The sequence below is a fragment of the Gymnodraco acuticeps genome, unplaced genomic scaffold, assembly GCF_902827175.1.
Source record: "Gymnodraco acuticeps unplaced genomic scaffold, fGymAcu1.1, whole genome shotgun sequence".
Lineage (NCBI taxonomy): Eukaryota > Metazoa > Chordata > Actinopteri > Perciformes > Bathydraconidae > Gymnodraco > Gymnodraco acuticeps.
The window spans coordinates 1,933,687-2,073,413 of record NW_022990939.1 but is presented as its reverse complement, the minus strand read 5'-3'; the positions used below and the strand labels follow the sequence as shown (position 1 = coordinate 2,073,413).

General features: G+C 41.0%; 6 protein-coding genes across 9 annotated transcripts; all 6 read right to left on the bottom strand.

Moving 5' to 3' along the window:
- Positions 1-26,169: 26,169 nt before the first annotated feature.
- etnk1 (ethanolamine kinase 1) lies at positions 26,170-39,903 on the bottom strand. Its single transcript, XM_034234395.1, has 8 exons — positions 39,593-39,903; positions 37,772-38,031; positions 37,207-37,347; positions 34,931-35,073; positions 30,642-30,725; positions 30,400-30,560; positions 29,087-29,160; positions 26,170-28,860 (listed from the first exon to the last, which is right to left on the bottom strand). Exons 1-8 carry the CDS (start codon positions 39,737-39,739, stop codon positions 28,788-28,790), a joined length of 1,083 nt encoding a protein of 360 aa, XP_034090286.1. The 5' UTR covers positions 39,740-39,903; the 3' UTR covers positions 26,170-28,787.
- Positions 39,904-41,675: 1,772 nt separating this feature from the next.
- pyroxd1 (pyridine nucleotide-disulphide oxidoreductase domain 1) lies at positions 41,676-50,999 on the bottom strand. Of its 4 annotated transcripts, none has more exons than XM_034234391.1 (13): positions 50,784-50,999; positions 49,439-49,519; positions 49,094-49,213; positions 48,591-48,719; positions 47,961-48,034; positions 47,681-47,877; positions 47,488-47,585; positions 47,230-47,332; positions 46,566-46,681; positions 45,629-45,751; positions 45,060-45,197; positions 42,947-43,036; positions 41,676-42,198 (listed from the first exon to the last, which is right to left on the bottom strand). In XM_034234391.1, the coding sequence occupies exons 1-13, from the start codon at positions 50,907-50,909 to the stop codon at positions 42,040-42,042; spliced, it is 1,554 nt and encodes a 517-aa protein (XP_034090282.1). In that variant the 5' UTR covers positions 50,910-50,999; the 3' UTR covers positions 41,676-42,039. The 4 variants fall into 4 exon arrangements, with proteins under 4 accessions (XP_034090282.1, XP_034090283.1, XP_034090284.1 ...); XM_034234392.1 differs by having other exon boundaries at positions 46,566-46,678; XM_034234393.1 differs by lacking the exon at positions 50,784-50,999 and adding an exon at positions 49,632-49,944.
- Positions 51,000-53,199: 2,200 nt separating this feature from the next.
- Positions 53,200-55,709, bottom strand: LOC117558301 (islet amyloid polypeptide). Its single transcript, XM_034234375.1, has 4 exons — positions 55,606-55,709; positions 54,588-54,683; positions 53,837-53,977; positions 53,200-53,741 (listed from the first exon to the last, which is right to left on the bottom strand). Exons 2-4 carry the CDS (start codon positions 54,665-54,667, stop codon positions 53,567-53,569), a joined length of 396 nt encoding a protein of 131 aa, XP_034090266.1. The 5' UTR covers positions 54,668-54,683; positions 55,606-55,709; the 3' UTR covers positions 53,200-53,566.
- Positions 55,710-59,254: 3,545 nt separating this feature from the next.
- Positions 59,255-68,514, bottom strand: LOC117558292 (solute carrier organic anion transporter family member 1C1-like). The gene is made up of 15 exons (XM_034234367.1): positions 68,413-68,514; positions 67,715-67,851; positions 66,476-66,617; positions 66,210-66,342; positions 66,020-66,123; positions 64,581-64,727; positions 64,357-64,455; positions 63,517-63,750; positions 63,233-63,397; positions 62,170-62,365; positions 61,869-62,034; positions 61,068-61,252; positions 60,677-60,741; positions 60,211-60,328; positions 59,255-60,086 (listed from the first exon to the last, which is right to left on the bottom strand). Exons 2-15 carry the CDS (start codon positions 67,814-67,816, stop codon positions 59,582-59,584), a joined length of 2,361 nt encoding a protein of 786 aa, XP_034090258.1. The 5' UTR covers positions 67,817-67,851; positions 68,413-68,514; the 3' UTR covers positions 59,255-59,581.
- A 3,222-nt stretch (positions 68,515-71,736) lies between these two features.
- Positions 71,737-84,112, bottom strand: LOC117558300 (solute carrier organic anion transporter family member 1C1-like). Its single transcript, XM_034234374.1, has 15 exons — positions 83,619-84,112; positions 83,133-83,227; positions 81,907-82,048; positions 81,371-81,503; positions 80,464-80,588; positions 80,203-80,349; positions 79,789-79,887; positions 79,168-79,419; positions 77,960-78,124; positions 76,972-77,167; positions 74,888-75,053; positions 73,051-73,235; positions 72,780-72,844; positions 72,543-72,660; positions 71,737-71,950 (listed from the first exon to the last, which is right to left on the bottom strand). The coding sequence occupies exons 2-15, from the start codon at positions 83,181-83,183 to the stop codon at positions 71,737-71,739; spliced, it is 2,058 nt and encodes a 685-aa protein (XP_034090265.1). The 5' UTR covers positions 83,184-83,227; positions 83,619-84,112.
- Positions 84,113-104,904: 20,792 nt separating this feature from the next.
- Positions 104,905-124,497, bottom strand: LOC117558293 (mucin-2-like). Its single transcript, XM_034234368.1, has 45 exons — positions 124,364-124,497; positions 123,657-123,701; positions 122,703-122,928; positions 122,194-122,323; positions 122,011-122,074; positions 121,627-121,709; positions 121,077-121,272; positions 120,868-120,993; positions 120,662-120,782; positions 120,024-120,159; positions 119,864-119,941; positions 119,691-119,760; positions 119,417-119,554; positions 119,157-119,303; positions 118,871-118,965; positions 118,651-118,783; positions 117,879-118,122; positions 117,693-117,733; positions 117,477-117,565; positions 117,098-117,252; positions 116,846-116,984; positions 116,570-116,674; positions 115,977-116,171; positions 115,755-115,827; positions 115,504-115,673; positions 115,187-115,343; positions 114,905-115,015; positions 114,574-114,715; positions 114,399-114,427; positions 112,083-113,837; positions 110,654-112,027; positions 110,314-110,514; positions 109,597-109,838; positions 109,262-109,448; positions 108,922-109,141; positions 108,569-108,735; positions 108,329-108,398; positions 107,482-107,591; positions 107,361-107,392; positions 107,112-107,265; positions 106,999-107,036; positions 106,782-106,889; positions 106,138-106,177; positions 105,868-105,976; positions 104,905-105,368 (listed from the first exon to the last, which is right to left on the bottom strand). Exons 1-45 carry the CDS (start codon positions 124,410-124,412, stop codon positions 105,200-105,202), a joined length of 8,463 nt encoding a protein of 2,820 aa, XP_034090259.1. The 5' UTR covers positions 124,413-124,497; the 3' UTR covers positions 104,905-105,199.
- Positions 124,498-139,727: the final 15,230 nt, after the last annotated feature.

Sequence of the window (139,727 nt, the reverse complement as noted above, 5' to 3'; positions counted from 1 at the left end):
ATGGCAACTAGAGGTGACACATTTATTTACCTTTTCTCGTGTTAAAAGTTTTAGTGTACATATTATCTTGTATATTCTTTGTGTCTGTGAATAAGAAGACGCTCATAATGTATTAAGGATGGCAAAAACAGTATGAGTGGATAAGGATTGCAAAGATGTTTGGAAATATTAAAGCTGATGCCAGTACAAATATCCAATCCAATATACCTCACACCCCAGCCCCACTTCCTTATTAGATATGTATATTATACTGTGCCTCTCCTTCCACTTAGGTGCAGTTATGTTCACTGTGTGTCATGAAAATATCCAAAATAAGAAAATAAATAAGGTTTCAATCTCAGTGATGGTGTGAAATTGTAAGGACAAGATCCATGCTAAAAACTCCAATTATGATTAAGAAAAGAAATCAGGTATAAGGCAAAATGACAGGGTGGTGTATCATTGTGTTTGAAAGTAGGAGGTGCAAGGAAGCCCCAGCAAGCGGAGCGGAGACAAGCAGCACACAATTAACAGAAACATAAATATCTGGCTGTGCTTAAGTAAGCCATTAATCAGATATAAATAGAGCGAAGGAGCCCTTTGTGATTAACGAGGTGAGACTCACTGCTAATTACTGTTTCCCTCTCCTCTGGCAATTAGGTTAGCATGTTGAATTGGGATGAATGAGACCCTGACCCTAACCCTCAATTGTTCCGTTTTACTCTGCCCCTCATTTTGATTGTATGCGAGTGTGTGTTCGTGTCTCTGTAGGCTTTTTTTTTAACGGGAAACCCAAGGTGAGACACAGATCTTTTTCTACTGATCTGCATGTGAGGGGAAATCCAGTTTTAATAAAACATAACACACGTTGCCCTGTGACTTTAGTGAATCAACAACGCGCTTTACAGCCGTGTCAGCACTTCTCTCAGGGCTCAGCCTCCGACTACCAACAGGCTTACTTCCCGGCTCCCCATTACACACACTGAGCTCTGGTGATGAACAACTTTGTAATCCATTACTACACTTACACCAATTGTCTTCAGCTAGAAGTGGCTGACCTTTTTCTTTTTTTTTTTGGCAAATGAAAATAAGTGGAGGCGCAGAACATCCGATATTGGATTCTGTTCTTAATTAATGTGTGTATTATCCGGGTGGATGAAGCCGGGGGGGGGGAAGTTAATTGAATTACAGTCAGCGAGTTGGATAATGCACTGTTGTAATTGTTGGACTGTATAAAACAGTGCTCATATTAGGGAGACGAAAGGCAGGCCTGATTTGCTTCGAGAGAATGCTAAGAAATTACTTGTTAGGTTTTGGGGGGCGAGGCATGAATGAGTTCCTAATTTAACCCTTGAAAACACGTGCAATATTAAAGCCCATATATGCACTCTTTTAACTTACAGCACTTATGCAGCACAAAGACAAACTAATGCAAAACACGTCACTGTCTAAAAGGCCTAAGACATTTTTTGTCTGACACAAGGCTTACTTTTTGAATTCATTCCATATTATTTTTTATTCAGATACATTTTTTACACCCAGTCTGTATAACCAAATGTTGTCCTCCACAGAAGAAAAACTGGCCCATGGCTCAATGTCACAAAGCAATCTACGCCCAATTCAATGTGATGTTTCCTTCATTGAATTTTGTATTTGTTTTTAAATGGAGAGGTTCAAGACAAGGCATATTAATGAGCTGCCTTTATTTTAAATATAGAAATCTGTTAATAAGCCTTATCACAAGCATATCAAAATAAGAAACAACGAAAAGGATTATGTGTGTACCCCGTGTAGAGCTTTATGCAGGGTTTAGGGAACGGTACATGATTATTTCTAGTGGGTGTGCTGCCATCTTGTGTTCGTCTTTGATACAAATTCAGAAAATACTGTACAACCGGAAAGGTAAACACCGGTAGTCACTCACGGTAACGCCCACCCAGCCAGTGATTCGATGTTGTTTGGCGCCTCCATTCAATTCTCCCTATATAGTTAGACGCATAGATATATATATATATATATATTTAAACATATTGTGTTTATACATGAACTTTATATACATACACATGTGTTTATATATATCTATGGTTAGACGGAGCAGGAAGGGGAAGTGTGTGTGCAGCAAGAGAGATCGTCGGAGCAACACGCTCATCCGTTTAGAAACCAGCAGTTAGGTTGTTTAAAGTCCGTGTTTCCGTTTGTCTGATCCGCCGTCCACCGTCATCATACCCTTCTGTCGCTTTGTCGTTTGCAAAACTGAAAGGAGCCGGTCATCTGCCAACCACCTTGAAAACCAGGACTGGATTTCCAAAACCGATTAACTAAAATGACTGATATTCTCCCGTGGTAAATTGACTGTTGTAGTGCCGTGAAAAGAGAGTCGGAGGCGGTGTATTAAGAATGGAGTTCCAATCTTTATTATCCATTAATATCAGAGAGGTTAACACATGAACTGCTCTGCCTGATGAGCTAGCAGGAATGGCAGCTAAAGCTACAGGTCCACTAAAGGGTCCGTGTGGCAACACAATAAGCAAGGTGAATTATGGTCCCACATGGTGTCACCACACAAGCCCCCCCAGAATTCACACAAACAAAATCAGCATGGCGGGGAGGAACGACACGCCGACCCCCACGACTCCTGAGCGCGGGAGTCGGAAAAGTGACTTCCTCCTGTGCGGCCCCCGGAAGGGGAGGGACCGGAACAACAGGTCTTAAATACGTGAGAGGGGTCAAGGCCGGGGGGCAGCCCCGTCGCGGAGGTCGAGCCAGCACCACCGGCTGGTCCAAGTCCAGGTGAGCAGCCTTCACCCGGTCCACCGAGACGTGCTCGGCCTCGTCACCCAGGTCGACGACCAGGTGCTTGTCCCCGTGCTCTAAGACCCGGAAAGGCCCATCGTAAGGGGGCTGCAGGGGGCCTCTGTGCGCATCATGCCGGATGAACACGTGCCGCGCCGAGCGGAGCTCTGGGAACCTGGGACACCTGAGTACCGTGCTGAGTAGTAGGGATCGGCGCAAAGGCCTCAGCGGCGTCCTGCAGGAAAGCCCGCTGGGCTGACGCCGACCAGGGAGCCGATGCGTTAGGGAGGAAATCCCCTGGAACTCTCAACGGCTGCCCGTAGACCATCTCAGCTGTAGAGCACTGCAGGTCTTCTTTAGGCGCAGTCCTCAGGCCCAGCATCACCAGGGCAGCTTGTCGACCCAATTCCCGTCCGTAAGGCCGGCTTTGAGGGCCGCCTTCATGGAGCAATGGAAGCGCTTGCAGAGGCCGTTAGCCTGAGGGTGGTTAAGCGGTTAGTCCTGTGCATGCTTAACCCCCAAACCGCCTGCAACGGGCGTTCCAGACCCAGTTCGGACGTTGAACTGAGAGCCCCTGTCTGAGGAAATGTCCGACGTCGGGTGCCCAAAACGACACACCCACGTTTGCAATGAAGGCCCCGGGCAATGTTCCGCAGCCGACGTGAACACTCCGAACGAGCAGGACCGCCTCCGGGGTCGTCCTGTCCACCATGGTGAGGAGGGTAGGAACAAGAACCTGATGAGAGGAGGCAATGGACCAACCAGGTCGATGTTGACGTGGTCAAACCCTCCTCTCAGCGCACCAGGAAACGATCCAAAGGGGCCTTCGTGTGGCGGTGCACCTTAGCGCGCTGACAAGCCACGCACTCACCAGCCCAAGTCCTCACGTCCTTTTTCAGCCCATGCCAGACGAACTTCTCGGCCACCAAGCGCACGAAGGCTTAACGCTGGGGTGTGACAGTTCCGTGACACTGCCTCGAACACAGAGCGCCTCCAGCTGGCGGGAACGACTGGCCGCGACCTGTGGAGACCGAACACCAACGTCCTCCAGCGCAGCCCCCGCGCCCTCACCTTCAGAGCTTAATGTCTGTGGTGAACTCCGAGATGTAAGACAGCTGCCGCTGCTGACGTGCAGACCAAGGCTCTGCCACTTGTGACTGGTGAATGTGAGCGGCTTGTGGTCGACAAACGCCGTAAATTCACGGCCTTCCAGCAAAAAACTGAAGTGCCGCACGGCCAGACAGAGTTCCAAGGAGGTCCTCGGTCAAAAGCGCTGTACCTGCGTTCCCTGGGCATCAGCTGACGGCTGAAAAAGGCGAGTGGCTGCCAAGCACCCTCCAACCACGCCGTAGTCCGATGTTTCTGTGGTAATGGAGATGGGAGCCGTGGATGATGGGTGCGCCAAAGGGGCCGCTCAGCCAACGCGGTCTGACCTCCGTAAAGCAGACTCAGCTTCCGCCGTCCAGTTGATCGCCTGGATGGGGGTCATACCCTTCAAAGCCTCAGACGCGGCCACATAATGTGGGCGGCTCCGGGCGATAAAACGGTGGTAGAAAGTCACCATCCCCAGGAACTCACGGTGCGACCGGCCGCTGTGAGCGGGCGAGGGAAACGTACCTGCCAGATGTGCTGAAAAGTCTTGAATGTGCGGCACCGGGTAGCGGTCAGATGTTGTGGCGTCGTTGAGGCGGCAGTAATCCCCGCACAGGCGCCAAACCGCCGTTCGGCTTGGGAACGACGTGCAGAGGCGAGGCCCAAGGACTGTCAGACCGGCGGACGATACCCAGGCATTCCATGGTTGAAAACTCTGCCCTCGCTACTAAAAGCTTAGAAGGGTTCAACCGCCGGGCCCTGGCGTAGACTGGGGGACCTTCGGTGGTGACGTGGTGCTCCACCCCATGCTTGGTGGTGAGCGCGTAGAAGGTGTGTAGCGTCAGGTCTGGAAATTCAGCCAACAGCCTGAGAAAAATGTCCGAGCCCGACAGCCTGCCTTGCCAAGTGTACACATGAGGGAGGAAAACGTCAAGGCATCAACCAAGCGTTTATTTTTAACGTCCACCAGGAGTCCGCGAGCACATACAAAGTCTGCCCCGAGGAGGGGGAAAGAAATGTCTGCCGTCACAAAATCCCAGTTGAACCGCTGTCCTCCAATACACAAACACATAGGCCTCACGCCGTACGTGCGTGGGCAAAAAAGTATTTAGTCAGCCACCAATTGTGCAAGTTCTCCCACTTAAAAAGATGAGAGAGGCTCAATGAGAGACAAAATGAGGAAAAAAAATCCAGAAAATCACAATTTATTTGCAAATTATGGTGGAAAATAAGTATTTGGTCAATAACAAAAGTTCATCTCAATACTTTGTTATATACCCTTTGTTGGCAATGACAGAGGTCAAACGTTTTTCTGTAAGTCTTCACAAGGTTTTCACACACTGTTGCTGGTATTTTGGCCCATTCCTCCATGCAGATCTCCTCTAGAGCAGTGATGTTTTGGGGCTGTCGCTGGGCAACACGGATTTTCAACTCCCTCCAAAGATTTTCTATGGGGTTGAGATCTGGAGACTGGCTAGGCCACTCCAGGACCTTGAAATGCTTCTTACGAAGCCACTCCTTCGTTGCCCGGGCGTTGTGTTTGGGATCATGTCATGTTGAAAGACCCCAGCCACGTTTCATCTTCAATGCCCTTGCTGATGGAAGGAGGTTTTCACTCAAAATCTCACGATACATGGCCCCATTCATTTCATCCTTTACACGGATCAGTCGTCCTGGTCCCTTTGCAGAAAAACAGCCCCAAAGCATGATGTTTCCACCCCCATGTTTCACAGTAGGTATGGTGTTCTTTGGATGAAACTCAGCATTCTTTCTCCTCCAAACACGTCTAGTTGAGTTTTTACCAAAAAGTTCTATTTTGGTTTCATCTGACCATATGACATTCTCCCAATCCTCTTCTGGATCATCTAAATGCTCTCTAGCAAACTTCAGACGGGCCTGGACATGTACTGGCTTAAGCAGGGGGACACGTCTGGCACTGCAGGACTTGAGTCGGCATAGTGTGTTACTGATGGTAGCCTTTGTTTACTTTGGTCCCAGCTCTCTGCAGGTCATTGACTAGGTCCCCCCGTGTGGTTCTGGGTTTTTTGCTCACCGTTCTTGTGATCATTTTGACCCCACGGGGTGAGATCTTGCATGGAGCTCCAGATCGAGGGAGATTATCAGTGGTCTTGTATGTCTTCCATTTTCTAATAATTGCTCCCACAGTTCATTTCTTCACACCAAGCTGCAGATTCAGTCTTCCCAGCCTGGTGCAGGTCTACAATTTTGTTTCTGGTGTCCTTTGACAGCTCTTTGGTCTTGGCCATAGTGGAGTTTGGAGTGTGACTGTTTGAGGTTGTGGACAGGTGTCTTTTATACTGATAACGAGTTCAAACAAGTGCCATTAATACAGTTAACGAGTGGAGAACAGAGGAGGCTCTTAAAGAAGAAGTTACAGGTCTGTGAGAGCCAGAAATCTTGTTTGTTTGTCGGTGACCAAATACTTATTTTACCGAGGAATTTACCAATTAATTCATAAAAAATCCTACAATGTGATTTCCTGGATTCTTTCCCCCCATTCTGTCTCTCATAGTTGAAGTGCACCTAGGATGAAATTACAGGCCTCTCTCATCTTTTTAAGTGGGAGAACTTGCACAATTGGTGGCTGACTAAATACTTTTTTGCCCCACTGTAAGTGTTCATTACATTACATTACATTTAGCTGACGCTTTTATCCAAAGCGACTTACAATAAGTACATTCGACCAGGAAGACACAACCTTGAAGAAAACAGAATCATATAAGTACATCAGGTTTCATAGAGCCAAACATTTCAAGTGCTACTCAACTGGCTATAGATAAGCCAGTCCTTTATTAGTCTATAAGTGCTCTGTTAGCAGTTCTTTGTTAGTAATTCTATCGCTCGAAGTGGAGTCGAAAGAGATGAGTTTTTCAGTCTGCGCCGGAAGATGTGCAGGCTTTCTGCTGTCCTGATGTCAATGAGGAGCTCATTCCACCATTTTGGAGCCAGGATAGCAAACCCACGTGTTTTTGCTGATGGGAACTTGGGTCCCCCTCGCAGCGAGGGTGCGGCTGATGCAGAGCGTAGTAAACGCGCTGGGGTGTACAGTTTAACCATGTCCTGGATGTAGGAAGGGCCAGATCCATTCGCAGCATGGTACGCAAGTACCAGTGTCTTGAAGTGGATTCTAGCAGTTACCGGAAGCCAGTGAAGTGAGCGGAGGAGCGGAGTGGTGTTCAAACCCACTCTGTGGTTTTACAGGAAGATAAGCCCCTGCCCATTTCAAGCCGCCCCAGATTACAATCCACCGTACAGCCTGGACTGTCAGAGAACAATTTTGGGTCACCTGGGGGGGGGTCTACCATTCATGAGGAAGTAAAGAGCAGGTTCATGGAAAAGAGTCCTTGTTACGCCCCAACTAGGGGAAGAGGAAAGTAACATACACCAGTTGGATTTGGTAATAATAAAAGGAGTTTATTATAATAGCAGGTTTAACAAGATGGCATCCAAGCAGCCTGGAACAAACAAAGTAACCAAAAGGGCGTAGGTTTAAACGGGTAACCAACAAAGGGAGGACTCTAATAAGGGAGCCTACTTAAATACAAAGAAATATACATAATAAACAAAATAACCCTCACTATCAAAGTGGTACAACTAACAAAGGAGCCTGTATGTAAACACAGCTATACTAAGAGACAACAGTCAACATAATACTATCCTAATCCAACACATCTAACCACATCAATACTACCACACAAGTTAGCCACTGTTAACAGAATTTATCACCATCAATCTAAGGGCACGTAGCGAGAGGCGTCTGTTCACATAACAGAGCCTCCCGAATGTTCACAGTCCACGGCCTTTGTAGTCCTCCCCCGGAAGTTGTGTGCCGGATGTATGCAGGGATTGGAGGACGTCTACCCAATCACCTCTTCTGAAGCGAGGGTGGAACAGCCAATAACATCCAGGGGACCTCACAGCTCATTTGCATACACACAGACAGGTCAAATACAGAATCAATAGGACCGGAGAAACGACGGTCGTAACAGTCCTGTTAAACTTCAATTTCCATAATTTGGGAAACTGAATGATACACCTGACCCTCTCCAATATCTGGAAGGGTGTAATGATTTCCTGGCTCTAAATCCGCTCACGGATGAGGAGCTCATTGCCACACTGCGTAATGTGCTTCACGGGACTGCAAGAGATTGGTGGGATGTTGGCCGCCATAACATTCACACTTGGAGAGAATTCCATGACCAGTTCCGTGCTGCCTTCCTGTCAGAGGACTATGAGGATGAACTGGCAGAGAGGGTGCACAATAGAGTTCAGGGAGAGGGTGAAAGCGTCAGAGACTTTGCCTACATGTACCAGTCATTATGCAAGTGCTGGAAACCAAATATTGATGAAGAGGAGATCATAAAGTTGATTTTGAAAAACATTAACCCCCAACTGGCCAGTCAGCTGAGAAGTAGCAGAGTCACCTCTGTCGATGGAGTTGTCCGCCTTAGTCAGCAACTGGAGAAGGACCGGGAGAACCAGATACAATATGAACAAAGAAAGAATTTGCTAAGTAAAACACCTCAGCATGTTGCCTTTAAATCTGCTGCTATGCCTCCTAACAGAGAAAACCCTGTCAGACCAAGCCAACCTAATCACAACCGACCCCCCCAAGTGTTCTGTTGGCACTGTAAGGGAAGTCATGCCCCAGCTTCCTGCCCACAGTGGAACTCTAACAGGGCTACTCCTCCTCAGAAAACCCCATATCAACAACCAAAAACTCCCCATGATGGCCGACTGGCCGTGCTACACTTGGTTTCCTAGGACCAACCACTCCTGCCAACTCTTCTTCAGTACCACCAGGGGACACTCTTCACTGTCAGTTAATGGTTCCATTGCACATTGGTCCATGGATGGGAATTGCAATTCTTGACACCGGTTCATCTTACACCCTGGTAAACGAAAACATATGGAAAGGAATTAAAGGACAGCGAGATGTGCTCAAACCCTGGACAAGGGGACCCTTGTACTTGGCAGATGACGAAGCGAGACAGCCAATCCGGTTTCACTATGAGTGGTCGCATTTTCGAGAGCTCCCGCTTTGGCGGTTATTCCTCACGATTTTTTACATATTTCATCCTCCTGACAATATGGATTATGGACTCCTACCTCAACTCATCAATGAGGCAACATCACTTAGAGAAGGAGAGTAATGAAAGCGGGGATAAAATGAACCACAATGACTTTTACCTTCTCAACGGCTGGGAAAGGAAAACACCTCGCTTTGGAAGTGCAAGCTTCATGCATTATAACTGCAAACCCGACGCGAAAGTACTTACCCCCGTCAGGCAAACTAGACCGAAGAAGTATGATCGTCTTGGTCTTATTGTTAGCGGGAGACATCCATCTGAATCCGGGCCCGGTGCAGACAAGCAGCCAGTCCTGCAGGCTCAAGGAGCTAGCATCAAAATTAGCATCAGAACTAGCATCTCTTCCGCTGCAACAACAACTACGCGACGACAACAGAGACCGTGGAGACAGCGGAGACCGAGGAATAAACGGAGACTTCGAGATTCCCCCGGGGACGCCTCGGCAGACAGACACGCATGAGGCAGTGACGAGAGGAAGAGAACCGAGGGAACAAATATCCGCCATGTTGTTAGCCACCCTGCTAGCATATCAACGGCTAAAGCTACAACGGAGCCAATATTGAATCTGTGTGGGTTGAAATTCTTTTTGACAATGCTAAATCTGTAATAGTCGGGACAATCTATAGACCACCGGAACAGAGTGACTTTTATGATACATTAGATGGGTGTTTGGCTGATGTGGGGGATGTAGAGACAATTATTATTGGAGACTGGAACACGTATATGCAACGTAAAGACACGTCCGTCTTCAAGTCCTTCAGTAGGATTTGTGATCTGCACGGCTTCAGCCAGCTAATCACCCAACCCACCCGGGTATGTGAAACAACACAAACTACCATTGATCTCATTCTGACCTCTGACAAGTCCAGGATCTCCAGTAAAGGGGTTATAGCATGCGGGTTAAGTGATCATTATATGATATTCTGTACCCGCAAAAAGCTAAAACAAAGGGCCGGCTGTCACAAAACAGTCATATCTAGAGACCTCAAAAACTACTCTAGCGAGGCCTTTAACCTAGAACTGGAGAGCCTGGACTGGTCAGATGAGCTCAGTGGTACACAAGTTGAAGAAACATGGCTTGGTTTCAAAAACAAATTCTCTGCAATACTCAATGATTTGGCCCCCCTAAGAACAACCAGGGTAAAAAATCGCGCTGAGCCGTGGATGCACTCCGGCATACTGACCGCCATGAAAACCAGAGACAAAAAATGCTCTGAGTTTCATAAAAGTCAGTCAATGCTTTCCAAAAGCACGAGCAGTGAACTCCAGGCCCACGTGACTGAACTAAAAATTGAAAGAAACAGACTAAGAAATGACGTAAGCTCCATGATCAAAACTGCCAAAAAGAATTTCATCAATGTCAAAACTGAGGAAAACAAAAATAAACCCTGTGAACTTTGGAAATTACTCAATAACCAGCTTGGCTGCAGTAAAAAACTCAAAACGAGATTTTCTAACTTAAACATAAAGACAGATAACAGGCTCATCACAGACAAACTGGATGTGGCCAAGTACTTGCACATTTTTTTCACAAACATAGCCACAACTCTTGTAAATAAATTACCCTCCCACTCAGGGCTTTTTGGAGTAGATCACATCATGACCTACTACAAAAACCTAGGGGTACGCAAAGATGATTTCAGTCTAGCAAGGGTACCAACAGCAGAGGTACTCATTAAACTGAGCGCCCTCCAACCTAACAAGGCCACTGGCCACGACAATATCCCCTCCAAATTCCTCAGAGACACAGCAACCGCCATCTCACCAGTCATAGCTCACATAATTAACCTCTCCATAAAACAGGGAAAAGTACCCAAAGACTTCAAAATTGCAAGAGTAACCCCCCTGCACAAAAAGGGCAGCAAATTGGACCCAGGCAACTACCGCCTTGTTTCTATACTTACCTCCATCTCAAAAGTCATGGAAAAAATAGTATATGAACAGGTCGAAAAGTACCTCGCGGAAAAGAAACTAATCTATGAATTTCAATCTGGCTTTAGAACATCCCACTCCACTGACACATGCCTTCTTTATTTGAGCGACCACATCAAACAAGAGGTGGACGAGGGCAAGTACTGCGGCATGGTGATGCTGGACCTACAAAAGGCTTTCGACACTGTCAATCACCCCATTCTGATTGACAAGCTAAAAGCAATTGGTTTTGATAAACTATCGGTGAGCTGGATGCAATCCTACCTGGAGGGGAGAGAACAGATGGTGGAGGTAAACGGTACTCTGTCCCCCCCCCCTCCCAGTGAGCTGTGGTGTTCCACAAGGAAGCATATTAGGTCCGTTACTGTTCCTAATTTATGTAAATGACATGTCATCAGCATGTGACTGCAACTTGTTCCTGTTCGCGGACGACTCAGCCCTGCTGGTCTCTGACAGGAACAGGTTGCAGGTTGAAAAAACCCTCAGCTCCGAGCTCGGCAGAATCTGCACCTGGCTCGCCGATAATAAATTATCATTACACCTGGGTAAAACAGAGTCCATTCTCTTCGGTTCGAAACATAATCTCAGCAAATCCGACGACTTCTCAGTTGCAGTGGGTGACATTATTGTCACAAGTAAGAAGGAAATTACATACCTAGGATCTATTCTTGAGGCAAACCTCTCCTGTGACAAAATGGCATCCAATGTAATAAAAAAGTCAATCAAAGAACTAGATTCCTATACCGGATCTCCTCTCTGGTAAACAAAAACACCCTGAAGACTCTGGCAGGAGCACTCATTCAAGGGTACTATGACTATGCTTGCACGTCATGGTACCATAGCACCTCCAAGGCGCTAAAAATAAAACTTCAAACATCGCAAAATAAACTGGTCAGACTACTGCTTGACCTTTCATCTAGAACCCACCTCACCTCTGCCCACTTTGACAACCTAGGATGGCTTAGAGTAGACGACAGAGTACAGCTACTTGCAATGGGCCTGGTCTACAAGATCCACTACACCTCTATGGTACCCATGTACATGTCAAAATTCTTCCCAAAGGTCAAGGAATACCATGATCATAACACCAGAGGGAGCTCCACAAATCATGTGAAACCCAGATTTGGCACAAAAAAGGGGGAATACACGTTTTGCAATTATGCCACATGAAGGTGGAACGCTCTTCCCACAACTGTAAAGGAAAGTAAAACTATACTTACCTTCAAAACCTCTCTTAAAGAGCACCTTCGGGGGAGAGCATTGCAAAACTGGCCCCGGTAATGGTACAAATCTCAACCTGTCGTTCAATGGACAGCTTCCCCCCCCCCCCATCTATGTATATACACGCATTTTAGACTCTGTTACTAACTGTATATCTGTAGACTTGGTATGTCTTAAATGTCCGGTTAGGATGTATTAGAACGAAATCTAAAATGAAAATTGTAAATAAGCAATCTGTATGTCAAATATGTCTTATATGTCTTAAATGACATGATGAATTGGAAATGGGGGACCCTGATGTAAACAAGACGAAAGTCTTTCTCTGGTCTGCATCCCCGTAACAATTGTATGTTTTGAGCTGTACTGTACTGTACCCAATATACAAGCTGTTAATAAACTTTTCAATCAATCAATCAATCAGCCTTTAGGATGGATCGATATGGACCTCACATTAAAGACGCAAACAGTTACATTACCTTGTGTCGTCCTGCCTGCGTCCAGTCTTGCTTTCCCTGCAGTGGTCGGGCTTGACTTCATTTTCTTTTCCGGCTTGCAGTTTGATGTATCAGAGAACAGTTACTGGTTTAAGTGCAATAAGAAGCGCCAGTATCAGTTCTTAAAAGAAAGTCAGAGTGCAGGTTTTTCACCACAACTTGCCTTCTTCTCTGCTGTGCCTCCTGGTAGCGTGGTTCATCTACCACCATGCCCTGACCTCCTACAGGCTGCTACCCTCACTTCTCACCTAGACGATTTCGGGAAAAAACAATTGTTATGTCGACTACAAGCAAACTCTGATGTTTGTACAGAAAAACGTGGAAACACAAATATTCTGACACACACCATTTTCCTCACCCACAATATGCCCATCAAACAGAAGGCGTGTGTCCCCATCCAAACTTCAGTTCATAAAAGAACATGTGGAAGAAATGTTAGAAAAATGCATTATTGAGCCATCTTCCTCTCCATATGCTGCTCCCGTTGTCCTGGTGCCTAAAAAACAGGATAGCAAACCAAGGTTTTGTGTGGACTACAGAAAGATGAATACAGCTACCCACACTGACGCCTATCCCTTACCAAACATCAAGGAAATACCAGAGTCATTGGCTGGATCTGTAGTATTCACTTCCTTGGACCTCAATAGTGGCTACCAGTGTTGGGTGTAACGCGTTGCAAAAGTAACGGAGTTACAGTAATATATTACATTACTTTGTTACAGCAAAAAGTAACGCATTACTAATGAAATGAGGGTAATATATTACCCGTTACAATGCTCAGTAACGCAGTTACAACACATTTTAACCCGAAATTAAATGGTGTTTTGTTTTTTAACAATGTACTAACATAGCGAGACATTCCGACACCAGAGACAAATTGTGCGGGTAGATTAGTAACCTGGTGTGTTTACCCTTTAGGCTTCGCGTCGGGATCTTCGGGGGTGCACACTGCATAGGCATGCATTGCACCCCCAGTTGAATGTTACGCACCCTCTATTCAAAAAAGAGAACGGAGCGAAAAATACAAAGAAAAAATTGTGTCAGGTGCGCGTGACCTGCTCCGCTGCGCGTGCATCATTTCCAAAGTGCTTCCACAGCAGTGACACACATCTGTGGATAATCATTTATACGAAAATGGTTAAAGCAACCATCACTAAACGCCAGCAACACTGCATCAGCTGCAGACAGTAGCAACAGGTCAGATGGGGACATCACGTTACCCTCCGTTGTGGCCACTAGCTTACTCCCGCCTGACTTGCCGCCCTCGCCCCCGGAGCAGCAGTCTTTGTCGCCCGAAACTACGCCGCCCCTCTGCGGCCCGCAGGTGCCAGGATACCACGGCAAAACAGAGCCTGCCCAGGTATATCTAAACAAGTACCCGCCTGTACAGTGGGGTTAGGCGGTCATTTTGCAGCTCGTTGCATAAAAATAGACAATAATAATTCCTTACATTTATTATAGCGCTTTTTCAATGACTCAAAGCGCTTTACACACATTACACATATATCATACATGCAATGGTCAGATACTGTGGACAATACCCACAGGAGCAAGTTCAGGTGAAGTGTCTTGCCCAAGGACACACCGGCTTTACCCCTTGATCTGATGATCATTGCACAGCGCACTGCGCCACACCGTCCATCTTCACGCCTCGAGGTCATCGAGGTGCTTTTACAAGTACACATTGGTATTATACATGTACTGTGGACAATACCCACAGGAGCAAATCCGGGTGAAGTGTCTTGCCCAAGGACACAACGGCCTGACGCAGTGGCGGCAGGAGCGGGTTTCGAACTGGAGTTCCCCAGCACTCCCCATTGATCTGATGATCGGATGCACAGACCACCGGCTAGAATATTCACGTGAAAATAGTGCCATATTCTGCCATGCCTGTAGAAATGTTGGGTCAAAAATAATGCATACAAGTAGCACAGATGCCTTCACCACGAATGGCTACAAAAAAATCTCATATCCCAAGCTTATCAATGAGCTAATTGTGCAGCCAGCTGAAATGTTCTCCAGGTCACAAAGTCAACCTCACATGATGATGTGATCCAGTTTTCAAGCACAGTAAATATTCTCTTCCCAGAGTATATGATGGGACCAAGGCGATATTTAGCAGGCCTACATGTTTTTAATAATACTTTTGCCTTTCAATGTTTGCCATTTCAAACCATGAGCTGGTTCAAATAATATTTGCCTTGATTTACAATATGTTCTCATTTCTTTTATCAGTACAGCTTTGAAGCTTTAGTACTTTTCCTTGCCATAGTCCACTTTGGACTATATGAAATATTTCAGGATTGCATTTTTAACTCACTTGAAATGTTCCCACTTGCTTGGTTTCAAAACATAACAAATGCCATAATCTGTTCATTGGGGACCATCAATGCTATTTTTCATTGCTGTTGCCGGCCACTATTGCTCATGTAAACCTACTACTGCTGCACCCCCTGTAAACTCAGATGCACCCCGAGTCATTTTGTTCTGGAACCGGGCCTGTACATGGCCATTTACTAAACAAACTACAGAGCCCATTCCGTGTCCTGTTATTGTTTACTTCCTGTCTGCCTTCTTCTGGTGATTTATCTGACGTCCAGCGCTCCGTCTTTTAACCTATTTTCCTTTCTCTTTCTTGATCCTCCTTAGCAACCTTCATTATAGTCCTTGACAGTGGTCTGTACTGTATTAACAGCGTGTCACATGTTAAGAATTTACAATCAGAATCGAGTATTCAACTAAGCCGTGTAATACAAGTTGTTAGTAGCCTTAAGGGCCTACACTGTTGTTATGCTATACCACATTGCCCTTCACTGGATGTATAATGCACTAAACTACATTTTAGCATTTAAAATACCTAGCCATTCTTTTGCGGTTATTTTGGTGAAAGTAACTAAAAAGTAACTAAAGTAGTGTAACTCATTACATTTCAGAGACAGTAATATTGTAATGTAACTTATTACTTTCAAAAGACAGTAATAAGTAATATGTAATATATTACATTTTGGAAGTAACTTGCCCAACACTGGTGGCTACTGGCAAGTTCAAATGGATAATGATAGCCGAGAAAAACTGACTTCATATGCCCTTTATCAGTTCAAAGTAATGCCATTTGGACTTAAGAACGCCCCAGCTGCTTTCCAACGGCTGATGGAGATAGTACTTCGGGACCTACAGGGAAAGACATGCTTTGTATATTTAGATGACATCATCATCTATTCTGACACCTTCGAAAAACACACATCTGATATACAAGCGGTGCTAGACAAGCTACGTGAGGCTAATCTTACAGTCAACATGAAAAAGAGTCAGTTTTTCCGAACCTCTCTGAAGTTTCTGGGCCATGTTGTTTCCTCTGTTGGTGTTGAAGTTGACCCTGAAAAGACAAAGGCAGTACAGAACTTCCCTGTTCCCCAGAACATCAAGGAACTCCAAAGGGTTCTTGGGATGGCTGGATGGTATCATCGCTTTGTGCCTGGATTCTCACAGTTAACTGAACCACTCAACGCCCTTAAACGAAAAGTAGCCAAGTTCCTCTGGACTTCTCAATGTCAGACCGCTTTTGAGGTTCTAAAAAAACATCTGGTTTCACCACCAATCCTGGGTCATCCTGATTTTAAACCCCCCTTTATCGTCTAAACTGACGCCAGTGATGTTGGTTTGGGGGCAGTCTTGGCTCAACAGACTGGTCTCGGTACAGAGCAAGAATGCCTCGCTGTCGTATGGGCCCTAGAGAAGTGGAGGTACTACTTGGAAGGCAGACACTTTACAGTAGTGGCGGATTTAGGATTGTAGAAGATCCGGGGCTTAGCCCAGGAGTTGTTGTGGGGGGGGGTGCAGGGGTAAAGTGCTATTTTTAAGAAGTGAGGGATGGACCGAACATCCTTTAGGGGGGGTCGCCCCCGGGAAGATTTATTTTTTAAATATTGAAGTTAAAAGCATCAATCTGGTGCACTTTGAGAGCAACATTAACCCTACCTTAATAATACCTTAAAGCGGACAAAAGGCACTGGAGAACACTTATTAATTAACACCCTTTAATGAAGCAAACTAATGCCTTAACTCACTCATCGTTTACTTATTTCGGTGAAACGAATGTGCGTAGAGTTTTAAAGGATTCGGATAGTCTCACCTTGATTCTGGTGCATTGCTTATCGTTATATAGATCTATTCTCATCCACCATCTTTGTTTGTGACGTAAAGAGAGTATGAGTCACGTTTCTGAATCGGACACTGAGTGGATGCAGTCACAGCCAATCAGAGTCTGATTCAGAGGGTTGCCTGTCAGTTCCGTTGCTATGGTTCCGTTGTTACGTGTACTGAAACGAGAGCCACGCGCGAAAACAAAATACAAATTGGAATACGTTATTGTAGTGTCTTAAAAGTAGACTGAGGTATGAAGGGTTAACGTTACATCTTAGGATAATTTTTAGTCATGTTCTGTATACATACCAACATATAAGGGCATACATAGTGTGGTAACTCCATGTTTACTAGCTATAACATTAACGTTACATCACTCTTTTTCACTTCTTACTCAGTCAGCCAGAGTGCAGATATCACCATTTGCCTGTTATTTACTTTAACGTTAGAAAACCAGCAAAGTAACATTTCAAATAAGATTCACAAACCTGAAAAATAATCCATTTCTTCACTGCTGGTGATGACATTGTTGTCAGCTGCTGATACTGCTGCTGCAGCTTGTGGCGCCTGCTTCGATGACAATAACCTTCTAATATCCATAACTTTATAGGCTATAGCAGGCATCCTCAAACTACGGACTCCGATCCGGATCCGGACCGAACCACCACTGTCTCCGGACTCTGAGCAAATTATACTTTTCATATGTATTATCTCTCTGTATTATATGTGAGACATCGCCACAACGAGTCAAAATTCTCCGCTATGTCCACTGCAAACAGCGCTCTGCATGTCTGACTGTTCCACTGTGTTCCACCTGTGTGTGTCAACGCTTTGGTCCAATCACATTCAGCATCCAGTCAGCGTTTTTTCCCCCCAAACAATCTGCGAATCAGAGGCACAGTAGGGCGGGTCTTCGCGGAATGCGGGTGGGAAAAATGTGTGTGTCTCTTTCAACCTGTCTAAGTCAGAGCGAGAATTAAAACAAAAACAAAAACAATTCAGAGCGAGAGTTAACAGCTCATCTAGTTCCATCTGTACTGTAGCTAGTAGCCTAGTTTCACCTACCGGGGTGGCAACTCACACCCTAAAAATAGGCCTTGCCACCTCAGCTGCCACCCCAGTTGGCAGCTTTGTTTTGAAAGAAAAGTTGTGGCTCATCGGACATTTATGAGAGAAAGTCTCTAATGTCCGAGTGCAAGTGAATGCAGCACAAGATGCACGTCATGTAACCCCTCCCCCGGTCCTGGCGCGAGCGTGGACATACGATTTGGCGGCGATTTCATTTTTAACTGGACGGCGCAAAACGAGAAGCATTCGGACCCAAGCGCTGAAGGAATGAGGTTTTTGCGGTCTACACTGACAGAGAAGAGACTGTCAGTTTGACTGTACTCAGCATTGAATCAAAACGCACTAAAGCTGTTGATCTTAATACGTTTGTGAGGCGTTTTGCTGAACAAGATGGTAATCGCCGCATTCAGCTGTAATAGCATGTCAACTTGATGCTCTGCTCACGGATGAGCATACACAACTATTAAGATGATGACCTTACGTGTGTAAATATATTGTTTTCTTTGAGGGGGTCTGCCCCCAAAAAACTGTTTTAAGTCCTGAGAAAGTCAAATAAGACGGTGTGTAAAACTACACTGCCCAGCCAAAAAAAAGTAACCACTTTGATTGAACTAGGCCAGTAGGTAAGGACTTTCCACTGGATAATAACTGAGTATAAAATAATGCATGACTGAAGTGATGGAGACCATGTTGAAGGCAAACAAAAAGAGGAAATAACAGGTCAAATCAAGCAAATCCCCTCTCAGATTGCACAGCAACCAGAAGAACATAAATACTGGCTGGTGATTTGATTCATCAGCTTTGTGATGGAATAGAAAATGCACAGTGCATTTCCTTAGCTGTGGGTGAGTCCACTGACACCACTGACAATGCTCAGTTGCTGGTGTTTGTGAGTTTTTATGATGAGGCAAAGGGGGAGTTTGTTGAAGATGTGTTGGGCCTGACGAACCTCAGTGGACACACAAGGGGGCAAGACATTTATAAAGCAATAATGGGAATGCTGAATGAAAGAGGGTGCAGCTGCCTTTATTCATAACTGTGCAGCTCTGACACTGCGACTCTGAGGGGTCAAGCACAGAAACAATAACAATGAAAACTGCTGCATACAGATTATTTTTGTTTTTGCAACCTCGTGTTAAGAATCTTGTTGCAATTGTTTAAAAGTTTGAATGACCGTAATAAACGGACCTTTGTCTTATTGAAACATTTATTTTGGACCTTTAAGATTTGTATTTGAGTACCCCTGGGCTATAGTATTAGCTTAAAACTCGTCAGGCACGAGGAAGGATCACTTCTTCTTCAGAGCAGGGAAGGCTACGCAGTACGCAGGCTACTGTCCCGCAGCGGCTGCCTCTCTGGTGGACTCCGGTACTGCACATTACTCCCGAGACGTTTTCAACAATTTTTTTTTTTACATTTTTTTTTTTTTTTAAGTGAAACATCCGGGGCTTTTCAGAAAAGATCCGGGGCTTGAGCCCAAGTAGCCACCCCCTAGCGCCGCCACTGGTAGTGACCGATCATTCCTCACTTGTCTGGGTTTTCAAAACGCAAAAACCCAGCACTCGACTTATTCGTTGGGCTCTCCGTCTCCAGGAGTTCTCCTTCACTGTGGAGTGCCGTAAAGGAAAATACAACACAGTTCCAGATGCGCTGTTAAGAGCTCCCGTGGATGATGCCCAGACACAACATGCCACCTGTGCTGCGCTCCAAGAGGGACACCTATAAAAACCTCCAAATTACTGATGAGGACATCTGGAAAGCCCAGCAGGAGGATTCTGTCATCCAGACTCTGTACGATGCAATCATGGAAGAAGAAGTCGTTGAAAACGGAACTACCAAGTTTACTGTTTTGGAGGACAAGGTACAGTATACAGAGTGGTGCACTTACCTCACAAAACGTTATACCAGGTGTATATTCCATCTTCACTACGCCAACAACTACTCCACCATTACCATAATGATCCTGTGTCCGGCCATTTCAGAAGATATAAAACGTATAGAAGACTACAAGCCCTTGTGTATTGGCCTAAAATGAGCATTGATGTAAGAGAGTATGTACGTTGTTGTCAGGTTTGCCAGCTTTACAAACCTCAGACCCGAAAACCTCAAAGGAAACTTCAGCAGACTATGGTACATGGACCTTGGGAAATGTTAGGAGTTGATCTCATGGGACCCTTCCCAATAAACTCTAGTGGTAACCTCTATCTCATTGTCTTTGTGGACTACTACACCCGATGGGCTGAGATGTTTCCACTTCGTAAAGCAACAGCAGAGGCAGTATCCCAGATATTAACAAAGGAGATTCTGCCTCGCTGGGGTGTACCGACCTTCATCCTCTCGGACCAAGGTCCCCAGTTTGTTTCAGCTGTTTTTGGAGAAACATGCAGGCGGTGGAACCTTCAGCAGAGACGGACCTCACCGGACCACCCTCAAACAAATCTGACTGAAAGAGTTAACTGGAATGTGAAAGCTATGATAACTTCCTATGTGGAAGAAAAACACAAAGCTTGGGACAAATACTTAACATAATTCCACTTTGCACTGAATTCAGCGGTGCATGAGTCCACAGGAGTCACCCCTGCAGAGCTAAACCTTTGTCGTCCTTTGAAAGGCCCATTGGATGTCGAGCTAAAGCCCCATCTCTGTGATCCTGACACCTCTGCATACACTACAGCTAAACAGATAGCCGAGTTTCAGAAAATAGCAAACGGCAACATGGAAAAAGCAAGGCAGAGACAAAAAAGAAACTATGACAAAGGAAGAAGAGATGTGGATTTCTCAGAGAACAATCGTGTGTGGATAAAAGCACATCCTTACTCAAGGGCTGATAAATCCTATATGGCCAAATTGGCACCTAGGTGGCACCCTATCGTGTCATCAGGCAAGTCAGACCTTTAAACTTTGAGGTGGTCCTAGAAGAGACTGGAGAGAACATTCGTGTTGTTAATGTGGCTCAAATCAAACCATGCTTTCCCACTGCTGAAGAGATGGACAGAAAGCAACATCAGCGTATCCTCAAGATTTTTGAACAGGAAAGCGATGAAGAGGATTTTGTGGGTTTTTCAGCTTAAAGTTGGAACAACAATATCGGAAATAAAATAAGGAGGGATAAGGAAAATGAAAAAGCCTTCCTATGTCAGGCTTTTCTCATGGGGGAAGGAGTGTAACAACCAGAAAGGTAAACACGGGTAGTCACTCACGGTAACGCCCACCCAGCCAGTGATTCGCTGTTGGTTGGCGCCTCCATTCAATTCTCCCTATATAGTTAGACGGAACAGGAAGGGAAAGTGTGTGTGCAGCAAGAGAGATCGACGGAGCAACACCGTTTAGAAACCAGCAGTTAGGTTGTTTAAAGTCCGTGTTGCCGTTTGTCTGATCCGCCGTCCACCGTCATCATACCCTTCTGTCGCTTCACGTTCCCGGATTATTGTTTGCTAAACTGAAAGGAGCCGGTCATCTCCCAACCACCTTGAAAATCAGGACTAGATTTTCAAAACCGACTGGATTAACTAAAATGACTGACATTCTCCCGTGGTAAATTGACTGTTTTATTTATTTTGAAGAAAACCCGAAGTGGAACGTTTTGAATTTAAAATTGAACTGTGGGAAGAAGGATTGTTTGTTTGTGGGGTATTCAAAATACACTTGCTATTTGTGATTATAATTTTGAGTTGTGTCCTTTCTTATTTTTTCTAATGTTATTCAATGGTGGGTGTTTGCAGTGAGATGTATACACCTTAGTTTTAGTAAGTCTGTACTGCACAGACTGACTATCAAAATCTGAAACGTCAGGAAAGAGACCTGACTGGCACCCCAAAAAAGTAAATAAAGAACCTAAATAAGTAAGTCAAACTGTCACCATACATGCATGTTCCACACATGTGTTACCCAGTACAAGAACAGCGGATTCTAATACGGAGGTTGTAGATGTCAGAACCTACACAAAATAAACATTAGCAACATTCAGGTGGCAAAATGTTTTAAATGCACCCACAACTAAAACCGTGTATTGTAATTCAAAGATGTTGATTCGCTTCTGTCACATTAAGGCTCATTAGAACATACCGCCCCATAGATCCACCATATTATTCTCACAGTCATTCAGAGCAGACTGGAGGGGGTTTATAGAGGACAAACACAGGTATCAGTCAGAACTCACTAACCTAAACTAAAAATTATAGGGCAACATCTGGTCTCTGTAAAATGTGTGAAGATGAAATAGTTGAACACATACTTATACTGCAGGAAATACAAACATGAGAGAAGAGACATTATGGAGGGAATGAAGAGGCTAGGTGTGATCATAAGGGGAGCAAAGGGCATACTGGCTTGCGGGGAAAGTTGACCAGGTGTCAAGGTTTTTGTATGGAATAGGACCCAAACGCAGAATGAGGAGAATTGGTATAAAGTATAACAAAAAGCGAGCTTTATTTAACAAAAGCTGATTATAAAGAAAAACAAGAAACAACTAAACATTAACAAAACCGGGGAGCACAACAGAGAGGAACATACTTACAAGCAGGCTGGAACATGGACAAAAGACGACGACCGAACAGGGAGCAAAAGGGAAGACAAGACTAAATACACAGCAGGGTAATCATACAAGACACAGCTGAACACAAGGGCAACAGCTGAACACAATGAGACAGACACAGGAAGGCAAACACAGGAAGAAAGACCAGACAACGGGAGAACAGAATTTCAAAAGAAAACCAGAACTAAACACACAAAACTTGCTACCCTTTTCCCTCAACCTATCCTAAGGGAGTGCATGTACGTAGATACGTTGTGCCTCTCCACCTGTTCCTTACTTCTTACTTGCTACCCCTTATCCTTCAACCTATCCTAAGGGAATGCATGTACGTAGACACGTTAGTTTTAGCTGCTATAGGCTCGGACTGTCGGGGGACGCCTTGCTTCCTCCTTCTGTCTGTCTGTACCTGTGTACTCTCGTTCCGATTAACCCAGCCTCCCCCAAATTTTCTTTTTGTGTCTATATCTACGCCGGGATCCTGAGTCGAGGCTGATCCTGTTGCTGTGGTCCTGTGTCCTGGATCCTCTATCCTGAGTTCTGGATTGAGTCCTGGACTTCGAGGCGTGGCTGAACCTGTCTCTGCGGTCCTGCCTGACTCTCACCATACTACTTCCCTGATGGCTCCCACAGGATTGTTGTTGACATCTTCGTGGATTCATCTTCTTATTACAGACACATGCATTTCCAAACATTTGGTCTACCTATGCTGTGAAATGTATTATCTCTTCGATTTACACACGGCATCTATTGCACGTCTGTCCGTCCTGGGAGAGGGATCCCTCCTCTGTTGCTCTCCCTGAGGTTTCTCCCATTTAAACTGTGGGTTTTTCTCTGGAAGTTCTTCCTTGTACGATGTGAGGGTCTAAGGATAGGGTGTCGTTTTCTCATACTGATATTCTGTACAAACTGTGCTGTTGTATTTGTTGTAAAGTGTCTTTATTGTAAAATATTTTTATTGTATGTACAGCACTTTGGCTCGACCAAACATTTGTTTTAAATGTGCTATATAATTAAACCTTGACCAAGATATATTTGGTAATTTTCCAAAAAACATTCCTGATGAAAAAAAAGATGAAAACTAGATATTGTATGAGTTGTTCCAAACTGAAAGGTGGTGAAATACAACATTATAGACGCAATCTGCCATTAAACACAGAAAGCCAAAATACATGTTCAAATCTGAAATTGAGATAAATGTCCCTTTTAAGTAAGATGTGTCATTTTACCAAACCAAGTGGCACACGATTAATGTCTGAATTGTAGTGGGCTAGAATTACAGTATTAAGTAGAACACAATGTAATAGTTAAGTAGTGTACTTAGCTACTTTACACCACTGCATTTACAGTAGGTGATTATAGTGAATGCTAGCGTACCCACGATTTACTGGGTCACGTGACTCTTGTAATTAATGAAATCAGTTTCACCTGTGTGCTGAATGTGTTGCTAGTTAGCTTGAAGCTAGCAGCGATGGAGAAAGTGGATGAGTCACAATACGTCAACAAACAAAATGAACTTTGGGATATAATTACTTGGATACTTCAAGATGTCAATATGTTTTAGGCAACAGATGTTTGCTTGAAATATAAACAAAAATGTACATATCATTATCTAAATGTATTTTCAACAAACAGAACTTTCTACAAATCGTACACATACATTGAATAGGCCTGCTAAGGCAATTTTATTTAGCACCTTTCAACACAAGGCAATTCAAGGTGCTTTACAAAAATGAAAGACATTCAGACAAAGGCATTTAAAAAAATATATAATAGAAACATTAAAAGAAAAAATACATGAATAAAAAGTTACAGTGCAGTTTAAGATATGAATAGTTCACACAGAAGTTCCATTTTACTGATGCCTTTCTTTAAGGTGTCTCCGAACATGAGCTGTGTACGCTTGTATGGCACATACGTCCGGAGCAGCATACACAGAGAAAACCAGCAAGGACAGAGTCCCCAGACACTGATTCCCTGGGGTTACTAGCCCTGAATGTTCATTAACCAAAAACGAAACACAACCGCTCAGTTTCAATTAAAAGCAGCGGCAAAAAGAAAAGTCTTCAGCCTGGATTTAAAAGTAGTCAGAGTTGCAGCGGACCTGCAGGTTTCTGGGATTGTGTTCCAGATATTTGGAGCATAATAACTGAACGCTGCTTTACCATGTTTGGTTCTGACTCTGGGGTTCTCTGCTAAGAAGATATAACCCCAATAGTGTTCAAACTGGTTTAGCATAACAATGCATGTACCAAATACATGACTTATTAAACACCCTGCTTGGACAGCACCAAACACTTTAGTTCGGAAGCAATTCACATGATGTGACTTTCATCCATAGCAACAACAACAACAACAACAAATACAAATACACAGCAGGCAGTTAAATCCAACCAAAGAGACGTTTACACATTTGGAAAGAAAACCAGCGAGAAAAGAGACGGATAATAATCAGGTAAATTAGACTCACGTTTTGTTGACATTAACTCTTCTTTCTTCCTTACTTCCTTCCTTTCTTTCTTCATTTCTTTCTTGAAGTATCCAAGTAATTATATCCCAAAGTTCATTTTGTTTGTTGACGTATTGTGACTCATCCACTTTCTCCATCGCTGCTAGCTTCAAGCTAACTAGCAACACATTCAGCACACAGGTGAAACTGATTTCGTTAATTACAAGAGTCACGTGACCCAGTAAATCGTGGGTACGCCAGCATTCACTATAATCACCTACTGTAAATGCAGTGGTGTAAAGTAGCTAAGTACACTACTTAACTATTACATTGTGTTCTACTTAATACTGTAATTCTAGCCCACTACAATTCAGACATTAATCGTGTACTTTTACTCCACTTCAGTAATTGTATACCTTTAGTTACTTTGCAGAATTTGATTAGTGATGTGAAATATAATCAACATTTAAATAAGACTTTATGTGTTTTGTGATAAACACATGAAAACATCAACAATTAGTCAAATTAGTTAATCCAAACATTGTATATTATTAGAAAATGCCAATACTGCCAATAATATTATGCCATAATATTATGCCAATACTTCTGGTACTTAATATGTTGATGCAAATACTTTTTCTTGAGTAACATCTGCAATGCAGGTCTTTTAATTGTAACAGAGTATTTATAGACTCTGGTATTTCTACTTGTACAAGATCTTCTTCTACCCCTGCTTAAATGTAACAAGTGGTTTTTAATGTCACCTTTGATTTTCGTCCTATGAGAAGCCAAAGGTCAAAATATGGGGATAACATTTTTGTTAAGAAACATTATGTAGCCTACTGCTGTTTGGAGGCCTTTCTGTCTTTCCTTCAACTTTTCTTCCTGTGGTATACTTACATGCCATTACCACCAAGGGGCGCTGTTTCACTCAATTAAGGCTGAGTTACATTTCAATCAGGAGAGACTTCATTTTGTTTAAAGAACATTTATTGACACATGCGCCATATGATAAATGTTAAATCTTTGGCGATTAGACCCCAATCCTGGAATCGTATATCTAAAGGGGGAAATGCAACCGTGAGCATATAGGAAACCCTCCATGGGGTCTAGACACTGGTGATGATGGTGAAGATCTGGATTTGATGAAGAGGAAGCTGAAGATCTGGATTTGATGAGGAGATGGGATGAAGAGGAGGTGTGATGAGATCTTTAGATTAGCTCTCCTGGGCACTGGATATGATGATTTTTATAATGCTAAAAAGAAAAATCCCACATATTTTATTTTATAAACTGGTTAAGCAGCATCAAAGACAGACCCAACAGAGACACAACATGAAAAGGAGGAGACCCGGATAAGGGTAAATAAACTTTATTTTCATAGCATGTTTACAGTATTGAAAATGTCAGGTTTTTAATATCACCTCTTACCCGCGGCAACTATTTACCTTAATGCAACTTTTAGAAAAAAAGAACTCCGTCTATGTACATTCATTCACATTTGATAACAAGCAAAGATAATATTACATGGGTTTACTGTACATATAAACATATGCTGAAGTGGCCAGAGGGCTTTCAGGACAGCTTTTTGTACAATGTTAAATAGTAGTGGAGGTTCATATTATTAGCACACTGAGATGACCTATGCATGATGGATGTTTCAGAAAGAGGGGAAAATAAGCCTTTAGGAAATATTTCAGATGTTTGATTTTTGAAATTTAGAATGTTTGAATTATGTGACAGTCATCTTGGACACACGTTAATTTAAGCGTGTTAATGGTAAATGTGGTCTGACAGTGTTCTAACCAATGGAAAACTATTTTTCACAGACCACATTTTCCTCCAACACATATTAAACCAATAACTTGTCAAAACACTCTTACAACTCCCTTCATGTAAATTCACCTGCATGAAAAACACAACACCAAATTAAAGACAGAAGAGAAGAGATAGGCCTTCAAACTTTTAAGTATAAAATAAGAGCTTTCACAGGCACACCGGCAGACTAGTGTGAACATGAGACTTGGACAATCCAGTCTTGTCAGTAATTGTCTCTTTACGGTGCTTTGCAAAGATGTAACAGCAGAGAGCAACTGGGCAAACATGCTATTTTTGAAATATTCAAAACACTTCTGGGAGTAAACAAGAAAACGTTTTTCGCCACATTGTTCAGGTTTGAATTGCGTCACTCTCACATTTTGTAATTCTTTTTTAAATATATATATTTGTCAAAGATTCATCTGCCATTGCATCAGCAAACATCCACATACTCAAAGACCTCAGCCTTAACAACAAGTATAAAAAGTCTATATATAACCGTTTCTGATTCTCTTTGTGCTACATTGAAAAAATGATACATTGTGCATTATGTGCAAGCAAAAAACATATGTCAGCACTTTGGTGTAGGCTTGTTAAAGTAACCAAGAGTTGAACTTGTTTTTCAGTTTTTTTTTAAAAAGACCTACTAAAGCTCATTAAAAAATAAAAAAACATGTAGGTGAAAGTAAATATCAAGAACAGCCATTACTTTCTTTGTCCAACAGATGATGCTCTTCTCCCTCAGGTTGCACTAACAGCTGGCTTTCATTACATTGTTTTAAACTCAACACAGATGTGTGTAACCAACATACTCTACTTTCTTTTTCGCCCAATTTCGACTTTTCAACATACCCTCAACATTGGGCTTAGCCATAAGACCATATCACACTAATCTTAATACATACTTGAATGAAGACTGGTCTACAAGTGTATAAAATGTCCTTGAAATTGGACAGGAGTGTTTTTTATTTTATTTTAAAGACGATTCCTTAACATTCCCTGACACAGAGCAAACAATATAAATGTTTGGTCTTGTTTAGTACAGCACGTCGAAGTCAGAGGGAATACAGTCCCCAACACTGCTACTTAACCAAATCCCTATCTAGAGTTATGAACATGGAATGTTCAAATTACAGTGAGATGCAAGCTCTTCCCGATTAGATTTCGCCAAGTGTCAAAACATAAAATGTACATAACAGTGGAAAACTCCCTCAAGTCAAAACCCTGCTCGAGTACAACTCAAGGAAGAGGTTAGACGTAAACACTATAGGCTCTCCTACAACTCAATGTTTCTACCTTCAGTCCAGAAAGTCAAAACACACAAACCCTCACCAAACTTCACAGAAACAATGACAACACGGCTAGTCTGGCCTACCACCCCATGCCCATAGTCTGCTGAGGAAAATAAGGGTAAAAACAAAAGTCACAAGACAGGCCACACGTTTTTTGTTTTTCAAATGATTTGGCTCATATCACATGGCATGAAGGGACATCACTGGCCTTTCCAAGTTGGCATTTCATTTTTTCCTTCATCTCGGTGCTTCAGCAAAGCAGGCTTTATGTTGCTTTCACTTTGTAATAAATTTGGTCGTTAGCTGGGCTGGCCTTCAAGCGTTTTTCCCATTGTTGCACATATGAGGAAGGTGTCTCCAGGCAAACCTGGCAAGGTTAGTGTTTGGGCCACCTGTCAGTCATGGAAGTGGTTACCAATGTTTTGAATAACGTGACATTCCACCTCTGTCTGGTGATTTGAGCTACAAGAATAGCTGCCTACAAGTAAATGATATATATATATATATATATATATATATCAAATTGATATCCCAATTTAAATTAGAATAATTTAACACATTTGGCCGTGTGGGCTTCACATTGTAGCAGTAGTCTTAAATCTGTACTTCACACGTGCCCACAAATGATGTGGGCTGCCGGTTAACAAAGGTGTGACAGCAGAGGATGGAAAAGCCTGTGGTCCATCCAATCTCTAGAGACAAGGACACATGAAGGGGACTGTAGGCACTGAGCAGGACTGACTCTCAGTCTGGTTCTTCCCTACAAGGACCCCCTCAGGGCGTTCTGCAGTCGACATGTGAAGCCCAGAGCAGGTAGGAAGGGAGGAAGAGCAGGAGGAGAAGAAGATGAGTGGGTGGGGGATTTTATTCGGGTAAGTTTAGCGAAGCCACCTCCAGTTTCATCTTGAAGTACTGGTTGAAGCGCAGGACTGCATATCTGGGACAAACAGAGAGAAGTGGCATCAGCGGTAAGATAAGAAATGTACCCGACACGTTAGCTTCGTGCACAAATATCAGACTGAGATGACACCAATTATATCAACCTGAATGCTTCAGTTTGTTCTCACACATATGATATGATTAAAATAACTAGATCTGCTTGGCTAAACAAACTGGCTGCTGATAAGGAATGCATGAGGGTTTATTTTAAGATGTAAACTCACCCCAAGAAATCAAAGTCAATGGTGGAGACCTTGGCCTGAATCAGTGCCCAGAGACCCCAGAAGAAATGAGATGCCTAGACACAGAGGAGAAAGAGAGAAACAAAAGATAAGCATGTACTGTGAATGAAAACGTGTTTCTAATGACCCAATATGGCACACTGCGTCATGCACAAAGCCAGCAGAAGCCCTATGGCAACAACACCAAATAGCTGACACAGAAACACAAATGCTTCTCTTGCCCATCCTCCACACTGCCCTCTTTCCCTCTTGACAGTAAACAAGGCACAGTGAGGCTCAGGGGAGAACGCAGAGCCTTAGAAGGGTAACAAGTCATTAAAGAGAGCCTCCCATATGCTGGCCAATCATCACAAACAACCATCTCTCATCAGCAGGTAGTGCAGGTGATCCCGCATCACACTGTAATTCCTGTTTGCTGACCCAACACCCCTGGCAGCAGGCCTCAGGACGCTTACTGTGCTCCACAAGGGTTTGGTTTCAATTCTTTGACCATAATTATTAGCTAACTGTTTAAAGAGGCACTGCCAACCAGAGAGGCTTAGCTAAGAGGCAACATAACTAAATAGTTTATGACTTAAAATAGCCTACAGTAGTTTTCCTCCGTAGTATCTCATGATGTGATTTTGAGCCTCAGTTTATTTTTAATTCTAGCATGAAGCAGAGTATGGTGTCTAAAATATGTCGTTTTCAAATTTGAAAAAATTGTATCAACTTATTGCAATATTCCTTAGACAAACTTAACACTACATTTATTCATTTTTCTCAGTGACTTGAACTATACACAAAATAACACTGTAAGAAACACATAATAATGACATGGTTTGTATGAAAATTGTCCACCAGTAGCAATTTCTAGGTTCATTTTGCAGGAAAATTACTTTAAAAAATTTTTTTTTTTAAAGTTGTGAATAAATTCAGAAACTTAAAAGATAGCAATTCTTACATGAATGGATTTCTTCAAACATTTTCCCCAGCCCGATATTATTCTTTGATAATCATTTATTAATATCTGTTTTTTTTTATTATTATGTTTATAAGGTATCTTATTTTATTTAATATTTGTATTGCTCATTTGTTCTCCTTTTTTTAAAATTATAATATTTTATTTCATTCTAAAATGCAACAACTATCACAGTCTTATTTCACACGGGATAAAAAAAGTACTTCTGATTCTGATACCTCCCCAACTTGAAAATCGAGACATGACCTCAATGCTAGTCAGGTGCAGATGTGCTCTAGTGTAACCCTATATGGTTCTTAATATAATAATATTGCATGTTTAATACATTGCTTACCAGGGCAAATTTGTTGACTTGGACGTAAAGAGTGTCCACCTCTCTGTCGGTAACCACGCTGCCCTGGCCTTTATTCTCCTTAAAGGCCTCCAGGTAGGAGCGCAGCCACTCCAGCTGGAAGGCCCGCTGAGGGTAGTGACTATAATCCACCTCATTTAGGCCTGCAACCCATAAACATGCAGGTCAAACACTCCGTAAACATTGTACACCTGCAACTTTGTCCTACATTATCCACAACTCACCAGCAAACTCGTTGAAATGGTTCCCAATGTCGTAGGCTTGGTAATTGTACCCAGCGTACTCGTAGTCAATGAACTTTACATGGCCTGGAGAGAGAAGCAGCGTTGTTTAGACAAGAGACACGGGAAGAAGACATCAAATGATTATGACGTGTTTTCCCTTTTATAACTCAGAATGTCAAGGGTTTTCATTTTACACTGTAACTTATTTCCTGTCTGATTGGCTAGTCGGCTAACGTCGGGCAAGGGGTAAGAGCTTGCATTTTGAGGAAAGGTAGACTGTACAGGAAATGAAATAAAGACACATATACACTTAAGAAGTATTTTGACTAAATAACTTCCGACAAACTGATTCAAAACCAAGCTTATTGTAAGTATCATTGGATAATGCAAAATTACATAATGATATGTAACGTGCACTATAATGCTGTTAAGGATGAGAACAATCATGCTGCTAAGATTAAAGCAAGTCAGAGTCAATCCATGTATTCAGAATAGGAGATCTAAGTGTGGGACAGCATACCCAACAAGGTATCTTCATGGAGGTTAAGCATTCAATCTCCAATTATATTTTAGTAAACCGATTAGATGTACTTCTAACCCACTTATCACCTTTTTTTCTACAAAATAAGCAGCAGGCATACATTAGCAGAGATGGAAATGTGCAAATACTGATGCAACACATGGCAGGCATACAAACAAACTAGAGTAAAAAAGGAGAACATTATTGTTGCTTTTTATGCATGCAAAAAATGAAGGGGAGATGAGCCAATGCTTATGTGTGTAAGACATGGGGGCATGAGTGCAAAGAAAGAAAAGGGAGATAGGCGGTAGAATACAGAGAGGCTAAAGTGGTAGAAAAGTATTGTGAGCTGCCAAAGCAAATGTTAAGCAACACAGTTTGATACACGCTTTCTTTTGATCTGTGTTGACTCACGACAGACGATGAAGTCGTCAATAACGAGAGCCAACTGCAATTAAAGCTCCTACATATGCACTAAACTCTGGAGCCGCACCCATTTAAAAGTTTTTTTTTTTACAGTCTTACAAAGTGTACGAGGGTCCCATACTTCTTGATGTCAACCCACGGTCCACTTGAATGCTTCAAATTCTCCTCGGATATTTTCAAGAAGTGTCGCTTCAAACATTTAGATCAAATTTTGGGGTCAAATAATGTGTTGATTGCATTTGTAGGCTAGCAACTTAATGAGGTGTTGACGTTAACAAAGAGGGAAGTGGGGTTTTAAATAAATGGTGGTGGTGGATCTCAAAATACAAACCCTTACTTTTAAAAAGCCCGGTTGTTACAGAGATATAAACAAATACAAAATATAACTTTAACCAACAATACATTTATTCCAATGTCTCCACTCTTGGTTTTTGGCTAATTACTTTGGCTTAACATATGGAATATTAAGTTTTGAGGTGGTGCTGGACTACAGAGAAAGACACTTTGAGGTAGGTTACCAGGTGGCGTGTAGGTCCTAGCGGGACACAACTGAACACCTCCAGGCAGTGGCTATAGCCCCCCCTGTGCAGCAGATGAAAAGGTTGGGGCAAACACATCTCTCACACATGCTCACTCTCACACGGACATATTCGTCTTTTTTTTTTTTTTTATCCATTCTTGCTCCCACGCTCAGTGTCGAAAAATATCAGGCCCTGCTGCAACCCTCCCCTCTTCATACATGCAAACCTCACTTCCCAGTTCTCACAACACACCCCTCCAATGCTCCCTTCCCATTGGTCCACTGTGAACCCAACAGCGTGACACCTCTGCAGCTTCTGCAAATGACAGAATCTTTTTAGAGGCTTCCTTTCGGCCTCTTGGTAAAATGAGCGCATGTTTATTTTTCTATGCAAACAGAGTAAAGTGAGAGTAGCAGGTCCACTAAAGCAGCCCGTGACACAGTAGAGAGACAAAAAGAGAGAAGGAAAGAAAAAAGCACTTGTTGAGAGTCTATTGGAACATTTGACCGTGTTTTGGGAAAACTGAGACATATTTTGGAGATTCCCCTACTTGTTTATGTTTTTATCAATAGAGGAAGTGGTGGACTTTTGGTGTCATGCTTGGCAGACAAGTGGTTTCAACTACAGCTGAGAAGTGACAGGAAACAGCCTGGTATCTATTCAGTCTTTTTTCGTGCCTACTCTGTTTTGAGAATGAGGATGTGAGTTTGCAGTGTAGATGGTATAGAGCGCAGCAACTGGAATTAAAGTCATAGACTTCATTAGGGCGTTGGTAGGAGTAGTCTTTTTGTAGGCTTAATATATAATGTGATTAACCTAGAGTTACTGTCATAAGGGAACATTCCTTTTGATTATGGCTTTTAATCTTCATTATGTCTAAAACAATGACTTCAGCTGTCCTTATTGAAGCCTGAAACATGATTCAGCAAGTCTGCAAAGTATATACAAAGGCACAGGCTTTAACATGTCGTGCGAGGAATACAATTCATGTGCAACACATTCGCAGCTCCCTGTGTTAGTTACAATTGGATTTCCAATAATTTAGGGAGATCTGGGTGTTGGCGCAAATCGAATGAAACCGGTATTAAAGTCAGCACTTATTTCATTTGCAAAACCACAATTCAAATGAGATTCTGCAGGCGTCCTAGAAAATATATTTTTCTCTGTGCTGAGGTCAAAGCATTTTTGCAGAAGCATGTTTCCACTTCAAGGGATAAAGCTGATGATATTCTAAATAATAACAACAAAACCCATGAAAATACCAAAACCAACAAGGCTTTTTGTACGTCTTTTATTACTTTCCAACTGCCCCGACCTGTCTGTGGCTCTCAATAACAACTCCATTCATCCCTCGTCAAGACAAATCTCTCAAAATGGGGTCACAAAAAAGGCTTAAGCATGAGTAAACAGTGGATCTATTGACTATTTCAGTATTGGATCAAAATAAACTGCATCAATCATGTCACCCAGTGAACTGTGGCTCACTGTTGCCGACAACAATGGGGCTGTTATCACGGAGGAATAAGCTATAGATAGGGTTTTGACTACACAGGCAATACATTAATATGTTAATCTGATCAATTCAATGTTGGTTTCGGTCTTTTTGACGGGATTTGTCGCTGATAAAAAATATAAAGAATATCGCCAGACACATTCTTCCACTTATACGGTCTGCCAGTGATCAATATTGATGCTATGGAGCGGAAATTGCGGAGTAAGGAGCAAGAAGTAGCTTGACACTTTAGGCATTTGGCTGGTGCTCAGAGTGACTCAAAGTGCAAACCTTAAAAAAAACATTAGTGTAATAACCAGCAATGTACGTAGCCTCTGTACTGTCAGAGGGAAAACTCGAGTAGCATTGGAGGGTAATAGGTAGTAACGTGGCTCCTACTGCTGCCATGAACTCATCCCGATTAGCCTGAGCAGAGGGCAGACTATGCGAGGGCCCTCAAAGCCGCCTGAGCGTGAGGTTTGTCTCTCTCCATTGCCTCCCCAGGGCAGGGCGGCGCAGGGCAGCCACAGCCTCGGCTGTCATTCCTATGGGAGAAAGGCTAGACACAAGGAGCTGTGAGAAGGGCCCCGCCCCTCGCCGCGAGCCGACGAGGGGGCTGACAACTCTCAAAACACCCCACCCAGCCTCCCACATGCATATAAAACCCCGGTACTCTCGTCTTTTCCCCGCCTGCTAAAGCAAACTTGTACACGTTTCCCTGAGGGTGCTTGATCTTCATCCAAAAAAAACATTTTCTAAAGCACCAAAAACTTGTGCTGTCAATACAACTTGGTATGTGGTATGATGTAATGGCATTGTTTGTTCAGGCTGATTACTGTTGTTCTAGGTTCAGCAAAGAAATAGAAAGACAGAATAGACAACAGTTTTTTAAAATGGATTCCAAATTAAAAACTTTTCATTCTCCTTTAATTCAGAACAATGCTTTATTACAGGGGCTCCCCCAGGATTTAATCAAAAGGTATGGATGATTGTAATCCTAAATGTCAAGTTAAATAAGTAACAGATTGTTTGATTTAATGTGCTTTTTGTATTTGAAGCAGATACACACCCTCCAATCAACATACATATTAGATTTCACCCATTTTAAAATCTCTCTAGAGTGAAATTACAGGTTTGTCTCTTCTCACCGTTCTAATTCTACGCCGGCAGCCCAATGCAAACGCTGATAATGAGTGAGGCATGTGACTAGGGTTGAGGAAGTGCAGTTAATGCAATCCTACCTGAGCGCAGAGACCAATGCAGTTCACACTACAACACAATTCAGTCACACAGTAACGTCTTTGACTACACTTGTGCAGTTAATACTCACCTTCCTCCGCATTATAGATTATGTTTTTGCAGAGAAGGTCGTTGTGGCAGAGAACTACAGGGGAGCCCAGCACAGACAAGCTCTGCTGGAGCCACACCAGCTCTTCTCGGAGGCACCGTGCGCTGGGCACCTCCATACTCAACCTGGGGGGGGGGGGGGGGGGGGGGGGGGCACAGAGGAAGAGAGGGGAGTGTTAATAGAAGGAAGGTTGATTCCAATTCTGCACTTTAAAAAAGCACTTTCATTTCATTTAGGGGACTAATTCAAAAATAAACTTCACTTCGCACAGGCTGCTTTCCGACTCCCCCACAATAGAAGAATGGGTAGATAATAGTTAATATACATCACGGCCTACAAATGAATATATTTACTAAGTTATAGTCAGAATGGGTTTCTATTGTACAACAGACTATAGAGTGAACAAACTACTGACGAATAGTTCTGCTGCCAAGAGAAGCTTATATTTGTCAGATTTGATCAATTTAGTGTGACAACAGCTGTCTGATAGAAACCCAATTTTAGCAGACAGGGAACATTTCTCAAAAGTATGATAAGTTTTGTGAAAAGAATAAATAAAAAGATGAATTGAAATCCTTCCAATGTTACTACTAGAATACAATATTTTGACTTAAATCCTCACTACAGCTTATCAGCAACTACAACTACCTAAAGAAGAATGCATTTCTAGTTTCACAATGTTTAACACTTTGCTCATGCACAGTGCTAACTACTCACATCTATATCCTTGTCAAATTCCATTTGTTTTATGCAAATAAGGAATTGCCTTTGCGATGCTAACATTTTGTTGTACCAGGATATGATCATGAGACAGAGACAGATGATAAACAGTGTGTGACACAAAATAGAAAAGGGTAGGTTTCGATACTCGTGGTTAAGAGCCACATGCCAAGTTGTCCAAAACGTTTCCGTTGTTTTTGTTTCACATACATTAACTTTTCGGATGTTGCGGGTGTCTTATTTATTATTTGGGAACCTCCTCGGAAATCTACTGCCTGCAAAGTCAGCGCTTGTTATGGATTTATTTTGAGTGCCAAAATATACAAAGGTTGTCGTTATTGAAAACACAAAGGTCAAACAAGGAAGACTCAATGGAGCCAAAGGGCCCCAAATAGTCTAAACTCAATTGGCCTGGATTGTCTTGTGTCAACACTAACACCCGGAATAGAGGTCATACACAGTTTTGGATAAAGGTATAATTACAAGATTTGCTTATTTGCATGATGCCAGACGAAAGCAGGCTGCTGCTTCTTGACGCATCATGCTTATTGACATTCGCTCTGTTGTGTTAACGCTCCTTCCAGGAATCCTAAAACTTGAATGGGAATTCCCACCTGCCGAGAGCATGGAAGGAATTCAACAAACGTACTCAGACGTGCTTGGGCTGCGTCACTGCCCGAGCTAATAAAAGAAATCACAGATGCACGTGGAGATAACAGAAATATTCAACAGGCCAGCCATGAGCTTTCAACTAGTCATAATCTGTTCAACAATCTGATTTATTTTGAATCCAAATGTATATTTGAATCACTACACTACTTTTGAAAGAGTTGTTCTTCCTTTCCTGTTTTTATATCTCTATAGTTTAATTGCTGCAACTCAAAGGTTATTTGTCTATCTATAGCGAATAAAAAAACCCTGCAGATAACATGTTCAGTGACTCATGAACTGTACATATTGTTCTATACATTTCGCAACGGAAAACACGCACATACTTTCTGTGCCTACCAGAGAGGAAATAACTTACCAGCTGACTGTGGTATTCATAATAATTGAAATGGGGGAAAACAAAAAACAATGGCTGTGGATTTACATGGTTGTTGTGACGCATACGTTACAACAAAGCAGTGATTGCTGACCATTTTCCCACCACTCTCGCTTCATTTCAGAAGGCCATGACGTTGTGAAAATATTTTTGTATTGGAATAATCAGAGGAGAAGAAGAATATATGTTTAAGGGGTTTGTGTCATCCCTCTAAAATCTGGATTTTTGGACACTGAGGTGACAGATGCTCACAGATGGCCCTACTAATGCTTGGAACCCTATATAAACACTATGCATTACTTTGATGTGAGCAAATCGTGTTCATTTTAATAGTGTAATCTCTGTACTTCCATCTGAGTATTCTGTACGTTTTTTACCTTTACACCATTTTCTTTTTTTAAAACAGTTCTATTTTTGCTCCTTTTCTTACATCGTATTTCCTCATACTGTGTTTATGTTTAGACCAAAGCAAAATATGTTTAAGCGGCCTCACCTGGCGTTCTTCTCAGGGTCCTTGAGGTATTTGGGGATGAGAGCGAAGTACTTGCCCATCTTCACCCACAGGTCGGACTGGGGCACCCAGCCGTTGTGGGCGTGGATGACATGGTACTTAGCAAGCTGCTTGGCAATGAGGCTGCAAGATAGAAAATAAAGGAAACATTTGCATTTAAAGCAGAGCATCAGCAGAAAAAGTTGACTAAATTCCACCAAAAATTCACATTTTAAGGAAGTTCACTATATATCTACCACATCTCCACATGTCGCCTGGCTAGTTGTGGAATGTCAGTTGTCTAAAACTGTTTTATATTTATGAATATAACAGTTGTCATTTGTACCAGTTCTTGAAAGATTTCTCTTTAGCTGGGCCTACATTTTCAAAGACACTTTAAGGCAATGACTGACAGCTGTTTACATCTTGTGAGGGTGGGGTTGTTAGTGTGAGTGTAACTGTTAAGCCTACACGACTTGTCCACCGATTTAGGTGACGATCGGGTGGCTTTGTTGGAAGAAAAAAAACCTGACCCTTGCTGCATGACAAAGCAATATTTAGTTTTTACCTGAACACAGGCGGGCTGCGTATGTGCTCAGGTTCCAGGGCAGTTCCTTGCAAAAATTCATAACAAAGGCCATTGTTGAAGGTGCAGTATAGGTGTGGGGCACAGCGGTTTGCATGTAGTACTCTGAAACTTTTCACTTCATTTTCCCGGTCAACCAACAATTCTGTTTTGTTGCCATATATACGGACCAGAACCACATCCTGCATGAATGCACCAATGTAGCAGCCCAGCAGCTTGTTGGTGATCCCATCTGTGAAAAACTGCAGAGAAAGAAAGGGGAAAAGCAGAGAACAGGTGAATCAGGGGTAAAACAAATCATTATTTGTCCTATGGTTCAACTACTAGATACACGCCTACAGTTGAACAACAGTAGGACCATCCTCCGCATTTTACTATTTAAGTACTGTGCATAAAAACCTACATTGTTTTGAGTATTACATAATTACTGAGGGGAGTCGGTATCTGGCAAGCCACACTAAAGCAAAGAGGAATTAATGTAGCAATAGAAAATGAAGGCTTGTCTGAGTTGATTTAAGCTGGACTGTCTGCCATGATTCTGGGAACATTTTTGGGGAGCGGTGGAGCTAACATACCAGCCCTAATTGTTCGCTGTATAAGGGAATGACTGAGAAAAACAGGACGGTGAGGAATTTTATTTTTCTTGTGAAGCTATGGCAGGCATTTGCTGAGTTTCCACTTCTCCCCCCCATTGATGAATATAGGCAAGCATGTGACCAGCGTGTTTACCAAGTGGAGCCACACCCCCTCTCTCTCTTAGTGTAAGGGAAATATATCTGGGTGTTTGCCCAGGCTGTAATGTTTCACGGTTCGCCTAAAACATTTTAATGTTAAGGTCGTAATGTTCCATTTTCTGTTGCCTCACTTAAAAATGTTTGACTTTGGAAGACCGAATAGGACACTTGCAGGATTACATTAAGTAGTCAGGTGTCAAGCTCTATTTGTCATCCATGTTTCTTCTAGAAGTTTACAGGAATAGTCTATGTATACTTCGTCAGCCCTCTAACCAATCTCATAAACTCCAGAAAGTGTCTATCCCTCACAGAATGATGATAACTGTGGGCTATTAAGATGGCAGACACACCTCTACTCTAACTACACAAATACCTGCATGTTAATGACCTTTGGGACTTGTTTAATTCGATATTTTAGTTCATGTATAACACCCAGGTCAACCTGTATGCATAGTTTTCAAACTGCGTCAAAGGCGGTGTGATGCTCCCGCTGTCTGGTCATATCCTCAAGTGTTAGGAATGCTATTTGCAAAAAGGGGGGGGGGGGGGGGTGACTATGACTGCAGTAATATACCATGGACATGATTTACAATGTGGATGTCAACAGCTATTTGATATTAACATTAGCATATGGTATCATTATTAAAGTTGGTGTCGTGTGTCATAGGAATATATTAGTATAAACTACCTTCAGGTTGTCATATGGTCCGGGACTAGGTTGCTAGCTAAAATCGCTTCTTTTTTTATACCACAAAAATTGGAATCCTCGTAGGGAAATTCAGTTATACTCTGATCCTCTGTACATAGATACATATATGCACGGTTAGATACATTACATTACATATATATACACAATATATTATATATGTAAAAAGCTCATGCTTCTTTTTAAAAGCTTGGTTTAAATGTTCAATCTCCCTCTGGTAAATATACCCAGGATAGTTAGCAGGCCAAACTACCATGACCTAATTCATGTCGAATTTAGCGCGTATTTACAAGCTGAAGGAAATGTCATACTAACCAGACTTACGGTGCAGTAAAATGATACAATACAATAAATAATCGGCACCTTGAGTTTGACCTCGGATGGCTTCCAACTCGGTCTCAGCTCCTTGATCAGCTTCAGAGCTCCGGATCTGTAGTCGCTTTCGTCAACTGTCACATCTATTTTGGGCACAGCGGGAGCCTCGTCGGGTACGTGAATGTAGCTTGCCATTGCTTATCTTTATTTCTTGAAATATCTTAAACTCTGACGATAACCGTACGGTATGCTGCGGCTAAATGCTGAGTGAATGTATGAAAATATCTGACGAAGGCTGGTTATATATTGCTGTAGTCATCGGTGTGTGCGGCAACGCCTCTCAAAAAAAACCACCCACAAGAGAAAAAATGCTCTCGCAATGCATGCCGGTAGTCGAATGACTCACTGGAAGCGCGTGATCAACGCGTCAGCGGGCACCGTCGGCGGAGTTTAGTTATTCAAAGCATGTAAAGATGCAACGTTATGCTTTTGCAATGATTAACACAAATGACAAAACAAAATTAATTTACTGAGAAGACACACACGATAACGAATTGAACATATAACTCGAAATTCTTCTCAGTTATTATTCCATTCGCAATACGTTGGTGGATATACACGAGCATTCACTGCAAACGCACTACGCTTCTGACGTCACATCCGTAATCTACTTAAATTAGATGAGTTTTTTGTCACGAACGAAGTATTTCAAATGTTAAACATAGAGGATAGATACATTTTAGCTTAAATTAATTCGGGTTGCTAGTCTCATACACACACAATTGATGTGTTAGCGGTAAAGGAAAAAGCTAAGGTTTTCTGTGAACGCAATTCATTTATGTTCCTATTCGTGGTTGTGGGCCTAAGGATTCTGCTGAGTTAAAGCTCTAACCTTACCCAATTGTTTTATTCCTCATTGCATTGCACATTAAGATAACTAATAATTAATTGATTTATAGTTATGGTCTGAGTGACAGAGTATAAGAACATGTTATCTATCAAAGACAATCCAAGCTGTTTCTTTCTGTGGGCTCATCGTGCCATTATATCTTTTCTATGATATCTTTAATTCCACATTATTCATTAAAAGAAGGTAGAGTTACTGCATGCCATGTAGGCTATAATTCAAACCAATAATCGTTGCAACAAGGATGCAGGTCAATTTCAACTTGCAAAAACATATATGCAACCCTAACTAGGTTTATAAAAAGTACACTAGAGGAAACAAAGATTCCCCATGGCCGAGACCCTCTAAATATATAAATCTAAATATACTTCATAACAATGGTGGTGTATTTCCATCTTGACCATTAGCCAGTTCAGCCGTGTAATATCTGTTTCACGCTGGCACACAATCCATGCCAGGTCTGATGAGTTGCTTGGTAACACACTGTGTAAAACATTACTAGGGATTTCATTGCACAAATGGTCCCATCCTCCATATCCATCAGGGATTTTAATTTGATCTTGATACATGTGCCACCATGGGGCAGCGTTGACTCTTGTAAACAATGCCTGTTCTCCACCCACACAGGTTCACACTTCCAGGTGGGAGGTGTAGTTAAAGTGTAAGGTGTCGTCCTACCTTTAGTGTCTCTTTAGTAAAGGGGTGTTTTATTCATGTTTACTGCCTTTATTTACTCTCTTTTGGATACTTTTGCAAAGGTTCTAAATAAGGGAGCATGTCCCCATATACTCCTAATTACTAGTAGGTCGTATGGTCACATAATGCTCAGCTAGTAAAAACACAAGGTTGCCATAACAACCTTTATCAGCCAATAGAAGCAGCTAAATTATTGTGGGCAGGTGCATGCCGGTGAACCACTGACCCCAAAAAACAAACATCTATAAATGCAAATCTACAGGCCAACCAAAAAGTTGAAATGCGTGTTTGACCTCTTTTAGTCATTTAAATTCTCATTGTGGAGATGACTCTTTTCACTTTTCGTCTATCGTTTCTTGTCCCTTTAAAAGGGGATTTTCGAATAGCAACATCTCCAAGAGCAGCATATCCGAGGAACAATAGACCGCATTATGTGCGCCTGATAATGTATTTTGTTACAATGGTTGCTGAGGCACAGGAGGAGCCGTAGTTGAGGTTGATATTTGATCAAGAGTCACTTAGACAACATAGCAACAAAAACATTATCTTTATTCAATGCCATATTATCCCGAACGTATCACTTTCTTTGTGGATTAAGTGTCTAATTCCTGCCACAAGTGATGGATTTACATTCATGCTACGAATAAATGAAAACGTTTTTTTTAAAACATTACTCAAGTTCTAATTGAGTACTCTTGGTTTTGAAAATAATTTATTTTAAATCAATATAATTCTTACATTTACAAGGGTCTTAATAAAATTAAGATCATTGCTACTTCATCAGAAAACTACTTCCCTCGGCAATACAAAAAAAGAAACGGACTAAATCTGACATGATAGAATGCATTTTGCCTTCGCAAGTCTTTCGAAATTCATTTCTTTCCTCTCATGCCTAATCAAAGTAGTCCTCTATATCAATGTTAGGGTTCAGCAGCTCCTCTCCATAGGGTGTCAGATCCATCTCGTTGAGGATCAGGTTTTCAAAGGTCTCCTCCAGGTCTGTTTCCCCGATTAGCACAGCTCCCACCATCCGACCTCCACTGAGAACGACCTGGAACAGGAATACAGCGGTAAATTGTGTGAAAATGAAATCACACATGTTGATTTTTCCAATAGTGGGTAAAATCAGTTTGATGTTTTGCCTCTGGCTCAATAGCAGCATTAGACCATATCCACAGAAAAACAGTGGTTTCTTTCACACTGCGACAATCAATCAAACGGAAAATCTTCCTGATGGCATTTGGTGCCACAGGAATGTCTAACAGCATCCAAAAAGCTTGTGATTCCATAATGGCGTAACACATCAGCTGTAGGTCTGATGACGATACGACTTTGGAAGCAAGGGCCTTTATTTTGAGGGTTCCTGTGTGGCATGCTGGTATACAATTTAAGGACTTACTCTTTTTTGTGGCAGTCATTATTTACAGTCCGTTCAGCAACTCAAGAGACAAGAATGGAGTGGATTGTTTCACAAGTAGCGAGTTTACAAGCTAACACTAATATAACAAAAGAAGCTTAATCATCGGCAGACAATATCTAATGGGATGTGAGATTGAATGTTGGAAAATGGCTTTGTCCACATTTACCCATCCTATTCTACTTTTGAAAGTATTATTGACAAATCAGCAATTCAAATGGACCACAAAAAGAAACAAGAATAATGCAAATAACAAAAATAAATTCTGGAATCTGCATTCATATGTTAACTTTTGTTCACAGAGATAACTGCTTACATTTCAGACATGTATGTACATTAACACACAACAGAAAAAGTGTACTGTTTTTCTCTTAAGTATCACCTTGACATACTCCAGGCCTTTGGTACAGCGTACCAGCAGCTCATGGTCGGACCCCAGCCCCTGTCCATTAAACTTCCCCAGCAGGACCACCTGTGAATGACCAGCAGAGAGGAAGTTGTTTAAATGCACAGTGGGAATGAGCCTAGAGCAGGGGTGGCCAACCAGTCAGAGGTTAAGAGCCACATGTTTTCTATGTTACTGCAAAGAGCCACATCAAACACACAGTCACTGATACCGCTTGTTTCAGTTTTTTGTTTTCTGGAGACAAGATTTCAACCACGTCACTGATGCATTTTTGTGGCATTGGGATATATTTTTTTTAAATCCTCTGGAGCAGAGAGAGGAGCTGTGGATTATTGTTATTGATTAATCCATCAGTGTTTCTTAGGGTCAAAAACACTAAACTCACAACTTAAAATGAAAGCGTTTAGTTTATTTAATAAAAGAGCACATGTTCAATGTGAAAAGTGACAGTAGATATAGATTATTTGCAATTTGGTGCTATATAATATTTTTTTTTTTTTAAATTATATATATTTTTTAAACACCTTGAATTTCAGGGGGGGCGCGGGGCTCCGTTGGCGGGGCGCAGCGCCCCTCCAAGACAATGGTAGGGGAAACACTGGATAATGTTTAATCAACGATAGGTTTCCCCCCCCCCTCAAAGGTGATTGGTTCACTGCATCGCAGGTATTATTGTGATTGGCTCTTGGGCCACATCAAAATTATACGCGCTGTCATCCTCTCACACTGACACCACACATACATAACACGGGACGAAAGTAACGGAGCGATTTTATCCGAGCCCAAACAACTTTGACCGGCCAAATTACGTCAGAATTATCAGCATTCAATACTTAACAGACCTACTAAATATCAGGTTTAACTGTCAGGAGTAGCTAGCTAGTGTTGTCACGATACCAACATTTTGTTTTCGATACCAAGTCAAGAATTGCGATTCCGATTCTTTTTCGATATTTTCTTAAAAAAAGGGAAACGGTCTTAAATGTAATTATTGTGCTTTATTTCACACCAGAACCATAACCATAACACAAACGTTTAAACAATGAGAACAATAAATAAAAGAAATGACAAGAATTCGTATTAAATACAATTAATAAATGTCTGACAGACAGGCCTCGTGGTGTCCGTAGGCTTGCCCTCACTGTCAGAGATATAGCTCAAATACTTCCAAATTTCGCTCCTGGCGTCTTTTTTGTCAACAAGCCGAGGCGCAGCGGCAGTTGCACTCCCACTTGCAGCCATGCTTCTCGTTTTCTCACATGCTCTGGCAGCTAGCGCGTGCACGAGAGAGGGGAGGGACTTAGAGCGTGCTTGAGAGGGGAGGGAATGCAGGCACGGCTGCAGTGCAGGGAGTGGAAGCAGAGCGCTGAACACACACGGCTCTTATTAAAACGGCGCTTTCTCACCGGAGTACTTTTCCCCGTCATTCTTAAAGTACCGATACTAATGAAACGGAGGAATCGTAACGTTTTTAACGGCAGGGTATCGTGGTACCTTTCAAGTATCGGTACACCGTGCAACACTAGTAAGGAGTCAGTGTCTCTCCCCCAAACTCACACATATAAAATTCGATATGAACTGAAGAGCCGCATGAAACTAGGCAAAGAGCCGCATGCGGCTCGAGAGCCGCGGGTTGGCCACCCCTGGCCTAGAGGTAGGAACAAAAGGCTAATATTCAGACTGAACAAGAGGCTAATAATCAGACTGAAGGCAAAAGTCAGCCAAATCAGATATAACCTTTTCAACTCTGATTCAGGCCACTTTGTAGGTGTTTTTTTTTTACACATTAACTTAAAAATAAAACGAAATGCTATCTTTAAAGGCGTACATGTGTTCTTCTGTACAGTAAGACACTGTAGTGCATGTGAGTTGCATTATTTAGAATGACCAGTTCACAATGTAATCTGATATTGGCCACATTGGAAAGAAAAATATGTAAAAAGCCAAACTATATCTGAATTGAGCACTAAGACTTTTGAAGGGACCTTGAACCACCTTAAAAGTAATGGTTATAATTTGTAGGGTAGATGATTAACATATGAGTTATTATTTCAACACATGCACTCCCCTGCAGTGGAAAGTCACCTACCTTGTAGTTGAAGAATTTGGTAATGTGTGAGAAGAGTTCGAAGCAGAAGTCCAGTTCTATTGGTTCTGACAGGACTTGTGCCGCCATGCAGCGCCCGGCGTACCAGCCCATCTGACGGGCCTGCGTCCACAAACGCATCTGCACACAGCACAGAAACAACTCTTTCACATGTTTAGGTGAAATTATAACACTCTTTTTCAACTTTTCAGCTTTGCAGCCGTTTATAGACTTATCTAACGCCTTGGTGAAACATAGTTATATTTAGCTCTCCTTCCAATGCCATGGGAACTGAAACCTACACTGACGAGATTCAGGACAAACTGCCAGGTGCAGTGTAGTGGTGCTGAATGCAACCATTTATGTCTGGCCCTATTTTCCCATTGCTCATTTTAATTTGTAGAGCTATATACTTTTTGAATGAACAGAACTGAATCAAATAACATTGGTTTGTATCGAATTGTGAGCAGTATGGGAAAACTGATGATACATGAAATATATCAGAATCATTTTCAGATGGCATATTTACAACTCTAGTATCGGCTGAACTGGTTAATGACTTGATCGTTTACCTGCTGCCACATCGGGCTGTGTTCCCAGCATGCAGTGCACACGTCTCCTGCAGCATACACGTCTGGCTCTGATGTCATCATGTGGTCATCTACCTGCAGGCCCCCATCATCTGCCAGAGCAAACTAAAAAAGGTAAAACCGAAAAGAAGAAAAAAAAGGAATTCATACCAAATATATGACTAATACTTTATAATGAGAAAAAGGAGACACAAAGCAATATGCAAAGTATTTGATGTAAAACATACGTTCATTTTGATAAGGTGGCTGTACATAGGGAAAGCCTTTCATTGGGAACTCAAGCTTATAGGGACAATTCCCCCAAAAATCTACAATGTTGTTCCTTTTACCTTTAGTGCTATCAATCTATCTGGATTGACATTCAGCTTTTGGAGCCGGAAGCACCAAAAATACATTAAAGACATTTAACAGCTATGTCTCTTTCAAGAAATAATGATCAGACAGCGAGAATAACACTTGGCAACCCTCATCAAAACAATATAGAGTGATAAATTGCGCCGCAGTTAAAAATATATATATTTGTATTTATATTTTGGGGTGAAATCCTTTTAAACCAAGAGTGATAAAAGAAAACCTGTCCTTTGGTGACATCTAGAGGTCTTAACACCCAACTGCTTCACTTAACATCCAATATGGCGTACTAAAAGATGCAGACTTGTAGTGTTAGCCAAAATAAAAGGCTAATTCTTTCTAATTTCTCTTTCATAACTAGCCTACCTTTGTAATTATTTTCAAGACATGGTCCTGTTCACAATGGCAGAGCTAATACTCTTTGAACAAAATTGTTGCCATTTGTTGTGCTTTAGTTACTAGCTGTACAGTTATGTGACCATATGATGGCAAGAAACAGAAGGATTTACTTGAATCTGAGACCCTTCAAAGCAAATCGTATTTATTTGTCATATATGAGTTTACTTACATTGTTGCCATGGAGAAATGGCTCAGTGTTTGGCACGACACCGGTGGCGCTGACAACAAAATCACAGCCAAACGTTTTACCGTTGGTCAGTTTGATGTAAACTGGCCAAGATCCTACTGAGAGGAGAGAAAAGGTTGAAAAGTGACACATTTTCATTTACAAAGCCATGTTGGATAAACTACCATCTTATATCTGCTCCCTGATCTCTCTGCGAATTGAAAGTACTTATTGCCTGAGATCGCATGCTGTGGTTTTATTAAATGTGCCAAGTGCTAGGACTGTCTTAGGGAAGAAAGCTTTTAGATGTGCAGCTCCACTAACATGGAACAGTCTGCAAAAAGAATGGAAAATTACCAAGCTAGTACCACTACATGTTTTTAAAGCTCGGTTGGATGCTACAAAATCAGATGCTGTTGGTACCTGTACTTGTGGTTAAATATGTAAATTGTAATCCCTGTACATTTTGCTGTATGATGTCCTTTTGTTGTTCTGTTGTTTATGTCTTCTTGTGGAACCTACTGCTGCAGGTCTCCCTTGAAAAAGAGATCATTGATCTCAATGGGATTTTACCTGGATAAATAAAGGTTTTGAATTGAATTGAATTGACATAAAAGGGAAGGATGAGTCAGAGTTCAGATGGAGCAGCAGCATGTCTGGTTCTCACCATTCTCATGTCCGAGTGTTTGCGGAGGGGAATTGAGCAGCTCCTCAGAGGTGAAGATCTTTTCCACCTCACACTGATATTCCAGTGAAACTCTGCGTGTCCCCTGAACACACCGGCAGGGAAAGGAGGTGGAGGAGAAAAGGAGGAAGGTATCACAAAGCAGAAGGTCATATCTACACGTATAGACCTCCCAAGCTGATCCATGCTTTAGGAATCCCACAGAGGCTCTCAATATCAAAGATAAACACACTATCTCACCTGCTCTGAACCTTGAAGAACTATCCCTTCATGCCAGTCTGGGCCGAGGGCACTGCCAGCCTCTGTAGAACTAGAACCTTGCCTTCGCGCATTTCTATCTGAAAACACACATTAAATGTTTATGTCGGTCGGAAAGATTCTACGAAAAGAGAAGAAGAGAAATCCACATGTAGGGAATAAACCAAAGATAGACCTGCTGTGAAGGTGTGAGATCCTCCAGGCGCTGGTTCCTCCGTGGTGTAGCGAGGTCTTTTACAGGGAGCGTCTTTTTCTGGTTTGTCAGCCTCCAGAGATGGGATGAGGAACTGTGCGGCCCCCGCGTCAAAGAAGGTGTTTCCTATGGCCTTGTCCTTCACTGCCCAGATCACCTCACAACCCTCCACTTCATACCTGTGCAGAACATGTACTCTCATTCAGGAGAAATGTACACATTGTTTTTTTTGTTTTCAGTATTTTGATCATAGTTCACTTACACTAATTCCAGTGCAATCCCTCCATTGCCAACAACAACGATTCTCTTTGCCTTGGATAACCGCTTCTGTAACTCCTGAAACAAATAAACACCGGAAACTGTTAAGCATCACATGTTTTTTGCTGTTGTTATGTAACTTCTGACTTGTGTTTTCATCCTACTGCATTCAATTGCTGAGATTAATATAATGTAATTTAATCAGGCAGGATGATCGGTCTTCACCACTGAGGACAAAAACATTCACAAGAACAGCAAAACAGAAGCAACACAACTAATACAATAAGTAAAATGACATTTAAAACAACTACATGAATCATTAAACACACCAGATAATAAGCATGTATTATTACATTGTACAACTGTATGCAGGTTTTTATTGCCCTCATTTTTGAAAACTGACAACAATAAAGACATTGTAGCAGCGGCAGTTGTTGAAATGTTACTGGATGAACCTTTGTAAACAGTGTTCTAGAAATGACTGTATCATAGCAGAAACATCACAGAAATAAGAAAATAGTAAATCTTTTCTTTGTTCTATTTCAAACTGCTTCTTGCTTTTGTAAGAACTTCCTTATTAGTTCAGACCTGCATGTCGATGAAAATAGAAGCATCCAGAGTGATGGGGTTGTACCTGGGCGCTGTCTGTGTCCCGTATCCCCAGGACGTAAGGGTTTTCCTGGGTTAGGAGCTTAGGTCTTCCCCCGCCGCAGATACACAGCTTCTCATAACCAAAAACCCGGCCATCTGTAGTTTCCAAAGACTGAGAATAGAAAGAAGAAAGGGAAATAGTGAATCGTTCTCACATCCAGCTTAGCTATTCATTTCTCCTTTTGAAAAGTAATGTGTCTTTTCACTAACTAGTTAGATTAGATCACATGCTGTAACCACATGTCCACAAGGTGGCGATAGTAGACAGATAATAGTAAATACACCTTATGTTGAGATGTAGTGCAATAAATCACTGTCTGAATTGTATTGTTAATACATTTTAATAAGTAAACAACTAATCTGGAATAACAGCATGCGTGGCTTAAGTTACAGTTACATAGACATATTGTTCTTGTTATCTAATAAAGCAAATCCAACCAGATACAACGTCTTATTACCATTACACACTCCAAAACAGCTACTTACATGTGACCGTGTGTGAAGGGATTTGACAGCAGAGTGGATGACAGTCAGGTTGGGAAACTTTTCCTCCAAAACACTGGATGCTTGTTCCTCAACATCAAACTCTTCCAGTGTCTTGGAAACCTTTGCCAAGCCAAAAAGAAAGGGTGCAAGATAAGGAGAATGGCCTTTGATTGACATTTTCTTTATATTATTTTCTGGTGATGCATTAATTAGCTGGGACACCAAGGAAGCAACCATGTCATCTGTTAGTGTACATAAACAATGTGTTGTAAAGGTCATCATCATCATCATCATCATCATCATCATCATCATCATCATCATCATCATCATCATCATCATCCTGACCTGTCTGTACTTTGTCACGGTCTTGATATGGGGGCTTGCTGTGATCAGAGCAACGTCAGCTGACGGAATCTGTGATGACAGCTGTCAATGAAAATGAAGGTTAATGTTAAGTAGCTACATTGCATGCATTAAAGTAATAAAGCCTATGGTTAATATATTTGTTTTGTAGACACCTACACAAATTCATATTCACCTGCTCAACACATGTGACACCCGCAATGCCGCCTCCTACAATTATAAACCTAAATGTTTTCTCTTTTCTATTGGCCATTCTTTAAGGTAATGGCTAAGCTAACGCTAACTAGCTAACACTAGCTCCTTTTACATTTGATGTCTAAATGGTTGCTATATTAGATTTCTCTCTACATGGAGACGTTGGTAAATGTTTAAAAAACCTATTGGCAATTGGCTATAGTGCTAAAATGCTCTTAGTAAATTGTTGTGATAGCTAGCTGACCACATTCTTCTTTTGCACATGCCAACCAGTGCACTGAAGAAACGTAACTTCCTTGTTTACAATTAACTACGGCAAGCAGCAGGAAACGTTTTCAAAGGCAAGTCTTGCAGTACACTTGACTGAAGGCACCCGCAGGTATGGTTAAATACCAGATGTAAAATGTTAATCCATGAAGCTTGTTCAGTTTAAGGATCCAGGTGTTCCAGGCGTCACTTACATGTAATTATTTGTTAACACTAACATAATTAAGTATTTTTCTGTGATTAACAGTATTCCACATATCTGCAGTGTAAAATCCTATGGTAACATCACATACAAGTGTTACCTGTTTTACCCCTACCTTTAATTATCATGTCCCGATTGTCTTGTTTATAAAATCATACATTTAAATTGGTCAAAAAACAATTAAAGTAGGGGCTACCTTTAAAAAAAATAACAGCAATTAAACAGCGTTCACTTCCTCTCATAAACAAGGCATCAAGGGAAAATATAAAGTCAATTTGCTAGGTGATACTAATTGGAACAGAAGTGTACAGTAACAAATAATTCTGTACTAATACTTAATGCATAATTTAATATGTTGCTGTACAGTGTTTATTTGCATCGAGAGGAAAGTGTGAGTGCATTACATATGTGAGAGTAATATTTGACAATAACAGCATATTATGTCATTGCTAACATAAGAACATATGTTGGTGTCTAGTTCTAGTCTATGCATTAACGGGCCTGTATATCAATTAAGTGGGAGCAGGTTACAGTCCTTTGTTATGTTTATATTTGGATCTCCATTGTATCTCTAATGTCAGAGATTAATGTGGTTGCAAATCATATCTAAAATTCCATCAAAACATTCATCCTCCGTCATTACTGCAGTGATAAACAACTCACCACCGGATAACAGTTGAAGCACAGTGCCATTTGTGGTTTTACATGAAGTAAGTGACAGATCTTGACACGATCCCCATTCTCTGCAGGGCGTTTGGACGATAATGGCTCCATTGTTTTTGGATTCATCAGCAAAAGCCGGCACTTGTTCTATTTTTGAAAAACCTTTTATGCCGTTGTTCACCATCCATGGGAGTATTGATGTCAGTGTCTGAGATGATTAGGTCACTGGTAATCAAACACGGGTTAATGCTGTGCGTCATACCTACCCTCTTGATTTTCATTAGGATACCCTGAATAACCTCTACAGAGCACATGACTACATTGGATACAGCACTGTGATCACACATATAAAGAAATTTGGATAATGGTGTTTGCTCATAAATTAAGAACACTGTATTTCATTTATGCAACACGTTTTTTATTTTGTCATTGATAAAAATTGCTCTTTTTTTCTGGATTAATTTCAATAGACTGTGGGGGTGCTTCTGAATTAAATTAAGCCACTTTTTCTCTATTCCAAAATGCCACAAATTACTGTACACTATCACCAGGAGTTAAATAGAAATGTGTAAAGGGGAGCCCGGGAAATTGGGGTTAATAGCCTCCATTATTGATCGCATTATGGGATCACAGCTAATTAACCTGACTATATTTCTCTACTTGGCCTGTAAATGCTAAAGGTTTTTATTAAAAAGTACAAATACATACTAACATGTTTCACATCTTGACTAAATAAATAATAAATTCATTGAAAAAGCTGCTATTTAAACAACTGCTATTTAAAACACACCTTTGCAGAATACAACAATAATTCACAGGATAAACAAACAACAGCATGTAAACAACAAAGAATTCAAAGAGATCATGAGCTATGACTTGTAACTCCATCTGAACAACATGTGATCTCTCTCCCCTCAATCAATCTTATTTAGGGTTTTAACTGGTTATTCACCAAAATATAAAATCGTTTAGAGAAATATTTCATGAGAAGAAAGTGGTGTTTATAAAATTAACTCAGAGCAATAGATGATAGGATAGCTTTTTGGTTGGCCTTAAAGCAATAGCTAGAATTTTGCCTATTTATTTTCTTGTCTTTCTTCTGCCAGCAACTGTTAGCTTAGCATACAGACTGGAGTCTGCAAACAGCCAGCCTTGCTCTGTCCAAAGGGATCCAAATCTACCAATAAACACATGGAAATAACTCATTTAATTCATACATTGTGTTATATGTGTGTGGGCTAATCTTTACGCAACCTTGAGTCTGAAAAATACAATTAGCTGTTTTAGGGCAGGTTTGAGTGTGCTGAAACACCAGTGACGTACTAGCTAGCTGTTTCAACTCTTTAATCAGTCCTTATCATTACAAATCTCACTTAATTAACACACCATATGATACGTGTCTAATCTGTGCATAAACTGAAGTGATAAATTACAATTTGCTGGGCACTAATGGCTCGTACCCGCGGTTTATTAGCTAGCTGTTACCCCTCTATTTTCAGTGCTTAAACTAAGCTAAGCTAAATTGCTGCTGCAGTTCCAGCTACATTTCAATCAGGAGAGACTTCATTTGTAGTGAATGAATAGCTTTATTGACATGCACAAATGGATGAGAAATATAGTCTCTGGTGATAAGACCTCATTGTGACATCATGTATTTTAAAGAGTTGGTGAAGCCATAAGTAGAATAGGAAACCTCCATATGGAGAATAAGAATAAGAGAATGTCAAAGATATGGATGTGATGAGTAGAAGAATGAGCTCAGTCTGGGCTCTGAATGTGAATATGTCTGGAAGTGAATGTGATGAAAGGGGGACATTTGACAGCTTGGTTGCTGCTAACCATCAATCAATGTTTATTTATATAGCCCAATATCACACATGTTACATTTATCTCAGTGGACTTCACAGTTTGTACAGAATATCAGTATGACAAAACGACACCCTCTGTCCTTAGACCATCACATCGTACAAGGAAACACTTCCGGAGAAAACCCACAGTTTAAAGGGGGAAATGGGAGAAACCTCAGGGAGAGCAACAGAGGAGGGATCCCTCTCCCAGGACGGACAGACGTGCAATAGATGCCGTGTGTAAATTGAAAAGATAATACATTTGCTAACCTATCAAATCACCATAATATATAACGGTTGTAGGTGATGTAGCCAGAAGTGACACAAGAAAGCAAGGCATGGTGACAATTTCATATCACGTGAAAGCTGCTCTAGGCTAGAAAGTGAACTTCCCAAAAACTATTCCTGGAAAAGGTTGTGCAGAAACACATGATGAAACCCTTATTTGTGCAGGTTAATTCTGAGGTTTGTCTGGGACATGAGGAAGCAAGTTGGGAACTGTTTACACAAATGTAATACATGTAGTACTAGCTGATGATGTGTAATAATGTTGTTTCAAACGCATGAAGATTTTTTAAAATATATGTTCACAATTTTATTATCAAAATCAACATTTATTTCATATGGCTTTACATTTTTTTTCTTTTATTTATTGTTTTTTATTTACTTCTTTACTTCATGCCATTGCAAAACAGTATCCACAGAGCCACAACACACACACAAAGCCAGCACAAAAAAACACATTGTCTTTGAAGGTTTAAATTAAAGGCACTGTTTCTTATAAAATAAACTAGATGTTATTAATCATCATCATCATCATCATCATCATCACCATCAGTGTCATCGTCGGTAACGTCATTCTCACAATCATTGTTACATAAGATGTCTGGTTATATCATCAGAGCAGTGGGAGTGCTGGTGGAGGTTCGTCAGCTGTTAGAGAGGCAGGTAGTTGGGGGCCAACAAGAGCTCCCTTTTTCCGTAGGTGCCAGATCCCACATTGGTCGGTGCGTAGACGGTACCAATTGTGTTACTGGAGCGCACCAGGAAGTCTGATAGCCTTTGGGTGACGCAGGTTGCTGTGTTGCATTTTCTCTTCTCTATGCGGTGGCTAAATCAAAGTTATCACAGAAATAATCAGACATCACAATACAGAGAAAATGTTTTTTCCGGTAAGGATGCTGGTGGTTTTCATAATGTTGTTACCTGTCCATGGCTGTGAGCCCCCTCTGCGGCCGTGTACTCACAAACCCGAGGAACGGGTTGGAGATCAGCCCGGGAACTAACCAGCCGTCACTGTCTGGGAGATCACTTTCCTGCTTGCTGGATGAGCTGGGACTGAAGTACCTGCATTACAGAGGGAAAAAGGGCCAAACAGTTTTACACTGATAGCTGATCATACCCTCTTCAAAACATCCACTAGTCCCGAGAGCAAGAAGAAAAAGTGGGCACTTAGCTCCTCACCAGTTGCACTTTCCCACACACGGGCACAATTGGCATCCATCTCCAGAGTTATCAATGCCCTGAGGCTCCTCACACAGAGCATTACAGCCCTACTTATCACACAATCTCCATGATATTCAGCTGCTTGTCTACTGACCTCAGATCTGTTATGATCAACACTTCAGCTAAGTGAAAGTCTTTGAACTCTGCCCCTAATCTTAAACCACTAAATGAGTGCACAGCCACATTGTAAATGGACTGCATTTCATAAAGCGCTTTTACATACAGAAGTCAGCATTCACTCATTCACACATATTCATTCAGACAGAGCCTGCCAATGTGCAACCTGGTCAAGGAAAACTTTGACACATTGCCATCAGGAGCAATTTGGGGTTAAGTATTTTGCAAGGACACATGAACATATTAAATGAGTGCAGGGGCTGGGGATATAATCACTTCCATTTAATGGATGACTACACTATATCCTGAGCGACACCCCCCTATATGAACTCACCTGTAGCGTGGGGCAGCAGAGACGCAGCGCAGCAACACAAGCAGCATCAGGAGGAGCACAGACATCTTCAAGTGATCCATGTTGTAGGGTGATTACCTGAATCAACACAGCAAGAACAGCACTTGATTCATGGTTACAGAAGGCTATTGAAAACAGAGGAATTTGCGTGCAATATATAACCAAAAACACCCGGCCAAAAGTCAGGAACAAAGACACCAATTCAATTTTATCATCCGTACAAAATGTAAGAGTTCAAATTACATAGATGCGTGTCATTACAATTAGGACAAAAACAGAATACACAATTAAATATTTGCTCAATAATTCAGCATTGATTGTACACCAGCACCTGCAAAAGCTCACCTTAATAGTTATAATTAGGTTGGCAACAAACAATAATTGTTATATGGATTAATCTGTTGATGATTTTCTTTAATAATGTATTAATGTGTTAACATAGGAGAACATTTACAAAACAATTCCCCTCACTATTTCTCTCAGGCCAAAGCAATATCTTTCAAATGCTTTTTTTTTATCCAACCAACAATCTTAAACCAAATTATAATTCATTTATTTAATATAGAAGATCTGATAATAGAAAATTAGAAGTATTGGACATTTTGCATTAAAAAAAGGACTGATCCAAATCAATTTCAAGTCGGAATAGTTATTCTTGTGTTGTGTGCAGATTTTAAAAAAAAAGTATTATTGTATAGATGGCTTTTTGTGATGCTTTCTTACAATAGATAAAATAATCCCACATTTCTACATCATCATTTTATGGCACATTTCCCTGTTGTGCGACAAGTCCTATTTAAAGTGTCCTTAGAAACCATTTACATTTTCAAATAATAATATGCAGTAGTTCAGTGTTTTGTCAAATTTCAAGAAAGAAAACACAATCCTGAAAGAGGTAGAGATTTTAAATTCAAAGAAAACTATTTGTATACAAATAAAAACAACCAATTGGACTTGTATAAAAAGCCAAGCTAAGCCTGAGGAAAGACAGAGAACTTACTTTGAGTTGTGTTCAGTACCCAGCAGATCCCAGTCTGTCACTGTAGCAGTCCAGGGTTTGTCGGACTGTCACACAAACCGGCTCCAACAGTTATAGGCTCATCGCTCAAACCACTTGTGACATCAGCTCTGTCCAAATATAGCCTTGCATTTTCATTTACACAGAATAGGGATGACGAAGGGGGAGGAGGGGAAATCTAAGAGGGTCTTCTATATGCCATAAGCACACTCAGCGTTACTCTAATGTACACTCTTAAACTTGTACACACGCAGGCAAATGCTCATTTTCACAGTGAACACACACAATCACACAAATCTTTGTACGTCAACATCCTCATCATCACCTTCGTCATCAGCCCCGGAGGTGGGACTGACCCACGGTAAACCCACACCAGGGAGAGGAAAGTTGTCTTTCTATTTACCTTGAGACACATAATGAAGTTTTAGGTCACCAAACTCTGGCCCTCCTTCAGCCTCCCTCTGGGCTTCATGGACGATGAATAATAAATATGAAGATGAATTATCGTTAATAATTAATGGTGTCTCATTATTTTGATGGGACACGTCACAAACAAAGTACTAATTAATGAAGTGACGGTAACACTTGTGAGTAGCATTTGACGTGACGTGACCTGCGAAACTGAAAAATGGCCAATTAGCATTCGCTTGATTTGTAAAAGTTAAAAGCAAATATTAATAATATTTAGTAATTATTCTTCGCTTCAAAACTGCTAAAATCATAATAATTTTGTATCAACAATGGGCTAAAATGTGTAATGTTAATGTTGTCATAGTGAACTCCCCACAGATATTTATCACCAACGCATTAAGGCATCTTAGATATGTTTGTTGTTTTGTTTTTTTACAGTTGTAACTTTACTAATTTGGTTGAGAGGGTCAACCAAAATCCTCATTGTCTTTTTTTGTTCTAAATCGCAAACTATTTTAATAAATAAATTGTGCTTCAATGAACTAGTGATTGAGAAAACAGACTTGCCAGTAAAATGTTTACTAAAGTACTGAATCAAGTAAGAAGCAGGATCATTTTCTCGTAGACTTCCATACAATCAGACTTATTTTTGCAACCAATAGAGTCGCCCTCTGCTGGCTATAAGAGAGATTGCAGGCTAAAGGCACTTACACATGAGCTTGACATCTCAAACCTGGAGGTTGCTGCTTATGTAAACTAAAAGGAGCATTTATCATAGAGTTTATCATGGACTAAGTATTGTCAGGTGGCTAGAAACATTAATCTTACACCACTTCCTGCATGTGTCTACTATGATGGCTAGAGAACGCACGCTTGAAAAACATTATTCCGCTCTATTTTATGTCAAGACCACACAGTGTCATTTCTATGTAAACTAAATGTTTGTCTCATGACTATGACTCAGTCGTGAACAATACAAGTCATTGTATGTAAGATTTGGGGCCAGTTGGACAATATACCATGCGTTTACACCAACTTCCTGTTTCATGAAATATTGTGCATGAGAAGTGGTATGACTACAACGTAAATTGTCTAAACGTGCCCAAATCTCACATGTATCCTCAGGGTTCATGTCTGAGGAAGTTTTAAGATCAATAAGATGCCTCTCATGTGAGGTAACCACTTGATATACTGTAGGAGCAGTCATAAAAATGCAATTATCAGTGAATGCAAGAAAATAAATTAAACATTACATTTGAAAGGACCACCTGGACCATGTTTCTGATTATCCCACAGTCTCAGTGGGGAGATGCCACCACAGGCTGCTGGTAAGTGCTGCTGGTTCTCACCACAGCTTGGAGATAACTGAGAAACATAGTGCATTGCTAATGGATTTTTAACACCCTGAAACCCATCAAGGTCCCATGAACACCTCCTTGTGTTTCCTGTAAGTTTCCCAACTGCAGACAAAAACATAGGGACAGGATAATTGTTCTACTTTAACATGAATTATATAGTTTTCACGTACAGCATAATCAAAGTTGATTGAGTGTACAGATTATTTCCAATGCCTGCTAATGCACCATGTCGTCAGCAAACTAATTTAATATGTAATTTACCTATTAAATATTTAACTACTCCAGTGGATTCGAGCAGGGAGTTTAGAAAGGTTAATGTGCATAATCTTGAAATAAATGACATGTATAAAAGTAGAGAAAGTGAGATAAATTAAGGGGTTGGTGTATATGTAGGATTATATGTCTATTTTTAAAGGCTAAAGTCTGGGGAAACGTGTCTCTTGAATCACTCTCCTTTCTTGTCACTTGGATATCTTTGGTATTTTAGGCAGACATGGGTGGCATCTCAATTTATTTCTCAGGTCACGGAAAGAAATACATGGATTTGGGCTAGGAAGTAAGAGCTCAGTGTTGCTCTATTAGTATTCCTGCAGGACATGAGAGGGGTCAAGAGTCCCTGGGGAATAATTAGCCGATAGGTAGCCAGTGCCAGAAAGGTAAAAGTGCTGTAACCTCTGATAATGACTATGCATGTTTATTATTGTTAACTGGGGATGTGTCCACTCTACTTTAATGATAGACACTCAGATGTATGTGCAATACCTGCGTACAAACAGTTTTAGGTAGTAAGTAACAGAATAACCAGATTACATAATCAGATTATAAAAACAGAGATGTTGTGTAATATCTGTCAAATATTAGTGACACACGTAGTTAGTTTGTGTCTGATTCATCCACAGACACAATTAAATACATGTTAACGTCATCAACACCTACCTGTACTGGGAAAACAAATGACAGTTAATGAATGACTCCTGGTCATTCATTAACTGCTGGTGGTTTGTTGTTTGTCTGACTAATAACACATTGCTCACATTGATATCTGCTCTAAATTAATTTGCACTAATATGTAGTTCGTCTTCGCTTCACAGAACTTTTTAGCATATTTCAAATAATTGTTCTGCTTTTAATTTACTATGACATACCGTGTGTTTGAATTATTTGATAAAGATGACGTATTATGTTCATTTACAGGTTCATATTTTGTGCCTCTACTGTGACACGTTTACCTTCTCTACTGTTCAGAAAGGTCTTCATTTTTCAAGCAGGGGAGGAGTGTGTGGGAGAGAAACTCCCTCTGGAGGGAACTTTGGGATTTTAACATTCACAGACCATTTACATGCACAAAATCCCAGTACATAAAAGGCGAAAGCCCCAAAACAAAATTGGGCCTCTTTAAGTCACACATTCTGGCAAAGGAACATAACTTTCTTTAGCATGTTGGTGTAGAGGAAACTTCTGTGTAGCTATGCACTGGGAGTCACCGACTCAGGAAGGAGACACGGTAGGAGCAGTAGCTTTGATGTCAAACACATGATGGTTTATTTGGAGTTAACGGCCGGAGGATTCACATCACAAGTCCAAGAGTCAGAGGTTCTGACTTCACGGTAGAGTTGCCACGTCAATTCTGAAGAACTCTACCCCAGACCCATGTATTTAGCTAGTTCAGAGAGCATCATCAACATGCTGCATAACAAGATAGAATGATAACACCTCTATCAGCTGACGCCAACAGGCAGGAACAGGGAGACAGAACACTGAGAGCACAGCAGCCAAGGTTACAGGTGCCTGTGCTCAGTCAGGACAGTTTGAACTGATACACTGGGTCAAAGTTATGGGCCTTGGAAAATATTCCACAACAGTTGGTATTGACATTTATTGACAAAAACATCCATTTTAGCCAGTATGTTTTCTCTGTGAGGTTTTTCAGTCCAGGCATCATGTGCATTTAGAAGTCAATGTTTTGAGTGTTGTGAGCATGGGATCATTGGTAGCCCATTTCCTCCTCAGGGCTAAGTGTTATATAACAGCTCTATACTGTCATAAAAGAGGGCAAAGAAATACTGGTAGCGTAGAAGGTGAAACATCGATTTCCGCTTGAAAATCCAAGTAAACTTTGAGCCTAATTCAAGAAACGTATCTAGATCAGTTTCAGTTTGTATGAGACCACACCTCAGTTTTGTGGTCCATCAGTTTCTTTGTTTTTTTTGTGCTTTTTCATCTAACTTATTGTCCTCTGTGAATTGGTCCCCCTGTGCTTTATTCTCCACACAAACCTTGTCTCTTAGGTTCTCTTCTGACTCCAGCCCATGCATCTCTATCGTTACTTCCTCACTTAAAGGAGGAGTGAACTCAACAGTGATGTCTGTCAGGGGTGTGAGCTGTTGCCTCTCCTGGGTGATATTTGTGGAGTTGAGTCCGCCATCGAGCAGCTGTTCCTTTCTGTCACCCTCCTCCAATTCTGTCGTGACTCTTACCCAGACTTTGGGAGCTTGACAGTTTTTTTTGGGCTGATCCACCGTGGTGTTGGACGCTTCTTGAAGTTCAAGATCCTTTTTCTTTACAGGTTTCGTTTTCCGTGTCTCTGCTTCTCGCTCTGGTTTCTTAAACTGTCGTCTGAGGAGGACGATGACCGCGATAATGAAGAAGTAGGAAGAACCGCTGAGACACGTGAGCAGACCCAGGAAGATCGTCCTGAAGATAGTGAGAGAAGATGGACTAAATTATTAGTAGTAAAGGGAAGAAATATTTATTGCATTGGTGTTGAAGAAACAACCATTTGTAAATTAATCCCATTCTATTTCCTTGTTTGGCGTACCTGTACATATCAGAGTCATACAAGCGACATGCTCCCCTGCCCCCACACTTTTTGACCGACCACTTTAGGCAAGTGGAATCAATCAGGGCCCCGAAGTACACAGGTGCAGGAAGTCCACCTACGGACAAGGTAATGCCCAAAGTGAGAGTCAGAGTGAAATATTCTGTCCTTTTTTTCACATTTCCCATCTTAATTTGACTGCCACACACAAACTAGAAAAACCTTTATTTGTCAGAGAAGAGCTTGATTTTTTCAAAAAATGTACAAATGTTTTTTAATAATAATAATAATAATAATGGATTACATTTTTTAATTAGAGCGCTTTTACAGATGCTCAAAGCGCTTTACAATTACATATTACACATTAGACATGTAAATGTCGATACTGTGGACATTACCCACAGGAGATTTAAGGAGATAAGTCTGAATTTTAAAGTAAGAAATTCTTTAAAAAAAGAAATCTTACCCAGAGTCCTTGTTGCCAAGGCCTGGATACCCAGCGCAAGGGATTTGAGCTCTGGTGAGATGCATCTGAAATGACAAAACAACACCAAATTGCAGACCATTTACATGCACAGAAATATATATAACACAAAAAACAAACAAATAGCCTAATAGTAAAAGTAAAAATATGCGTATATTACTGCAATATATGACGTGTTTATTGGTGTATCAGTATTACTAAGAGATTAAATCTGAATTGCACAGTTTAATAGGGTTTGGCTGCTGATGGTGTCTGAATGAAAAATATGAAGCTATAATTAGAAGGCTTACGTAGACTCAAATCATAAAAATTACGCAGTAGCACTTATTTCCCCTATTATCATGATTCCCTGCTCTGAAATGGGTGCACCGACCGTATGATGACCATGTAGCCAGGCGTGGCTCCCAGAGAGTTGATGAAGGAGCTGAGGACGGACACAGCCATGTAGGACGTGAAACTCCGGCTGCAGTCTTTAGCATGAGGACACTGACCCAGCCGCACTGACGTGCTGCTGCCGGCCGGGAAGGAGGCGGACACACAGCTGCAGTTGTGAAAGACCTGGGAGAGAGAGACACTGAGATGAAGCGTGATGACTTACTGGAAACCATGTATTTATAATTTGAAGAACAGAAAAATGTATGCAAATAAAATGTATCATACATTTCAGTCACTCTCAAGGGCGATAAAAGGACCTTTGAGCATTTTGTAACAGACACTGCGTGACCTTGGATGGAAACACATTGGATATTTTGCTGAATAAACTGCCTGTTGCTGTTAAGACATACAATAAACCTTTGTAAAAGTGTTTTATAATATCATTAAAATAGGTGAAAAATGGGATAAAGTAAAAAAAATGCTGACGTATGGGACCTTACTATTGTCAAACACTTATTAATTTAGGACAATAATAAAATAATATGTGTTTAAAATGTCAAATAAATAGAATATAGTTGGTAACTGAGAAAGATATATTGTAAGTGGTTTGATAAAGTAAATATTTCACATACGTAGATAGAGGAGAATTACTAGAGAGGATGAAATGGGAGAGATCTTGGTGTGGCTGCTGAGTTGTTTTTCTGTGGAATTAGTCTTGGAAGATGGCAGTAATACTGCATGAAATTATTTATTTTTTTTTAAAGAAAAAAAATGATAATTTCCCTGTGTGCATCCCTACTGTGTTCTTGCCGTGACCACTGGAGCCAATGCAGCCTGCCATACAGGGAGAAATGTAGGTGATGCCGCTGTCTGAGCACACAGGGTCCCACTCCTCTGCTGAACAGGAACAGTCTCTGTTACACTCTGAGAACAGCATGCTTCTGTCAGATGATATACCCTGCGTCCTGATGGGCAAAGAGGGTTTATATTTTATATATTAGCTGCAAATAAAATCTGAATAGTAACTTGAGGCAGTAAAAATAGTTCCTAGGGTCCATCATTTTGGTTCCTGATCGTCTTTATATACCCTCAGCACTGACCCGTTGTATGAGATGGTGAGCCCAGCCATGGGGATGTTGTCACACTTGGTGCCGAACTGTAGCAGCAGGAGGAGGTAGGCGAGGAAGGAGGTGGCAAAGGACATCTGAGCTCCTGACACCAGGCTCAGTTTATACCGCTTCATCAGCAGCCCTCCCAGGAAGATCCCTAAAGCCACCGCCGGCAGGTTCAACACACCTAGAAGAAAAACCACACTGGACACTGGTTTCCCTTATCCACTGAATGTAGTTATGTTCTACTTCTGTGCTGCTTGGTTCAAACTATTTGTTTAACTTTGTAAACAACTTAAGAAACAGTTTGCTTTTCCACAGACCAAACCCGAGCCACTTCATGACGTCACCGCAGTTATGTTGATGCTTTTCTTAGCAAGTGTTAATATCTCACACGACTACCATAATGACGGATCAACAATGTTCCTGTTGCTCCTTTTCTTACAAAGCCAGATTGAATCAAACAATGACTCCTGCAATGTTTTACTCTTCTCCAGAGTGGTGTGGAGCCTCCTAAAGAAGCAAGTCTCTTCATATCAGACTCTTGAACTTTATCTAAAGACACTAGCCAGGTTTTCATCCAAATGTATAATTTATTTTTATTCGGCACATTAATTGTTTATCAAACCCACAACCAGTATGCGATTTTAAGAGATGTGCATTGAGGTGAGCAGTAGGTGGTGCCATTTGTCAAGTCGGATTTCAAAAGAAGATATTTTGAAAGAGTCTGACTCAAACGGTGAAAAACAATGTATTGACTGGATCTGGAAACAATTATTCATGTCATTAGCAGAGCAACAATCTTTAGTGGTGGCATTATTTGTTTGCTACAGCTGTTCCTTGCACTTTGTCATAATTTGCTTTTGTCAAAACAACAACTTCTCCAACTGCTCCACTTGTTACTGTTAGACTACACTTTAGCATTTACTGCTAACCCATACATCTTATGTTTGACATTAATCAGCAATAATCCCTTGTGGGAAGAGCAGAGATGTACATACGAGAGTTTATCTACAGATAGCATCTAAATATACACATTTTCTTTTTGTTTTACCTATGAGGAAGTTGGCTCTGGAGGCAGACTGTCCAAACTGCTGTTCCATGTATTTGGCCTTGAAGGTGATCAGGCCAATGAGGGAGTTGAACTTCAGGATGCTCCCACAAAGGAGCAGGAAGTAGGCAGGAGTTCCCAACAGGCGCTTCAGCGAGGGGAGAAACCCTGTTGAAATACATCTTTTAAAAAACACAAGCAAAGACCATAAACCTGCACACATACTACCATTCTGAAGAATACCAATTTGAAATGTAGTATTAAAAGTATAGAAGAATTCTCTCAACCTTTGGCGATGTCAGTCAGCTTGATGGCGTGATTGTTGTTGGAGGCATCCTTTGTCACCTCTATTGTCTCACGTGAGGAAGTCAGCTTGCCTTCATCTCCCTCCTGCTTCGGCAGCATGCGGGGCAGGAACCAGAAGGGAATGCTGGAGAGGAGCAGGAGGACGGAGGACACCATGAAGCCCAACCACCAGGCCCCCACCCAGCGGGCATCTTTAGGGGTGATGGCCACACTTTCTGGGTGCCAGAAAAGAGCATTTGAGTGAGCAGGAGCAGGACGTTTAATTCTTTACTTCTTACAAATGACTTACTAGTTAGTTACTTTCCTTGGGTGAAGTGAAAATAGTGGAAACCCAATTTTGTTTCAGGGGTAGGATACTTGTCACACTTTAGGCGGACTGATTGTCTTTGTTTGACAAATAAATTAGTTCAAAGAGACACTCACTAACCTGTTCTGACAAACCAAAGAAACTAACTTATAATTCAAATTATGAATTTTAGACAACAACTTTCTTAGCATAAACCAAGTTCAGACTTTCTATACGCTTTGCTAGGTGGCTAACTAGCTTAGCAAATGGTAAACATTTACGCATTTTGAGGACATACATATAGAACGAAAGCCGCACTCGCAAGACACATTCAACAAAAAAATATCCTACACCAAATCTGATTACCTGTTTAAAAATACAATAATTATTCTAAATCTGGCAATAGGCTACTGAAATGAGGAATAATCATTGCAGATTTAGTTAGCGGTGGCTAGTTAATCAAGCTAATATTAGCATTTAGAGTGGAAGCTAACTATAACTGATGATACATGCAAAGCAAATGCATTACACTTACCCATATCAACATAGCCAATGTCAACATACAGTTTGGCACAGTAGGAGCCCAGGAGGAAACCAAACATGGGGCCCAGGAGAGTTATGGTCTGAAGACAAGCTGTGTTTAAAGGATGCACATGATTAGGAAACAACTTCAAACTATGTGAAGGTGTAAAGAAATGGACATATTTTATCATCATTTCAAACCCCAATTGAAAATCAAGATGAAGATGTATTTCTTACCTATATAGAAGGGTGAGTTCTCTGCTTTAGCAAAGTCGTCGATGTAAGAGATGCCTAAAGGGGTAACCGGGGTTTCTCCGATCCCCCGCAGAGCGTTCCCCAGAAACACATAGATCCACATGTGGGAACCAGACTCTCTCACACAGGCTTCATAAAGACACAATAAGAAAGCATTATATTAATTATGTCACAAAGATGGTTTTGGAGATTTTGCATGGCAAAAAAAACATAATTGCTGTGAATGTGTGTGTGTATGTGTGTGTGCTTGTGTGTGTGTGTGTATTTACAATAACTTTTGACAGATGTTCATGATATCTTTGCTTCTAAAAGAAGACTTTGGTGTATGTGTATCCAAAGCTCTTGTGTTATTGAGAAAATCAAATACAATGAAATTCAATATCTGTGTGTGGCTTTAAGCTTGCGTAGCACTGCATTGTATGTGATTTTCATATTCCATATCTATTCCATTGTGTTCCTTTGTAAATACTTCTGAACAGGATCAGTACGTTTCCGTCTGTGGGTTTATGATCTGCTATTGTTAATAGAAGAATGAATCATGATTCAACAATAGAAAGACTAAAGCAACATCTCAGCTGCAGCCCATCTCAGAGAAATAGAATCGAGTAGAATAGGAGAAGTTACTCAAAATATACAACAAAATACAATAAAAAAATACGTGTCCTAGATTTCTTTATTTCCATAAATAGGACAGATGTCTGCCTTTTGAATGATGCTATGAGACCTGATAGCCCAACATATTATTTTTCTGTTTCTCTTTCCAGCATTCAGCATGACGGCATATGAGGGCCTTTGTTGGTAGGAAAACATATTACATATAAAAACAAGTTTACAATCGCACATCTAGAAGGAACATTGAAAACACAGACTTTTTCTGAAATTAAAGGGGTAAATAGGTCAAAGAAAACCCACTATTTTGAGAGGAACTTCATCATTTTTAAAGTGTACCATTTCCAACATTTCAGAAAATATATATTTTTTTGTAATACATTTAGTTTTTTCCATTATTATTCTCGGCCTCGCCTCCAAAATTATCATTATTTATTTTTTAACCTACGATGGCGTTTATTCGGCTGGTTTTCAGCTCTTATTTGCATTGCCCCTTGTAGTCCACATCCAATGGATCAGTGCAGTGACTATGTGCAGTATGTAGACGGCACAGGAAGTGAGTGGCTTTGAAGGTCAGAGCAGGATCAGTGCATTCCATGGATGATTGAAAGAAAGCCAGTGAGTTGCTAAGGTTTTCGAACCAGGTTTCATGTTAAGGCCGTCTCTGTGTTCCTGCTACTGTTCTGGTTTCTTGTTCAATGACGATAGCAGCGGCAACTAGTATAGCTTAATTTCTCCATGTGTAGAGGTTTGCCATATAGTGTTCATAAACACATCCATGTGACCATTAGGTTGTAATTCAGCAGTCTTACCTTTGTCGTCTTCTTCAGAACGAATCTGAATTTCAGGTACCGCACAGGCAGCAATTCTTACACTGTCATTGTGGAAAACCTGAATGGCTGTGTTGTATGTGTAGCTGTGAAACAATGAGATATAAAACAGGATTCAAAGGTATTTTTTCACCAGTTTTGTTTTGCTAAAAAGTAGGCTGTTGGCATTTACCGTCCCATGAAGAAGTGTGTCAGGCCGGTGAGAAAGGACCCTACAGCCATGATGAAACAGCCCACAGCGATTAGTCTGGGCCGATGTAGCTTGGCCCCAAAATAGCTGACCGCAGCGAGAAACAGCAAGTTGCCTACCTCCAAGAAACAGGAACCAAGAGCACATTTCGAGAATCATGAGCTAAAGTATCAATCTGAAAGAAGAGTCAGGAGTGTAAGAGATCAGATGCTCAAAAGATGAAGGGTTAAATCAGAAGATAGACTGACCCATCTCAAAACTCCCATCTATGAGTCCAACGTGCGTGCTGGAGAGGTCGAAACGTCGCTCGATCTGAGTGATGGAGCTCTTCATGTATGTTCCTGTCAGAGCCTTGGAGAAGCAGGCGAAGGATAATGCCACAATAAACCACTGGAAAACACAAGTCATCAAAAAAGTCCATTATTACACATGTTTAATCAAGTTGTATACTGTGAATAAAACGTTTTCTGTCAATATCAAATAAATATTAAACTTTCATGCTACATCTACTTTCATTTTCCTAATGTTAATGCTATGCTACTCCAGGTAAACAATCAACTAATGTGTTTAAACCTATATATATATATATATACACATAGTTATCATAAGTATAATTATTATAGCCACTTTAACAAAAGTCAACAAACTAAAAAAGCTTAATAGTTTCTTCCTTCTTCATAACAGCCTCCAGAGGCTTTACTCTCTGTGTGGGCACCCTGGAGTCGCTTTATTATAAATTAATTCCCATCTGGGATTATTGAAATTCTCCTGTATGTTTTGCTGAAATGTATTATGTTGTACAGAGGTTTTCACTTCCAGTGTAAGCCTGATTTGGCTTGGTCTGTGAATTCTCTTAAAAACCTTGGGTAGATCTCATAAAACAGTGTGTATATTTCAATGTTTTTGGCTGTTAGAGTTTTGTTGATAGGGATTCTAAAAAGTTGCCTTTCAGCTTTACATCTACTGAGCTAAGAAGAATGAAAAAGTAGGGAGTCAAATTATTGATGTGTTTTGGGAGAAATGCTTCATTCATGCTGATGTCGTGCTGCAATCAGGCAATGCTGATCTCAGGACTGATACTGAAGTGTTTGACGGAAGTTAATACGCTGAGAGACAAATGTGGCCTGGCAAGATTTTTGAAAACATCATTGAGATCATCTCTTGGCTTGATTTTAGGTACTTTTGGGGGAAGCTTATCCCTTAAAATGCTCAAATGACCATGATGATGATGTGTCTCAGATTGTAAGCATTGATCCATCCATCTTTCCACTATTTATACAACTGTTTTGGACATTAACTGAGGTTTGAATGCTCAAAATAAGAAACACATGGTGTTTCGTTTTTCACTTGTGGTTTCCTGTTGATGTATTTATGTATTGTCTTGGGTTTTTTGTACCTGCATGTGCCTACATCTCTGTTTTCTATGTTTTACCTGGCTGCAGAACAAATATCCCTTTCTGCTTTTCTGCTTTTGATAGCTTCAGTACCTTGAGAGTGGAGATGCCAGGGCGTTTCCTGGTCTTCTGATCAGCGTCACACAGAGCCTGCTGGCTGGCCATCTGACCTAGGTCCTCTCCTGCTTCCTCCATCCTACGATCAATACTTGGCAGACCTCTGCTGGCCACTGCAGGGCAAACAATAGATCGATCAAAGAAAAGTAGGTAAAAAGTGCCTTCACTCATTCATTTACCCATTTTGTAACTGCTTATGTTAAAATCTAGTAGCAGCAAAGTTGAGGGTAGAACTAAAAGAATAGTTTAACATTTTGGGGGAAAAAGCTAGTTTTCTTCTCTGACTGAGAGTTGCAGGTTAACGTTATCAATAATCTCATTAGACTCTTAAACATTAGAACGAATATTTCCCAAAATGTCATACTTTTACACACTCATTACATACAACTCTTGTATAATTAGATGTATTTGTGGTTCACATCATAATAAAGAGTATCAAATACTTTAACAATCTTTTTCTATCAGTAATCGATTGCATACTAAAGTATCAAAGCTAGAAATATTCTGTCAAAGATTGTCACAAGGGCGCCTTAAAATGACAATGTAATATTTAAAAAAGAAAGTTTAAAAATGACTTATTATTATTATTATTATTATTTACTTCAATTAGGAGTGTATGATATTAAAATGCATGTCTGAATCAGCAAAGTGAAAACAGAGCAGCTGTACCATACCTGAGTAAACCAAAGCGTCTTCTCTCAGCTCAGTAAACGTCAGGAGCTGCGGGTTGAATCCATGTCAGAGAGGGAAAATGGTGTATAATGCTAACTGATTCCTCCTGTTGAACAAGTGAGAAGGCAGGAAACCTGTAATAAAGTACCACAGCTAACCAGGAGGGTTTTCACTTCACAACTGCAGTAATCCCCCTCAGGTTTAGCCTAGTTTTTAATACTCCCGCCTGATCTTAGACAGAGAGCCCTGGTCTTATCAGAAGAATTCAAATTTAAAAAAAAATAGATAACAAATCACTGCAAGGCAACTACTGAGGAAGTTTGATAAAATAGCTAGTGCATCTCCAGGCCGGAGTCTCCTCTTCTTCTTCTTCTGCTCTTCCTCTTGAAGCAGCCATGTGTCTCCCCAAACTGCCTGTGTGAGGGCTAGTGGAACCAGCGGGACAAAAGGCCTCTCACATTTTTATTCCACACACATGCCAACCAGTCCAGGAGGGGGACAGCAACAAGAGAACATGGGGAGGTGAAGGGGAGACAGATTCATAACTCCAAACCAGGATTATTTTTCTCACAAGATGTTTAATGGGAAAGAAGAAAAGTCCAAAAAACCTTCACAATAAAATCATCCCACCTGATTCTGTAGGTGTGCTGGATTGCTTTTTTAAGAGTGAGTCACTGAACGCTGTATTAACAGCAGGTCACCTAATAAACTTTGACCCCTTTATAAATTCTAAAGATTAAGATTAAGAGCCTTCACATTCCTGCACAGAAACAGTGAACAAAGTGTTTTCCACTCTTTCTTTCTGAAAAATCATAATAGGCCCCAGAATTTTGCATTGGTGAGAATGTTTTACATGTCTTTTGTCACTGTATCTAGTTTCAGGTGCATTTAGACAGGAATGCAGAGAGCCTCAGACATCAGCTACTGTAACTGCTGCAAATGAGTACTTGGAACTATGTTTTAACACGATTTTAACATAATCTTTCTATTTTTTGTAAACGTTACTCTCTGATGGGTTTTGGTTTGTTCTATTAGAAGCAGTGAGACACCTTCAGGGGCAATGCAGTACCTTACAGTGGATATTTAGTTGTGTAGGGTGCCACCTGCTGGTAAAACCTCACACTGTACACAGTGCAACACATCAAGGGAATGTAAGATATCATGGAAATATACATTTATGGTAAAATACAGAAGATATTTTATAATTTCCATTGAAACCCGGAAAATGTGAAACATTGAATTGTAACATTTGGGGCATATTGGTATACTAATAAAGGATCATACAATATTGGAATCAATGGTCATGTTAGTTGCAATCTTTTATATGATATGGTTACAAATAACCAATAAAAGTAAGATAAAATACTGTACATCAGGTGAGGCCCAGAGTAAACACAGTCCAAGTTTGATGGACCAGGTTGTGAAATAACAACCTTCAACTTTAAGCAGTCCAGAATGATTGTTGAGGCTCATGCTTTACAATTAAATCTGTGATTGGAAAGGTTTAAAAGAAAGCAAGGTAAGGGTGTGAGGCAACATGGCAGCAAATGTCCTACTTTTTACCTTTTGTAAAAGAGAAAATATGGTTAAAAAGTTCAAAATATATATAATTTTTTTCCAGAATTAATTGTAAAGGAATTCATCCAGTGTGTCTGCCTGCACTGTCATTATATAAAATGAATGACCCCTGTGTGACTGGTGCCATTGACCTTGCCTATTATCACGTGTTATCTATAGATCTGTTTTTGGACGTTGTCTTTTTTCTTTTTGAGATTACGGCATGGGGTCCCTCTTTTGTTAGTTAGTTCCTCAGTGTTTAACCATGCTAGCAGTGTTTCTGGCAACCTGTTAAAGAAATGTCCAATTTTTCAGCTCTGGTTCACTATGTTGCTAAATGTTCCACTGTGTTCCTCAACATGTCGCTAACTTGCTCTAGGTAAGATTTACTGCGTGTTTTTGAGGCCTTTTCACCAAAAACCGGTGAGATTGAAGCAAAACGGTAAAGTGGCGTGCCAGAAAACGAAAAAGTTATTTGCTGAAAGATGCTAAAAAGGGAAGTAGAACTTAATTAATTGAGGCACAACAAAGTGTAACAGGACATACCGTTACATTTATGTATATGTGTCACACTGTGGGACTGCGGGAAACTGTATCTCAAGATTTCTGTATGTAAAACACATGTAGACATTTTGACAATGAAGCTGACTTTGACTTTGATAAATGAAAAAAAAATAGAAGAATGTCAACCTTAGCAGAGCATGTTACAATAAAAGAAAGACAGCAAAAAAAACAAATAAAGACTCGAGGTTTACAAATAAATTGTGGATATTTGTCTTTAATGTTTAACGATATGCTAAGGACGATCGACAAAAGTGTAAAATAAGAAAAAAAGGCAGTAACGATTCAAAAACACTCTATAAAAACTATTTGATGATGATACATTTTCACTGATGACTAAAGTGTATAAGAACTAGTTATACTGCACTCACTCTTAGTCCACTGTCCAAGCTTCAGTGGACTTTCCCAGATACTAGCTTAACAACGCACTTTTTCTTTATGAACGACCATGACCTGTAATGTTATGTAAAATGTTGATGTAACAAGAAGTGTGTGTAGAGTCATACGGCTGAGATAAAGGTCGCTGGGGCAACAGTCAGTATAAAGGTTATCTGACAGAGATATAGCCTGTAAATAAAACAAATATAAAAATAAACTTCTTGTCATAAGCACATTTGCAAATAAGCCACAGAGAGCTTTAAGGTTAGCTAAATAATGTGAAAAGAACTTGAAAACATGAAAGAAAAAATTGTCGATCACTGACAAAACACGAATACTACAGTTCTGTCTTGTATGAGTATTTAAAACTATACACTGTACATACTGTATCATGTAAATATACATAAATCCCTTTGAATTTAAGGTTGTAGGACGAGACATTACTATCATAACCTGACTTTTTACTGTTCAAGTATAAATGGACACAGCTCAAAAGCCAACTATTATAATGATTAAAATATGATTATAACAAATGAACATTTTATTTTCTTGGCTGATTTGAAGTTGAAAATGAACTCAATGTGTGCCGATTGCAGTTCATTCCATGACTTTTGGCTGTTTTTATTTAATTCAAACTAAGCATTAGTGAGGAACTTTGACCTTTCTAGAGAACAAACAGCAGTGGATATTTCAGAACGATGTCTGTGTGTGCTGTTGAAGACCAAAGAGTGCTGGCAATGTACCAAGACCGCATTTGGTCCAGTATGGAGGCTTCACAGCACTGTGTCGTTCACCTGCATTATACAACGGTGTCGCCGTCCTCCCAAATCTTAAATAGTGCTCTCATTGTCCGCGTCCTCTTTGTTTTTAACAATGCTGATGTTGGCGTGTCCATTGCCCGACTTGTCACCATCCAGTCCGTTTTCCTTGGCCTGATTCCTTAGTGTTGACTTCTTGTGTGTCTTGACAATTGTACAATAAAGTCCTCCCCACAGGATGTTGGACAGGAAGTAGAGTCCAGTAATCAAGCCCAAGAACGTAATCCTGAAATTAAAGCACATTGGAACACATTGTAATTATTATTTTACTTCATTAAATTGCTTTTCATTAGATCTTTGTGTATAAATACACTAAAAATGGAAAAAATATTATCTCTTTTTGTCCTGATCCATATAAAAACCTGTCTGAAAATGAGCTGATCAGATTTTGGCCAATTTGTGATGTCACAATGTTTTTTTGGGTTGTGTAACCATTAGCCAACCAAGGTAATACCCACCCACCTTATCACTTGAATCTCCTCCTAGAGGACCATTGTGTTCTTTTAAACCAATCATCTCTCAGAGGGGCGTGGCCAGCGAATGCTCGTTAGCATTTAAAGCTACAGATACAGAATCAGCACTTTTGAAACAGGGCTGAAACAGAGGGGATTATGGGATGCTACAATGCATGACCTGTTTGGTATTTCAACCCAAATACTTCAGAGACATGTTTTGTATATATCTGAGACTTATAATATATTGTTCAAAAATACTATAATATGGGACCTTTAAGTAACAACAGACTTTAAAAAAAATTATTAACCAACATCTTCCTCAAGGCAGAATATTCTAGCAATAAGAGTTTAGTTGCAGTGTACCTGAATGCATCAGCATCATAAATCCTACATGCTCCACGGCCTCCACATTGCTTGGACCCCCACTTCAAACATGTCTGGTCAATCAGTGCTCCGAAGTATATAGGAGGAGGAATCCCACCTGAAAACACACAAAAGGTCACATGCGCTTGTGAGTTGATTTCACTCATTATTGCTTTCAGTATAAGCTAACACTTTTAACATGATTTTTTTCAAACCCTATGTATTTTCAATACTCACCAAGAGTTCTTACTATCAGAGTCTGCATACCCAAAGCCAGTGACTTCAGGTCTGGCTGTATCGACCTGGATGCCCAAACATAATCATATTAGACAGCAGCACTTTAGCTTCAAGAAAACACAAGAAGTAATATTTCCTACAATCTTTTTACAGGCAATTCACATAAAAACGTCACATAATCAGTGCATATGCCACATATCACTGAAACACTGCAAGGCATAGTTAAACCCAGCCATAACAGTGGTGAGTTCCTGTAGCTTTAGTCTCTGACCTGAGCAGTACGACGTATCCCGGCGTCCCTCCACAGGCGGAAATGAAAGACCCCAGGACGGACAAAGACATGTAGATTTTGAATATGTAATCACAGTTGCTTATCCTGGGGCACTGGCCCAGCACTGCAGACATGTTCATGCCAGGAGTCATCAACTCCCCGGTGCACGTGCAATTATGAAACACCTAAAGAGCCAAAAAAACAGAGATGAGATGAATCAACTTTGACTGAGACTAAGAGAACTTGATGCGACCTTGTCAAATACATTATGCAAGAAATGAATGGGTTTTAGCTTCTTGTTTACCAGCTTTATCACTGTTTAAACCTACATTTTACTGATTTATGTTAATATAAACCCTCTGTTCTTTAACCTGTTAAGCACTGAGCCTGTTTTTCAGGTCTCAGGCTCGAAAATGACATTCCCAGAACAAATGACCATATCTTCCCTTCTAAAAGGATTAAATTAATAATCTTTTTTCTCAAAGTAATGATAAACCTGTGAGTTGGATGTAGAAAACTCATAATCAATATAGATGTTTTTTATTTTAAAGAAAATTCAGATTGAACATAGTAAAAAAACTGTAAATTATAGTGTCCGTCCAAACAATTTTTTTACTATAGTGAAAACTACCCTGAGATGATGGTAAGGTAGACTAAAAGCTTTAGGAATCCAAAGTACAACATATAATAAGTACCCTGTATCAAGATTGATGCAAAACAAGAGACATTTTATCTTTTTAGAGTGGTTTAGCAAAAAAACAAAACACTTCTGGGGTCATTTGGGTGGATTTTCCATATCTCTGGCCCCCCTTGGTTGATTTTGCTGATTGACATCTCTTTCTAACCGTCAGAGCCAATGGAATCGAGGGAAAGTCCCCCATACACACACATCTTACCAAATAAGGCGTGGGAGAGACGCGTAGAAAAACCGGAAGCTGCGCTAACCTCTGGTGGCTACCATTAGCAGCTAATTTTTCTTCTCCGATTTTTGCATAAAAATGGAATTATGGATTATCAATAATTTTTTCAAAGTGACAGACACATTGCTATAACCTATGGATTAACCTTCAGCCGCGTTTTTTTTCGTTTTAATGCCATTGAACACGACTTTTGATCAGAATAACAGCTAAGGTGTGGATATCTCCGTGTTTTGCTACCAGAAGCTACTCGTGTGTTATCTGTATTTGCTTCCCCTGTCACGAGTTCTGATCGCTCAGTGATGATCCTTATATTTCTATAATCTGTGGACTCTCCGGGTGTGATCTAAGCTTGTTTGTGCAGATCCAATAAGTATATCGATCAGTGTAGCTAGAGTTCTGTGCTAACGGCCTTAAGATTGTTTCGCTCGTAGCTAATTCAGAGGCTTGGCGCTAGCTTTGTGGGTTTAAAAAGAAAAAAAGAAAAAAAATAGATCACTGAGTTTCTTCCCGTTACATGGATATAAAACATTCATAGTTTATTGAATATTAAGATGCCCTCAGCTCAGACGCTGTTTCCTGCAGATGACGCATTCCCCCCCCCCCCCCCCCCGGTATTGGGGGTGCGGTGTAGAAGAGGTTAAAAAAATGTTTGCATATTTCTGTAGTTTTAAAAAAAAAATGTATCTACAGTTTTTTTCTCTTTAGGAGGGATTTACATTTGTCTTTTGCCCAAAAAACGTTGGTCATTACCCAGAAAAAACTAAATAAACTAAGAATAACTTTTTTCAGATTTTCAGTTTTTTCTTTAACAAATGTCTGCAAGACGTTTAGTCCACTTACTAGTACGAAGATCTATTTTTCTTTGATTTGCAGTTTATGTGTGTGCCTTTAGTCTTAAATACAACGTGCTGTCTTACCCTCTCCTTGCCGGTGCCGCTGGAGGTTTGGCAGCCGGCCAGGCAGGGCGAGGCGTACGTCATCCCGTTGTAGGCGCACACCGGGTCCCATTGCTTCATGGAGCAGGAACAGCCCATGTTGCACTGGGACAGCAAGGTCTGTGGGTCATAGGACAGCTGAGGACCACTGGAGCACACAGACATGAAAAGATGCATGAGTAGGGGAAACGGGTCATATCATCCCTAACTCTGGAAAACATTTCAGTTGCAAATTTGGCCCATTTCATGGTGGGTTACAACATCTTAAGGCCGGGACCCTGATCGTACCTTAAGGCCCGGACACACCAATCTGACAACAAAGAACTGACACAGACGGACCCCGACTGTTGCGTCACCTCGCGTCTCTGCGTTTTGGCCATGTGTCGCACTGGAACACACCGCAAAGACTTCAGCCGACGGCCAAGAAGCACGTACGAACTGCGCATGCGTGAGTGGCAATAACTCTCCTTACCAGCAGGCGGCAGTAGTGTGTATTCGTCATTCAAAAGAGACAACAACCGGAAGACAGACTGCGTGATAACCGAGAGAAGAAGAACAGACTGCGTGATATTCAAACAACAAATAGCGTGTGCGTTCCATTTTCACTCTACAACGAGAAGCTCATGGGGCTTTCCCGAACCTGTGTCGAGAGCTGGAGTTAAATGAGATCTCAGATTTGCCTTCTTAATAGTTTGTTTGTGTCCCTCACTTCCTTTTCGCTAGCTGAACAGCCAATCAGAGTGATTTATTTTGCCGACTGCCTTTGGCCAATGTTGAATCGGCTGGTTTTCGGCCGAAAAGGCGTCGGCCCGGCTGAAAAGACCCGACGGTGCGGCACACACCAATCTCAGTAGGGCATGCCGACGCTCATCGTCGCCGATAATCAACTTCCTGTTTTCTGTCAAAGGCGTATATTCGCAAACCACCACATTGGTTCCATGGAGACTAGAAGTTTCATTAACTTTTAAAACGTCAAGGTCTTATTGTAGTACTGACAACATTTGAAGTTGGTCAATCTGTAGGAGGAGTTTGTTAATGTACGGCACCCTCAAATGGTCAAAACACAAGCAAAAATCTAAATGGCCGACTTCCTGTTAGGTTTAAAGGTGGGGTAGGTAATTTTGGAGAAACCAGCTCGAGTGCGCTTCCTTACAGAGCCCCTCCTCCAACACACACAAACGCGCACATGACCAATGAGGGCACAAGATAGGTTTGTCCTCAGATGGAAGGCTGACAGGCAGGTAGGCCATCCAGTTATTTTAGCCGGGCCGGCTAAAATGATTGGTCGTGCTTTTTACAGTTCTACGGCTTCCACAGATGACATTTTTTATGGATTTTTTGTCAAAGCACTTAAGATATTCATTGCTATTGGGATGTTAAGAGCATTCCATGGAATATAACAAAAAGTGTATCTCGAGCCGGTTTCTCAAACTTTCCTACCCCACCTTTAAGGTGTACCTCAAATAGATTTTTTTGTCGTCTCTACGTGCTTCTTACAATCACGAAATGTCATATAGGTAGAACACTCGTACATACGGGGCTGTGTTCTGGGTGGCACTGTTCATTATGCACACGGCCATACATTAACCTTATAATAAGTCAAATGTATTCCATGTTTTGCCAAAATAGATATCGTTTCAGAACATGTTTAGGCCCTCAACATTTTTATTCATTGAGTGAAAAATATTAAAAGTGCGCTTTCATACTTTTTTGGGCTTTTCCCTTTCCTGTAGTGTGTTATAGGTTTTGTTGCATGTAAATGGTCTTTAAAGGCTAAAATCCAAAAGTTCTTCTCCCACACACAAGATGGGCCACACCCTGACTGAAACGCCTCCATTAGACGCCTTCTACATTTAAGCATGTAAACATGTCAAAGTAGAGGCCCAAATATATAAATAGGCACATGAAAATTATCCTAATAGGGCCCCTTTAATAAGAAATCCTACAATTCCAACATTGTCGTTTGACCCTGGTGTGTCGGTGCTACCTAAAAACTATGACTGAGCGATAAGAAAATCCAGTAAATCTACTTACTTTAACGTTTGGATAGTTTGCATGCTACTCACCCCTGATACGAGGCGGTTATACCTGCCACCTCTGCATTGTCACAGCGGAGGAAGCTCTGAACGGTCAGCAGACAAAGAGACCCGAGGGACGCCCCGAAGGCCAGCCGCGCCGCGCCCATCACACCCAGCTTGAAACGCTTCAGGACAAAACCTCCAGTGATGATCCCCAGAGCTACTGCTGGCAGGTTCATTGCACCTGGACGCAGAGAAAAATGTCTTATCAATACACTGGAAATACTATAAAATAAAAACGTTTAATATTTATCAAAAGGTCATGCCATAATGTGATAAAAACAGTCTAATGAATCACAAAGAAATGGCTCAAACCAAAAAGCCCATCTATAGATGATTGGTACGATATAATTTATGAAATCTTTGTAATGGAAAGAATAACCTTCTCTATGAGGCTCCAGGAACTTACATTTGAGGAAATTTGAGAGAAATGGAAAGCGTATATTACCCCGATACGCCCTTCTTTTGTTTAACTGTTTGAATCTTTTATTTAATGATCTATACCGTCAATATTTTATATTGAAAAGAAAACACCCCATGTTCATGTGTGCTTATTGTTGTTGTTTTGTTAAGAAAAAGAAAAAGAAAAAAGACGGACCACTCTGTAAAACTATTTAACTACATATGTATATGTACACTGAAGTTGAAGTGTGATCCAAAAAGGAAAAGAAAAAAACAGTCTAATGTTAACTTACATAATGTTAGTTGCTTGTTTAACAATGACTTTTAACTATCAATATACAGATAATAATTCTTTCAGCTTGCCATGTAAGTAAACTGTCATAAAAAAGCTAATTATAGCTCAGAGTGCTTCTTTACAGACCCACTCAAAGGGAAAGCACATAGCGTGCCACTTACAGTAGTGGATACATTTCAACTTTATCTATCGCAATCACACTTCCCTTCAATAACATCATTGTTTCATTGCCCTTGGGCCAGCGAGTGCAAAGTGAATGGAGGTCAGATGTTGCCGTACCTATGAGGAAAATGGCTTTAGAGGCTGACTGGCCGTAGATCTGCTCCATGAACTTGGGCTTGAAGGTGATCATGCCGATGAAGCCGTTGACAGAAACCAGGTATGTGAGAATCATCAGCACGTAGATGGTGTTCCTGAAGAGCCTCCTCAAAGATGGAAGGAAATCTGGTGAAGAAATCATAACAAAAGATTGTAGCATTAAATTAAAGTAGTTTTATTGACTCAATGATTGTTGCTGAAAGGAATGTAAAATGTGCCTTTCCTTGCAGCAGTTGTAAGAATGAAATATCTGTATATAGATAGGTGTTTTTAAATTAGATTTAGATTTATACCTATATATAAATCAATACTATTCAAGTCTATTCACAGCACAAATGTTTATACAAATATATGAAGTAAGGCATGCTTATATATTTTCACGTTTACCTTCATTACAAATTCCTCTTATAATTTGATTACATCACTAACTCTAAGTCTACTTGTCAAAACTCAGCAACAGAGATTTATTTTACACATATTTAACAGCAATGTAACATAACCTCAATATATCTTTAAAAAACGTATTAAGTTTAAGTTTTTACAGTCTATTTTTATTAACTTTTCTAGTAAATTGTCACACGTTTCCATTTTCTTTTGCTGCTTTTCAGAGGTCATATGACTTTTAAAAGGTGAATACTGTTAGAACATCATGTTGTGTAATTTATTATGGCATGACCGGCCTTTAGGTAACTGTTTCCACATGTTTCTCTGCCCTGAAGAGTCATTCAACTCTTGCCCGGACTGCATGAAGGTAACAGGTCTGGGCTTTGGTTTGTCTAGTCTTATACCTGGTTAATGATTAATCACAAGCCCTAAAACACTAAATCTGCAGAGTAACACATTTGATTCTGTTTGAAATCTTAGAGGTAGTAGAGTTGTTCTGCTAATCATAGATAGGTGATTACAAAAGTGTAAGAGAATCAAGAAATGTTTAAGATTTGGAATTTATGTTAAGTTATATGTGATGACCTGTCCTCAAAAGCAGATTATAGTATGTGTGGGTGAAAAGTAAATCACCATAGTAACCTTTAAGAGAGCAAAGTGCTGCAAAACAGGCAGTAGGATACAAATAAAGCACTTTAGGAACATGTTTAAACAGAGTTGAATCTGGGTAATTGATCTAACATCAACACTTGTGCTTTAAAGTGTTTTGAACTGATGGATGGTACCTTTAGCCAGCTCCTGAAACGTAACAGGCTTCTCCTTCTCTTCATCCTGGGTTTCGTCTGGCAGGAAGTTCTCCTGCTCGGTCACGGTGCTCAGCTCTGTGCCTTTACTCTCCTCCTGCCCCTCTTTGGGCAGAGACTTGGGCAGGAACCAGAAGGGTATGCTGGACAGCAGGATCACGACGCCGGTCACTATGAAGCCCAGCCACCAAGCCCCCACCCAGCGGGAGTCCTTATAGTTGATGGTGACAGCGTCTGGGAGAGGAAGATGAGCAAAGATTATTAAGTGTGTATACGACTTTAATCTGTAACCCTGGACTGTTTCGGTCAGCTTAGACATTAGGGTCTGTCAACAGCGCTTATCAGAGCAGTAAAAAGTGAACTACTATGTCAACACAATCAAAACTGAGTCTGATTTAGCCTCTCTTAGGTTCAAACAGAGAAAGGGGTTAGCTGTTTTGCTGCAGGATTTGCCGGATTTGGACAGAGAGGTTATGTGTCATAGGTCTGAATATGTGTCTTATCAATCAAGGATAACCAGGACTTTATGGGTAAGAACAACCTGCCATAGTCTGCGTGTTGTGCCACTTTAACACATCATGTTTTTTCCCTGATATTGTGTACCTAAATCCATAGATCCAATGTCCACGTAGATCTTGGAAAGGAATGACCCGAGCATGAACCCGAACATCGGTCCCAGGATTCCCACTGTGTGGATGCAGGCTGGGGAATGAGGAAAACAAAGGGAACATTTCATTTTTATGCAAATAATACAGGATAGGAACACACAAAAAGGAACGAACACCAACAACCGAGATTAATAGGATTTGTAGGAAGTAGGCTGGACATTGCACTTTGTCACATTTAGATATTATTTATTTGTGTCATTTCTGAACTCCATTAGGCAGTTTACCATTTAGGTCATTTTAATGTGCAAATACAAATTTTAAATAAATACAGGTGGAGGGAAAAGCGCCTATTTGCGTGTACAACATCATCCAAATGCTCATAGACATTAGAAGGTAAAACGTAACTAACCCAAATAAAAAGGAGTGTTTTCTTCTCTGGAGAAGTCATCCAGGTAGGAAATACCCAGAGGCATGATGGGAGTTTCTCCGATTCCACGCAGCATGTTTCCTAAGAATATATAGATCCACATGGAGGAGCCGGCTGCCTTTTCACAAGCTGAGGGAGGGAAACTGGGGTCAGAATGTGAAATGAAACTGGATTTTTTTAATTAAGCTAACCTGATGCTTGTAATTATGAATGCATTTGGGTTCATATATGTTTTCTATTTACCTGTTCTGGTCTCTAAATCGGGCATCTTATCGGCTTCAGCCAGGCTGTGGTTGGACAGGCAGGGCAGGAAGCTCTCAGTGCTGTTGACATCACTATTGTGATACACACTGGTCTCATATTTATACCTGGAAATTATACAAAAAAGTGTTTAACATTACACATCTACATTTTGAATGGACCATATAAAAAAGAAAAGAAAACGGGAATATAAATATAATTTCAATAAAATCATGTAACGTGGTTAGTATACACAATTAGCTCATACACATGCAGACACATTATTATTATTTTAAAATGTATTTTAGGGCAGACTAGAATATTTCAGAAGAAGTCTAATGTTTAGTTTACCATGCTGCAGCACTCTACTGGGGCTGAATATGGGATAGCAGCACCAACAACAACTTTTAAAATGGCCAGTGGGGTGCTAACTAAGGATGGATTACCAAACGGCTAATCAAGAAAACTATCTAAGATTTTTGTGGGAAATTATTAACTGTTGGCGTCAAAACACAACACAACTAAGCCGGGTCATGTATTATTTCTTAACCCTTTCTTGTTTCATAACATTGTGTCAAAGTTTTTGTTTTTTTACTTTGAGTTTTTTTTACTCATTTTCACAGGACTCAGAAAAAAGAAAAAAAAGGCTAATCCTAACACATTAGAAAAAGTTAAAATAGCTTGTTTTTTTATGACATTATACACCTCTTGGCTTCCATCTTGTTTTTTGCAAGGGGAGGTTTCAGTCCTTTATATAATACCCTGAATTATATAAATTATTTGAGTCTTCCCATTCAAGTAAATGTGTCTCTGCCTCAAAGACCCACATAATTTGATTTTAATTAACAATGTGTATCATCAGGCCACAGTTGAAAAAATAAACAATGATGTTGAAAGAGAAGATACTAACATTCCCTGCAGGAAGTGAGGCAGGGCTATGAGGAAACATCCTGCAGACATCATCACACAGCCAATAGCGATCAGTTTGGGGCGGTGCATCTTCGCACCGAAGTAGCTCACAAAGGCGACCACCAACAGGTTACCTGGGGGGAAGAAGAATTACAAAATCACTTGACCGTTAAAGAAATATACATTTTGGAAATTATGCATATTTTTAAGTTTAGATCGATACCATTTTAATGTAAGTACGCTAACTGTGAAGCTACCAGTGGTGGACAAATCAAACAAAGTAAAACAAAGGAAATACCAGTGTAGAACTATTTGGAGTTAAGTAAAAAAACGAAAGTGTTTGTCTTAAAATGTATTTGTTTTTTATATGGATTATACCATTTTTTCTTTCAGGAAGGATTATTCTTGTATTACATAAATCCAAATGTCTACATTTTATTATTCAAAGGTCATTATTTACCATGATGTAGCTAATCGTTTTTTTCTTTTTTTTAAAACTTTGTCTTAAAAAATATATAGATTAAAAATGTTACCCACCCATTTCGAAGCTGCCATCTATAACCCCAATGAGGGAGCTGGGGATATCAAAGCGCCTCTCGATCTGGGTGATGGAGCTCTTCATATAGGCGCCAGCAAAGGCTTTGGAAAAGTATACAAATGCCATAGAGGCCAGGAAGAGCTGGAAACACAAACAGAAAACATGTTAATATTCCTTTCTAGGAGTTTGACTTGACAAGGTTTGGAGAAAAGGGGTGAGAATATTTTAGTTAAATGATTAGTAATCCTCTCTCCTAAAAGACTTCCGTGTGAGAGGATTAAAAACCTGTCGTTGCATAACAAGCAATGCAATAAAAGGTTGTTGAATTGGGCTCATTCCAATGAAAGGATCAAAGTATTCCTTAAGGCTTACATAACTGGAAAGGGTGACCATTAACAGATTGACTCATTTCATGACCTTACACATTTGGAAGACCTGCAGTACTTCACACCTTCTTGCAACATAGATGATTGCATTTACTTTTACTCAGGTTAGATTGGTTGAAATGTAATCAACAGAACAATGCTGACACCACATTGGGTCAAGTGAAATTAATACAGTACAGTTGATTGAAGTGTTGAGACTTAACAGAAGCAAGTTTAGTCAAAAGTTCAGTCAAATATGAGCGTGACCCATTTTAAGAGCTTGTTAGCTTCACAAGTAAAACCTACTTGTAAGTGGCCTTGACACAAAGATGGTTAAAGATTAAAAAAGGATTTGCACTGGTCTGTAGGTCATAGACAATGTTGTGATTAGGATAGGAGAACAGATAACGCTCCAAAGATAAAAGTTTACACACACAAATGTATCAATCAATATTAGATGCAACTGATTTGCTATTTTCTCATATCATCAGTTAAGCGTGATAAACTTTGACAATATATTGCCAACAAATGGCAATCACAAGCCTTATCTACGCTCTTTAAAACTCATTTACACGCAAAATCAGCTATAATCTCCTTCCCTTAACTAGTACAAAACGTTTTAAATGGACTCAAACTCTGATTTAGTCTCAAAGCCTCAAAATGTAGCAGGTCAAGGGAAAAAGCATTTGTAGTACTGACACAGAAATGAAAAACCCAAGATAAATACAAAGAGATAGGGTTAGAGAAAAATATTTTATAATGACGTTTCACAACTTGGCCCTATCAGAGGTTGATTACAACCATCTATGGCTTCTGACACTTTGCAATACTGGGAAACACGGTTTAAGCGTTTTACTAACCTTGAGGTTGGAGCAACATGCTCTACGCGCTTTTTGGGAGTCCACACTCATGTTGCTGCTGCGTGGTCAACAGATAGAAGGAGAAACACAAGGACCTGCAGGAGGACACCAAGATTATAAGCACATACAGGTGTGGCAAAACATTTGCATTTCATCTGATTAGATCAAATTGATTCCTTTAAAATGTACTACTTTTTTCTTACAAATGTCTGCAGACAGAGTTCCCTATAAGTATTTGTAAAAGTGTAAATGTATACAAAAAAAGTCACCAACATACCATATTTTACTATTATAAATATATTTTAAAGAACTTTTGCCACTTTTACCACCAAATTATTTATTTGTTTGCACTTTTCTGATTACAGTGCCAACAAAATACCAGTTATTCAGTTAAAAAAATGCAAAAGGAAAAGGTTTTCTCAGTGCATGTTAAAGAAAACCACAATTCAGAGTAATAAGAAGTGAAAAAGCAGAAAAAGTGTTTACCTGAGAGCAGCAGGGGTCCTCTGAGAGATGGAAGGGATTTGGTGAAGTGGCTGAAGGCTCGATGTACCTGGCAGGACTTTGTGCTTAAAGCAAGAGCCTTATCAAACTAGTGAATCACCTGTTATCAGTAACGCACTCATGTGCACTTGTTGATCATGTCAATAAAAAGCCCCCCCCTCCTCCAGCGCTCACAGACACGCACGCGCAAAAACCTAAAACTCCCTGCTCTGGTCAGGTAACGTCCACTGGGATGTATGAGTGAGCACAGGAAGGTTCAGAGGTTCACGGCGTGCAAACACACACTCACACATCCTCCTCTGTGAACATCACAAGCCTTCTAAATGTCCATCCTTTTGTACGCACAACAAACAGCATCAGCGTGAAGCTGCTCAAAGCTTATTTTACAAGCCTGTTGGTGTGCAGTTTTTCAAAGACTGAAATGGCTTCCTCTCCTGGAGAAATCCAGCTTTTGTAGGGCTGGGTGTTTCCTAGGCCTGATGAAAGTCTTCCTGTCCTATTGATAGTCAGTAACAATGGCTTTTTCTCGGTGATAATGGCTGCAAGTGGGAGAGTATCCTGCTCACACTCTAAATTACAGGAGAGGAGTTTCTGTTGAGACAAATAGGTTTTTATTCAACGTCCTAGCCTCTTCTTGACAACATTGATTCTAGAAGATGTTGCTCAGGTCATATTTAAATATGTTTAATTAATACTATGTCATTTTATTTATCCTCTTTGAACAGTGGCTGATGCAGAAATGAAACGGATACAGTAACAAAAGTCAGTGGTTTTGATTTAGTTTTTGTTATTAAAGAACATTCTATTTTTGGACAACTGTCTCCGAGTCCTGCTTTTGGGTCCTACATCCTGTGTCTCGGTTCACAACACAGCAGCAGCAGCAGCAGCATGATGATGTTAAATGTGTTGTTTTAGGAACATCCATTGCAAATACATGGAATTCAATAAACATTGAATAGCATATCATGCAGTTTGTCTGTGCCTTTTCCTCCGTGTTGTCCTGGTTTGCTGTGCTGCCTGGGGATGCTCAAATCGCTCCGAGAAAGGAGTACGAATGTATGGCTTCCCCACTGACACAGAGCGGAGGAAAAAATGGCTGGCTCAAGTCAGCAGGAGCAATTTCACAACCAACAGCAAAAAAATATGTGAGGTAATTATATACAAACACTGCATTTGCACTTTTTCACAAAACGAAAACCACACCATTGGGAAAGCTTAATATAAAAAAACAGGGAAAGGCTTGAAAAACACTGAGAGTTGAGACTCAGGGTGCAGGGTGAGGGTCTCAGTGCAGGTATTCAGGCTCCATTGAATCCCCCTCTGGTTCTTGTGCTGAAAGAGGGAGTAACAAACAGGAGAAAGGGTTATACACACCTATATAGCACACCTATTGGATGGGAAATTGCCTTGGGGATATAAGGTGTGGTCTTTGTTCCCAACTGAAGTCATGGAACTTTATTATTTGTGAGTTTAACAAAGTATGACAAATGGCAGCAGTAACAGATGTGATATGAATTTCTATAAAGTTGTCTCACATTCTTGGTCATATTGTATACAGTATATAATGAGTATAACATGTCCAGTACTGTAAGTATAAAGTGTTTCCTAATACTGTGTGTTCAACCATTATGGAATATGTATGTGGGCAGACAAAACTGAGTTGTTCTGTGTGTGAAGTAACCTCAAGTCACTCCGCCGGCACATTTTGATGTAGACCAGTTTGTCAAGACAAAAGAGGGCAAGACTAGGCTGAGAGCAGAGGCTATACCCACCATCTTCGTGCATCGCCCTGTGGTCAAAAAGAGAAGGGCCCCTGCACCACGATTCACCCCGGGACCTGTATCTACAAAGCCCATAGCTCATGATCACTGTAAAGGAATATTTCCATCTGATGCGTAGCTGTACTGAGAAACTTCACATGAGTGACCACTCTTTCTCTGTGTGGGGGGGAAGGGTTTACTGCCCACTCAGACAGAGTTTCTTTGTCTGTTCATCTGTAATCGATTAGGGGAAAAGGCGGGCTGTTGGGACCCCTCCTTTAAAGGATATATAGAGATGTTTCTGTCTTGTGTGGGTAGAGTTAATTTTGGCAGCTTGCATTGAACAGTGCGAGTTGCTTTGTTAATCCTCCGGCCGTTTGTCTCTCAATAAATATCAGTGTATTGACAGGCGAATCCAGTTTCACTCATTTCATGATTGGCTCAACATTGCTGCAAAGAAGTTTTATCTTCACAATCACAGCTATAGTATGAAAGGTGACACAGGTATAATAAGTATGAACTCTTAGTAACAAAAGTAATATTTCTTATTTTTAAGTGGTATGATATTTTAAATGTTCGAAAATGTACAGTGCAATGTCTTCTACTTACATTAGTCTCAAAGATTGAGGGAAGAAGGGATGAGGAGACTGAGAGAAAGGAAAGTGAGGGTGAAGAAAGAGAGGACATGGCTAGTGAGGAGAGACAGGGAGGGCGGACACCACCCACTCAGCCAGCAGCCAGTCAGCATACGAGGGAACCAGCAGCCAGTCAGCATACGAGGGAACCAGCAGCCAGTCAAACAGATCTATTAAAAAAATTAAACAGAAAATTAAAGAGCCAAGAAGGAATCACCAAAAAAGCAAAGGCTGCACTAAGAAAAATCAGGAAGGAAAATGCAGCTCTCAAGAAAACAATGAAAATTAGGGACAAGAAATATAAGAAAACGTTTTCAAAAGACCAACTGAAGGCATTAGGCAGACTCACCACAAAGGGGATGAAATGGAGCAATGAGACAATTAAGAAGGCTTTAAAAATTTGCTTTGCGTGCCAACGGGTTACAAAACTCTGCAGGAATTGCAGATTCCCCTTCCAGGAATAAGGACACTGCAAAGAAGGATGCAATGTGTTAAGTTTGAGCCTGGTGTGTTGACAGAGGTCTTTGATTTCCTCAAATTGAAGGCAGATATATTGACAGACCTTGAAAGGGAGTGTGTGTTGACCTTGGATGAAATGGCAATCACACCAAGTGTGGAGTTAGACATGATTACAGGCAAACACAGTGATGTGACTTTACCAGGTCACACAGGGGTGGCAACACATGCTTGTGTGTTTATGTTGGCTGGAAATACAACACGGTGGAAGCAAGTAGTGGCATATCATTACACTGGCAATTCTACCAATGGAGCAGAGTACAGGCCAATCATTATTGATATAATACAGAGGGCAGCATCCATAGGGCTACATGTGCTTGATGTCACCACCGACATGGGTAGCCCTAACCGAGCCATGTGGAAATCCTTTGGGGTGGACCAAAATAAAACATCGGTGCCACATCCAGCAAAACCAGACAGGCAGCTTTATTTCATGCCCAATGTCCCACATCTGGTAAAACATTTAAAAAGTGCCCTTGTCCGTGGGCAGGTCTTCATAATTCCTGAGGATGTTGTTAACAGAGAGAACCTCCCCTCTAACGAGGTTTCTGTGGTCCCCATTAAGGACTTATTGACCTTTCAGGAAGGGATGGCCGAGCAGCTGGCCCAAATATCCTCAATTATGAATAATGATGGCATTGTCCTTTATGATCCAGTTCGTATTAATCATGAATTTGAACAGTTCTATAAACATTTATATACATCTCAAGTACAGACATCAAAGGCAGAGTTAGAATTTCTTTGTGGATCTGAATTTACCACATCTATCCCCTGAGGACATTGATCGCTTAGATTGTGAAATAACACTTAAAGAATTATCTGAAGCATTGGAAGACATGAACCTTGGCAAATCCCCTGGTATAGATGGTATCCCTCCGGAATTATATTCCCAGTTTTGGCCTGATTTAGGACCAATATTATTGGAAATGATTCAGGTAGCACTTAAAGAAGGACATTTCCAAAAGGACATCAATACAGCTATAATTTCTCTCATACACAAGAAGGGGAAAGACCCAAACTTATGCACAAGTTTTAGACCAATATCACTTATAAATTCAGAAATCAAACTTTATGCAAAAGTAATAGCTCGACGATTGGAGAAAGTCCTTCCGACATTAGTTCATTATGACCAAACAGGCTTTATGAAAAACCGATTCTCATCAGACAATATCAGGAGACTACTGCATGTTATTCATTTTGCAGCAGACATAACATCGCCTTGTGTCGTTGTTGCGACCTGGCTCAAAAGGCCACAACAAAAAGGAGACACAACATGTCAACGGGTAGGTAAAGGTGTTTATTTGCACAACACTGGTCAATTCAACACATTGGTTATACTCATCAGAGCCGGGTGCCTGCAGGAAAACAGCGCGAGAGCAGACAGGAGCAGAGAGGCTTTAAAATAGCTGCAGAGCACCAGACCCAGGTGCCCTGAGTTAATGCAATCACTGCAATCAATGCAGCCAAGACAGGACAGCCACACCCTCTCCACTGATGAACCCACAGGGGCATCACAGCCCCCCCCTTAAGACGGAGGCCCCAAAGGGATCCCCAAAACAACACCAAATATCCAGAGCCAGAGAAACTCCCTACCCCACCGGGGCACGAGAGAGAGCATCCGCCACAACGTTGTCCTTCCCCTTAATGTGCCGAATGTCCAAACTATAGGACTGCAGGAACAGGGCCCACCAAGTCAATACAGTCCTCCATCCGTGGCAACGGGTAAGAATCTGTTTTTGTCACCTTATTAACCTTACGATAGTCGTTACAAAACCGCGGAGACCCATCTGATTTGCCAACCAGCAGACTAGGCGACGCCCAACTGGAGAACGACTGTACTGCAATCTGATTGTCCAACATGTACTGGACCTCAGCCTCCAGCACCCTACGCTTATCTGCAGGACAACGGTAAAATCGCTGCTTAATTGGAGGACTGTCCCCCACGTCGATATCATGCTCCACGAGAGTTGTGCGCGATGGCGTATCGCCAAACAGTACCACAAACTTCCCGATTAAAGCCGCCAATTCATCTCTCTGTGCTGCCGGTAAGTGACTCAACAAGCGATCCAATTGGCATAACGACTCCGAATTCCTCAGCCTACCAGACATAACAGGTTCATCTGGTGCCTTAACATCACACTCCTCAGCCAACCTTCGATCTGAAAGCACAGAATCAACCATCATTATGGGGCCCACACCCAACTTTTTAACCATGAAGCTATCCCCAACGGTATCACGAACATAGTACGGTTTCAGGAGGTTGACGTGACACAGTTGAGACAACTTCCTCCGATTTGGAGTAGCAATCAGGTAATTTTGATCTGACACTTTACTCTCAACAGTGTACGGGCCGGCAAACTTGGCTTTGAATGGTGAAACCTGCAGTGGCATCAAAGCCAACACCTGATCCCCTGGGCTGAATTCACGATACTTGGCTTTACGGTCATAGAGTCTCTTCATATTAGCCTGAGCACCAGCTAAATTTTTCCTTGCCATTTCCACCGCTACATACAGGCGATGACGAAAGCCCTGTATATAGTCCACTAAATTTGTAGGTGGCTCACCCTCAACCAAACCATCCTGGAGAACAGATAACACCCCACGCACCTTATGCCCAAAAACCAAATCATTAGGGCTGAACCCTGTACTTTCCTGAACGACTTCCCTGGACGCCAACAAGAGCCATGGAAGTCCCTCCTCCCAGTCCTTCCCCATTTCCATACAATAAGCACGCAGCATGGACTTCAATGTTTGATGAAACCGCTCTAGCGCCCCCTGGCTTTGGGCATGGTAAGCCGACGCACGGTTATGCCTGACCCCCAGCTGCTGTAGAATCTGTTTGAACATATGGGAAGTAAAGTTGGTACCCTGGTCGCTTTGAATCACACGTGGGATCCCAAATGTGGAGATGAACTGGGTTAAAGCCCTAACTACTGGCTTCACTGAAATGGAGCGCAAGGGAAACGCTGCAGGATACCTTGTAGTCTGGCACATTATAGTAAGCATGTACGCACAACCGGACTTAGATGGAGGCAACGGCCCCACACAATCTATGATCAAATGCTCAAAAGGTTGACCAAGGGCTGGAATGGGACTGAGGGGTGCAGGCTTCACCACCTGACTTGGTTTACCAGTGAACTGACATGCTTTAATATAACTTGCAACATCGCGCTTTAACCGAGGCCAGAAAAAAATAGCGTAGGACACGGTCATAGGTTTTTTTTATCCCCAAATGTCCCCCACTATCATGCGCAGTTTGCAATATCACATCACGAAAGCTACTCGGCACCACCACCTGAAAAATTGCCTCCCCCACAGCATCACCAACACAGGGCACCCACTTACGCACCAGCAAGTCCCCCTGAACAAAGTAACCCTGGGCTATGTCTCTGACCTTCTCTGCCGGCAACACTTCAGTCCACAGAGCAGAAAGAGATGAATCGTCCCTCTGACTCCTGACCCAGTCCTCCTTTGACACCGACGAAGGGAGATCAGGCAGTGAGACCACATGTACCACATTACTTTTGCTACACTCCGAAACATGTGGGTCAGCAGACATTTTACGGCTCTGTGCCCGTGTCACCGCACAAACTGGAAACACACTTGGAAACTGCAAACCACTCTCATCTGGCTCCCCAGATGCCACCGGCCTGGAAACCACCACAGGCGGTGGCACACCAGCCCACACAGCACTACCAGCGAGATCGTTGCCCAAAATCATATGTATCCCATCGAGTGGCAACGCGGGGAACACACCGATAGACACAACTCCCCGCACCAGTTCGCAATCCAGCACTATTGTATGCCGTGGCACAGGGATCAAGCCCATCTCCATGCCCCTCATCAGCACAAAATCCCCCGTTTCTGTCTCTGACGAAAAAGGCAACACTGACTCAACAATGAATGAGTATCTAGCCGCTGTATCACGCAACACCTTAATCGGCACATATTTGTCACTACCGACTACTGATACTACCGCTTCAGTGATGAACGGCTCAAAACCAGAACCCGCATCCGGGTCGGCACAAACCGGCTTCTTATCAGGCACCATGCCCGAGCCTACACCCAACGGTTTTTTATCCACCACGGCAGAACAACACATGGCTGGAGCATGTGGTGACAAACGAGGCTTCCCCTTCGTTTCCAGCAATGGACACTGCTCCTTCCAATGACCCCCACCTTTGCAATAGTGACATTGGTCCACTTTGGCCCCCTCGGGTCGCCCTGTACCTGCAAATCTACGGGAGGAGCCTGGTGAAAACTTTGCACGGGCATCTCCATTGTCTTCTCCACGTTTCCAATCACCCCTAGAATATTTCTCCGCAAAACTGCCCTTATGTGTCAACACAAAATCGTCCGCTAATTCAGCAGCTCTAAACGCGGTGGGAGGTTTCTGTTCATTCACATACGTGGCCACACGCTGAGGGAGAATGTTTTTAAATTGTTCCAAGACAATGAGCTCACAAAGACCGTCAAAACTTGCAACCTTTGCTGCCGCGCACCACCGCTGAAAATGAGAAGTTAAATCACGGATAAACTCCACATGTGTCTGCTTATCTCCCTTGACCCCACTTCTGAACCTTTGACGATACGCTTCAGGAACCAGTTCGTAAGATTTCAACACCGCTGATTTTACTCTATCATAGTCCAAAGTATTTTCGCCACAAATAGCTGAATAGGCTTCCTGTGCTCGCCCCGTGAGTACACACTGAAGTAACAGCACTCTGTCCGAATCTGACCAGTTTCTTGCCTCTGCTATGTGTTCAAATAGAGTGAAAAAAATGTCCGGGTCACGCTCATTGAACTTTGGCACTAATCGCAAGTAAGAAATTATATCGCCACTGCCTGATGCTAACCTAGCACCACCATCCTCCCCTGGAGAAAACTCGCCCTCTCCCATCAGCCGTAATCTAGCATGTTCGACCTCACATTTCATCTTTTCCACCTCCAGCACCTTCTCCACCTCTAAACGCTTCTCTACCTCCTGCTGCTGACCCCTCATCTCCAACTGCAACTTCTCCTGCTCCAACTCCAACTGCAATCTCTCCTGATTAAACTGCATGGCCAAAAGCTCCTTTTGCTGTTCGAATGTCAAACCAGCTGTCTGAACCACTACTGGCCCGACCCCCGCCACACCAGACTCACTCTTCTGTAACACTCCCCGCTCAAACAAAGATGACACGATGACAGCTTTAATGTCATGTTTCCGCTTGCTCCCTACAACAGCAATTTCATAATGCTCTGCTATTTCGATCAACTGCGCCTTCTGGCAACCATCCAAGAAAGATACTGAGGGCGCATCCACAAACGCTGACAAAGAAGCCATAATATATTGCCTATACCCAATCAGAAAGCAAAGTACTCAACTGTCAACACGCCTGGGCGAAAAGACAAAACCCAACAGAGAATTCCCCCCTAACTGCCTTACCAAAATCTTCCTAATCTCACCTAGTCTTCATGTGGCTTGCGGCGGGTAATTACGCACTGGAACCCGGCGGATTTATGGAGCGACCTGCACGCAGGTAACACCAAGAAATCACACGGATGTGCCCCCGAGACAGCTGTCCGAAAACAGCTGACACCAACCACGTCGCCACAACACTATGAAAAAAACAAACAGACGGAACCCAAGGGGAAACGCCACTTAAGCCTAGCGGGGAAAATCTCTTTTACAAAAGCGTAACAAACAGCAATATCTTACCTTCTGATTGGCACACAAAACCTGATGCCATGTCAAACACTAAAGCATCCTGAAACCCAAAAGACATGATGTGTCCCCCAAATAGCAGCGCAGAGCCAGCACACAGCTGGACCACAACAATGAATCAGCTGCTCAATGAGCACTACACAAACTTTTTAAATAAATAACCCGTTGGACGAGCCCCCATTTGTTGCGACCTGGCTCAAAAGGCCACAACAAAAAGGAGACACAACATGTCAACGGGTAGGTAAAGGTGTTTATTTGCACAACACTGGTCAATTCAACACATTGGTTATACTCATCAGAGCCGGGTGCCTGCAGGAAAACAGCGCGAGAGCAGACAGGAGCAGAGAGGCTTTAAAATAGCTGCAGAGCACCAGACCCAGGTGCCCTGAGTTAATGCAATCACTGCAATCAATGCAGCCAAGACAGGACAGCCACACCCTCTCCACTGATGAACCCACAGGGGCATCACAGTCGTATTATCAGTTGATGCTGAAAAAGCTTTTGATAGGCTAGAATGGCCATTTTTGTGGCATACAATGCAAATAATGGGTTTTGGGACAACATTTATGATTATGGTGAAGATCCTATATAATAATCCAAGTGCTATGGTTCTGACAGGCAATCAGTGGTCACCTAGATTTCCAATTCTATGTGGCACACGGCAAGGCTGCCCTGTTTCCGCAATTTCTCTGGAACCGCTTGCACAGAAAATAAGACTATCCAAAGAAGTAAAACAGATAGTTGTAAAAGACACAGACCACAACATTTCGTTATATGCGGATGATCTACTACTGTACTCTGACGAGGTACCAACTACGCTTCCTAAGCTGTTAAATATTTTTACCCAATTTAGTTCAATATCTGGTTACAAGATCAATTTGAATAAATCATGTATTTTACCCCTCAATAGTGCCATGGTTGAACTAAACTTAAATACAGAATTGCAGATTGTCCAACAATTAGACACAATAGTAGCAAAAAACTACAAAAGAATGTATACAACAATTAAAGATGACCTAAACAAAAGTGGATTAATATAACAATTTCTTTAGCAGGACGAATTTCAATCATAAAGATGAATGTTCTACCAAGAGTCAATTTCTTAGCTAGTATGTTGCCTTTATCTCCACCAGACGGTTTCTGGGACAAACTTCAGAATAGGATTTCAAAATATATTTGGAAAAACCAATACCCAAGAATCAGATTGTTACGGTGTGCAGGAATCAGGACCCAAATGCAGATATAACGAAAATAACTCCTTTATTTCAAGGCTACAAATCTACAACAAACAGAGACAGAACGGAACACTCACCGATGAACTGGTCATTACACAAGACAACCCGACAAAGAGAGACAGAAAACCCAGAACTTAAATACACCCAGGACTAATCACATAAACACGAGACAGGTGAGGAGGGAGGAGAAAACACAGAGGCACCAGGTGAACACAATCGGGTAATCAGGGAGGGAAACAGACAGAAAGCAAACAGGCAGGAAACGGGGGTGAACACTTTACAAAATAAAACAGGACACCCAAAGATAGAAAAAGACAAGAAAAACACCAACACAGACAGATCCTAACACAGATACAAAGTTTTACAATATGACAAAAACAGTGGAGGCCTTAATGTTGCCAATCTCGAGCTCTATTATTATTCCTTCACGCTTCGAGCCTTAAAAAACTGGATTGATGAAAGCACCAATGTACCTTGGATTAAAATTGAAAGAAGTATAGTCTATCCCCTTAAACTTGGTGATGTCTTATTTTCTGCCATGTCACCATATGACTGTATGCAAACATTTGGACCAATTATTGGGCAAGCCGTGAAAGTGTGGAAACATGTGGAGAAATTATGCAATTGGTCTGTAGATTGGCATAGTAACATACCCATTTTTCATAACCTGTTACTACGTATTGGGAAAAAAGCAATCCAATTCCCACAATGGCAAACCCGAGGAATACATTATCTTTCTGACATAACCAACGACAACGGCTTGATGTCCTTCCAAGAATTGAAAGATACGTATAATGTGCCTGGCTCTTCCTTCTTTTTCTATTTACAACTACGTACTGCCATGCGCACATATGGAGTTCCTTGGAATCAACCTCTGCCAACACATCAATTGGTTAAGGTCATATTAAGTCCAAACAGTGGACACTGTTCAGTGGCACTACTTCATATATATATATAAAAAACTGCAAGATAAATTAACCGGATATATTGGCATCTCTGCAGTATGGAACGCAGATCTAAAAAATTATACGCAGACTATTGATTGGAAGAGAATATGGAATAATATCTCCTTAACATCGCGTAACCACAATCACCAATTGATACAGTATAAAATGATACACAGATATTACCTGTCAACCAGAAAATGCTGTCAATTAAGGATGATTCCAAGCCCCATATGCCTTCTCTGTAACCAAAAGACTATTGGCACATATGTACACATGGTTTATGAATGTACTGCAGTAAGAACGTTCTGGAAACAGGTTATTGACATTGTATCTGAGATTATTGGAGTTCACATACCCTGTCTCCCAAATATTGTATTGTTGAATGATGATTCTTCTCTTGATCTACAGAAACATCAGAAAAGGGTGCTTTTCGCTGGTCTAACAGCAGCCAAAAAAATAATAGTAATACGATGGAAACCCCCACATACATTATTTATTAAGCAATGGATATCATCCTTCCATGACCTACTAATTTCAGAGCTGTCAATCGCTTCTGCTAATAAGGCTAAGGGGGAAACATTAGAGGCTATTCAAAGAGCTGCTGATCGGGTAATATCATTCATGTAAATGATGATTGTACATATACGCACACCTTGGTGCAATTGTGGTTTATTAGGAGTTAATCGCAATTCAGCTTAAACAGATGAAATGTTATGTGGAAAAAAAAAGAAAAAAGGAATGAATGTATTTTATGTGGATAAATTGTTATGCTATAAATTGTTATGCTATAATATATATATAATATATAGATGAACTCAGACGATTGCTAAAAAACATCAGGTAGGATTTTCTGTGAAATAGCAAGATGGGTGGGAAGAGGTGGGGACGGGGTGGCATGGGAAAGGGATTCCCTATATATATATATTTTTTTTTCTTTCTTTATTTTTTCTTTTTCTTTTTGTATTGTCTATATAATTTGTATCTGTATAAGTCCCTTTTGTGAGGGGAAAAAAAAAAAAAAAAAAAAAACAACAATAAAAAGTTGGTCACAAAAAAAAGGAAGGGATGGCCTTAAAAATAGCTCTCCATCTTTCAGCTGCAGCCATCGAGCCAAGTCACTTTGATAAGATGAAGGTTGGTCTTGCTCTAAATGTGTTCAGTAAGGTTACAAGTGCTGGGCTGAAATACATGGTGCAGCAAGAAAACCGCCCTCTGTCCTACCTGACGACAGCGTGGTTACTGGAGCAGGTTGATCGTTGGTTTGATCTGATGTCATCTCGCCATTCAATTACAGCCCTGAGCAGGCTCAAGATGGAGGAGTACCAAAAGGCCATCACCGTCCTCCAGAACATCGTCCATCTGTTTCGTGGGATAAAGATAGGTCAAAAGGGAGGTTGGAAGCCTGTTCAAACAGGGGTGATAATGGCAACAACATCAATTTTGGCCATACAAGAGGAGATGCTTACACAAGGACACAGGTTTGTGTTAACGTCAAGGTTCACACAAGACTGCCTTGAAAATACATTCAGCTGTGTGAGGTCTAAAAATCCTGTCCCAACTCCAGTGGAATTCCATCATGCACTGAGAATCATATCTGTGGGGCAGTTCCTCACCACCATCAGCTCTGGGAGCTACCAGGAAGACCACAGTAGCTTTTTGGCAGACTTCCTGGACACAGGGGAGCCAAAAATCACTCCATCAGTCAGAGTGGAACAGCTGATGGCGGTGAACAGAGCAGCTGCACCTGACCTCACAAAAACTGAGAAATGTATTCTCTTCCATCTTGCAGGCTACATCGTCCACAAAATAATCAAGTTTGCCAGCATCTGTGAAAAATGCAAAATTGCAACAGAGCACCATGATGAGAGTCCTTCTGGTGACAACAGCTTGTTAGTGGACTTGAAAGAGTTCAAGGCAGGTGCTCTTTGTCGTCCCTCCCAAGAAGCCTTTGACTTCATTCACCAAATTGAGGAACTATTTAGGACCAAGACTGGTTCCTCCCTCATGCAGCTCCCCAACGCAGTTGGTGTCTTGGAGAAAGAAGCTCAGGCCCTCTCCAGCAGGCTTCCGTCATGCTGTGGAGTACAACAAAAACTCGTAAAAAGATTCATACGGCTGAGGCTGAGAATTGAGGCCAAACAAATCAGAAATGACAGAAAATAATAATAATTAAAAGATGGCCATTTTGGAAGCAAGAGCCAATCCAAAAAGGTGAAAAGGAACAACAGCAGCCAAGCTACCACATCCAGCAACCCCCAAACAGATCCACAGCTGCAATCATTTCCATTAGTCGTTGCAATGGAAATATTTGGACTAAACATTGCTCTTCCACCTGCCAGCACCCAGCTAACATCACTGCCCCTCCACCCGTAACATCACTGCCCCTCCACCTGCCAACATCACTGCCCCTCCACCTGCCAACATCACTGCCCTCCACCTGCCAGCACCCAGCCAGAGGAGCGCAAACAACAAAAACAAGCAAGGTGTCCCGTCATGTACCTGGAAGTTTGGGTTGGCAAAATGGAGTAAGAGAGGGACTTGAAAAACCTTGGTGGCTCTCTACTCATGTTGTTACAGTTGTCTTGGTTACAGCTCTCAAGTTTTTTGTTTTGCCATTTCCAAATCTTTAGAAAATATGAAATAAAAAATTGAAGTGAAATCAACCTCTTCTCTGGAGAACAAACTTTGATTTCTCTGTCTTGTGAGTTTGCAGTCTTGCAGTTTTGCTCCTCCACCTGTAACATCACTGCCCCTCCACCTGGCATACAGTAGGTTACTAACAAGATTACTTAAATAATACAGTGATAGAATACATGTTTAGTATGCTTACTTATATAAAACAGTAGTATTAAACGTACCTTGTGTTTTCACTCTCACTTAAGTCCCTCTCCCTTTGCCATCAATCCAAAATCAGCTGAGCTGCAAGATTATACACACAGGTAATAATAAACATAATCACAAGGACACAATATGGCTCTGCTAAAAACACTCACTCTTACACGCACCAAAGTTATATTTATCTAATATTTAACTCCCTCCACCCCCGCATACAATCCCGTTTAGAAGCCCCTCTTCTTTAATTCACCAACGTTGGACGAAATGACATTAAGAGAACGGAATTTACAATTAAAAGGCTGTTCAACGTGTGTTGCTAACTTGATCCGGTATCCTAGCTTAATCTGTTATCTGTAAACGTTCCCTAAATCTACTAATTTAGGGATAATCCACTGACATCCTTTAATACACATGTTAATTTGAATCAGATGTACTGATAATATCTGCAATATAAATCTTTAAACTTCTTCTTACCTTTAAAAGTCCGTCACGAACGGTCTATTATGCTGCAACTCTACAGCTCTGCTAGCCTTGGCGCTAACTTCCGGGGAACGATTGAGAGGCTCCACGATCCACCATTGCTGTAAAAAAAGTGGTCCATTGGAGTGAACGGAGATGACGTAACTCTCAGTCTATATGGCGCTGGGTGCTACATAACATACTTTCAGGAAAAGTCACGGACTGGGAGACTTTAATATTTTATTGAAAAAAAGTTACATTGCACACACACAACACACCCGATTGGCGGTTCTAGTGTTAAATAAACTCACAAATGAATGAAACCAGTTCAATACGCATTATTCTTATTCTTATCATTCTTTATGAGCGCAGAAATAGTCTTAAAATCAGACCTGTTTTTTAAATGAAATCTGACGGCAGGCAGCTCTGATCACCTATGATAAATGCGCCACACCTAATCGCTGGCCATTCAGCCACAGAGCTCCCTCTATACAAATCAAACTGTAGACGGTGTGAAAGCACCTATTGTTTTAAATAATGGTCGGAATGTGACCTGTGAGCCTTCTGAATTACCGTGGGACAGCACATTCTAAACTAAAATGTTCAATCAATAAAGTAACATCTTATCTTATCTTATCTTAATAATATCTTCATATTAATAATAAATCATACAGTATGTGTCCGAAAGGGAGCAGGAGGAAGCAAACACAAAAATATACAAAAAATATACTGCATATTAAAGCAAACGATTGTAAAGGTAAAAGTATGAGCATAACAAATAAAGAAGTGTAATGTAAACATTTACATTATTATTATGATTATTTAATATATAAAGACTATATATTATTGAATTACAAGATTAGATACACTTTAGTTGATCTAAAATATTGATGTGTTCAAATGCTCTTCAAAACACAACTGCAAGTCCATGAAACTTGTCGTTCTGTATATGTGAATGAAGCGCCATCTCCTGGTTAAAACCTGAAATTGAAAATCTGGCGACGCCCTCTTGGAAAATAGTGGGAGGGCTTAACATTCCTCGATACTGGTTTTAGGCAGGTCGTAGGCAGGAAGCTGTAAACTGGAGTCTGAAATGAGGTGCTCCATCTGTATGTAAGAGAATCCGGATCATACGAGTCATTTGAGTCATTTGAGTCATATGAGTCAGCATGACCAAGACCGTAGAAATCCTACCGGTGAAACCGAAAAGTTGTTGCATTTAACCAGCATATTAAACTAACGTTACATTACCTCCGCTACACAATGTCTTTTGCTTTAATAAACATGTGTGTGTGTGTGCATTTTAAAAATAAGTGTTTTGCATTATATGTATATAGTTATTTAATGTTCCTGTACTTAAGCTAATTTTGCACAATTGTGTTTTCATTTAATAATAATAATAATAATAATAATAATAATAATAATAATAATAATAATTGTATAATTACATTTTATATATATATTTTTATAATGGGGGGGTGTTGTAGGGTGGTGTGAAAGTGGTTAGAGCTATTATCTCGGGAGCACGCCGAGGCTGCGGGTGGAGTTGCCGGTTTTTTCGGTCGCTTCGCCGAGTTTACGGTATTTAGTGCGTAAGTACCCGCCATACCTAGCACCTGAAGACTAGTTTCTGTGAGGCAGTTAGAGGGACGGGCCGCGGTAGCGTGGCTGTGTAGTAGCGTGAGCGTGCACTCAGTGTTGTCATGATGGAGAGTGTGGAGGAGTTTGTGAGAGCGCCTACAGAGGAGCTACTGGAGGGCTTCTCACGTGAGCAGCTGGTCTGTGTGGCTGAACATTTCCGCTTGGATGTTGGGGATAAGAGGATGAAGGAAAACATAAGAGGGATTGTTAGAGCAAATCTGTTCGAGTTAGGTGTTTTGAAAGGGGGAACAATTACTGTTGATCCTGGCAGAGACAGTGTCAACGTGTCTGGCTGCCGTGATGCAGACCTGACTTTTGAACAAAGAGAGAGATTGTTAATGTTGCAGGTAGAAATTAAAAGGCTTGAGTTAGAGGAGCGGAGGTTGGGTTTTCCTGCTGGTGGTGCAAGTCAGGCCTCTAATTTCCCTGGTAGAGCAACTCCATTTGACTTTGCCGGTAATCTGCGGGTTGTGCCTAAGTTTAATGAACGAGATCCAGATACATTTTTCTCCTTGTTTGAGCGTGTGGCTGAGAGCATAGAGTGGTCAGATGCTAATGTAGGTATGATCTGTATGTGTAATGTGTATTTGTAAAGCGCTTTGAGAATCATTGATAAAGCGCTATAATAAATAAAAGGATTATTATTATTATTATTAATAGCACCTTATTGCTGCAGTGTGTGCTAACAGGTAGGGCCCAGGAAGCTTATTCTGCTTTAACGGTGGCGGACAGCAAAGTGTATCTAATGGTTAAAACTGCTGTGTTGAAGGCTTACGAGTTGGTCCCTGAGGCATATCGACAGAGGTTCAGGTCCTGGGAGAAGTCTAGCGGACAGACCCATGTTGAGTTTGCCAGAGATCTGGTTACTTTTTTCGGTAGGTGGTGTAACTCTTTGAAAGTGGATACGTATGTCGCATTATGTGAGTTGATGGTGTTGGAGAAATAAAAAAATGCTGTGCCCAGCCACATTGCGGTTTACATCAGCGAGCGTAAGGTGAAAACTGCTGCAGAGGCTGCTGCTCTGGCAGATGATTATGTGCTAACGCACAGGGGCGGTCGTGACTTCAGGGTCCAGGATGAAGGGGGTATGTATCGTGCAGGGAGATGGGAAGAGAAAGCTAAACCGCACTGGGGTGAGCGTGAGATGCGAGGTCAGCCACAGGGTGATTCGGAAATCTGTCATTACTGCAGGGAGAGAGGGCACTGGAAGGCTGACTGTCCAAAAGCTAAGGCTAAAAGGGGGAACTGTGTAGGCCAGTTTAACTCTGCTGCTTGTGCTGTGTCTGTGGTGCCGTTACCTGTCATCTCTCCCTATCAGCAGATTAATGAGCCATGCGGGTGGAAGGACCCAGTATTTTCTGCATTTGTGTCAACTAGGGGTGTAACGGTTCACAGAAGTCACGGTTCGGTTCGTACCTCAGTTTGGGGGTCACGGTTCGGTACGGTTTCGGTACAACAAGGAAAAGCAAAGAAAAGTCCCAAATGCATAATTATTTTGTTGCTGTGATTTATTTTTAACAGTCGTGCAAGTTTTGGTATGAAAATAAGGAACTCTAACATTTGGAATCATTAACTGTATTACACAGTTAAAAACAAACCACAAACAGTAACACACACACACACTCAGATGGCCATATTATTTATATTGGCTGATGTCAAACTAAAAGGTTAAATAAGCTGTACAACTAAAAATAATGTCTTGAAAATATTAAAATAAATAATAAGAAAGTGTTTCAATCACAATCAATAAAAGGCAATACAAAACTGTATAACATCTCCTGATGTCAAAATATAAAATAAATACAATAATATAAAACAAAATAAAATCTGTACCTTTAGGAGCAATGTCTAACATGTGTAATTAACTTGTGAGTGTGTGAGGCCATTATGCCTAAATAAAGGTATTCAAGCTTTACTCTATTTTCAAGTTTCTCTTCAAAAAGATGAGTTTGTCTACGTTGTCAGTAGTGAGGGCAGATCTGTTGGCGGTAACTATGTCACCTGCCGTCGAGAAAACCCTCTCGCTGGGGACTGAGACTGACTCGGATGTGATTTAGCATGTTTGACGTGTTACCAATAGCATACCGCACTGCTGTCGATCAACGCCGACACACCGTCCTCGTCCGATCCACAACTCGCACCGCTCGCACCCCATCATTGTTGTAGTCCACAGGGAACCCGAAATGTTCCCACACACCTGATTTAAAAGAAGCAGGTGGGTCTTCTAGCTCCTGTGTGTTGTCTGAACTCGCCATAGATACTAACTTTTCTTCTTCATATATTGTGTTAGTTTTGTTGTGTTTTGTTCTTGTTCTTCATTTGTTATTTACGGGCGGCTGGCTTTTAGGCGCAATACCGCCCCCTGGATTATATATAGTGTAATACTGCCCTCAGTGACAGACTTTTTTCCCCCTCGTAAAAAAAGGCGTATTCGCCGTGTGACTGCATGTGCCGAACCGTGACGTCCGAACCGTGACGGTACGGGACGAATACAGATACCGTTACACCCCTAGTGTCAACCGGATACGTGTCATTGGTGGGAAGTGATAGTGGTAAATATTTTGAGAGACACTGCATCGTATGATTCCTACATTCTGAGCTCTGTGTTACCGTTTTCGGACAAATCTGGAACTGGGGATTTTGTCCGGATGAGAGGTATGGGAATGAATGTTGTGCCTGTTCCTCTGCATTCTGTTGTGCTTAACTCAGGTCTGGTGCAGGGTGAGGTCGCCATGGGGGTCCGTCCTGTAATGCCAATTGGTGGTGTGGATGTTATCCTGGGTAACGGCCTGGCTGGCAGCCGTGTGTGGGCTGAGGGTCCACCGCCTACCATGCAGTCATCTTCACCTACTGTGATTGTTAAGGCAGAGGAGAATGTCAAGTGCTCTCCTGCAGTGTTTGTGGCTTGTTCTGTGACCCGGGCTGTGAGCCGTGCACAGGAGGAATCTGAGCAGGGTGAAGAGGTCAGTGCGAGAAATTCGGTGGTTATTCCTGACTTGCTGTTGTCGGTATCCTGCAGTAAGTTGGTGATGGAGCAGAATGCGGATGTCTCCCTCAGTCCGTTTTTTGAGGCGGTTCTCTCCACCGAGGATGGAAATGGTGTCACCAGGGGTTGTCAGCTGCATGGGGGATTGCTGGTTAGAAAGTGGTGGTCACGTGGGAAAGGCTTCATTGGTGGGCCAGTGTATCAGATCGTGTGTGTTCCTTGTGACCGCATGTACGCTGTTGCCCAGACAGCAGTCCCTTCTAGATAGTGGGCGTTCTCAATCCACTCTGAATTTATGTGGCTGCTATTTCTGCCCGACATATTCGGGTCGACGGCGCCACGGCGGGGTGCCACAGGTCGGTGTCCCTCTTCCTGAGAGGGGCTTTACGGCAGCATCCCCCTAGCACCCCGAGGACTCCGGCTTGGGACCTGCCCCTGCTGCCCTATCATCTCCTCCCTTCGAGCCCCTGGCCCAGGTGGAGCTTAAGTGGCTGTCCTTAGAGGCAGCATTTCTGCTTGCCATGACCTCAGGGAAACGAGTTGGAGAGCTAAATGCCCTCTCCGTGAGCGATACATGCCTGAGGTGGAACTCCGATGGCTTGGGTATTGCCCTCTGGCCGAACGTGGTGTTCCTGCCCAAGGTGCTTCCACTAGCCCACTCCAATCGGCCTATCCAGCTGGCACGCTTTAACGTCCCACAGGAGAACGGCACGCCTGAGTTGCTGTGCCCTGTGCGTGCCCTAGAGGCGTATATTGGTGCTACGGCCCATATACGACAGTCAGAGCAGCTCTTCATTTGCCATGGCGGCACGAGAAGGAGCTGTGGTTGCTGGATACAATCTCACAGGCCTATGGGGCCAGTGGCCGCCCCCCGCCATCAGGGGTGCGATGTCACTCTACAAGGAGCATCTCAATGTTTTGGGCTGCCCTGAGAGGGGTGTCCCTGGAGACCATCTGCGCCGCGGCGTCGTGGGCATCGTCTGGCACATTCTCCAGGTTCTACCGGGTCAATGTCGCCACTCCCCGTCCTTTGGACGTGGTCCTGTTGCCGAGCTCCGCTGCTTCCAGTAGTGAGCAAAGGCTTGGATTCTTCATGACATGGTTGGTATAGGTCATCCAGTGCTAAAGCACCACCTCTGGCGGTCAGTAGGGACGAAATAGAACGATAGTTACGGCTGTAACTACGGTTCTATGAGTCCCGGATGACCGCCAGAGTTTCCGGTCATTCAGAATTCTTGTTTGCTCGCGAGAAGATTCTGGGAACCGATCCACTAATGACGCCGGCCTATGTAGCCGTAGTCACGTGGGTCACAGGTGACTTTGTTGTTATTAGGTACTCGAACTGCGCATTCATGCGATGGACATATCCAGTGCTAAAGCACCGCCTCTGGCGGTCATCCGGGACTCATAGAACTGTAGTTACAGCCGTAACTATCGGTTTGTGTGCATGTAAATGGTCTGCAAAGGCTAAAATCTCTAAAATGTCTCGACGTTTTCCCTGTCTTTTACCAATACTAGGCCGTGCCCAGACAAGTTGTTTAATGATATGTGAAATCCTGTTCTTTAAAAATTAAACTGATCATCTTGAAAGAGGAAGTGGGATGCAATGACCCTCCTCCACCTGTTACACAAGATGCTTACTTATTAATTATTTAATCTGCTACAATCTCATATTACAGGTGACAAAGTGTACATTGAAGTTTAGTTTAATGCTTTGATTTTGCCCAAAAGAAAAAACATACCACATACTTAGATGATTAGTCAAGGAGTTTATTTGATGGAAAAATGATTCAGTTATGCTTTGAAAAAGAAAAAAACGAATAAGCCATTACATTTTATTTCATTATATGTTGAATATTAAGTATATAACAGAAATGCTGTCCAGTCTGTGCTGTCAGTCATTTTTGGTGCAGTATGTTCAGTGGTGGACAAATAACTCTTTATCTGAGTTAGCAATACCACAGTGTAAAGATACTCTTACTATAAGTAAAAGTACTGCATTTAACCCTCCTATTGTCTTTGTTTCCCCCCCCTTACTTTGGTGTTCGCGGTCAAATTTGACCGATCAAATTGTTCTGTGTGTGTGTGTGTGTGTGTGTGTGTGTGTGTGTGTGTGTGTGTGTGTGTGTAGTGTGTGTGTGTGTGTGTGTGTGTGTGTGTGTGTGTGTGTGTGTGTGTGTGTGTGTGTGTGTGTGTGTGTGTGTTTTATCTGAGTTTTATCTGATCCGGATGGTTACTAATTCCTTTTCTTTATGGCGGTCATTTTTGACCGGGAACACCATGGGTGTTACAAAGTTGACTAAATCATCCACAATTCAATGAAAGTGGTGATCAGCAATTGTATATGTTCAGATGTCTACTGTGAAGGATATCATAAAGTCTTAATGCAATCGAATGTAAAAACAAAAAAGTTATGATTGATGAAAGTAGTAAATCGGTCAGATTTGACCCGAAGACAACAGGAGGGTTAAATACAAAAGTACGAGCTTCAATATGTACTTCAATTAAAACAAATAAAATACCATATAATTGGATTACAAAGAATGATACATTGATGTGATCATCACTTTAATAATGCAAATGATAAAGGAGGACAGTATATCTACTGACAGGTAGATTGTGAGTTTCATTAAGGGTTCAATAAAGTTTATCATAAAATAAAACATAAAACCTTATTTGTTAATTATATTTCGTTTTATAAATCTGAATCTTCTAACTAAATTAAAGTTATCAAGTAAATGGATAGAGTGAATCATATAGAATTTGCCTCTGAATTCTAGTGGTATATAAGTATGAAGTAGCACGAATGAAGAGCCCCTCAAAAGTATGCTTTAGTACAGTACTACAGTACTACAATACAGTATCTGCACTCACAGCTGGTGATGTGCATGTAGTTATAGCTCCTGGTCGTGAGATCAGAGCACTGTAGGGTCACTGATCTCCTCTCAGAGAGTCTCTCCACACAGCAGGAGCTCTGCTGCTCCACCTGCAGGTCATTGTGTAACACCACCCTGTGTGTGGAGGAACAAAAAGCAAAGGGGGGAGAGTGGGACAGGTGGAGGGAGTAAGTAAGACGGAGAGAGAAAGAGTTGATTACACAGAGGACTGGAGGAAAAAATGAAGAAAAACCTAGGAATGTGTTGATTGGCTGTCATAAGTGTTTCTATTTGCATGCTTGGGGACTCATGGATTACATGTAACAGGATAATGAATGAGAATACTAAAAATGGTAACTATATTTCCTTAACATTTATATAAAAAAAAGACGAAATCTGATCACTGTTACCTTTTTTTTTTAAATGGGGACTTACTAGCAGAATTACAATGTTAAAAAGTATGATATATTACAAAGCATATGGTGTTGGTGCTCTTAAACTATATACTGTAGTAAGAGCATAATTTTGTATTTATATATAGATTTTATATCTGTTTTGTGAGCTAGAACAATGTACATTTATTAAATGGCCACTGCACTGGCTATTCATCAGTGACAAGTATATTAACTCTTACCTGGGCTCCGAATCACATTGGCCCTGACACACAGGCATCTGTATGACGGCAACACAGCTGTCTACTGTTAGGTTAAGGCTGGTCATGTTCGGAGCACAGTTCTGGTTACCTGAAGGCAAAATAAGTTAACCAAAAGTTGAAGATACATCCTATTAATCAAGTTTTGATTGCAGGAAAGTATCACATCACTTAACTTAAAAGTGATTACACACTGCAAGAGAGTTAAATTATAAATGACTTCCATCTTTTTTTGAGTTTCACTGAACTTACATGTAAAGCAGCAGTGCTGGTCGTCCCAAATCCTGTCCTCCTGGTGAATACATCACAACAGCTCAAGGTTAAATGGCGGTGGTTCTACTTATATTGAATCACTTAATGGCTTAAATCAGCTTCTTTATTCCAAATGTTTAATCTCTTTTCACTTGGTAAACCCATGGGCCACATTTGCAGGTGACAGAAAGCCAGGGGCCATTAAATAACAAATGTGTTTTTATCAAGTCAAATTCATAAACATTAAAAAGCAAATAATTAATTTATATGACCCGGGGGTGATTCAAGGATTTAAGGACATTTGAGGCTTAGCCCAGACCTCTGCTGAGGTGTCTATGGGATACTCTCCTTGCACTTTTTGGGTAAACAAGCTCTTTTAGTCCATTTAGATTTTGTATGCATTTCTAAGCACTCTGGTATCTCATGTACTACTTAAAAGTAAGAAGAAAACCTTTTTTATTTATCTTTTGTGAGAAAACAATGCTTGCTTTCTACAATCAATAAATGTTAATGAAAAACTTGTATTTTTGTTACTGTAAAATAATGGTTTAGCCTGTGGAAATTCCAGTAATACCTAAGTTGCTACTTGGAATAAGGCTTGTAAAATGATGAGTTTAAGGCACATTACAGGGTGTGTGTAGTACCTCCTGACACTCTTCTGTAGGACAGACTTGAGTCACAGTCTGAATTCCATCCTTGCTGCAACTAAATGACGTGCAGGGATGGGCGGCATCCCTCCATCTGTCTCCCATCTACACACAAAGAGATGAACCATGAGAAGACATAATTCATTTCAATCTAAAATACAGAATAAACACTTTTCTTTGTCATATAGAGCATGTAAGATAAGACGCAACAAACCTTGTATGTTTTTCCCTGATAACTGCATGTCTTCTCAACTGAAAAAATAAGTTAAAGTGTGTTATTTGTTTTTAACATAAGTAAAATCTAATAAATTCCGTGCCAGTGCTTACCGCAAATCTGATCACTGCAGCAAGATCTGTTCACCAGTACAGCAGTGCTGCTACAGAGGGGAGCTGAAACAGGAGGATTGAGATCACACTCCTCTGTGACAGTCTGCTTGTTACATTTGCACCAGCTACAGCCGGACCGCCACACCTCACCAGGCTGCAAGACAGGTGGAGGAATACTTTTTAGATGTAGAATTCGATCTAAAGTCAGAGATACTACTTTTTACGCACTGTTGAGACAAAGAAACTCACCATTTTAGGCTCACCAAGTGGTCCTGTACAATCTGGTGGAAGAGAAAATCTACATTATCAGTAGTTATGACAACAAAAACATCTAGGTGTGACGGTCAGCCTTATAGGTCAGTGTACTCACAGCGGCAGTCGGACACACAGGTGGATGAATGATTTCCTGCTCTGGATTGGCCACTGGGACAAAAACAGCCTCCAATGTAGTTCTCAGTGGTATCACCTCGATAATGTGCTCTGTAAAACCAGAAGAGAAATATAAATAGTGGAAATATCGGCAGGATTGAAACAAATAGAAGAGATATAAAAGTCACAACAAGTGTAAGGATGTTATTTGGTGAAAGGGGCCTTATTAAAGGTAGGGTAGTTAAGAATGGAGAAACCAGCTCAAGTGTGCTAGAATTTGAAAGTACGCAGCCGGAAAAAACCTGCCCCTTCCTTCAGACTTCCTTACAGAGCCCCTCCTCCAACACACACGAACACGCACATGACCAATGAGGGAACGAGATAAGTTTGTGCACAGATGGAAGGCTGACAGGGAGGTAGGCCATCCAGTTATTTTAGCCGGGCCAGTGAAAATAATTGGTCGTGCTTTTCACAGCACCACGCCTTCCACAGAATTATTTGTATGTATTTATTGTCAAAGCATTGAATATATTCATTGCTATCGGGATGTTAAGAGCATTCCATGGAATATAACAAAAAGTGTTTCTGAAGTGAATTACCTACCCTACCTTTAAGTTAAATTTCAAGTTAATATTTGTATTTTGTGCCTCTACTGTGACATGTTTACTTTAATGTTTGAAAAAGTCCTTTATTTTTCTCAGGCGTTTCAGGCAGGGTGTGTGGGAGAGAAACTCACTCTGGAGGGAACCTTTGCAGACCTTTAAATGCAAAAAACCTTTGTAACACACTACAGGAAAGGGAAACCCCCCAAAACATAACAGGGCCCCTTTAGAGTAAACTAAACAAACCCTCCATGGCAGAATCCATCCGGCTTCTTTTCACATTCTCTGTAAACCAATCCCGCATCACAAGGCACATCTGAAACATGAACAGAAGAAATGAAGTTATTAATGTTAGTGTCCCTGAATACATCATTGGCACTTTTAATCAAAACATCATTACAGTCAGGTCTACTCTACAAATATATAAGGTCCCTATACTGACTGGTATTGCTTTACAGTATAAGAAAAAGGTTAAAAGATACATACCACAGGTCCCATTGGTCAGGCTTCTCCAGTCAATACACACATCCACCGTATTGCATTCCTGAGCAGCTTGCTCTAGTGAAGGGCATGGACCACTCCTGCATGAATCAAACTTGCAGTTCTTCATTTTAAGGTCCAGATCCACAGACGGTGTGCAATTTGAAAATACTCTGGGGAAACAGAACAGATTACATTTTTAATATGTAATATAATGTCACGACATACACAGAAAGACAGTCAGCCCAGGATGGTATAGCATATATACAACACTGGTACAAGTGACAATAGGTGTTTAGCACACAAAGAAACGTGCTGATGAGTGTATACGACTGTGTGTGTTAGTATGTTGAGCTTACGGGTGTTGTAGCAGCTCACATAGTGGGCTAGCAGGGCAGGGGGTAGGGGGTGGGCTTGTGGGTACTGTAGTGGGTGAGATACAAGGTACGTCTCTGGGGGCAGAAGCACAGGCGGGCTTGAGGGGGTCGTGGTACACCCAGTCATTGGCCGTCTTACTACAGCAGCTGTCATCCTCGATCTGCCCTCCTTTACGGACACATGATCCAACACCACACACTCCTGGAGAAGATGAAGAGGTGGGAATTAACATAAACACACTGTGTATAGCTTTTAGCCATGTTAGCACATATCTATGGTTCTCATAAGCACTTAACCACTCCCTTTCAATCCATTACCCACCACATTGTCCCTGGGTATTGTTGAGGAAATGCTCCATGGCCAGACTGACCACCAGGGTGTAAGACGGAGTGAGGGAGACATAAGAGCGCAGGTCTGGGAGGAAGATTGACACTACATATCCGGTGGTCTCAAACCTCCACCCAGGCTCCTCATATGGCGGCTGTATGGTCACGTTGTTCAGAGTGGCCTAGTGCACATAAGATCCAAATCAAACAACCTCTCTTATTAAAAAGGGAATGGCAGATTATCAGCATCCTTGTAGCTTTATCGTCAATATATTTTATAAGGGTTCATGGTCAAATGTCGTACTATAAATAAATAAAAATATATCCTACCTGTACTTGAAACATATCTGGAAGGATACTGAGTGTAGCTGTACTGTTCTGATATTTCAGGATGATGCCTCTAGCACACGAGCCATGGAGGCCTTCCACACAGACAAAGTTGTCCACAGCAATGGTCAGATTATAATGTATTGACTGCTCCTCAACAAGAAGGTAGGTGCATTCGTCCAGGAAATCAAAGGTTACTCCTTGGAAAGAAATGTAGTGGGGATCCCCATACAGCTCACAGCGACCTAGGGAACATAATATGGGATTTTAATATTTTTTTCTCAAAATAAGCCCCATATGGCTCTAGGGATGGCATTTTTGGCACATCAATTCACGGCTTTGGTCCAGACTAAAACATTTCAACAACTATTAAATGGACTGCAATTTTATTGTAATAATCTTGGGGGTATAATAACCAAAAACCTGGGAAAAATGTCCAGTCTTACCTGTACTCTGGTTCAGTACTAGTAAGTAAAAGTTAGCATTTTAAAGAAAGATAGTAACCATAGGAAACAGAAATTGCTAAATGTTAGTATGTTAAGCTTGTAGGAGTATGATAGCATCCTGACTTAAGCATTTATAATTCCTTGAATACAGCCTCACTAGGCATTTTGTTATAAAGACAGATGGACATCAGTCTGGATGAACCAAAGGAATTGGGAGCTAAATGTCTTGATGCTGATTTAGAGAAAATAACAATGGAAGAGACAGACAACTTACAGTCACACTTCCATGTTTCACAGCATCCATCCCAGACTTGTGTGGCCTGGTCTCTGGGGCATTTAGGCCTTGAAGACTCTGGACAAACCACTGGAGTCAACTCTATCTTCCCCTCCCTACAGCTCTTATCGTAGCAGTCCTCTGTCCACATCTCGCCGCAACCCCAGCTTAGTTTCCTCTTCAGGTCTTTACACTCACACACTGGTGGTTTGATAAACACAAAACATTAAAAGACAGTGCATTTAGAAATTGATAAAACACAGTTGGGGTAATTTAAGAATCTGACTGCTTAGTTAACTGATAAAAAGAGAGAAATATGCAACAAATACTTGACATATACCTGGAGTTGACCAAGCTCCAGTAGTAGTTGTGACATTGGTAATGGCCGTCATTGGTGTAGAATAAATCGTTGGCATTGTTGATGATGTTTCAGCAGTTGTTAGGGCTGTTGTGGTTGTTGGCTTAATCGTGGTAGGATATACTGTTGTTTCATCGGTAGCATAGGCAGTTGTGGTTATTGGTGTGGAGGTGGTGGACTTAGCTCCAGTAGTAGTTGAGACATCTGTAATCAGAGTAGAAGTAGTGGGGGGCGTTGTTGATGTTTCAGCTGTAGTTGAGGCAGTTGTGGTTGTAGTAATGGTGGAAGGATTCATAGTTGACCAATTTCCAGGAGTAGTTGAGACATTGGTAGTGGTCATAATTGGTGTAGATATGGTGGGGGGCACTGTTGATGAATTTTCAGCAGTAGTTAAGTCAGTTGTAGTTTTTGGTGTAGTAATTGTTGAAGGATTCATAGTTGACCCATTTCCAGGAGTAGTTGAGACATTAGCAGTAGTTGTCATTGGTGTAGAGGTGGTGGAGGGTGTTGTTGAGGATGTGACAGCTGTAGTTAAGTCAATTGTAGTAGTTAGTGTAGTGGTACTATGAGATAGAGTTGTGTCATTCGTAGTATAGTCAGTTGCGGATATTGGTGTAGAAGTAGTGGAAAGCACAGTTGTTGTTGTTGTTGTTGTTGATGATGTTTCAGCAGTTGCTATGGCAGTTGTGGTTGTTGGCTTGATCGTGGTAGGATATACAGTTGTTTCATTGGTAGCATAGGCAGTTGTGGTTATTGGTGTAGAGGTGGTGGGAAACATGGTGGACTTAGCTCCAGTAGTAGTTGAGACATCTGTAATCAGAGTAGAAGTAGTGGGGGGCGTTGTTGATGTATCAGCTGTAGTTGAGGCAGTTGTGGTTGTAGTAATGGTGGAAGGATTCATAGTTGACCAATTTCCAGGAGTAGTTGAGACATTGGTAGTGGTCATAATTGGTGTAGAGGTGGTGGGGAGCACTGTTGATGAAGTTTCAGCAGTAGTTAAGTCAATTGTAGTTTTTGGTGTAGTAATTGTTGAAGGATTCATAGTTGACCAATTTCCAGGAGTAGTTGAGACATTAGCAGTAGTTGTCATTGGTGTAGAGGTGGTGGAGGGTGTTGTTGAGGATGTGACAGCTGTAGTTAAGTCAATTGTAGTAGTTAGTGTAGTGGTACTATGAGATAGAGTTGTGTCATTCGTAGTATAGTCAGTTGCGGATATTGGTGTAGAAGTAGTGGAAAGCACAGTTGTTGTTGTTGTTGTTGATGATGTTTCAGCAGTTGCTATGGCAGTTGTGGTTGTTGGCTTGATCGTGGTAGGATATACAGTTGTTTCATTGGTAGCATAGGCAGTTGTGGTTATTGGTGTAGAGGTGGTGGGAAACATGGTGGACTTAGCTCCAGTAGTAGTTGAGACATCTGTAATCAGAGTAGAAGTAGTGGGGGGGCGTTGTTGATGTATCAGCTGTAGTTGAGGCAGTTGTGGTTGTAGTAATGGTGGAAGGATTCATAGTTGACCAATTTCCAGGAGTAGTTGAGACATTGGTAGTGGTCATAATTGGTGTAGAGGTGGTGGGGAGCACTGTTGATGAAGTTTCAGTAGTTAAGTCAATTGTAGTTTTTGGTGTAGTAATTGTTGAAGGATTCATAGTTGACCAATTTCCAGGAGTAGTTGAGACATTAGCAGTAGTTGTCATTGGTGTAGAGGTGGTGGAGGGTGTTGTTGAGGATATGACAGCTGTAGTTAAGTCAGTTGTAGTTGTTTGTGTAGTGGTAGTAGGATATACAGTTGTGTCATTGGTAGTATGTGCCGTTGTGGTTAATGGTGTAGAGGTAGTGGAAAGCACAGTTGTTGTTGTTGTTGATGATGTTTCAGCAGTAGTTAGGGCAGTTGTTATTATTGGTGTAGAAGTGGTGGAAAGCACAGTTGTTGATGTTTCAGCAGTAGTTAGGGCAGTTGTTGTTGTTATTGGTAGAGTAGTTTCAGGATCCACAGTTGTTTCATTGGTAGTATAGGCAGTTGTAGATGTTGGGGTAGAGGTGGAAGGCACAGTTGACCAATTTCCAACAGTTGTTGAAACATTCGTAATGGTTAGGATTTGTGTAGAGGTGGTGGGGGGCATTGTTGAAGATGTTACAGATGTTGTAGTCATCAGTGTAGTAGTCGCAGGATACACAGTTGTTTCATTATTAGTAAATGCAGTTGTGGTTATTGGTGTCGAGGTGGTTGACCAATCTCCAGTAGTAGTTGAGACATTGGTAATGGCTGTCATTGGTGTAGAAGAAATATTTGGCATTGTTGATGATGTTTCAGCAGTTGTTATGGCAGTTGTGGTTGTTGGCTTAATCGTGGTAGGATATACAGTTGTTTCATTGGTAGCATAGGCAGTTGTGGTTATTGGTGTAGAGGTGGTGGGAAACATGGTGGACTTAGCTCCAGTAGTAGTTGAGACATCTGTAATCAGAGTAGAAGTAGTGGGGGGCGTTGTTGATGTATCAGCTGTAGTTGAGGCAGTTGTGGTTGTAGTAATGGTGGAAGGATTCATAGTTGACCAATTTCCAGGAGTAGTTGAGACATTGGTAGTGGTCATAATTGGTGTAGAGGTGGTGGGGAGCACTGTTGATGAAGTTTCAGCAGTAGTTAAGTCAATTGTAGTTTTTGGTGTAGTAATTGTTGAAGGATTCATAGTTGACCAATTTCCAGGAGTAGTTGAGACATTAGCAGTAGTTGTCATTGGTGTAGAGGTGGTGGAGGGTGTTGTTGAGGATATGACAGCTGTAGTTAAGTCAGTTGTAGTTGTTTGTGTAGTGGTAGTAGGATATACAGTTGTGTCATTGGTAGTATGTGCCGTTGTGGTTAATGGTGTAGCGGTAGTGGGGAGCATTGTTGATGATGTTTCATCTGTAGTTAAGACAGTTGTAGTTGTTGGTGTAGCAGTGGTGGAAAGCAAGGTTGACCAATCTCCAGTGGTAGTTGAGACATTGGTAGTGGTTGTCATTGGTGAGGAGGTGCTGCGGGGTGTTGTTGATGATGATTCAGTCGTAATTAAGACTGCTGTAGTTGGTGGTGTAGTAATGGTGGTGGAAAACACAGTTGTTTCAGTTGTAATTGAAGCGGTGGTGGTGGCAGGTGTGGTGGCAGGTGTGGTGGCAGGTGTGGTGGGTGGAGGTGCTGTTGGTAAAAGAGGTGGAATTGGGGTCTGGTGTTTTGTTTCTGTAAAGTTGAATTTACTGTAATTTAAATCTTCGAGAAAACTGATTGCTACAAAAACATTTTTCCTTTTAAAGGTGGGGTAGGTAATTTTGGAGAAACCAGCTCGAGTGCGCTAGAATTTGAAAATACACAGCCGGAAAAAAATCTGCCCCTTCCTTACAGAGCCCCTCCTCCAACACACAAACGCGCACATGACCAATGAGGGCACGAGATAAGTTTGTGCACAGATGGAAGGCTGACAGGCAGGTAGGCCATCCAGTTATTTCAGCCGGGCTGGCTAAAATGATTGGTCGTGCTTTTTACAGTACTACGGCTTCCACAGATGACATTTTTTTATGGATTTTTTGTCAAAGCACTCAAGATATTCATTGCTATCGGGATGTTAAGAGCATTCCATGGAATATAACAAAAAGTGTATCTCGAGCCGGTTTCTCAAACTTACCTACCCCACCTTTAATAACAGTTCATTGACAAATTAAATAATACATTTAATGGTGAATTACTTTAATTGATACTTACGGCAATTCATTTTCCCATTTTCACAGCGGCTGACAAACACAATGTTAAAGAGTTAGAAAAATCCAGTTATCAATGCAATGAGTTATGAAAAGTGCACAATGTTTCATATTATGTTTATCTTGAACATTTACATATTTGAACATACTATATTTATATTAAGAATGTTCCAACTTACCACTCAACAGACTGTATCATCACCACTGCCCTGGGCTGAAGGATGGTGTCATTAAAGTCACAGGTGCAATTTCTCAATTTAGTGCATTCACCAGTATTTTCATCAAAGTATGGCTCCTCCTTTGAACATCTGGGGTAGCAGCCTTTTTTTGGAAAATACACATCATTTTTATTTTATAGGCGCAAAAAAATCATTCAATAGATATATTAATTGTGAGGCGGGATTTGTTTGCAATATGCCTGAATAAGAACAAATAAGTAAGATTCAGAAATCACATGATTAAGAATTGTGTTAAGCTGTTATATTTGAATACTATTATGAGTCCTGTTACCTTCCAGTTTGTGAGTGATGTAGTTGTCTTTGCCGCAGGTTAGCATCTTTCCACAGGCTTCATAGTGCCAGCTACACTGGCCCTGCTCATTGTAGTAGTCACAGTAGACCGCTAAGGTTTAAATGATCACAGGTTAAAGTTTTACACATTTCTAATATTAAAGTATCTAACAAACCTTTCATCATATGGATAGTTAGATAGAAAAAGTTTGATACATTTATGTGTCAGTTCTATTGCACACAAAATTCAAATTCCTGTGGGTGAAAAATGATTTTTACTTACGACACAAATCAGGTGTTCTCCAATTTATACAAACATCGTGGTCGCTGCAGGCCTCTGCGTACGCTGCCACGGCCGTGCAGAAGCCCAGGAACTTGCCTTCAAACTCACAGGAGCAGGACTCTTGCACACACGCATGGTAGAAGGAAGTTGGATCCACCTGTTGAGTTTTTAATAAAAGGGCGCCCCCTATTACTTTAAATAGTAATATATTTTTTATCTTGCAAAACATTTGAATCTATAGCAATTAAAGACATGAACAGGTATTGCTGTTTGCAGCTATTGATCCTGGTGTCATGCTAAATATGTGAAATGCATACTTTGAGGTGGCATTCACTGAAGGTGTCTCCTGTGAGAATCATACAGCGCCGCTGGGCCCAGGCTGCGCAGTAGGAGTTGCGTTCACACGGAAATATCTCTGTTGTCACATCGGAGCAGGGAGGGGTGGCCACTTTCCAGCTGTTGCCAAATGCCAAGGGGCTGGACACCACTAAAAAATAGTTTTGTTCTAATGTTAGACTGACAAACATCAAAAGTAAAAGTGATTTACAAAAAAGAGGGACCAGTCTACCTGCTGAGCCACTTATCTGTAGATCATTCATCTCATTGAAGTCAAAATTTCCACAGAGGCCACAGACTCGGTTCTGCAAATAAAATGGTTACAAATTCAAGTACACTTAAGTTTTACAGTTCATTTGAGCTAGTTATATGAATCAGTAAACATTCAATGTTAACCTTAAGTTTAGCAGTGCATAATATACTTTTTTTTTTGGATAATGTGACAATCACTCACCCTCCAGTGTGCTTGCAGCTCTATAGTGATGCGGGTGTGTTTGTCCCAGATGAGAGTTATCCCTCTGCTCGGCACAGAGATTATGATGTAAAGTCCGACAGTGTGTGTGGAGTAAAGTGAGTCTCCCTGCAGAGTCCAGCCTTCATGGTAGCGTCTGGTTACCTTCATGTCGCTCAGTGTCAGGGTGACTTTGTCCTTTAATGAAAACACAGGTACAATTCATGGTATTGGAAAATGTAGACTGCTGCTTCACGACCATTTATTGCCTTAAATAACATATTATTCATATTTATGTTAACTGAATTATATAAGGTTGTAATAATCTGTTGTTTAATTGATTATTGTTGTATTTAACATTTGAAATGATCACATTTAGTTTCAGCTCAGATATTTCATTTCCTGTCTGCGCTTAATTTATTTCAACTATCGCTGAATATCATTCCTTCTGTATTATATTAGGTCTGTAGTTCCCCTTCTTTAATGCCAGTTCTTAGTGTTTAGTTTTTGTTTAGTTCTTTATACAGATGGATAATAAAGAGGTGAACAATAACTTAAAGTCTTAGTAAAGAAAAATGACGGAAAAAGCCATCCACCTGCAGGTTGAGGACGATCGAGCGAGAGCAGGTGAGCACCTCATCACAACAGGGGACGCTCTCCACTCTGACAGAGAAGGTGCGGTTTCCATCTCCACAGCCATCCTGAATAAAATGCAGAAGAAAAACATATTGTTATTGAAGAATAAGGCAAACTGTGTTCTACATATTGTTTAAATGTCTTAAAGTATTTGGATGATGGACAGATGATGCATTAGAGGCCGACAAAGCTAAGACACATGAAAATACTATTCCATCTTCAGTGTTTGTTCTCACCTCTACTAGTGTGTACTGACATTGTCCGTCAAAGCGGTACCAGTTGGAGTCAAATGTCTGGTAGTGTCCGTTGCCGTAAACCTGACATTTCCCAGAGCAAGGCTCGTCTCTGCAGAGCCACTGACCCTGACCACAGACACTGAAACACAGAGTGATGACAACCTTTTATTCACCCTCTGCATCATGGCTTGATTAGCTTTTGAAGGAACAACAATTTTTTAAACGCATAAGTAGAAAAGCAGCAAGTGTTACCATGTTTTACAGTTGGTGCTGACGTGCTGTCCTGCACTGAATACTTTGCCGCTGTACACACAGGTGCAGTTATCAAGAGAAACACAGTGTCCACGGTGATCCTCATACTGGTCATGTGGGCAGTAACAGCCACTCACACAGGTCATATTGGTACCCTAGTAATCACATACAAAATATTTTGGCTCAAAGTTTGCCCCATCAAAAGAAAAGAAGGGTAAATGTATGGGATGCAAGTCACTGACATTGATTTTTGTAAATGCTCATCACAAAACAATACGTCCAACAGTTTTTACAGGTTATCAGTCAGAAAAAATTTAGAACAAATTATAAGACACACATAAGCAAGCATTGTACATAAAGATATAATCTGTTGACCTACCATTGGTTTGCTGAGACTCTCACAGGTTTTCTGAGCCGTGTCGACAGGGTACTCGCTGCAATGCACACAAACCTTTCCATTTCTGCACCCTGTGTTTCAAGCAGATTCACACACTGTCAAGTTACACTTTTTACTAATGAATGAAAATGAAAGGCGCACATATAACAAAGGTAGGATTTCAATATGATTATATAACAAAATTAGATATATATTTACCACAATCCTGGGAACAGTTCAGCTCTCCATTTACACAGAGGCTGGAATAAACACATGATAATAACTTTGATTAAGCATGTTTACACCATAGATGTAGACTACTGAGCACACTATAACAGCTCTGATAAAGCCTCAACCAATTGTGAAAATGTTATGATTAATGTTATTTATGTTTTAAATGCCCACCAATTTCGTCCATCGATAATAGCAGCCCCTGGTGGGGTCGTCCCGCCGTTGTAGTGACAGTCACACTCTGCCTTTCGGGTGCAGACGTCTCCTTGGTTCAGGTGAGTTCCCTCCGGACAGCCGCAGCCCTCCACCGGAGCATCGTCCAGCCCGCATCGGGGGTCCGGGCCCGACAGGGAGCGGCATGTGTGTTTGCAGGCTCGCGTGTCGTATGAGAATTCCTGGTTCTTTAGACAGTTCAAAGCTGCGACACAACAGTGAGATTAACGTTACATACACCACTGATTTAATACTATTAATATGAATATGTGACATTTTCCTTTACATTAAAGTAAAGTAAAGTCTTTACAGTAAAGTCTTTACATTCACAGTTGGATTAAATTAGATCAAATATACTTTTTTGATCCCAAATTAGGAATGGGGTTTGTCAAAGCAGCATGTAAACAAAGGATTGCAAAAAATATCAAAATAAATGAAAAATGAACAGTAAATATATAAATATCAACAGTAGAAACATATGTATCTTTGGAGTATGTAAAGAATGCACAGTTTGAAACATCCAGATTAAGTTAGAGTAATCTAAAATATAAACATAGTGTGAAAAGTTGTTGCAAGTGTATTTACATTTATTTTATTAACATCTGTTGTGTAGACGATGTTGAAATCATACTTAACGTGAACATACTACATTGGCTCTTCTCAGTGGACTGTGTAAAATAAAATGTGAGAATGCAGATGGAATAAATGGTATTTTTATCAAAGCTCAACTCACTGCAGTTGGTAGCTTTCCTCCAGTCACCAATCACAACACCCAGACTGGCACAGGCTTCGGCATAACTACCCAGAGAGACACACAGGCACTGAGACAAGCTGCTGCCACAGTTACATGTTCGTTTGATGCAAGCCTGGACATAAGAATCAGTGTAAGAACAACAGGCGACAACCATTAAATGTTGATAATAAGGATTTAATTTGTGCACAAGGCCCTTTACCGTGTGGTAGTGATTAGTAGGGATATGACCATGGCACTTAGCAAATATCCCAGTGGGGATGTTCAACACTGAGCATTTCTCATCAGCGAAAATCTCTGTAAAAATATAAAAAAAGCACATTTGATTCTTCTACTATCAAAATGTAACAACTTGATGTCTATTTTCTTTTGAAAATAGCTTATAATCTAAAAAATGCAGAATTCAGGTAAACAAATAAACCATGTGTGTGGATTTCTACACGTTTCCGACATTTTAAAAGCACATGTATCTCATTTGTAATTGGTACCATTATCAGTGTTGATGCAGGGGTATATGTTCACTGCACAAGCCCCCACGCTCCAGGACTGAGCGAACGGCTGAGCAGAGTTCTCGATGATCCCGCTGCTGGTGGTGAAGTCATCTGTGGTGTCGTTGTTGTTGTTGCCACAGAGACCTGGAAGACAGGCGGTATGTGATAACAAAACAGAGGATAAAGGATGTCTTTTTTGTATTTGGTTTTGGGAGATTGTGATATATTTTGGCTTGTTTTTAGACTGAGATCCTAACCTGAGATTATGCCAGTGTGGTCTTTGGGCGGGGTGATGTACAGCTGGATTTCAGGAGACATTTGGACTTGGATCTTCATACCAAAGGATGTGTCGACCTGGACGTACATGGAGGACTGCCAGAAAACCAGAGCATGATCTGACAGGTGACAGAGGGGGGTAAGTTATTAGTGGTTTGGTAGCAAGGCCATTATGGATTAATAACAAGGTTACCAGGCATATTACGGGAACCCTAAATAGATCAAATGGACAACTGTTCTTCTAATTTATTTTACCAGATTGATGAAGTTCAGTGATCGTCTCCCCTCCAATTTGAACCCTGTTTTGAGAGAATGTATATGTTTCCTGCAAATCCAAGAAAGAGTGTTTATATTTAATGACTGTTCATCAGTGTTCATTGATTGTTTGATTGTGTAATTTTAAATTCAACTTTAAAGAGTGCTAGTACCTGAAAAAGCTGAAGAATAACAGTTTTTAGTGAGGGTGCTTTTTTGGAAAACTCTATTGTTATTGTCCAGTAGAGACCCTTGAAAATAAAAACAAAGTTAGTACCATAAAAAGACAACATGGGTTAATGTTACATGTTGTGGGAAGTGGGAAATATTTACCTGTGAAGCCACATATGTACATTTACCAGGCAGGACGTATTTTTTGGCATCAAATGATGTCACAAACTGCCCTTCGATTACACATCTGGTGGGGCAGAGGTTTTCAGAGCATTGCCATTTCCCATCGACACACGTACTGTGGAAAAACACGAGAAAAAAACTCACAGTAAAAACTTCAGACCGATGATATCACTACACTACACTATCCAAATAACCTCATTTTGATACTTAATGGATATACATTTATTGATTTAGCTTTATTGCATAAAACACAAACTTGAAAAAACAACTTGCAAGTGGTGCTTTAGTCAAGCTTATGGCACAATGCAGGTAAATTGAAAGAATACAATACACCCGTAAAAACGTAATAGTTCTTTATGACAGAATTATTATCATATTACTTCATGACAGAATTATTTGATGATTTTATTAAAATGTGAGGTAAAGGAAAATTCAGGACAGGATACATACAGAATCAGAGTAGTTGTAAAAGGGGGTGTAGGCATATCTAAAAATATTTGTCATTTATTTCTCCATATATTGCATACTAAATACTGCTGATCAATAAAGACTTACGACAGATAATGTGCAACTCATGGATCATTTGTATGTTTTAAAACAGTTTTCCACCCACTCACCATGACTGACACTTAGTGCTAAGTATGTCTCCGGGTGAGTAGCTTTTACCAGCAAACACACACTGGCAGCTGGACACACTCACACACTGGTAGCTATCTTCGTGATCATTGAGCACCGTACCTACAACACAAATGAGTATAACTTTTAGGCTTGTAAAGGCTAATGAGAAGTAAAGAGCTACATCCTAAAGTCAGACAGAGCTCACCCTGAGGGCAGACACAGGAGCTGGTGAGTTCCTGGTTGGAGGAGGTTGGGTTCCGATTGGAGCAGCTGGGAACAAAGGCTGCACCCAGTTCTACATAAACTAGATTCCCTGGACACCTGGGCTCATCTGCATAAACACACAGAAACAGGCAATATCATCAAGTGTCCAAATTTAAAGAACTTCAAAATCTAGATTTGAAGAGCACCTACCACAGTGAGTAACCGTTCTCCAAATGTCCCAGACATGGCTGTTGTCTCCACACTGTTGGACTACTTCTTTGAAGAAAGCACAGCTGATGTATTTGCTCGTTTCGCAGCTGTAAATGTTCTCCTCACAGAGTTGAATATATTGAGGCGTCTGAGCTAGCAGACATTCCAGGGTGTAGGAAAAGAACTCCCTGCATGCCTACAAGTATTATGAGAGAAATCACTTTCAATGTGGAACAATTTTATATTATGGTATTGTCAGACACTGAGGCAGACCTAAATGCAGGGGTGGCCATTTTATTTCAGAGGACCGGATCAAGGTTAAAAATAATAGGTGGCATGGGCTCAACAGTTATTGCTGTATAATTATTAGCATATAAGTAACATATGTGCTTTTTCAGTGAATTTCACTGATCTTGAAACAACATTATTATTATTTATTTATGGTCGACAATAATAATGCTGACTTCTCCAGGCAGGGCCATAATCCTGTATGGGCGGGCCTCCCCAGGACGGGGTCTGGTATTATATGACCTTGCAACAGTTCACTTACTTGATTGACAGCGGAGAAAGGATCTCGGGTTTGACACGTGTCATCAGCGAGCTCGCTCTCTGTGATCAACTGCTGCTTGTTTCCTGGTTTCATGAACATTGTAAATTCTTAGAGCGAAGCATAAAAACGTCAACGTTTGGCAATAGCTAAATGTGTGCATTAGTTTAATCAGCTACATTATAATGATTAGAATACTAACATTAACATTTATTTTACACCTGTGGTCTAACTTGTTTTTTTGTCTTTATTTAAACGTTTGATATATAGCTTAATGTACTTATTCGGTATACAACTAGTTTATATCCACAACATTATAAATACCGCTACTAATAAAAGCACTGCTGCTAAAAAACGTATATTAATTCTGTCTTTTAACCAACATACCTTGGGTGGTGTGCTTTCCACACAGTCCAGTCATGTCGGTGCTTAGCTCCTGCTCCAACTCCACCTTAACAACACGTTTTTTATAAAGGTTCAGTGGGTAAGGTTATTGTTCTGCAGTCCTTAACTACATGTGAATAATCCACAACAAGGATTATGGGATCATGCTGAACGTTATTAACTCACCCACAGAGTGTCTACTCCTCCGGGAACATTGTGCCAGGTGACGGACAGAGGAAGCAGTGAGCTCTTCAGTTTGGTGTAGATGCCGTACTGAAAGATATGCTGGTAGGTGTGGTCGTATGGAAGGGAAACACTGTCAACAAATGAATGTACAGAGATATCAGCACAGATACAGGAAACAGGTTCCACACAATTAAGACTAGACTTAGACAGCTTCAGTGCCCCTGACTGACGAGAAAGTTATGTATTCCTATTTCCTCATTGATTTATATATAAAAGTAGTTAGGTATTCAATTGGCTCAATTTGTTTAATAGACAAACTATTAACAATCGAGAGTCCCAAAGTCAAAGCTAATAATTGACTAACATTAATAACATTAGGAATGCATAAAAGTGTCACCTCACAGTAAAGATTGATTATGAAAGCCATTTAAGTGAATGATTTCTTCCTTGGCAAAACAGTCTGAAGTTTCTTAAAACAGGATCAGGCTGGGTTTTGGTTTGGCACAAACCTTTTCCCCTCCACCAGGATGCTTCCATTCTGCACAACCGTCCTGACTTTGTTGATGATGATCTCGACTCGGACCAGCAGCCCGTCGTCCTCTCGCCGTGTGGTGATGTCACACTCCACCCGGTGGTGGGTGAAGTGGGTGAGGAGGAACATGCAGTTGGACCGAACGTAGAAACTTGAACCGTTGAAAGGCTGGACGACGCCGCTGCCAAAAGTCCTGCAAGTGTCTGTGAACAAGTTACTGATTAACGACGACTTAACGGAGCTCAATAATAAAGCAATAAGTCCATTCAGTTTTTCTTGTATGTTTCTGGAGGGTTTAAAATATCACTGTCCAAATGTAATGTGTTTCTCCTGCTAAAGGTTGTAGTACTTCTAACATGACAGACAATGTGAATGCTCCTTTTCTTGTAATATTGTATAACAAAAGATGATTTTAAGTAACAATTCTAAATAAAAAAGCCACCTAATTCACTATCACTATACAAGTGTATAAAAACCAAATCAAATAAGGTGTTTTATGTATAATTAAAGGTGGGGTAGGTAAGTTTGAGAAACCGGGTCGAGATACACTTTTTGTTATATTCCATGGAATGCTCTTAACATCCCGATAGCAATGAATATCTTAAGAGTTTTGACAAAAAATCCATAAAAAAAATTCATCTGTGGAAGCCGTAGTACTGTAAAAAGCACGACCAATCATTTTAGCCGGCCCAGCTAAAATAACTGGATGGCCTACCTGCCTGTCAGCCTTCCATCTGTGCACAAACTTATCTTGTGCCCTGATTGGTCATGTGCGCTTCGTGTGTATTGGAGGAGGGGCTCTGTAAGGAAGTGGCAGATATTTTCCGGTTGTGTAATTTCAAATTCTAGCCACTCGAGCTGGTTTCTCCAAAATGACCTACCCCACCTTTAACTGATTGGGATCCAATAATAATAATAAATGTATACTCACATTTCTGACTTTCAGTTGTTGTGACCGATTCCCCGGTGCCTAACACTAGGAGAGAAATACGGTGTCAAGGTGGAAGTCAAAATATATATTTAAAAAAATGAAATATTTAATTTCAACACAAATAAATGGATACAGCAGGTTAGTTACAATATGCTAATTCAAAATAGAGATGTGGTACGATTAAATACTTTTTACATAAAGGTCCTTTATTGAAAGTACTGTACCAGGTTTAATCTACAATAGTGCATAACGTTTTCAAATATGTTCATAATCTTTGTGTCTAAATTATTCATTTATAAAGTAACTCGTCACTAAAGCTTTCAAAGAATTTAGCTGAGTAAAAGGTAATTGCTTTTTAATTTTATTAGTAGAAATATAAAGAAGGGGCAAATTAAGTACCTCTAATTTGTAATCAAGTACAATAATATCCTCTTTTAATTCACCACTCAATGTGGCACTGATGACTGATTTACTTTTCCTTCTCCAGTTGGTAAAATGTGACAAAATAGATATTGTTAACAACCATAAAAAAACAACAAATATCTAAAATAATAAAACATCCTTATCATGTAGCTATTTATGCTTTTTCTTTTGAAGAAATGTGGTGATATTGTATATTTTTGATTTAGTAATAGTCTTGTTTCTTGACACTTTTTTTGCTTGGAAAATTTAGAGCATATTCAAATAATTAAATTAGTAATTGGTACCTGAGAATAGAGAAACGCAGACTGCCAGTATCCATCGCGGCGAGGCCATGCTGCCTGTGGCTTTGTGGCTGCAGGATAGCAGGTGAGACCAGGGGCAACTGCAGCCACAGCCCAACACATGGCTTTATATGCAGCCTCTAACTCTCGAACCACCCATCACACCACACAAAGGCAAACCAGGAAACAAAAAAAAAATAAAAAATTAGGATTAATGATTAAGAGAAACTTGGAAATGATCACACATATTCACGGATATCCTGCAAATCATAAAGCATTTACAGTTACATTAATCTATTTCATGGTTTCCCAATAATCTCTTTCGAATCAAATCATAGTTTATTTATATATAGCCCAATATCACAAAACACGTTTGGGCTTTAAAGATCAAAAAGCATAGATGACATTGTTAAAAGATAAATAAAATTACAAGAAATGTTAAAAAGACAAGATAGAACGTGAAATACAAATAAACGAGATAAAACACAACAGAAAGAGAGTAAAAATACAGAAAAATACATAGAAAACAGAAAAAAATACCATTAAATGTAGGACAACAGGGTGATCTTAAACCACCTCTAAATATAGGCTTTATTCAAAAGTATGGTCTTCAAAACTTTCTGTTTTTATCAGGGAGGTCCACTGTGTCCCAACATTTTTCGACACTGTCTTCCTCCCTAATTAATTAATTGGTTCCAGAGAAAGGCAGCTTGGTAGCTGAACGCTCTGACTCTGGGAATCACCAACAGACCTTCAATTTATGACCTAATGGGAAATTAAGTGTGAAAAATAAATCTTGACTACAAAAAAGGCCACGATAGATGCACAAACACAGAGGGGAACACTAAGAGAGTTTGAAACTTGAGACACTTTTCCGTTTAAACCCAAATGTTTCCTGATGGAGAGATAGATGTTTGCTTTTGGCAAACACTGTAAAACCAGACAATGCCTTGAAGGTTAACAGAGGACCATTGGTGACAATATGACAGATGAGGAAGGGCTAAATGGCCAGGGTGCGTGAACCAGGATGTGGTTGGTTATTTTTCTATGTCAGAGGTGAGGGAAAGCACCAGATTATGTTTAAAATTAGTGTTCTGCAGCTAATCAGATTTCTTTCCATGGTTAAGCTGAACAATTAACGTAGCCTGCTGATGTGTTAAATCTTTTTACCGCCTCACTGATTTGAGTAAGGAGGCTTTTAATCAGTCTTCTTTACCCACCACCTGTGAATTAAGGTATTATGTTCCAATTGATAATATTAGGGTGTTTAGATATGGCTAATGTGTCAGCAACTTGCTTACTTAACATATCTTACAAAAACATCTTATATTAAGGCATATGGAGTCATGGACCTTTGTGCACATTTCCCATACTACTTTCCTTCTTGCTCCTCTCGAGCTCTGTTCCTAAATATCTATAGACCACCCAAATACTGTGCAAGCTTTTTTGATGACTTTACTGAACTGCTGTCTATAGTGTATATTGACTTTGACCGTCTAGTCATTGTTGGTGATTTTAACATCCATGTTGACAACCCCCAGGACAGAGGGGCTAAAGAACTGTTTTGTGTTCTTGATAACTATGGACTGACTCAGCATGTGACGGAGCCCACGCACAATAAGGGGCACACCCTGGACTTAATTATCTCAAAGGGTCTGAATATCTCTAAGGTTGTGGTGACTTTTAAATCCAGGCTGAAGACTTTTCTTTTTGTCGCTGCTTTTAATTGAACTATTAATATCTTAGACTGCACTGTAACGGTGTGTCCACACAGCAGCTTTGACCAAATCTTGAAAATCCTGGAGCTGGGCGTGTCTGACAGCTTGGGGATTTCGCGACCAACAACCAATCACATGAATATCACATAAATATCCCGCCCACGACATACAAAGCAAAAAAACCCGGTTCTTCTACACTATTGTCAAATAGGAAGGGCTATGATGAACATTTATTTTTTTAACATTTTGAACATTTATGAGATTAATGTTTATGGTGCTATTTTATGCTACATTCCATGCTGGCTAATGATACTGTCTATGCTTGCTAGCAACGAAGTAAACTAGCAACGAAGTAAACTGGATATAAAATCCCCAAACAAGCGAAAACCTACCAGTTTCACCCACTGTCTCTGCCACCTCCCTCCATGCCTGGTTCCTCCGGTTTGTATCCCGATAAGTAAATAGGGACTGGTCATAAAGAACCGGGTGATTTGCTACCGCAATAACTAAGTTCTCCTCCATTTTTGTGGAATATAGAAATTAACTGCGGGTCTGGCTCTCCCAGCTTGCATGCGGTTTGATTGGCTAGCGCTTGAACTGTCAGATTTGCATAAACGGATCTGATTGGCTGTCGCTTCCAGCTCAGCCTCAAAAGTTGAACATTGTTCAACTTTGGAATCCTGAACATCCTGGAAATCCTGGAAATCTTCGCCTCGCCCCCCCACAATGCAGTTCGGCGACAAGCGAGGGAAAGTGACGTCATCCCCATTCAAAGTCAATGGGCGGAGACGAGCTGGAAGCGGTGGACAAATCGCCAAAAGCTGCTGTGTGTACGGGCCGTAACTTTTATCCATGTACTTTTTCTTTTAATGTTTAATTGAACTATTCATATCTTAGACTGCACTAAAACTTTTATCCATGTATTTTTTCTTTTAATGTTTCTTTTATTAGCTTTTCTTTTTAATGACTGATTTTAAATGCCTTTTTCTGAATGACTTTCATTTTTTGTAAAGCACTTTGAATTGCCTTGTGTTGAAAAGTGCTATATAAATAAACTTGCCTTGCCTTGCCTGCCTTGCCTGCCTTGCCTTGATGTTGCACTCTCTGATCATTGCTGTGTGTTATTTGAGAGCTCTATTTCTGTTCACAACATTTTTCAAAACGAGGTAACCACAAAGCGATATTTAACTGAAAATACTAGGGACATTTTTACTCAGAATTTTTCTTCCACACTTGCCCCTGCTAACATCTCAGTAAATGAGCTAGTAGATCATTTTAATTCAAAAATTAAAAATGTTATAGATGCCATTGCTCCAACTAAGGTAAAGGAAGTGACTGGGAAGAAAATATCTCCATGGAGAAAGGCCATGAACGTGAGAGCAGAAAAAAGAGAGTGTCGAAAAGCTGAACGTAGGTGGCGAAAAACAAATCTCCAGGTTCACTTTGAAATCTATAAAGAGAGACTTGGCCTTTATAATTTGGAATTGAAAAACGCACGACAGTCTTTCTTCTCTGATATCATTACCAAAAACAAAAACAATGCACATGCCTTGTTTGCTACCGTCGACAGACTAACTAACCCCCCAGTGTCAGTAGCCTCTGAATTTCTATCCACCAGGGCATGCAATGATTTTGCCTCTTTCTTCACTGACAAAATTCAGAAAATCAGACAAGCAGTCAGTGCCTCTGCATCAGGTACAGCAAATGTGTTGTCCCTATGTCCACCTAATATCAATTCAAACACCATGACACAATTCCATCAGATTAATGATAAAAACCTAGAGAACATTATTCAACTTCTGAAATCCTCCTCCTGCTGCCTTGATATTATTCCAACAGGATTTTTCAAAGATGTTTTTCGTTGCATGGCCTCAGATCTACTTCATATAGTAAACAAATCTCTTCACTCAGGTATTTTTCCACAGGCCCTGAAAACTGCAGTCATTAAACTGCTCTTAAAAAAGAATAATCTAGATGCTTCAGTAATGAACAATTGGTTTGAATCCTACTTAAAGGACAGAAAAAACGTTGTTTCTTTAGGTAAATACATATCTGAGTTGACAAATATGACATGTAGTGTACCTCAAGGCTCCATCTTGGGGCTTCTTCTCTTTAACATCTACATGCTACCACTGGCTCAGATAATGAAAAACAACAAAATAAGTTACCATAGCTATGCGGATGACACAAAAATTACATAACAATTTCACCAGGAGACTATGCTCCAATTCAAACACTGAGTAAGTGCATTGAACAAATCAATGACTGGATGTGTCAGAACTTTCTCCAATTAAACAAAGATAAAACTGAGGTAATGGTTTTTGGAGCCAAGGCAGAACGTATAAAAGTTAACGCTGAGCTTCAGTCTACAATGTTCAAAACAACAGATAAAGCCAGAAATGTAGGTGTAGTCATGGACTCTGACCTGAGTTTCAACAGTCACATTAAAACAGTTACTAAATCAGCTTACTATCACCTAAAGAACATATCTAGGATTAAAAGACTAATGTCACAGCAGGATTTGGAAAAACTTGTCCATGCTTTTATCTTCAGTAGACTCGACTACTGCAATGGTGTCTTCACAGGTCTCACTAAAAAATCTATTAGAAAGCTGCAGCTGATTCAGAACGCTGCTGCTCGAGTCCTCACTAACACTAAGAAAGTGGATCACATCACTCCTGTTCTGACGTCTTTACACTGGCTTCCTGTGTGTCAAAGAATATATTTAAAAATACTGCTGCTGGTTTATAAAGCTTTGAATGGTTTAGGCCCAAAATACATTTCTGACCTCCTGCTAAATTATGAACCATCCAGATCTCTCAGGTCTTCAGGGACTGGTCAGCTTTCTGTCCCCAGAGTCAGAACTAAACATAGTAAAGCAGCGTTCAGTTATTATGCTCCAAATATCTGGAACAAACTCCCAGAAACCTGCAGGTCCGCTGCAACTCTGACTACTTTTAAATCCAGACTAAAGACTTTTCTTTTTGCCGCTGCTTTTAATTGAACTATTCACATCTTAAACTGCACTGTAACTTTTATCCATGTATTTTTTCTTTTAATGTTTTTTTTATTATCTTTTCTTTGTAATGACTGATTTTAAATGCCATTTTTGTAATGTCTTTCGTTTTTGTAAAGCACTTTGAATTGCCTTGTGTTGAAAGGTGCTATATAAATAAACTTGCCTTGCCTTGCCTTATTGGATTCTAGAGCTTTTTCTATTTTAAATAAATGTTTTAAATGAAAATTCAGTTTTTTGTTATTGAAAGTCATGATAATTTCAATAGCTTTCCTATTATGGGACTCAGTTACCAATAATCAATTCTATTTAGCATTTTGTACTACATTTGACAGTACATGCATATGTTCACTACATTTCATTGGAATCCGATTATACATTTTCTATATTCCCTGTTCATGAGTATTAGGAAATGTTATAGCTAGTGGACAGATCAGGGCTAAATCCCTTACCTAATTTCAGATCATCTGGATTGAAGGTTTAAAACGGATCTTAAAAATGATTGACACACATCACTGTCTTTAGGCCTTTACTCAGCAGACATCACAAGGTTAATTTCCTTAAAAGAGCCATTATAGGTTTCCCTCATGAAACCATGTGTACACCACAATGCGTACAGGAAGCTCGTCCCATTATTACCCTCCTTCTCTAATTGGCTCAATCATCCATTATCAGGACGTACTCAATCTCCTTTTTGTGGGACACCACTGTCCACATATTGATCCTCTCCACACATGAAAGCATTTGCAGCCATGTCATCTCTCCAGGCTGCAGCCATGCAGCATGTTCCCCCAGATTACTGTTCTTTGTTGCAAGCCTGATCAATAATGGAAAAGGAAGGTAATGACAATGAGTCCATAACATGAGAGACGGGGTTGTCATGGCCTCGTGAGGACATGGTGTTTGATCTTTAGCCTCGGGAGTTAGGCATTATTTTGGCATACATCTAGACTCTAAGAATTTGTTAATGTTCTTTTTCTTACATGATAATAAACTCACAGATACAGACCTCATCTTGTGCTTTGGGAAATTGGGATTGAAATGTTCTAGATCAAATTATTAATCAAATTACAATAACTGGTTTATTCATCATTACAAAAAAAAAAGTGTAATTTGTTTTCCTTATTTCCAAGCACATTGTGTGGGTGTAGCTTCAGTCTGATGAGGTCGCTTTGACTCTGTATCAAAGTGAGGGTCAATATTTGATAGTTTCATTGTCTTATATAACAATATTTGGTACCACTTTACAACAAGACTACCCCAATAAAGGGTTTACGAATAGTTTGTAATTAATTTATTAATTAGGCTGTGAACACTTTATAAATCCTTAATAAGCTTTTATAAGACATGAGATAAACAGGGCAAATGTGACCGGTTGCTTGCCAAATAGTGAGCCCACATTTATCTGTACTGCTAAGCCTTATTAGAAATGGTAGGAACTCATTAATAAATGGGAATGTGTTTTACACTATACAACAAGGTTCCCTTTTGGCAACTATAAATGTTAGTAACTCGTAAATAAATGGTCATAAAGAGATGCCAAGACACATCAAGATGGAACGGGGGAATCAACTCTGTGAACAACAGATATCAAGGATGTTGGCTGATGAAGAAGACAAAGTAAGCTACGTAGCCAATATAAGGCTTAGTCATCTTGCCAAATAGTGAGCCTGTGTTGATGTATGAAAACTATTTTAGAACTGGTTTGTAAATGCTTCTTAATGATTAATAAAGTGTTTACAACCTAATTAATAACCTAATTATAAGCCCTTTATGAATCCTGTATAAGGGTAGTCTTATTGTAACGTGGTACCCAATATTTAACTAAATGTATTTTGGTTGTGGGTGGATAGGTTCAAGGTTCTTTATTGTCAAACTAACATAGCTACAGAGTAATTATGTCGTTGAAAATCTTAGGTCACAGGCTTCTCCAACAATGCAACACAATAATACAGATAAGCAGATAATATTAAAACAATATTAAAATATGCTATATTAAAAGTAATACAAAAAGAAAAATAGTTTTAAAAAAGTGAGAAAAAAAAGTGGAATAGTGCAATACGAGTCTATATACAAGTTATTGGAATTATATATTAGATAATAGATAAATAATTACTAAGTAGAAGATGAATGTTATGAAATTGTTTCAGCAGTTCAGTTGTTTAACAGTCTTATTGCCTGCGGGATGAAGCTGTCTCTGAATCTGGTTGTTTTTGTCCGAATGCTGCGGTAACGCCTGCCAGACGGCAGCAGACTGAACAGTTTGTGGCCGGGGTGTTGGGGGTCTTTTATAATCCTGAGGGATTTCTTCCTGAGCCGCTGGGAGTAAAGGTCCTCCATGGATGGCAGCTCTGTCCTGGTGATGTTCTATGCAGTTTTCACCACCCTCTGTAAAGCCTTACGGTTAAGGGTGGTGCAGCTGCCGTACCAGGCCGTGATGCAGGATACTCTTCTACCTGTAGAAGTTGCAGAGTATCCTGGAGTCCATGTTGAACCTCCTCAGCCTGCAGAGGAAGAAGAGCCGCTGTCAAGCTTTCTTGGTGATGGTGTGAAGAGTCCATGTCAGGTCCTCAGTGATGTGGACACCGAGGAACCTGAAGCTGCTGATTCTCTCCACCGTAGTCCCATTGATGGCGCTGGGGGCGTGACCCTCTCCCTGCTGCTTCCTGTAATCCACAATCAGCTCCTTTGTTTTGCTGACGTTGAGATGGAGGTTGTTATCCTGGCACCAAGATGTCAGTTTTTCCGACCTCCTCTCTGTACGCCGTCTCGTCGCCGTCTGTGATCTTGCCGATGACGGTCGTGTCGTCAGCAAACTTCACGATGGTGTTGGAGCTGTGTGTGGCCACGCAGTCGTGAGTGAACAGGGAGTAGAGGAGAGGGCTGAGCACGCAGCCTTGAGGGGCACCGGTGTTGAGGATCAGGGTGGAGGATGTGATGTTTCCCAACTGCACTGCCTGTGGTCTGCCCGTCAGGAAGTTCAGGATCCAGTCACAGAGGGCGCTGTTGAGCCCGAGGTCTCTGAGCTTGATGGCCAGCATGGAGGGCACAGTGGTATTGAATGCTGAACTGTAATCAATGCACAGCATTCTCACATATGTGTTTCTCTGGTCCAGGTGTGAGAGGATAATAAATACATTTGGACATTTTAACTTAGGGCTTTCAAATACTGTGATGGGCTATTTATAACCACCTTTTAAATATGTTATGGGACAAACGAGTACACAATTAATCAGAAAGTGTATCCCCATATTGGCCAAACATGAAAGTAGGTACAATTATTCTGTATATCTCCTAGAATTCTAGCATTAATCCCAAGTGTTTTATATCTTTTGTCAAACCAAGTGGCAAGAATATAATTTGCACTGAAATGCCTTGTCTACTCAGTTCTTTGAGATCATAAATGTGTATGTTTAGAAAAATGTATCAGCTGTAGAGAGATGTTATTTAACAATTAATGTAGACCAGTGGCGAGCTGTGACTTTTATACCTAGGCCCTCTGACTCCCCCCCTCCCCCCAGAAAAATGAAGAGTTATTACGTCACACCGTATACTTCAGCGGAATATCAAAACAGCGGCCCGGGGTGCAAAACGCATCAATGACAGCGACCCTCTACCACACAAAACAACACCATTTATATAAACACCTATCATGACAGGGCACCCACAGCCAAGTAACAATTACAAATGAATTAAGTCGGCACGGCGGCCCGCATTGAAAATGACTTACAGTAGGCCTACCTTTGATGATCAAATCACTCAAACACAAAGTCCATCCTCCTGTCCTTTTGGATGAAGCACTTGATGGCGGGGTCATGCAGCTGATCCTTTGCCACTCCAGTTTATCATTGTAACTCAATCTTGAAAACGACTTGGTTAATAATTTTGCAAACGATGTCACCACTATCACTGAAGTGAGCCATCATGAACGAACTTATGCTAATCATAAATCTATCGATCATAAATCTATCGATTAGATTTATGATTCGAAAATAATAAAGTAGGGTAGACATGTGGATATTATCCGGCTGAACAAAACGTGCATTTATCTAACAGGTTTGTTTTCCACAGACTTTATTTCAAGCTATCTTCCAAAATCCTATGGAAAAATCCCATTGCTCTTTTGTCGAGGGAATCCGAGCGCAGCTTACTTCCGGGTTTTAGGATGCGTCAGTGCACCACTTCACAGCGGGCGGAACCTGTCATAAAGTCCGCGAAAATAAAGCCCGCCCATTTAGAGGGAAGATATGATTGGTCAATTGTACTGTCATTTGACATTACTCTCTCGTAGAGTTACTATAGCTGGCCCTCTGTGAATGTAGAGAGGGACCAACCATGGATGTATAACATAGACTGTATATATAAATGGACGTAGGGTCCGTGACGTCAACCATAGAATTCTGCAGAGTTGCCGCGAAGCCCTTAGTAGGCGGAGTTGGCTACTAACGGCTCGACAGGGACGTCAGAGTCTAACTCCCGCCTTCTCCCGCCTGCTCCAAATAAGGGCAAAGAGGCGGTGCTGAGGCGGAGCCGAGGCGGGACAGGGCGGGACCTGCTGCCAACGAGCGTGACGTTCCAGACCTAGCTCAGGCTAAGAAGCTAAGCTAACATGCTCTCAGTATTAAGCTAACAACCTATGCTAACAACACAGTCTATGCTAACAACCTAGCTTGCGGTCACTGCTCCTCGTTCCCGGCATATTCTGAAGGTAAGATACCCTGTAACTTTACAAAACTTGTCCTTTTGATTTAAATGTTCTTGAACCTACACTATACAATTGTTTTTTAAGTGCTAAAACACAACAAACTCTTACTGATATGTGATGGGTCCAGGCTCAAGGGCGTATGGCACTCTCAACTCTTTCCAGGACATGTCGGGGCCCTGCCTGCCAGTAGCTTTGCCGATATCTGTGTTGATAGGTAATAGATTAAGAGCGGTGAATCATAGAAACAGGAAGCGCTCAAACGTTTGTGTGAGTGTATCTAATTTAGCAGTGATTCCATGTCAGCCACAGCTTGTTACAAAAAACATGACTGATAGTGTGTTTAACAAACTTAAACTAGCTTTATTAAATGTCAGGTCTTTGGCAGGAAAAACATTTTTAATCAATGATTTTATCACTGAGCACAATCTCGATTTTATGTTTTTAACAGAAACTTGGATTGAACAAAATAACAGTGCAGCTGTTCTTATCGAATCAACCCCTCCCAACTTTAGTTTTATGAGTCAGGAAAGAATGCATAAGAAAGGGGGTGGAGTTGCTATTCTGTTCAATGATTCCCTTCAATGCAGGAAGACATCGTGTGGAAACTTTGATTCTTTTGAATATGTGGCCCTTCGGCTGAAATGCTCCTCTCGAGCTCTGTTCCTAAATATCTATAGACCACCCAAATACTGTGCAAGCTTTTTTGATGACTTTACTGAACTGCTGTCTATAGTGTGTATTGACTTTGACCGTCTAGTCATTGTTGGTGATTTTAACATCCATGTTGACAACCCCCAGGACAGAGGGGCTAAAGAACTGTTTTGTGTTCTTGATAGCTATGGACTGACTCAGCATGTGACGGAGCCCATGCACAATAAGGGGCACACTCTGGACTTAATTATCTCAAAGGGTGTGAATATCTCTAAGGTTGTGGTGACTGATGTTGCACTCTCTGACCATTCCTGTGTTTTCTTTGAGAGCTCTATTTCTGTTCACAAAAATGTTCAAAAAGAGGTAACCACAAAGCGATATTTAACTGAAAATATTAGGGAAATGTTTACTCAGAATTTCTCTTCCACACTTGCCCCTGCCAACATTTCAGTAAATGAGCTAGTAGATCATTTTAATTCAAAAATTAAAAATGTTATAGATGCCATTGCTCCAACTAAGGTAAAGGAAGTGACTGGCAAGAAAATATCTCCATGGAGAAAGGCCATGAGCGTGAAAACAGAAAAAAGAGAATGTCGAAAAGCTGAACGCAGGTGGCGAAAAACAAATCTCCAGGTTCACTTTGAAATCTATAAAGAGAGACTTGGCCTTTATAATTTGGAATTGAAAAACGCACGACAATCGTTCTTCTCTGACATCATTACCAAAAACAAAAACAACGCACGTGCCTTGTTTGCTACCGTCGACAGACTAACTAACCCCCCAGTGTCAGTAGCCTCTGAATTTCTATCCACCAGGGCGTGCAATGATTTTGCCTCCTTCTTCACTGACAAAATTCAGAAAATCAGACAAGCAGTCAGTGCCTCTGCATCAGGAACAGCAAATGTGTTGTCCCTATCTCCACTTAACATCAATTCAGACATCATGACACAATTCCATCAGATTAATGATAAAAACCTAGAGGACATTATTCAACTTCTGAAATCCTCCTCCTGCTGCCTTGATATTATTCCAACAGGATTTTTCAAAGATGTTTTGCCTTGCATGGCCTCAGATCTACTTCATATAGTAAACAAATCTCTTCACTCAGGTATTTTTCCACAGGCCCTGAAAACTGCAGTCATTAAACCGCTCTTAAAAAAGAATAATCTAGATGCTTCAGTAATGAACAATTACAGGCCCATATCAAACCTCCCATTTCTAGGTAAAATCATTGAAAAAGTTGTTTTTCAACAGTTGAGTAATTTCTTGCATTTAAATAACTGTTTGGATGTGTTCCAGTCAGGCTTTCGTCCAAACCACAGCACTGAGACTGCTCTTGTAAAGGTCTTTAATGACATCCACTTAAACACAGACAGTGGCAGAACTTCAGTGTTAGTATTATTAGATCTCAGTGCTGCGTTTGACACTGTTGACCACAACATATTACTAGACCGACTGGAAAACTGGGTGGGACTTTCGGAAACAGTTCTGAATTGGTTTGAATCCTACTTAAAGGACAGAAATAACTTTGTTTCTATAGGTAAATACACATCTGAGTTGACAAATATGACATGTGGGGTTCCTCAAGGCTCCATCTTGGGGCCTCTTCTCTTTAACATCTACATGCTACCACTGGCTCAGATAATGAAGAACAACAAAATAAGTTACCATAGCTATGCAGATGACACACAAATTTACGTAACATTTTCACCAGGAGACTATGCTCCAATTCAAACACTGAGTAAGTGCATTGAACAAATCAATGACTGGATGTGTCAGAACTTTCTCCAATTAAACAAAGATAAAACTGAGGTAATGGTTTTTGGAGCCAAGGCAGAACGTATCAAAGTTAGCGCTGAGCTTCAGTCTGCAATGTTCAAAACAACAGATAAAGCCAGAAATCTAGGTGTAGTCATGGACTCTGACCTGAGTTTCAACAGTCACATTAAAGCAGTTACTAAATCAGCCTACTATCACCTAAAGAATATATCTAGGATTAAAAGACTAATGTCACAGCAGGATTTGGAAAAACTTGTCCATGCTTTTATCTTCAGTAGACTCGACTACTGCAATGGTGTCTTCACAGGTCTCACTAAAAAATCTATTAGGAAGCTGCAGCTGATTCAGAACGCCGCTGTTCGAGTCCTCACTAACACTAAGAAAGTGGATCACATCACTCCAGTTCTGAAGTCTTTACACTGGCTTCCTGTGTGTCAAAGAATAGATTTCAAAATACTGCTGCTGGTTTATAAAGCACTGAATGGTTTAGGCCCAAAATAGATTTCTGACCTCCTGCTAAATTATGAACCATCCAGATCTCTCAGGTCTTCAGGGACTGGTCAGCTTTCTGTCCCCAGAGTCAGAACTAAACATGGTAAAGCAGCGTTCAGTTATTATGCTCCAAATATCTGGAACAAACTCCCAGAAACCTGCAGGTCCGCTGCAACTCTGACTACTTTTAAATCCAGGCTGAAAACTTTTCTTTTTGTCGCTGCTTTTAATTGAACTATTCATATCTTAGACTGCACTGTAACTTTTATCCATGTACTTTTTTCTTTTAATGTTTAATTGACTGCCATGTATTTTTTTCTTTTAATATTTATTTTATTAGCTTTTCTTTTTAATGACTGATTTTAAATGCCATTTTCTTAATCTCTTTCATTTTTTGTAAAGCACTTTGAATTGCCTTGTGTTGAAAAGTGCTATATAAATAAACTTGCCTTGCCTTGCCTTGCCTTGCTTCACCGTTTTTCAAATATAAATGTCATTTGTAACTAAACTTTGTAAACTAGCAGAGATATGGCCAGTGTTGCGTGAATTAAATGTAATTAATGAAATATGACTGTAGAAAAAGAAAGGTGCTTTTACTGTATATTGATTAAACCATTTTTATTTATTTCAGCATTAAGAAAAAAGAAGATGGCAACCTCCTCCATGCCAAACTGCACAACCTGTAAGTTGATGGTCCTGGCTTACTTTACTTCAGATGGTTGACATTACACACAAACATACTATACATATATGTATATATATATATACATGTGTGCACAATTGTAGATAAACAGCACACAGTATATACATATATATATTAGGGCTGTCAGTCGATTAAAATATTTAATCGCGATTAATCGCATGATTGTCCATAGTTAATCGTGATTAATCGCAAATTAATCGCACATTTTTGATCTGTTCTAAATGTACCTTAGAGGAATATTTTTCAAGTTTTTAATACTCTTATCAACATATGAGTGGACAAATATGCTTTATTTTCATTTCATTTCAAACCTTTATTTAACCAGATTGGTCCCATTGAGATCATAGATCTCTTTTTCAAGGGAGACCTGCTAATGTTTATTATCATTGTTGTGGAAATATTTTCCAAGGCCCATAACTTTGACCCAGTTTATCAGTTCAAACTGTCCTGACTGAGCACACGCACCTCGTAACCTTGGCTGCTGTGCTCTCAGTGTTCTGTCTCCCTGTTCCTGCCTGTTGGCGTCAGCTGATAGAGGTGTTATGATTCTATGTTCCTGCCTGTTGACGTCAGCTGATAGAGGTGTTATGATTTTATCTTGTTATGCAGCAGTTTGATGATGCTCTCAGAACTAGTTAAATACATGGGTCTGAGGTAGAGTTCTTGAGAATTGACGTGGCAACTCTACCGTGAAGTCAGAACCTCTGGTTCTTGGACTTGTGATGTGAATCCTCCGGCCGTAACTCCAAATAAACCATCAGTGTTTGACATCAAAGCTACTGCTCCTACCGTGTCTCCTTCCTGAGTCGGTGACTCCCACAGCATTGCTACACAGAAGTTTCCTCAACAAATTTGCGTTGTCGGCAGGATGCCAATACATCTTCAGATTCTGGTAAGTGTGATTTTCAAATCTACATTTGGACATTACCTTGCCAGAATCTGTGATTGACGGTATCCTAAAATTACCTGTGAAACCGAGCAGCTGTGTTTCGTTTTGGTTAATGAACATTTGGGGATAATAAACCCAGGGGATCAGTGTCTGGGGACTCAGTCCTGGCTGATTTCCTCTGTGTGTGCTGCTCGGGACGGAAGTGCCATACAGGCATACACAGCTCATGTTTAGAGATCAATGAAGTGGAGCTTCTGTGTGAATTGAAAGCAATGTAAAAGATTTGTATTGGACAAATCGCCGGATTCTGAGGATTTTAGCGGCCAAACATAGCAGTTGAAAATAAGCAGCCAGAGATACCATACTGTTATCACCTCTCTGTAAAAACGGCTCTGGCTGCAGCCTTGGGTGTGTGTGTGTAAAACCTCCCCGTGTGTGTGGGGCTGGAGCAGTGCAGGCTGAGAGGGAGAAAGTCACAGCTTATTGCCTATAGGCTTTAACTCACAACACCGCCGTCTCTATTGCAATGGGACGGTCTAAAAGCACCCGTTGTTTAGGACCGCTTTCTCATGGTTAGACGGGCCAGCACGAGGTGCGTGCATCGCCAGATGCGCCACAGTTCCCTAGACATTGAGGAGCAGGTGGCGGTCAGGAGTGCATACACAAAATTATAGGCTAATTGATCAGAGGTGTGTAGTGGCAAGCAAGCATAGGCAAACTGTGTTTCACCTTGAGGTGAACTCGATAGCAAGTATATATAGGCTGGTCGTACGGACTACAGTCAACTGAGCTGTTGTTTGGAGAGAAAGGGCAAGGAAAAAGTCTGTGGGCTCCGATCGGGGGGGCACAGCGCCACTAGAAACAAATAGCCTAGTGGTTGTCGCAAGAGGATAAGCTAGTTATCGCTCTTGGACGGCTTTCAGGCACCGATAAATCACTTGTATACAAGGGTGAGGCGTGAGAAGACGCCCCACTGGAGATAATTCCCCACCCCCTCTAAGATCTCTAAAATCCGGACTAATTTTGAGCTGAAGAGCTTTGCTGTCACACTGGTGTTTATTGCGAGTTCATGTTTTGTTTGTCTGATTGTTTGTATGGGGGGTCTATATTGGTTTGTCTACCTGCCGTCTTTTGTATGTTTTGTAACAACTAATAATGAATCAGTCCATAGACAGGGTAAAATGAGCTAAACTTTAGTTATCTCACCAAAAGTAAAAGACTTGAGAAAAATAAATAATATAAAGATGCAAAGCAAAGTTCTGGTCGTATAAATGTGCTGCCAAATGAAAATAAATAGCAAAAGAGTGCTTTTATGTCCTGCCTCTGAGTGTGCAGGGGAAAATGTAAACAAGAAGCACACTGTTCAGGGTGAGCGCTAGGTGTAAGAAGAAAATAAGATTATATTGCTTTAAGA

What these genes read in the sequence shown, in the direction of transcription:
- LOC117558301 (XM_034234375.1), bottom strand. Translation starts at nt 54,667, where the DNA reads ATGGATCACTTGAAGATGTCTGTGCTCCTCCTGATGCTGCTTGTGTTG. An exon ending in TCTGCTGCCCCACGCTACAG is followed by an intron (nt 53,978 to 54,587) that starts GTGAGTTCATAT and finishes TCTGTAATGCAG; the next exon opens with GTACTTCAGTCCCAGCTCAT. An exon ending in GGGCTCACAGCCATGGACAG is followed by an intron (nt 53,742 to 53,836) that starts GTAACAACATTA and finishes ACTTTGATTTAG; the next exon opens with CCACCGCATAGAGAAGAGAA.
- pyroxd1 (XM_034234391.1), bottom strand. Translation starts at nt 50,909, where the DNA reads ATGAATCCAAAAACAATGGAGCCATTATCGTCCAAACGCCCTGCAGAG. An exon ending in CCCTTCACACACGGTCACAT is followed by an intron (nt 48,720 to 49,093) that starts GTAAGTAGCTGT and finishes TTCTATTCTCAG; the next exon opens with TCTTTGGAAACTACAGATGG. An exon ending in GGGATTGCACTGGAATTAGT is followed by an intron (nt 47,878 to 47,960) that starts GTAAGTGAACTA and finishes TGTTCTGCACAG; the next exon opens with GTATGAAGTGGAGGGTTGTG.
- LOC117558300 (XM_034234374.1), bottom strand. Translation starts at nt 83,183, where the DNA reads ATGAGTGTGGACTCCCAAAAAGCGCGTAGAGCATGTTGCTCCAACCTC. An exon ending in TAAAGCCATTTTCCTCATAG is followed by an intron (nt 77,168 to 77,959) that starts GTACGGCAACAT and finishes CTCTGCGTCCAG; the next exon opens with GTGCAATGAACCTGCCAGCA. An exon ending in GCGGCACCGGCAAGGAGAGG is followed by an intron (nt 73,236 to 74,887) that starts GTAAGACAGCAC and finishes TTGGCTCTTTAG; the next exon opens with GTGTTTCATAATTGCACGTG.
- LOC117558292 (XM_034234367.1), bottom strand. Translation starts at nt 67,816, where the DNA reads ATGGAGGAAGCAGGAGAGGACCTAGGTCAGATGGCCAGCCAGCAGGCT. An exon ending in AGATGGGAGTTTTGAGATGG is followed by an intron (nt 66,343 to 66,475) that starts GTCAGTCTATCT and finishes TCTTGGAGGTAG; the next exon opens with GCAACTTGCTGTTTCTCGCT. An exon ending in GGCTACATGGTCATCATACG is followed by an intron (nt 60,742 to 61,067) that starts GTCGGTGCACCC and finishes TTGTCATTTCAG; the next exon opens with ATGCATCTCACCAGAGCTCA.
- LOC117558293 (XM_034234368.1), bottom strand. Translation starts at nt 124,412, where the DNA reads ATGGCCTCGCCGCGATGGATACTGGCAGTCTGCGTTTCTCTATTCTCA. An exon ending in GAGGAGTAGACACTCTGTGG is followed by an intron (nt 122,075 to 122,193) that starts GTGAGTTAATAA and finishes CGTGTTGTTAAG; the next exon opens with GTGGAGTTGGAGCAGGAGCT. An exon ending in TGGAGCTTGGTCAACTCCAG is followed by an intron (nt 110,515 to 110,653) that starts GTATATGTCAAG and finishes TCAAACCACCAG; the next exon opens with TGTGTGAGTGTAAAGACCTG.
- etnk1 (XM_034234395.1), bottom strand. Translation starts at nt 39,739, where the DNA reads ATGGCAAGCTACATTCACGTACCCGACGAGGCTCCCGCTGTGCCCAAA. An exon ending in CCATTTCAACGAGTTTGCTG is followed by an intron (nt 30,561 to 30,641) that starts GTGAGTTGTGGA and finishes TATGGGTTGCAG; the next exon opens with GCCTAAATGAGGTGGATTAT. An exon ending in AAGTCAACAAATTTGCCCTG is followed by an intron (nt 29,161 to 30,399) that starts GTAAGCAATGTA and finishes CTCTGTGTCTAG; the next exon opens with GCATCTCATTTCTTCTGGGG.